Source organism: Gobius niger (genome assembly GCF_951799975.1).
Source record: "Gobius niger genome assembly, chromosome: 2".
NCBI lineage: Eukaryota > Metazoa > Chordata > Actinopteri > Gobiiformes > Gobiidae > Gobius > Gobius niger.
The window spans coordinates 42,661,360-42,805,538 of NC_136853.1; the positions used below are offsets into that span (position 1 = coordinate 42,661,360).

Below are 144,179 nucleotides of genomic sequence, written 5' to 3' on the forward strand. Positions count from 1 at the left end.
TTTAAATCTGTTTGATTATTCTTATTTTACTTATTGGTATTTTTACTTCCGGAACACATGGTGAGCGAGACCGTCTTGTCACGTGATGTCACAGTCACATCAACTCATGTCCTTTGATCCTACTTTTCTTGATAAAAATGCCATTTCAGGAGTGTAACATTATGAAGACTGGATTATTACTACATCAAGTCATGATAAAAACCTCGTCTTTTGCACACACCTGAGAGGGCTTTAACACAGAGACAGAGGACAAGGTTTTAATAGAGAGTTTACCTGTAAGGGCAAGACTCGCTGAAGAGGAAGGACAGACAAAGGTGCAGCCGCCCGCAGGAGCCCGGACACTCCTTCGCCCTGCAGACGGTCACCGGGCTCTGGACCACCACCCGCGGCTTCCCCGTGAACACACACGAAACGAACTTGTCATTCTTGCACAGAATGTCCGTCAGCAGCGCGTAGTCGCACAAATTATACACCAGCTCCTCGGTGTCCACAGATCCTTGGTTGTTCAGAATAAACTTCAGTATCTCCGACTCCATCATGAACCGCACCAGAGCGAGTGTGAACCATATGCGTCTGCCTGACTGTGGCTTAGGATAAACAAACATGGAGGGAGAGGGATGTTTTATGACGAAAGGAAATCGAAACTTAGGCTCTCAGGAATTTCCTTATGTAATACACATGTTCCCCACGAGAGGGAGCCATCACGCAACAAGGCCGAGTAACATAAGAGCTTGGTTTATTTGCGCTTTTCTGGGCACTCAAAAGACACACACAAATACAATAATACAATCGACTGTGGTCTATCTGTAATAGTCTACAGTCCACAGATGTATTTGATATAACTTGGATTATTATTATTATTATTCAACTATACTTTAAAGCAGGGGTGCCCACACTTTTTGCCTCCGAGGGCCAGAATGAAAAGGTGCCTGTGAGTGGCGGGTCAAACACAGCGATGTCAAGCGTGAAACACATATAACTGCAAATAATAATAGTTACTTTATTTTATTTTTCGGTAGCCCATAAATTTGCACATGATTCTATCAATGCAAATAACATGCTTGATTAAAAGAAATGTTAAAGAGGGGGTATTATTAACTGCTCAAAACCCACCTGTTTCAGCTCACTTACAACCAACAATAGCTCTGCCATCTTTGTTTGTCTGTCTCACTTGTAAAGCGTCTTTGTGTCTCCTGAAAAGCGCTATATAAGACCTATGTATTATTATTATTATTATTATTATTATTATTATTATGCTTTTTTCAATCCCATAGCACCTATATCACACTACAATGATGACCAAACCTTCTGTTGGTCTGTAAATGCAGTAAATTAGAATAACTGCCTTGTATAAAATTGCTCTCTCAAAATGGCTGTAGTGAATGTCTTGAAATAGGCCTCTGTCTCTTTAAGAACCGCTGAGCCTTTCCGACACGCCCCCTCCACACGCTGTCTGTGGCATCAGTGGGGAGGGGGTTCTGCTGAGGAGCAGTGGTTGGTTACTCGGCTGGTGACGAAAGCTCGAAGGCGTCTCCAGGAGGTGGGGGCGTTCCTAGGAGGACTCAGGCAAACCTATCCCTAAAATGGCCGCCATCAGAGTTTTTACAGATTACTCAAAAATACGTGAATGTGCCAAGGCAACACTTCAGGCATGTTTTTAATGAGGGAATGACATAATAACATGATGTGAAGCTTGAAAAAGTCGATTTTGCATAATACCCCCCTTTAACTACGGCAAAAGCCTAGTTTTTGTAGAACAAAATCAACAATGTAAACAACACCTGTATCTATAGTAGGCTACCTATAGTGACTTTACCTCATTCATTTAACTCAAAGAAAATGCCATAGATCATTTTGAAAGTGTCAGTTCAGCATCAATTGTTTTACAAGTCAATTTTAACACGTACCTTTGCTGGAAAGTTGGAAAACTGTGAAAGTTGATGCTACAACGCTCTGTGATTGATAAACACCAAGACACAACAGTGTTTCCTTAACTCTGCGAAAGGAGTGAAACAGCGCCCCCAATTTGACGCTGGTGGCCAAACAGTGTACTGCATCCCTATTTACCAAAGTAAGTCACCCACTTTGGGCATCCCTGCTTTAAAGATTCTTCAACTATGCTTTAAAGATCCATAGCATATGATTAGAGACATGAATTTCAAAAAATAAGGACAACTTACATGAGTTCAGATCCTAAAATAACAACTTGCTCTTTTTTTTCTATCCAAAGTTGTAATATATGCAATACATAAAGGATAGAATCTGAGACACTCTGATTTATAATAGAATCATGTATTTAATTAATTAACTTCAGGGTTTTAGTTCAAGCCACACCGCGTAGCATTTCACCCAAAATGTAGAATAAAGTACAAGCATTTATTTTACATTACATACATATATTTTTAGAGTTTAAAATACTCAAAAATTCAACGTGCTGTGAGGGCATCGGCTCTCCTCAGACCTGACTGTAACTTTACTGGGAGCTGGACGTCTCCAGCTCGTCTCCATGGAGATGTCCACTAAAGTCGGCCAAATATGAGATTTAAAGAGGTGAAGACCAGAACCCAGTCCATTCTTTGATTAACCAATGCACAAAATAAATAGCAATTTTCTGCGTTAAGCTGAACATTAGGAGGATGTTTTGTATCGCCGGCAATGATATCATCCAAAATGTTGCGCAGTGTGCCTTTAAGTTTTATTTATATGTTACCTAACTTGCTTCTTAAACCTATAAACAAAAAATATATAATTATACACTGTTGAACAAAACAGGAATTAAAGAAAGAAAATCTCTTCAAAACAACAAAGCTCCTGATCTCCACTTCTTTGCATATGAGGCCTGATAGAAAGACTGAATGTAACAAAGTAAAAAGTACAAATTATAGGTACTTCTGCTTAGTACTTTTTTCTTTTACTTCACTACATTTTAGAGCCTGTATCTGTACTTTCTATTCCACTACATTTTTAAATTGGGTTAAAAGTAAAAGTATTTTATTTTCAAAGTGACCTCTCGACCATGAACTGGTTTAGTCTCAGTTTAGACTTGGTTTAGTGGTTTACTCCTTAAGACCTTGTTTAGATCTGGTTTAGACCCGGTTTAGTCCAGGTTTAGACCAGGTTTAGTTCCTGATTTATAACCTGAGTTAGTGGTTTACTCATTTAGACCTGGTTGTATTCAAATGATTTTTTTTAAATCCTCCACACTTAAATACTTTTACATTTTATAATCCATACTTTTATACTTTTACTTAAGTAAAAATTGCATTAGGTACTTTTACTTTTGCTTTAGTACATTATTGGTCCTTGGGCATTTGTCCTGGATTATTTCACTTGCTCTGAGATGTTTCTGACTCGTTTCGATACATTTCGTATTATTTCAGGTCATTTTCTTTGCCAATGGGGTTAGAAGATTGGTCTTTTCTCATTGGCAATTTTACTTTCTTATTTCAAGTGAGATTTACCCTAGAACTGGTCTGAAATGTCCTCAAGCAAGCAAAGTAAACTTGGTCCGATCAGGAAAAGTGTCTAAATGGGTGAAAACCGACAAAAACAAGATACATTTCCTCAATTCAAGTCATTTAAAGCAGTACTAAGTAACTCTTCCCCCTAGAGGCCATAAGCGCAACTGCGGGTGTAGTAGAAAGTTACGATTTTTTAACTTATTAATTGTCTTGGAGAGTAAATACTACGCCGACAGTAAAGGCGAAGGGAGGGAGGGTTACGGTGCATCCAATTATACGATGGAAATATTTTTTTTCACTCAAACTTTGCTGTAAATACTGTTTAAAGTGACGTTAGCCCGCAGTTAGCTTTGCCCGTTAGCATGTTAGCTTCTTCTTCGTGATTCCATTAGTGTGTATTGCTTTCTCCGCACCGGTGGCAGTCAAGTTGCAAACATGGCTTTCTGGTCAGAGACACCAGGGGGAGATGAAAGACCCTCCAATCATCCCATAAACACTTGTATTACCCCCACAGGGACTACGGGAAGTATTATTAAGGTAAACACGTTACTTAGTACTGCTTTAAGCCAATGCTCAATATTTACTTTTTGTAGTGTATGCTTATGCAATAACACATGTTTTTTTTTTCTTGTTTGCCGTTTCTGCGGCCGTAGCAGATCCCGTTGTTGATCCCGTTGTTGATCCCGTTGTTGATCCCGTTGTTGATCCCGTAGCAGATCCGGATGCTCCTGGGAATGACACCACTGCATATCCAAATGGTGAGGCTGATTTGAACGTTGCAGTTGGCATGTTTGTGGATGCAGATCTTTCGAGTCTTCTGGTCTCTCGTTGAGATTTTGCCTCCGTTACTGGTGATGTCATTTCTGATTTCGTTTGTGCAATCGTGGTTTGAGAAGACAGGGATGGAAATTGTCCTGGCCTGTTACCAGCAGTTGTTGTAGCGAAGGAACCTCGTGAAATTGCTGCAGATTTAGTCGCTGGTGAAAGTGTGAATTGTGCTGCAGATGTTGGGGTTCTCACTTGTGATTTTGATTCAGCTTCGACTTTGGATCTAGTTGAAGACCTAGTTGATGAATGTGTTCCAGATGCAAACGGTGATGCTGCAGCTTTAGACTCTGCAGTTGATGATGACGAATTTGATTTCGATGTTGATAAGGCAGTCGGTGAATTTGTTTCAGGTACGAACCGTAAACTTGCAGATTTGGTCAATGCAGGTCTAGCTTTTGCGATCGTGGTTGAGGAATGTGACGTTGATGTCGCTGCACTTGATGTTGCGGCCATCGTTGTCAATGCTACTCGAGATTCTGCGGCGGATTTAGTCGCTGCGTGTGTTTTCTGTGGAGTTGGGGAAACAAACTGTGATGTTGTGGCAGTCCGTAACGAATCTGACGGTAAATCCAGGGAAAAAGGACTTGATGGTCGAGTCGTTGCTTCTGCTGATGTGACCTGTGGCGTTGTCGGTGTCGCCGTTTTCTTAGCTTTGGCGGTCGCGATTTCAAATGCAGTTGTCGTTTGTGGAGTTGTGAGAGTAAAATGGGATTCTGCGGCCGACGGTTTTGAATTTGAAGGTGAAAAATCTGTCAAAATGGGGTTGGATGATTTCGTCGCGCCTGTGCAGAGCTGTGGCGTTGTCGGTGTCGCCGTTTTCTTAGCTTTAGCGATTTCAATTGCAGTTGTCGTTTGTGGAGTCGTGAGAGTAAAATGGGATTCTGCGGTCGACGGTTTTGAATTTGAAGGTGAAAAATCTTTCAAAAAGGAGTTGGATGGTCTTGTCTCGCCTGTGCAGAGCTGTGGCGTTGCCGGTGTTGCCGTTTTCTTAGCTTTAGCGATTTCAATTGCAGTTGTCGTTTGTGGAGTCGTGAGAGTAAAATGGGATTCTGCGGTCGACGGTTTTGAATTTGAAGGTGAAAAATCTGTCAACAAGGGGTTGGATGATCTCGTCGCGCCTGTGCAGAGCTGTGGTGTTGTATCCACTTTACTTGCTGTTCTCGTGACATCAAATACAGCCTTGGTTTGCGGAGTTGCCCGTGTCATTTGTGTTGTTAAAAATGCTGAATCGGGATAACATTTGGGCAAAGTAGATTGCGAATTGCACGGAAAAGTTATGGGAGATGCCAGTTGTGCTTTACTCGATGGTGTTGGAAGTGTATCTAGTGCTTCTGGGGAACAAGTGGTTTGTAAAGTTGGGGATGTAACTTGCGACTTTGTTTCAGACATATTGGCCAGTGTTGTGTTGCATTGTGGAGTTGTTGTAGATGTAGTTGCTCGTACTGCCAGTTGGTTGGATGATTTTGTTGCTGATGTGGGCGTGGATTTAAATGCAGAAGTGGTTTCAGGGGCAGGGAGTGTAAATGCCAATTGGGATCCCGGTGATGAAAACGCATGAGTTGAGTTGGCAGGAACAGGCGATGTGAGACGTAGTGTTTTCAGTGTTGTTGCTAGCGTCGTCTGTCGTGAGGAAGTTGAAAATGCATTTGTCTTGGTTGGAAATACTGATGAGTAATGCATGTGTCCTGTTTGCGGGATCTGTGTTTGATCCCAGTGTCCCAGTACAGCAAAAGTGGAGCGCGTTGACCGGGTCCTATAATAGGAAACAGAGGTTATAAAAACATACAATGGGTTCAGAGAATTTCAGACCTGTTTTATTTGTTATTTCATTGGAAACAATCTGGTCATATGATTTCATTTTTCCATTGGTATTTGCACAAATTGTACAAGGATTACAATGATACAGTGAAAAGTGGAAAGAAAAAGTAGCAATGTACAGTACATATCAAAAAAGATATTTCTTAACCTCTTAACTCCCTGAACCGAGAGGATCTTTTTCCTCACGTCATCAGATTTTTTTTTTTCCATCATTTTTTTGTTGGGTATTCAACTCATTTTTGTAATTTTTTTTGTCACATTTTTGTCATTTTTTCGTCACATATTTTGGTAAATTTTTCATCAATTTTTTGTAATTTTTTTGTCACATTTTTGTAATTTTTTGTAATTTTTTTGTGAAATTTTATCAATTTTTTTGTTATTTTTTGTCACATTTTTTCGTCACATTTTTTCGTCAATTTTTTAATCAATTTTTTTGTCACATTTTGGTCACTTTTTTGTCACATTTTTGAATTTTATTTTTTTTTCATCATTTTTTTGTTGGGTATTCAACTCATTTTTGTAACTTTTTTGTCATTTTTTTGTCGTTTTTTTCGGCCATTTTTGTACATTTTTTGTCACATTTTTGTCTTTTTTTCGGCCATTTTTTCGTCAATTTTTTATCATTTTTTAGTAATTTTTTTGTCACATTTTTGTCACTTTTTTGTCACATTTTTGTAATTTTTTTGTAAAATTTTGTCAATTTTTTGTTATTTTTGGTCACATTTTTGTCATTTTTTCGTCCATTTTTCCGTCAATTTTTTTATCAATTTTTTTTCATTTTTTTTGTCACATTTTTGTAATTTTTTTTGTCAAATTTTGTCAATTTTTTGTCATTTTTTCATACATTTTTTGTCAATTTCTTGTGACATTTTTGCCACTTTTTCATAAATTTTTCGTCACTTTTTTGCCAATGTTTTCTCACTTTTTTGTCACATTTCCATCATTGTTTTCGTCTCAGTTTTGTTGCTATTTTCACAGCTTTTTTCCAGAAGCTTTTGGACTGGGGTAAAGCCAAGCTGGAGAAAACGTGCTCGGTTCAGGTGGGAGTTAAGGGGTTAATAACAATAATACTATTCATGTAGTTTTAAAAGGTGGTGCCCAGACCCGGGTATAGTTGGCCTGGGGGATAAACTGTCCTAATTATAACTACAGGCCTTTCTAACAAGACAGCCAATCTCACACTGTCACTCTTCTAATTATGTTATTTAGTACATATCGAGGATATTGACCAGCTTCGCTAAACCTGTAGATTCCTATGGTCGGGGGGACAGGGCTTTTTGTTGTTTTATTTAATTTTATCTGCAACACAAAGCGACATAGCATGTTAGGAATATGACAGGGCAACAGTAAACCAACCAAAAGATTTCCGTTGTACTATACATGCATTTCCGATGACATGACGATTAGCTCTAGCCGCCATTTTGAATACTGAAGTAGCATTATGCAGTACTACAACATGTAACAATAGCTCTGCTTCACTCCACAGACTAAATTAAGACATCTTTCTCTGATTTTTGCAGTTTGTCATGTCAACAGTCTCAGTCAGTGTTCAAGACGCTTAAGACGTTAGCATGCTACCGGTTAGCAACTGTCACAATACACAATAGCACAATATACACATGTGTGGTTCACATCTATGAAAACTGAGGAAATACTGCAGTAACAGCTCAGCTCTGACCTCGGTCACATGTTGTAGCCAAGGTTTGGAGTGTGGTTCAGGGCTTTCTCTTGGAGAGGTCGGAGCTGAGCAGTGTAAGCTAACCGGTAGCATGCTAACATCTTAAACACTGACTCACTGGTTTCTTCACATAAACGGGCATCTCTGGGGCCGCGTTTTTGCTGCTATCTTCTTGAGCAATGACTAGGAGTACATAAAAATGCCACTGTCAATCAGTTGTCTTTCTTAGAGTTATTGTCGCATGTTGTAGTTCTGCATAATTCTTCTTCGGTATTCAAAATGGCCGCCATAACAACAAAAGTCATATAGTATGACTGACTGTACTATATCATTAAAAACTACCGATATCTTGAAGGTATAATCAGGCCTGGGGGAGGGGGCCTAGGTCAAAATATGACCTCTGACCCCAGTTATAGCCCAAAGAACAGTTATATACTTTGTCTTTTTACTCTAGGGCTCTCCACTGTCACCCAAATGTTTGTACAAGTTTGCTCAGCTAACTTACATGAAGGGAGATTATCTTTACTCATTTATTATTTCAACTCTCACTTTTTGCGCGTTTTACGAAAGTAAAAACAATATATATATAATTAGTTGTACTCGAGCACTACTGCATGCACAACTTCTGCTACAACTGCAAGCATTTTAGACAAAACACGAGTTGTACCTCTTGGTTTCGACCTCGGCTGCAGAGACAAATCGAGGCCGTCTCCTCACCAGCCACTTAGCGCCAGACTTACGGTCGGTTTGTTTCATGCCTGAAAACACGAGGGATGTTAGATACAATTCACAGTTCAAAATATGCAAAAAATTAATTTGTGGTTTAGTGCAACCTTTACTTTTGAAACTGAGTTCAAAGGACAAAAACTTCACCACATCCTCACGGTCTGTTTGATACATCTGCTCCAGTTTTTCACTCGTGATGATGATTGGTCGTTGCTCAAACAAATCCATCTGAAAAAGAGAACATGAGATACTGTGTAGCAGGGGTCTCAAACGCATTTGGAGTGGGGGCCAAAATGCAAACCCAGTGTTGGTCGAGGGCCGCAACAGACAAAGACCTTTTTATTAAGCCAATTATGATTTAGCAACTTTTTTATTGTTTGCTATAATATATCTTAAAATAAACCGTACATTAACTATCTGCACATTTTTAAGCTAAGACTAAGACAGTTAGTGTTTTTGCAAATTAATCTCATTTTGGTTCAGGGCATCAGTGAATGATCTTTCAGCCAGGTCTCTGTCTGTGCCTATTTAGAAAGAAATGCAAAATGTACTACAGATGTAATTTTAATGTAGTGTAGAAAGGCCCAACCAAGGACTGGAGTTGAGAATCAGCAATAAACTTGTTTTTTACTGTGTTTATTTACAATTACCCTTTCAAATAATCGCCCCCACCTATCTGTCTGACCTGATTCAGCCTTACGCTCCCTCTCGTGCTCTCAGGTCAGCGGATCAGCTGCAACTGGTTGTCCCAAAAACCAAGCGCAAACTTCGGGGAGATCGGGCCTTCTCTGTTGCTGGCCCACGGCTGTGGAACCAGCTGCCATTAGAGATTAGACAGGCCCAGTCCCTTCCTGTTTTTAAATCTCTCCTAAAAACGCACCTTTTTTCTCTGGCATTTAATGCAAATTGAGATTGCTGCTGTTGTTGTACTTCTTACCTCATATTTTTTTTACTGTAAATATTTGTATCTGTTTCTGTGTGCGGCACTTTGGCCAACTGTACAGTTTTTAAAGTGCTTTATAAATAAAGTTGGTATGGTATGGTATGGTAAATAAATATAATAAATGTATAAATGCCATTATACAGACTGAGCTGATCTCAGGACACACCAATGTGGACTCATTGACCTCAGACCTTTTTCTTACCTACAGTTAAATAATTGATGGGGCTTATATTTTTTACTGTTAATGTTGCTGTCATTATTTGCAGTATTTTTTATACATTTCCATATTCTCTACTTTTTTATTTAAAGGAATAGGCCACCGTTTTCGAAATCCGCGCAGTAATCTTCACTTTACTGCGCGGATTTCGAACTACTCCTGGTATTATTACGCCTTACAATATAGTCCCCCCTTTTATCCGCTTAGAAAATCCACATTGTGTAATTTTGTGTAATTATACTTTGTAGTGGAACACTTCACGTAACCATATTTAAATAGGGAAAACATGGAAGAGCTTGGTAGCTTCTATCTTGACCTGTTTTGGAGCTATAGAGGAGAGAGGGAGAGGCTAAATGCTAACGCCGTCTGCGCTGTGTTTACGTGACTGAAGGCACGGAGGAAGACCAGACAGGTCCTAAAGAACTCGTCAAAGCTAAGGTAAGAACATATCTCAGTATGTAAAAACGGTGGCCTATTCCTCTATGTCCCCTATGTCTCACGTCCGCACGGTCCGCTATGCTACTCTATGGAGTGAAGAGCGGCGTAGGCGACACCACGCGGTGCCTCATGGGAAATGTAGTTCTAGTGTGTTCAATTCAATTTACTGGCGGACCGCATATAATGTAGATAAGAAATCATCTTGCAGGCCACAAAAAACACATTTGGCCCCCGGGCCGCATGTCTGAGACGCTTGCTGTACACGAACATTGAAGTGATTTTTTTTCACCATCAAACAAACAAAACATGACAAAATTTTTCTTTTTTTTGGTTAGAAAAGTTTCACATATATCCATGAAATACTTTTAAATACTTACAGTCGCTGAATACTGGTGCCAGTGCCCGTTGTGATCCTCAAAGTACCAGAACCAGAGAGTCGTGTGGGTATACTGTGGTTTCACGACATAGTTGAGCGTAGAGAGGCGTCTCACTTTGTTATTCCCAGACATCAGTGTATCAAAGTGCACAGGAGGGCAGTCGGTGCTGTACAGATGAAAAAGACACTAAGTTACATTTCATGTGTTATGATGTTGTTATACAGTTCATGTGTTACTGTAAATGATATAATGTGACCTGTAAGTGTTCCGCGGGTCACAATATTCTCTCTCAATCCTCTCGTTGTCAGCCATAGTGTCCCACAGGCCGTTCCGTTTGACCTTCCATCTGTACGGCATCTTGTCATGAGCTTTTGGACAATTACCTACAAGGATACACAACCTGTTATATTGCTGGGTTGTAGGTTCAAGAATATGATGATGTCACCGGACCCAGCGGGGCAGGAGCCAGCTTTTCCTATTAACAACATTACACAAGTCGTAGCTAAAAAGAAAATATATGAATTAAAAATATTATCATTTATATCAGTCACTGGGTCCATGATCTCTCTGGACAAGACCAAAAATGTCCTCAAAAACAAAATAATTTTTCCTCTATATAATAGTATAGGCCTTTAGAACGCTGGGATGTCACCTGCAACCCAGCAATAAGGCAGGTTTAATAATGTCTATTTTGTTATGCAGTACTTATGCAGTACAGTAGAGAAGTTATGTTTATTTTATATCAACAGGGTTCACCCGACTTAATTCATAACATAATTACACAGCATTTCAGTTACATATACAATTTGCTTTCATTTTATATTAAGTTTAAAGTTAATTAATTAAGTTTTAAGTTAATTAAGCTATTATTAGTTTTATTCTTTTTATACAGCATGGTAATCTGATACTGAAATCAAACACGTTTCTTTTCAATTGCTAAATATTGTACATACTCCTGTGTATATATCGTGATGCATCATTGTTGTATTTATGTCACATGTGTATTCTGTAGTTGGTGACTGACCCAAACTCAATCATCTATCGCCTAAATGTTTGGTGCAGCCTGTAGGGCGACTCACAGATTGATCGATTGATAGTTAAAGTATTTCAAAGGACGTAAAAGGGTAATATTAAGGCCAGCCTTAGTATTTATAGTGTCTCTGTATGTTTTTCATAACTTGTGTGTAACACCAACCTGCCAGTGGGTCTGCAGGTGGAAATGAACCAAAGGCTATAATCTGGCATATTTACGTTCATGTAAATGTTAATGAATATGTATTGTCCCTCCATTTCAAATAAATAAGCAAAATAATAAATTCTTGAGTTTCAGATGACATCACAGCATTCTAAAGGCCTATAATATTATATAGAGGTAAACATTAATTTGTTTTTGAGGACATTTTTGGTCTTGTACAGAGGGATCATGGACCCAGTGACTGATATTGATGATCATTACTGTAATTCATACATTTTCTTTTTAGATACGACATGTGAAAGTGTAATGATATTAATGTGGAAAAACTGGCTCCTGCCCCCACTCGGTCTGGTGACATCATCACATTCTAGAACCTGAAAACAACCATTGTATATTAAGTTAAGTTAAGTTGAGTTATACTGCATTAATCTCTGCGTTCACGCGCTAGAATTGGATGATGTCAAAACCTCAGATGGAGACAACAACATGGCTGGCGACAACATAACTCTGTGGGATTGCTAACCGTTTTTGTAAGAAATCTCCAAAAAGAAAAATGACAAATGTTGTTCCACATCAGTACTTGGTAGTAGGGCTGAAACGACTAATCGATTAATCGACGACTAATCGATTATTGAAAGAGTCGACAACTATTTTAGTAATTGATTAATCGTTTTCTGGCTCACACAGACTAAAGTGGAGCAAAAATGACCAAAGAAATGTAGTATTTTTGATGAAAACCTTCTTTGATTTTATATTTAGGGTCTGTAGTGGTTTGTACAATGTAAATTTCATGAATAGAGCCTTCAAAAAACATTTCCCTTTAGTTTACTCCATCAGCACTTCCTTAAACAGCGCGACTTAAGCTATAATTCACAGCCAAGCGATTAATCGATTAATCGTAAAAATGATCGATAGACTAATCAATTACAAAATAATCGTTAGTTGCAGCCCTACTTGGTAGTGACTGGATTCACAAACCCGCAGCCTTTCTACTGACCAACATCACGCTCATGTTTTTGAATACTGTCTCCACTAATGGACGCCTTTCAGAGAAAATACTTGCGATACTTGCAAAAACAAACAAAAAACATTGCATTTTAACAGTTACCATAGTTACCAGTAAGGAATATTCAGTTGCCCACCACTTCAATTTTAAACTATAGGCTCTTTAGAATGTCATGATGTCACGTGAGCACCACCTAGTGATAGATAAACAGTATTACAACCAGGCCGTTCTTTTTTTTTTTATCTGCTTTTGCACTTATCAACATACAGTATTTCACACTTGGAAACTAGTGCTTTCTTTTTCAATTAATTCAGGTTAAATTGAAGTTTATTATTAAAATGCAGATCTTACTGCATAGTAATATGGATTATACCAGCCCCTTTGTACCAGAAAACGCATTGTATCGAGACAAAGGCGTCTTGCCCACTCACCTTCATCTTTACATTTCCCTCTGATGTAGAACATGCAGATCTCAGTTTTACCTAAAAACACAAAACAGAAAATCTTATTTGTCAGTCATTTATTTTATCATGATTTGCGATTTCACAACATTACCTTTTCCCCCACGGTTTTGTGTTCCATCCCTCTTTGCGTCTGACCTGTCGTATTGTCTGTATCTACCGTTGGGCTCCACACTCCCGGCAGCAGAGGGTGTTTTTCGTCGATTGCCCCTTGTCCTATCCCGTCTCCCGCCTTCTCTCCTCCTTGGATCGCCGTGACGACTGCCTTCGCTTTGATTTGTGCTGACGCTGCTGCTTGAATCCGAATCTTCTGAGGACTTTTGGTCGTCCGGGCCGCCGTCGTCTTCTGCCTCGTATTCATTGACTTCTGAACTATAAGCAGCCTCTGAGCCGCTCTCTCTGCTCCGGTTCCCTCGGTCGGCCCACCAGAGCGCCCGTTTGTTGGCATAGACGGACTTCAACACTCCGTGGAGCTGCTCCGGGATGCGCTTGTCCCGCAGGAGCTTGAGCGTCCGTGGGTCTGAGAAGTCGTGTGGCCTGTGACAGTAGCAGTCCTGGTACAGGAAGTGCTCGCAGATGTGCAGCCGCGGACACTCGTCTTGGCACACACTGCGGTTGTTGTAGTCGTGGCAGATCTGAATATGACAGAATTGGAATCAGACCTTCAGCTTTTAGCATCTGCACTTTTTCATGGAGTAAGACTTTTATATAAACTATCAGAGGAATAGTGTCAAAACCAGACTTAGAGAGACTTATCTATGCATTTGTCTCCAGCAGGTTAGATTACTGTAACAGCTGCTCACTGGCCTCTCTAAACGAGCTATCAGAGCTGCAGAACATCCAGAACGCTGCTGCTCGAGTCCTGACAAGAACCAGGAAATACGACCATATTAGTCCAGTGCTCCGGTCTCTGCACTGGCTTCTTGTCGCTCAGAGAATAGACTTTAAAACAGCTCTGCTTGTGTACAAGTCTTTTCATGGTCTAGCTCCAAAGTACATCTCTGACATGTTAGAGCCGTATGAACCATCTCGGGCCCTGAGAACTTCAGGGAGGGGCCTCCTGGTGGTTCCCAGAGTCAGGACTAAACACGGTGAGGCTGCGTTTCAGTTTCATGCAGCTAAAATCTGGAACAGTCTTCATGAGGATGTGAGACAGGCCTCAACTCTGACAATGTTCAAATCCAGGCTGAAAATCAGATCTTTTTGCCCGTGCATATGACTGAAAGTATTTTATCTGCACTCTCGCCTTTTACTGTAATTGATTATTTTTATGTTGATGTTTTTATTGATTCTATTTGTTTTCTTGTATTTATGCAACTGTGAAGCACTTTGAATTGCCTTGTGTATGAATTGTGCTCTACAAATAAACTTGCCTTGCCTTGCCTAAACCAAAAGTAACTCATGCAATGACACGCCAACCTCTTCACCCCCACAGTTTCGCTTTACCCAGATCTGAAAGCTTCTCCACTGGAGCTTTCTGTAGGAATGAGTTCCTACAGAGCTGAGAACAAGCACAAACTCTTACACGTTCTCACGCCTGGCAAAGAAATGGCTCTTGTCAAATCAAACTTGCACCTGTGACCGGATGTATGTGTGTGTGTTTTTGGTCTGATTGTTGTGTATGTGAAGATTTGCTTTATCTATTATGAACTTGGTCAATGTAAATGCTATTATGTTTGTTTGCATTTAACCCATCCTTCGATTTCACTGAGGAGCAGTGGTCGACGGCAGTGCCGCGCCCGGGGACCCGTCTCCATGATGTGGAGCCAGGCTGATGGTCAGAATCACCTGGCTGAAGGGATTCACCTGTTCTACATGTTTTTAGTGGTAGGGGAAACTGGAGTACCCGGAGGAAACCTACGCAGACACGGGGAGAACATGCAAACTCCACACAGAAAGGCCCCGTCCTTATCCATGTATCCTTGATGTTTTTATGTATTTTACTGTGACATCAGCCTTCACAGGGACGACGGGTGGAAAAAGCACTTGAGCTATAACCTGGTATAATGCATCTCTCCCCTTGAGGTTACTGTTTATTGTACACTGTCCCTGTTTTTCTACATAAATAAACTAAACTAAACTAAACTACAGCCTGTGGGCTCTATGCACAGTGACCCCACGTGATTTCCGCCTGGACAGTAAACCAGACGCTGTCCTTCCTGTCCGTTATCTCTTCCCATTAAAAATTAGGAGGTCCCACAGAAATGAAGCGATAGCTGAAGATTTGGTAAAGGACAGCAAGCAAAAATTCAGATGTGGCTGGAGCAGGTTAGAAAATATTACATGAGACGTAGCGACTTCACTGGAGGAAACCTCTGTGTTCATAACGGTGGATGTTTTTGTCTTGAGGCTAACGCGGCTAACACAATAAAAATTTAAACTAACTAATTTTTGAACAAGCCTGCGCAAAAAAGAATCGTCCTGTTAGTAGTTTAAATAATATTTACTTGTTTACATGTTATATTATCATTTTTCAACACTAGCCTTTAGCTCTAAGATAAAAGCTCCGCCCCTTACGACAGCTGGCGTTTCCTTTGGGTGCAGGATTCATGACGTTTGTAATACGTTTCTGTGACATCAGTAACTCGTCCTCAACCAGATCCTGAGCTATATATATATATATATATATATATATATATATATTTATATTTGTGTGGGACCTTTCTAGTTGTGAAAGTAAACGATCACCGACAGGAAGTCCAGCGCCTGGCTTACTGTCCAGGAAGACGTCACGTGAGGAAACTGCATACAGCCTATAGGCCAGAGTAACGCCTCATTTGAAAGCTAAGACCTCCAAAACTCTTGTTTTATCCTGGATAAATAAAGGTCAAATGAAAAAGAAAGAAAAGGATCGTAACTGTTTTGTCTCTGTCTTTGTCTTTATTTGGGTCATGTTTTCGTCACTTTTTTGTTGCTCTTTTGTGACTTTTATTGTTGCTTTTTTATTGCGTTATTGTTGCTTTTTCTGCACGTTTTGTCACATTTTTTTGCATTTTCAAATACGTTTTTTACGCTTTTTACAAGAAGCCAAACTGGAGAAAATGTGCTCGGTTCAGGTGGGATTTTGCCTTTGATGAAGTTCACCCTGAAGAGTTTGTAGCCAAGATGACATTTCAACTCAAGTTCCTACTTCATTTCCTAAATACAATCTGATCTGATCTGATCTGATCTGACCAAACCCGTCAGACGGATTTCAATGCATTACAAAATCACAAACAAGAAATGAACAGGAACTTGTTCGTGGCCTTTGCGCCGAATGGGGCAAAGAGGAAGTCAAGTAAGTCATTTCCAAAATGTTTGCAAATTATGTTCAAGTCAAGAAAGAAAAGAAAATGCTCCTTGTTTCTAGATACAGAGAAGGGCTGAAGAACTTTATCTCCAAATCAACAGTAGAGATCCCTGACCTTTTATAATGAATACTGAATCTCAAAGAAAAGAACCAGTTATTCACCTGACAGCCTTCAAACTCAGTTATGGTCGTCTGTAGAGGTGTAGAGGAGTAACTGTGGGTAAATGTTATAGGGTTGTTGTAATCCGACAACTAGATCATGAAATACATAAAATATAGTAATGTAAAAATGTCAATAATTCCATATCACCCTTAAAGGGGCTAGATGCAAGTTGGCCATTTTATACTCACTACTGCCACCTCAGGTCATACGTGTAACTGCACCTTCTATATTAAGCTTGTGCGTGACGGCATTCCCGACCCGAAGTAATAACCTTTTGAGTGACAGTGAAGTTTTTTCGAGGCAGTTGTGGTGAACAGGTCTGAGCACATTCTACACCTTAGGACATGGCTGGAGCAAGTAGGTGGATGAAAATACCTAATTTTAACATTTTTAAACTCCGTAGAGTCCCTTTAAGTCCCTTTTTTGGCGTCTACCCCTTATTCCAAAAACCCACCAAGCCAAAATCCCGTCATTCCGATAACTGTCCATTACGACGTCCCCCTAATCTGACACTTTTTGATGGGGTCGGCCCATTGTGTAGTCCCTTTAAAGTAGATCAAATAAATCATTTCGAGATACAATACAATGAATTAAAGTTTGTATTGATTTAACTTTCATTCATTTCCATGAGTCAACATAAAGATTTACTCAAGGTGACAAGACTGACCAAATGAAATTACTACCAGCACTTGTCAACATGTGAAAAGAGGGATAGTTTTCACATTCAAAATCATTTGTGAAAAAGGTTCAGAATATCACCTGAGGCAGCAGTGAGTCGTCGCTCTGCAGCAGCAGGAGACACACCTCAGTCCTTTTCAGTGTCTCCAGGCCAAACTTCGTGAGCACCTCCAGGTTGTTGTCTGACTTCAGGTCATGGGAGAAACTGCATCCTTTCCTACAACACACAAACATGATTAGTGCAGCCTAAAAACGAAGTAAAGTTCATTGACCTGTTTGTGCTGTGACAGGGAGAGCCAGGGGCGGACTGGGACTGAAAAACAGCCCTGGACTCTGACCAGCCTGGCCCAAATTAGCGTAAATGTGACACTTCCATAAATACATATTTCAACCTCTTACCACCCGCCTTAACCAAGTGCATTCTGTCCTCTTTTGGCTGTGTAACACCTCATTTGAAAGCTAAGACCCACAAAACGGACCTTTTTCCTCACGCTGTGTTGTGTCACCTTTTGTATGTTTTTTTTTTTTTTCATGTTTGTGGAATTTTTGTCACTCTTTGGTTGAGTTTTTGTTCATTTTTGTTGAATTTTTGTTAAATTTTTGTCACATTTTTGTCACATTTTTGTCACATTTTTGTTGAGTTTTTGTTACATTTTTGTTGAGTTTTTGTCACTCTTTGGTTGAGTTTTTGTTACATTTTTATTAAGTTTTTGTTACATTGTTGTTGAATTTTTGTCACATTTTTGTCACATTTTTGTCACATTTTTGTTGAGTTTTTGTCACTTTTTGGTTGAGTTTTTGTTACATGTTTGTTGAATTTTTGTCACATTTTTGCCACTCTTTGGTTGAGTTTTTGTCACATTTTTGTTGAATTTTGAATTCTTTTTTCTATCATTTTTTGTTGTGTTTTTATGTCCGTGTTTTTCTCGTGTTTTCATCCTCTTTTTCTCGTTATTTTGATGCTTTTCTTTTTAGCCTTTAGATTTGGGTAAAGCTCGGTTGAGGCGGGACTGGTGGCCCTCGAGCCAGTGGCCCTTCTGTGCTCTTCCAGAATGGACATATGGCCAGTCCGCCCCTGGGGAGAGCCATTCAAGAGTCTGGAGGCTGCAGCCAGATCTCCCTGGGTTTCAAAAAGAGTTTTTGGGATCAGCAACAAGTTTGATGCTAGTCTACAGGGGTGTATGTTGTATTATTCCAAAGATCTGAATATATAATGAGCAGCGACAACGTGACAAAAAGTTACCATCACTTTTCTAGATTTTAGCTTTCAAATGAATGAATGAATGTTTATTCGGTTACAAAAACATAAAACAAAAAGTACAGTATGTACTGCAAATTCATCACAGACAAGGCGGGTAACCGAAAAGGTGTAGGCTGAAGCCGTGGCTTATTTTTCCAAAACAACATCTACCCATCAAAGACGTTACAAAAAACAAATGTATACAATATATTATATATATACCTTTACATTCACGCATAAACAGTACACATAATTTTTCTTCTTTACTAAAATAATAATATGGTAATTTGTAAATACAAATGCTTGTTTGTTTCTCTGTTCCAATTTATGCACAACAGTGATGCATGAGCTTAACTTAACCACATTTTCTTAAGCATTTTTTGTATATTTCTCAAAAATTAAGGTTTTAAACTGTTTTTTGAAATAATTAATGGAATTGCTCCTTTTAAGATCACTGTTGAGATTGTTCCACAAGTCGACCCCTTTGACCGAAATAGTATTCATTTTAAAGTTTGTTTGGACCATTTGTTTTTTAAACATGTTTTCTCCTCTCAGGTTATATTTCTGGTCCCTGTTGGCAAACAGACAAAGTATATTTTCTGGCAGTATTTTCCTATGGACTTTGTACATAAAGACAGCGGTGTTCAGGCTGACTAGATCACAGAATTTAATTGCTTTAAATTTGCAGAATATTGCGTTATATGGTTCATTATACGGTGAATGATTGACTATCCTTATGGCTTTTTTTTTTGTATTTGTATTTGGAAAATATTTGGCTTTATGTAATATAGCTATTGTTTTGGACACTAGCTATATTAACGTGAGACGTTACAGTGTTGCTCTCCAGTCAAGAAGCTTTTAGATTTGGGCAAAGCCGAACTGGAGAAAATGCTCTCGGTTAAGGCGGGTGGTAAGAGGTTAACCCCTTAACTCCCACCTGGACCGAGCACATTTTCTCCAGTTCAGCTTTGCCCAAATCTAAAAGCTTCTGGAAAAAAGCTGTGAAAAATAGCATCAAAACTGAGACGAAAAATTGATGAAAAAGTGGCAAAAATGTCACAAAAATGTCACAAGAAATTGACAAAAAATGGACAAAAAATGACAAAAATTTGATTAAAAAAATCTACGAAAAAAATGACAAAAATGTGATACAAATTTGACAAAAAATTACAAAAATTTGACCAAAAAATGACAAAAAATGTGACAAAAAATGTGACAAAAAATGGACGAAAAAATGACAAAAATGTGACAAAAAATGGATGAAAAAATGACAAAAATGTGAAAAAAATGTGAAAAAAATGACAAAAATTTGATAAAAAAATCGACGAAAAAAAAAGACAAATTTGATAAATAATTGACAAAAAAATTGACGAAAAAATGACAAAAATTTGATTAAAAAATCTACGAAAAAAATGACAAAAATGTGATAAAAATTTGACAAAAAATTACAAAAATTTGACCAAAAAATTACAAAAAATTTGACAAAAAATGTGACAAAAAATGGACGAAAAAATGACAAAAATGTGAGAAAAAATGGACGAAAAAATGACAAAAATGTGACAAAAAATGTGAAAAAAATGACAAAAATTTGATTAAAAAATCGACAAAAAAAAAGACAAATTTGATAAATAATTGACAAAAAAAATTGACGAAAAAATGACAAAAATGTGACAAAAAATGACAAAAAATGACAAAAATGTGACAAAAAATGACAAAATAATGACAAAAAATGACAAAAATGTGACAAATCGACAAAAAATTGAGGAAAAATGACAAAAATTTGATTAAAAAAATCGACAAAAAAAATTACAAAAAATTGACAAAAAATGACTAAAAAATGACAAAAATGTAACAAAAAATGACAAAAAAAAATAACAAAAAAGTTACAAAAATGAGTTGAATACCCAACAAAAAAATGATTGAAAAAAAAAATCTGATGACGTGAGGAAAAAGATCCTCTCGGTTCAGGCGGGTGGTAAGAGGTTAATTTGTGGAAGTGTTTCACATTTACGCTCATTTGGGCCAGGCTGACCAGAGTCCAGGGCTGTTTTTCAGTCCCAGTCCGCCTCTGATGAGCATGATACCTAACAATGAACATATGTCATTTTGAACACATTGCCACAGTCCGCGCGTTCTTACCTTGACTGTTGAAACTGGCAGTCTCCAGAAAAGAGCAGGTTTTTGCAGAGGTGCAGTCCCTCGCAGTCTCCTCTCTGACACTCTCTGACCCGGCACAGCCTCACCCCGCTCCGCACCACCACTTTCCACGTCCCGCTGAACGAACACGCCATAAACTTGTCATTATTGTTTCTTATAATATCAGCGGTGAGCGCGGCGTCTCCAAGATTGCACTCCAGCTCCTCCCTGTCCACAGATCCATGGCTGGTCAGGATGTATCTCAGTATCTCGGTCTCCATGGCCGACTGAGATTGCTGGTGAGTGTCTAAAAAGTGATGACGGCGAATAGGCGCATTTCTGATGAACAGAAAACGAAACTTATCCCAATGCGAAGCGGGATTGTGTAATGCAAGTCATTCCCCACCAGAGGGGGGGCGCGTCACACTTATACCGTCTACCGCCTGGAAGCGCTTTAGACTTTGGCATGAAAATGTGCAGGCAAAGCAACAACAACAAAAAAAAAGAAAAGAAAAAAAGGCGTCAAGAAAAAGCAATTTGAAAAAAGAACGTTTCAAAAATGCAACAAAAAAGTGACAAAAAATGCAATCGAGGTCGGAGTTTCCGTTTCCATTTTTTTTTTATCAATCGTGTAGTGATTTCAAACTACCTTGTCATTTTTTGTCATTTTTTGTTCTTTTTTTGTCACATTTTTGTCACATTTTTGTCACATTTTTTGTCTTTTTTTTTTTTTTTTTTCTTTTTTGTCATTTTTTGTCATTTTTTTGTCACATTTTTGTCATTTTTTGTTCTTTTTTTGTCATTTTTTGTCATTTTTTGTCATTTTTTGTTCATTTTTGTCACATTTTTGTCACATTTTTTGTCATTTTTTGTTCTTTTTTTGTCATTTTTTGTCATTTTTTTATCACATTTTTGTCATTTTTAGTCATTTTTTGTCATTTTTTTCACATTTTTGTCATTTTTTTGTCACATTTTTGTCACATTTTTGTCACATTTTTTGTCATTTTTTTGTCATTCTTTGTCATTTTTTGTTCTTTTTTTGTTCTTTTTTTTGTCATTTTTTGTCATTTTTTGTCATTTTTTGTTCTTTTTTTGTCATTTTTTGTCATTTTTTTGTCACATTTTGGTCATTTTTTGTTCTTTTTTTAAACTTTTTTTTGTCATTTTTTGTTCTTTTTTGTCTTTTTTTGGGACATATTTTGTAATTTTTTTGTCATTTTTTGTCATTTTTTTCGTCACTTTTTTGTCAATGTTTTCTCACTTTTTTGTCACATTTCCATCATTGTTTTCGTCTCAGTTTTGTTGCTATTTTCACACCTTTTTTCCAGAAGCTTTTGGATTGGGGTAAAGCCAAACTGGAGAAAATGTGCTCGGTTCAGGTGGGAGTTAAGGGGTTAATATTGCCTGCAGTTCACAAACTATCCACCAGGGGGTGCTGCAGCGCCCACAGCACCCTGGGTTCCCACGGCCTTGAGTCTATCAGAATTACCTACATTTACGCTCACATCCACTCACACAAGACATGAAGATTTTGAAAATTAAGTGTCGGTGTCCATTGTCGGAATGGGGGTATCAAGAAGGGTGTCATGCCATTGGTCCGAGGTCTCATTAGTCCGAAAATGTACCATTGAGCAGAGGTGCCATTACTCCGACATCTCTAACCCAGATATGTTGCGGATTAGAGAGTCATATACAACCATTGGCCCTAACCTGTACGTCTGTGGACTCTTGCCATCCCCTACTCAATGTGACCTAATGAGACATTGAACTAATGGGCCGACCCCATCAAAAAGTGTCAGATTGGGGGAACGTCGCAATGGAGGGTTATTGGTGTGATGGGATTTTGCTTTGGAGCGTTGTCTGAATTTAGCCTGGCTAACACCAGACTAAAATCACAAGTGATGTTTAGTCTGGGGATCACCTATTCATTTTCTCGTAGGAGAGGTGTGGTTTACGATCGTCCATTGTCGTTTATTGGGCGCTACGAATGTCTATCATGCATCTGCACGAAGCAGAAACGTAACTTTCGAGCTAAACTATTTAGAACAAGGTCTAAACCTTGATCGAAAAATAGCATCGCGTCTGCTGCTGTCATGTTTGATCCGTAAATGACCTTTCTTTTTTAAATCCGTAAATAAACTACAAGCTTATATCGAATAGCTCGTCGTCGTCTTGCCGTCCCTCCTCGTTCTGTGATTGGTTCCCAAATCCATGCGAAAATTTGGGCCATGGTCTCCAGGCTGCAGTGCAGTTCCAAATGATTCAAGCACACACAGCAGCCTGGTGTTAGCCAGGTTAGTCTGAATAATAGTATAAGCATTGTCTTCATCGTGCTCCTTTTCAATCATCAAATCATGTATAGTTGTTGAAATGTGAAAACATGTAACTAACATGACTGAAATAAATAAATAAATAATGGGTAGACGCCAAAAAAGCGACTTAAAGGGACTATACTCCGTAGGCTTACGAAGTGTAAAAATGTAAAAAGTAAGTATTTTCCTCCCCCTACATGTTCCAGCAATGTCTTAATGTGTAGCCTGAGCTCAGACCTGTTCACCACAACTGCCTCTAAAATCCTGCACTGTCACTTAAAAAGGTGTTCATTCGGTCTGAAGTGTGACAAGCTTAATATAGAAGGTGCAGTTACGCGTAAGACCTGAGGTGGCAGTAGTGAGTATAAAAATTACCCACTTGCATCTAGTCCCTTTTAAGAGTGAAAAAAAAACGTGCCAGAAAAGCAACAAAAATGTGACAAAAATGCAATGAAAAAGCCACAAAAAAATCATGACGAAATCATAAGAAAAAAGCAACAAAAAGCCTCGAAAACACGACAAAAATGTGACAGAAACGCGTCAACAACGTGACAAAAATCACTTTAGTCGGTCTTAGCTTTCAAATGAGCCGTTTACACTGTTGCTCCTCCACAGTCCAGAAGCTTTTAGTTTTGGGTAAAGCCAAACTGGAGAAAACGTGCTTGGTTCAGGCAGAGGCTAAGAGGTTAAAGTGATAGTCTGTAAGTTTCAATATTTTACAAACTTAATAGATTGTGTATAAATTTGAGGTAACATAAGTATTATCAACTAATAGTATAATAATCTGCTGCTGATTTCAGACACTCATCAGAATCCACGGGATACCACTGTGACCAATGAGACGAGCGTTCCTGTGTCTGGTCCAATCAGGAAAGAAGGGGGAGGAGCTTGATCGTTTACTTCTGAAAACCCTGTTCCTGCTCTCCTCATTTTGCAAACTAAGAAGTGCTTTCTGCTTAAAGAGGGGAGGAATTTGACTCTATCTCTCCTCACTTTGCAAACTTACGGACTATCACTTTAAGGCTTGGCCACATTATCTTAATCACGACCTTTTCAAATCTTGACAAACCTTTCAAAATAATGGCCCTAAGTCCAAACAGAGCGGGGATCAGTTTAGAAAACCATCTGTCATTTATTGCAACAGTGTTTTTGCCGTAGATTCTGAAAAGAAATGGCCATGACACTGCACATTACATGGTTTTATGTAATGTTAGCACTGGCAAGACGTATTAAATTATAGATTTACTCAAGTGGATGCAATATTATGTTGATATACCGTACAAGTAGCATACAACAGGGGGTCGTGGTATTCTGTTTATTTGTTCATTTATTTATTTCAAAGCCAAACTTGAATTAACACGGCAATTTCCCTATATACCCGTCAAGACTTGGGGAGACACTACAGGCAAAACTCAATTTTTTCAGTTTTCAGGTTTTGGGCCAAATTGGTCTCTGAACATATAAGCTTTCACCCGGAAACAGAAAATATGCCTAATCTTCACAAAAACATGTTTAAATATTGCGCTGATTCAATGTTCCCCCATAGACTTATATGGGAGAACACAATTTCAAGGGCCTTTTTCTCAAAACACATTTTTCTGTCATTGTGGCGACACTATGTCCACGTCAGTCGGACCTAAAGACTTCAAATTTTCCAGCCTTGGACTGAACAATATTTGGAAGATTTTTTCAAAGGGATTTTTTACTATTTAATCCCTAGCCTGATTTATTGAGTTTTGAATGTCAAAAAATAAGGCGAAAATTAATTTTGTACAAAATTTTCCACTAAAAAACAGCTTATTTTAAAACTAAACAAGAAATCCTAAATCCCCTCTGAAAAAGTCTTGGCAACTCATTTATCAATAAAATGAAACCATAAATTTGAATGTAGCTCTATCCATTATTCAGATTTTGTCGCCGAAAAGATGGGAAATTTGGGGCATTTTTAGGCATAAAACACCTTGTTCTTGTATGAAAAGACAAAATGACAGAAAACTTGCAATGTATTTTTTTCTCACATTTATGCCAGTGATCGACAGCAAAAGTTTCAAATTGACATCTGTTAATATACATTTTTTCCCTATTCACCTAAAGTGTCTCGCCTTAATTCCTGTTTTCACCACAGTTACGTGCACTTGCTTCACCGCTCATTTCTCCAGCAGACGCCTTGCCCTTGAGCTCGTCCGGGAACATTTTTCGATTCTGCACCTCGTCACAAAATGAAACTTGATAAAGTCAAGTGCGCACTTCAGCGATGGGAACAATATCGCAGATCATTTCTATTTTAATTCTCTAAGGATGCCATAACAAAACAGGTGCACGTATAAATAAAACAACATTGACCTTTACTTGATTACACTGTATGGTCAATGAACAGTTTTTATTGTTCTGAACACAAGCAAATGCATATAATACAACTTTATAAGAAGAGTCGTCTGGAGCTTAAAGGAACACAGTGTCTACAAACATTAGAGACATGAATAAAACAAGAAAGAAAAAAAAACTCTGGGTATCTTTTTGCTGAGATAACAACGCTGTAACATTGGAAAGTTTGAACAAAATAAAGATACACTGCTTTTTTTTTTAGCCTAAACGTTGCCACTGCTTGTTTATTTCTCCGCACGTAGATCCATGGAGCGCCTCACTGCGCAGCTCCACCTGTGTCGAACATCTTCTTACGGCCCTCCATTCCTGACATGGCCTCCACGTTTTTACGCCAGTCTCCAACCTCTGAGGTGAGCACCTGCAATGACACAAAACACTCATTTTTATTTCACTGTTTGTTAGTTCTTCCCGTTCTTGTAGTGAAAATGTAAGAGTGGTTAAAAGCACAAGCTATAGGTCCATCTAAACTTGTACTTTTCAGTTCGCCTGCTCAATGCATTCTTCCAGAGTCACGGAGTTCAGCTTCCCGATGGCCCTGTGTATGAAACTGTTCAGTCGACTGGAACTGGGCCGTAGATTCCGCAGTCTCCTCCCTGAAGGCATTACTTTGAAGAGACTGTGATGGGTCAGACGGGTGGAGTACATGTCCTTAAAGGAATAGGCCACCGTTTTTACATACTGAGATATGTTCTTACCTTAGCTTTGACGAGTTCTTTAGGACCTGTCTGATCTTCACCCGTGCCTTCAGTCACGTAAACACAGCGCAGACGGTGTTAGCATTTAGCCTCTCCCCCTCTCCTCTATAGCTCCAAAACTGGTCAAGATAGAAGCTGCCAAGCTCTTCCACGTTTTCCCTATTTAAATATGGTTACGTGAAGTGTTACACTACAAAGTATAATTACACAAAATTAAACAATGTGGATTTTCTAAGCGGATAAAAGGGGGAACTATATTGTTAGGCGTAATAATACCAGGAGTAGTTTGGCATCCGCACGGTAAAGTGAAGATTACTGCGCAGTAAAGTGAAGATTACTGCGCGGATTTCGAATTACTCCTGGTATTATTACGCCTTACAATATAGTTCCCCCTTTATCCGCTTAGAAAATCCACATTGTTTAATTTTGTGTATTATACTTTGTAGTGGAACACTTCACGTAACCATATTTAAATAGGGAAAACATGGAAGAGCTTGGTAGCTTCTATCTTGACCTGTTTTGGAGCTATAGAGGAGAGAGGGAGAGGCTAAATGCTAACGCCGTCTGCGCTGTGTTTACGTGACTGAAGGCACGGGTGAAGATCAGACAGGTCCTAAAGAACTCGTCAAAGCTAAGGTAAGAACATATCTCAGTATGTAAAAACGGTGGCCTATTCCTTTAATAGAGGGGGGGGGGGGGGGCTCCGCAGATCTTCTCCGCTGCTCTCACGATGCGCTGGAGGCTCCTTCGGCAGGAGGTAGTGCTGGTGCCACACAGTGATGGGGCTGGTCAGGATGCTCTCTATAGTCCAGGGGTAGGCAAGTTTTCTTAATGGAGGGCCAATTTTTTTCATTGCAAAAAGACCGCGGGCCGAATCCGCCAATTTTAGGCCGAAGTAAAGCACTACACTGGAAAAATTACCATCTTAAAATATGATAAATGACTTAAAATTGCTTGAATAAAGGTTCTTTATGTTGAATTTGAGTCTGTTTGGACTAATCTAGGATAAAGAAACGAATGCTAATGCCAATGGAACAAACATAAAACCCACTTTGAAATCAGACGAATTAACTTTTACTTTTAAACAGATTGGTTTTAAAATCACTTAAAATTATTCATTTTAATCTGAAGGCGAGACACTGCAGGTGAATAGGGAAAAAAATGTATATTTACAGATATCAATTTGAAACTGTTGCTGTCGATCACTGGCATAAATGTAAGAAAAAGATACATTGCATGTTTTCTGTCATTTTATCTTTTCATAAAAGAACAAGGTGTTTTATGCCTAAAAATGCCCCAAATTTCCCATCTTTTCGGCGACGAAATCTGAATAATGGATAGAGCTACATTCAAATTTATGCTTTCATTTTATTGATGAATGAGTTACCAAGACTTTTTCAGAGGGGATTTTGGATTTCTTGTTTAGTTTTAAAATAAGCTGTTTTTTTTGTGTTTTTTTGACATTCAAAACTCAATAAATGGGGCTTAAGGGATTAAATAATAAAGAATCCCTTTAAAAAATCTTCCAAATATTGTTCAGTCCAAGGCTGGAAAATTTGAAGTCTTTAGGTCCGACTGACGTGGACATAGTGTCGCCACAATGACAGAAAAATGTGTTTTGAGAAAAAGGCCCTTGAAATTGCATTGTCCCATATAAGTCTATGGGCAAACATTGAATCAGCGCAATATTTAAACATGTTATTGTGAAGATTAGGCATATTTTGTGTTTCCGGGTGAAAGCTTGTATGTTCAGAGACCAATTTGGCCCAAAACCTGAAAACTGAAAAAAATGAGTTTTGCCTGTAGTGTCTCCCCTTAAGAGAATAATGACTTGTTCCATTGGCGCTAAGATGTTTTATCTGATCGAAGACCAGACCAAATCTACTTAAACTTTAGATTGAATCTCTTAATTCAAGTAGGTTTCTGTCATTTCTTCCTTGAAATTATAATTATTTTTCCAATGCACTTTCTACAAATGCCAGAGTTGTATAATATGACCTAATTGGGTGCATTAACAGTATTTCTCCCATTTAACCCTAAAAATATTAAAGTACTTTCTGATTTGTGTCATAATGTTTCTCAAAATCATCTTGAGGGCCAGAGGTTCTGTGCTAGAGGGCCGGATTTAGCACCCGGGCCTGACGTTGCCTACCCCTGCTATAGTCCCTCTGTAGAAGTTGGACATAACGGAGGCTGGGACTCTGGCTCTTCTCAACTCGTCTCTGTTGCTGATGAAGCCCACCACTGTTGTGTCGTCTGCAAACTTGATGAAGAGGTTTGAGTCGTACTTTGGAGCGCAGTCATGGATCAGCAGAGTGAACAGGAGGGGACTCAGCACACAGCCTTGGGGAGCCCCCGTTTTCAGTGTCATGGTTCTGGAGGACTTGCCACCGACACGTACAGCCTGTGGTCTCCCCGTCAGAAAGTCCAGTTGCACAGTGACGTGTTGATCCCCAGGTGGAGCAGTTTGTGTTTTAGCTGCTGTGGGATTATAGTGTTGAATGCTGCGCTAAAGTCAGCTAATGGAGTTGTTTTGTTCCACTATTTTTTTTTTTTCTAACATGACAGATTTCCACAACAACCATCTAAAGCTCGATAGAAAATCAAATCTGTGCACGTTTAGCCGTACCTTGTCCGTGTCCTCTTTCTTGACAGACTTGAGGTTGGCGCGGAGGTCCATGGAGCCTTTGTGTTTGGAGCCCAGCAGTGCCCTCATCATCTCGTCCGCAGACACCCTCACCTTCCTCAGCGCGGGCTTCTTAAACTTACCCCCCAGGTCCTGCACTTTCAGCTTTAACTCATGGATCTGCAGAGACACAGGAACAAGCTTTAAAGTGGGGGTATTATGCAAAATGGACTTTTTCAAGCTTTACATCATGTTATAATGTCACTCCCTCATTAAAAACATGCCTGAAGTGTTGCCTTGGCACATTCACGTATTTTTGAGTAATGTGTTAAAACTCTGATGGCGGCCATTTTAGGGATAGGTTTGCCTGAGTCCTCCTAGGAACGCCCCCACCTCCTGGAGACGCCTCCGAGCTTTCGTCACCAGCCGAGTAACCAACCACTGCTCCTCAGCAGAACCCCCTCCCCACTGATGCCACAGACAGCGTGTGGAGGGGGCGTGTCGGAAAGGCTCAGAGGTTCTTAAAGAGACAGAGGCCTATTTCAAGACATTCACTACAGCCATTTTGAGAGAGACATTTTATACAAGGCAGTTATTCTAATTTACTGCATTTACAGACCAGCAGAAGGTTTGGTCATCATTGTAGTGTGATATAGACTGGTGCTATGTGATTGAAAAAAGCATAATACCCCCTCTTTAAAGCATCCATTTTCTCAAAAAAAAAAAAAAAAAAAGGAAATATTCATGCACATTTTGACTAAAGTAGGAGAACATGCGGAATTTTGTAACCACATAGTGTTAATTATTTCATTTTATGTGCATTTTAGTCTGAAATGTTTACTTACTACAGCAGAACTAAGTAACTCATGCCCCTAGAGGCCATAAGAGCCACTGCAGGTGTCGCAGCATGTTGCTTTTTTTACTCATTAATTGTCCGTGAGAGTAAATGTTACGCTGACAGAAAAGACAAAGGGAGAGAGGGATATTGTACATCCAATTCCACAACGGAGATCATTTTTTTTCACTCAAACTTGGCTGTAAATACTGTTTAAGTGGTGTGAGCCCGCAGTTAGCTTTGCCTGTTAGCATGTTAGCTTCTTCTTCGTGATTCCATTAGTGTGTATTGGTGGCTCCGACCCGGTGCAGGGAAAGTTTCAAGTGTGTTTTTTTTGGCCAGAGACACCAGGAGGAGATGAAAGACCCCCCAATCATCCCATTAACACTTGTACTACCCCCAGAGGGACTACGGAAAGGATTTACTATGGTAAACAAGTTATTTAGTACTGCTTTAAACTGCTTTAATTAACTTTGTGACAGCAAGCGTTTTGTAAGCATGTTTTCCCTAGATCCCTTGTCCCTACAGCCAATGTAAAGATTGGATTTTTAAAATATATTTGTGCAAACTAGACAAAATGGCTCAGTATATAAAAGTTGACACAAGACACAACTTCCAATTCCTGTCATATAATCAACATAAAGGCTTTGAAACTTTAACTTCGCAGCAGTGGAGTAACCAGTTCTTTATTTTTACATACAGACAATCAAAATGACTTCACATTCAAACACAAGAAGACGATGTGTGCAGTGATTAAACTTCTCTCACAGCGTTGTTAGACTGATCAAAAACGTGCTGTAATGCAACTCTTGGGACTCACGTCTTTGTTGTGTTTGCTGACTTTGGCCTCGCAGTCGTATCTCTCTTCATCCACCACGTCGACTTTGGCGTGGAGCTGTTTGCAGATGTTCTGGGGGGGAGAAAGCACATTAATCGACGTCGGGAAACATGTCTGTACGCGACCGATCGTAGTGAAGTGGCACTGCGGAAAAGCCTGGCGGTGGATCTCTTTGTTGGTGATGAGAGCAGGGGCGGACTGGCCATATGTCCATTCTGGGAGAACACAGAAGGGCCACTGGCTCTATTATAATTTTTTGGATCGGTATCATCAGCAAAAAGAACGGGAAAGGTGGTCGTAGAAACAGAAGTAAAATCATTCATATAAATAATAAATAATGATGGTCCCAAAATTGAACCTTGTGGCACACCATACTCCACGGAAATCCTTTTAGATTCATGGTAAATGGTAAATGGTCTCAACTTATATAGCGCTTTTCCACCTACATTAGGCACTCAAAGCGCTTTACAGCAAGGATCCACTCACCCATTCATACTCTCATTCATACACCAATGTACGCAGACACTGGGGGCAATGTAGGTGAAGTGTCTTGCCCAAGGACACAACGACAGTGTACACTTTCAGGAGGTGGGAATCGAACCCCTGACCTTCCGATCATGAGACGACCTGCTCTACCATCTGTGCCACCGTCGCCCCGTCATGTTTTTTTTATACTGGGCTTCACCCAAATCTAAAAGCTAAAAAGAAAAGCATCAAAATAGCGAGAAAAAGAGGATGAAAAGTCAACAAAAACGTGAGAAAAACACAACAACAAAAAATAACAACAAAAATATGACAAAAATGTGGCGACGTGACAAAAAGCTTCCGTCACTTTTGTAGGTCTCAGCTTTCAAATGAGGCGTTACATTGTTGCTCTCCAGTCGAGAAGCTTTTAGATTTGGGTAAAGCCCAGTATAAAAAAAACATGAATCTAAAAGGAATTCCGTGGAGTATGGTGGCACAGATGGTAGAGAGGGTCGTCTCATGGGTTCGAATCCCACCTCCTGAAAGTGCACATTGTCGTTGTGTCCTTGGGCAAGACACTTCACCTACATTGCCCCCAGTGTCTGCGTACATTGGTGTATGAATGGGTGAGTGGATCCTTGCTGTAAAGCGCTTTGAGTGCCTAATGTAGGTGGAAAAGTCCTATATAAGTTGAGAGACCATGGTGTACCACAAGGTTCAATTTTGGGACCATTATTATTCATTATTTATATTAATGATTTTGCTTCTGTTTCTACGACCACTTTTCCCGTTCTTTTTGCTGATGAAACCAATCAAAAAAATAATAATAAAAAGCCGAACTGGGGAAAATGCACTCGTTAATGTTAAGGCGGGTGGTAAAAGGTTAACATATGTATTTGTGGAAGTGTCACAATTACGCTACTTTGGGCCAGGCTAGTCAGAGCCCAGGGCTGTTTTTCAGTCCCAGTCCGCCCCTGGATGAGAATGAATTATAAAAAACAAGCTGCATTTTTCAGAAGGAGACTGTTGGGACATAGGGAAGAGACAGAGGAGAGATAGTCTGAGATAGTCTGAGATAGTCTGAGAACTTTGCTTGAATGTAACATGTGCTGCGTTGAAATGGATTAGCCAAACACATCATTCACGGACTCAGATGATGCGAGAGGTGCTTTGCTTATGTCTTCGTCTTGTCCTGTGTGTTTGCATCTCACTTGCAGCTCGTCCATGGACTTGCCCGACAGCTGTAGAGGAGGCAGTTTGTCTCCCAGGTACTTCTTCTTGTCCTCGTCCCTCTGCTGCCTCTCCCGCTGCAGGTCCTCCGTCGCTCTGGTCAGGAGCAGTATCTGAAAACAACGTGTCCACAAACAACTGTCCAGGCATGTTCCTACAACGAGCTGCCTGATGTTGGTTTTACAGAAGGTACTTACTTTGAGGGAGAGCTTGCGAGAAGCCGTAATCTTGCACTTTGGCTGTGGGACAGATTCAGATAAATCAGATTCACATTCATTTATTTTTAATCATATTAAAAAATGATCAATAGCTTCATTAGAGGTGATTCAAAGCAAATGAACTGCAACGCAAATAAGTGTTTCTTAGGTACACATTTATATGAATTCTGGGTTGATAATCAGACACTGGTGGAATTTCTGTGGCCAAAGAGAAAACCTCTGAGACAATTTGTTAGCCATATCGTGTAAAATGTCCACCACAGTGGCAGAGTCAAATAGAGAATAGCAATCAATTCATCTATTTTACCTAATTAGCAATGCAATTCTAGCAATTTGCAGTCTGTTCTTCTATGCTACATCACCTACTCGACATTCTAACTTACAGGAACAGGCCAGCGTTTTTACATAATGAGATATGTGACTCTATTTGCGTGACTGACTACGGTAAGAACATATCTCAGTATGATAAAATGGTGGCCTGTTCCTTTAAAGGGACTGGATGGAAGTTGACATTTTTTACTCACTACTGCCACTTCAGGTCTAACGTGTAACTGCAGTTTCCATAATCAGCTTGTGAATGACTTCGGATCCGAAATTAACAACTTTTTGAGGGACTTTCTGGGGTGAATAGGTCTGGGCTCGTTCTACACATTAGGACATGGCTGGAGATGGGTAGGGGGTGGAAAATACATGATTACATGATTACATGATTACATGAAATACATGATTAAGATGGAGAATACTAGGATTCTTCTGAACTTTTATTATTGTGTAATTGAGAGTGTCCTGACCAGTTGTATTACAGTGTGGTTTGGTAATCTCACTCTGAAAGAGAAAAAGGCTTTGAACAAAGTGGTTCGCTCAGCCTCAGGACCATTGGCTGCACTTTGCCGCTCCTGGAGACCACATATAAAACTCGACTACTGAATCGAGCTTTAAAACTTGCAAATGATGCCTCAGGCCACCCTGCTAAAGCCTTTTTTGAGATGCTTCCTTCAGGGAGAAGGTATCGCTCCATCATATGTTCTACTGATCGTCATATGAACAGTTTCTTTCCTCAAGCTGTGATCACTTTAAACAAGGCACTTTAAACAGGCACTTGTATTATATTTATCGGTGTGGACTTTTATTGTACAATGTTTTGCCCTTAGGCTTTTAATGTGGCATTGTTTGTTTGTTCTGTTTTTTATATTGTGTCTTTTTACTTGTTTTACATATCGCACTTTGAGCTCTTTGCACATTTTTTTCCAATGTGGTTTTTCAAACTGCAAATGGCCAATAAATGAATCTGAAATCTGATTTGAACATTTTTAAACTCTGTCAAGTCCCTTTAAAACACAGAGACACATACAGTATTGGCTGATTGGTAAACCTTTAACTTTGCCTGCAAGCTGAATTCTGGCGCTATATGTGACTTCACAAACACACGAGAATCCATCATGTGCTGCTCCCGCTGATCCGTGTGAAAACCAAACCTGTTTGGGCCAATCGCCCACTCACAGTGTTGCCGTGAGTGGGCGGGTGTAACATTTGCAAACACTTTTATCGATACTAATTTACAACGTGGCAAAAAACACAAGGTGCAACTACAGGCTCACAAACACACACAAAACTCAAAACTACAGTTAATACTGAATGGATGTGCGGTTTGTTGTTTTGAGACTTGGCTGGGATTTGACTTCAAGAGACTAGATGCAAGATGGTAGGTTTTATACTCACTACTGCCACCTCAGCTCTTACGTGTAACTGCAGTGTCTATGTTTAGCTCGTGCATGGCGACACTTTGGACCCGAATTAACAACTTTTTGAGTGACAGTGCAGGATTTTAGAGGCAGTTGTGATGAAAAGGTCTGAGCTCATTCTACACACTAGGACATGGCTGGAACATGTATAGCGGGAGGAAAATACTAAATATAGTCCCTTCAAAGGAATAGGCCACCGTTTTTACATACTGAGATATGTTCTTACCTTAGCTTTGACGAGTTCTTTAGGACCTGTCTGATCTTCCCCCGTGCCTTCAGTCACGTAAACACAGCGCAGACGGCGTTAGCATTTAGCCTCTCCCCCTCTCCTCTATAGCTCCAAAACAGGTCAAGATAGAAGCTACGAAATCCGCGCAGTAATCTTCACTTTACTTTGCGGATGCCAAACTACTCCTGGTATTATTACGCCTTACAATATAGTCCCCCCTTTTATCCGCTTAGAAAATCCACATTGTTTCATTTTGTGTAATTATACTTTGTAGTGTAACACTTCACGTAACCATATTTAAATAGGGAAAACGTGGAAGAGCTTGGTAGCTTCTATCTTGACCAGTTTTGGAGCTATAGTGGAGAGCGGGAGAGGCTAATTGCTAACGCCGTCTGCGCTGTGTTTACGTGACTGAAGGCACGGGGGAAGATCAGACAGGTCCTAAAGAACTCGTCAAAGCTAAGGTAAGAACATATCTCAGTGTGTTAAAACGGTGGCCTATTCCTTTAAGCCTATTTCCATCCACCGTTATCCTTTGGTCGCTCGCAGCCCCATATACAGTGAAAGACACATTGTACGTCAACCATGTGTCAAACCCCACACCACTCGGCCTCTGTCAGAAGATAATGCTTTATAATTAGTCCAAGGTCGAGGAGGGAGTGTTTGACGGATGATAACAGTCCTGACAGGCCCTCCTCGGTGCCAGGACTGTCCCGAGCGAGCCAGAGAGAGAGAGAGGAGAGGAGAGTAGCGGAGGACAAAGTGTTCCCATAGCCCAAACTCAATCGGGATTAAACAGTGTGCGTGGCCTCACCTTTTCCCCCTTCACATTCATGGCTGCGTTCCTGGGGGAGCTCCTGGAATGACAAATTCAACCGGTCTGATCAATAAGCATTGCAGCATCACCGTCACACGCAGCTCTGATGGAACTTGGAAAACCTTCAAGAGCGCGGTTTGCCCCAAAACGCCAATGCTTAAGCCCCATTGCAGGTTATAGAGCGTCACAAGAGGGACTGATAAAACACAAACAAGCCAGTGATCCAAACATGCACCGCCACACCAACGATTCTATTTCTGTCGTGGGCCGTCAGAACAAAGCATCTGGCCTAAACACATGGCCGGGTTTATATCTTAAGTCCTTTGGTAGAGGCCTGCATGTGCTAATATAAGCGTCAGTAGCTAAAGCGTGTCTTCTTTTATTTTGGTCACGTTGGCTCGCACCACAATTTGGTTGCTCCCCAAAAAAAACAGCTGTTCAGAGGAGCGCGTTGTTAGACTGGCTGTTTTCTTGCTCTTCACGCTTCAATGTAAATGTTTCGATTCAAGAAAGTCACACCCGCACACACCATTAAGACAATGTTCAGAAGTTGCTAAGTCATTTAACCTCTTAACTCCCACCTGAATGGATCCCTTTTTCTCCAGTTTGGAGATAATAATCAAAAAGCTTCTTGGGGAAAAAAGCACCAAAACAGCCACAAAAAAGTGAGAAAAACTCAAATTCAACAAAGATGTGGCAAAAATGTGACAAAAACTCAACCAAAAAGTGACAAAAATTCAACAAAGATGTGGCAAAAATTCAACAAAAATGTGACAAAAAAATTCAACAAAAATGTGACAAAAACTCAACCAAAAAGTGACGAAAATTCAACAAAAATGTGACAAAAAATTCAACAAAAATGTGACAAAAACTCAACCAAAAAGTGACGAAAATTCAACAAAAATGTGATAAAAATTCAACAAAAATGTGACAATAATTCAACAAAAATGTGACAAAAATTCAACAAAAATGTGACAAAAACTCAACCAAAAATGTGACAAAAACTCAACGAAAGAGTGACAAAAATTCAACAAAAATTCAACAAAAATGTGACAAAAACTCAACCAAAAAGTGACACAAATTCAACAAAAAGTGACAAAAATTCAACAAAGATGTGGCAAAAATGTGACAAAAACTCAACAAAAAAATTACAAAAATTCAACAAAAAAATTACAAAAACTCAACGAAAGAGTGACAAAAATTCAATAAAAATGTGACAAAAATTCAACAAAAATTCAACAAAAATGTGACACAAATTCAACAAAAATGTGACAAAAACTCAACCAAAAAGTGACACAAATTCAACAAAAAAGTGAGAAAAATGCAACAAAATTGTGACAAAAATTCAACAAAGATGTGGCAAAAATGTGACAAAAACTCAACCAAAAAGTTACACAAATTCAACAAAAATGTGACACAAATTCAACAAAAATGTGACAAAAACTCAACCAAAAAGTGACACAAATTCAACAAAAAAGTGACAAAAATTCAACAAAGATGTGGCAAAAATGTGACAAAAACTCAACCAAAAAGTGACAAAAATTCAACAAAGATGTGACAAAAATTCAACAAAAAAGTGACAAAAAAATTACAAAAATTCAACAAAAAATTACAAAAATTCAACAAAAATATGACAAAAACTCAACCAAAAAGTGACACAAATTCAACAAAAATGTGACAAAAACTCAACCAAAAAGTGACACAAATTCAACAAAAAAGTGAGAAAAATGCAACAAAATTGTGACAAAAATTCAACAAAGATGTGGCAAAAATGTGACAAAAACTCTACCAAAAAGTGACAAAAATTCAACAAAAATTCAACAAAAATTCAACAAAAAAGTGACAAAAAATTACAAAAATTCAACAAAAAATTACAAAAACTCAACCAAAAAGTGACAAAAATTCAACAAAAATGTGACAAAAATTCAACAAAAAAGTGACAAAAAATTACAAAAATTCAACAAAAAATTACAAAAATTCAACAAAAAAGTGACACAAATTAAAAAAAAATGTGACAAAAATTCAACAAAAAAATTACAAAAATTCTACAAAAATATGACAAAAACTCAACCAAAAAGTGACACAAATTTAAAAAAAAAGTGACACAAATTCAACAAAAATGTGACAAAAACTCAACAAAAATAAATAAAAAAGGTGACACAACACAGCAACAACCCGAGGAAAAAGATCAGTTTTGTGGGTCTTAGCTTTCAAATGAGGTGTTACACAGACCTATATAATGGCCAAAGAGGACAGAATGCATTTGGTTCAGGTGGGTGGTAAGAGGTTAAAGGGCTTGTTTTTTTCTTTGTTTTCATCCCTCTCCCGTCTGTGTCCCTGTTTTCCTCTGCTCTGAAGCGATCCCCGATGTTCTTGGCCAAAGTATTCCTGCTTTTGTTTGAAACTTCCAAGCTCAACGTGCTCTTTATAGTCCCAGGCTTTAGTGAAACAGAGTAACATTAGCAGAAGATTCTCGCCACAGAAAGCTTATGTGAAGACCTGAACATCAATTTGAAAAAAAGAAAGGACCTTAAAACACGAGTAAAGAAGGTGAAACCATTGGCCAATTATTAGAGAATGACTCAAATGTTCCTCACCTGCTTAGGGGGGTGTCTGTGGAGAGGAAAGATTCAAACTGAGGCGACGGGAGACAATGGGCCGAGCTTTTATCTGAGCCGATGGAAATGTGTGGCTCAGTCCCAGGCAATGTCACCTCCCCTGACTCCCACGATAGGGCACTACAGAGAGGGCCACACAGCACCGGGTACAAGAATAAACATGGCCTAAAGCAACTAACAATGGACTGACTGTAGTGTTATCTTTCATTGTGAGGCATATTATCAAAGGTGGGTAGAGGAATAAAATATATTAAGTCAAGAAAGAGTCAAATTACTTTAAGATTAGCTCGATACGACCTACAACAGCACTCTCATCTTTGTTTGTTTGTCTCATTTGTAAAGTGTCTTTGAGTTCCTTGAAAAGCGCTATATAAGACTTATCAATCTGACCAAGGGAGGCGCGGCAGAGACACCACACCTCCACCTGGGCACCCACAGGACAGCACCCACACAGCCACACCTCCACCTGGGCACCCACAGGACAGAGACACCACACCTCCACCTGGGCACCCACAGGACAGAGACACCACACCTCCACCTGGGCACCCACAGGACAGAGACACCACACCTCCACCTGGGCACCCACAGGACAGAGACACCACACCTTCACCTGGGCACCCACAGGACAGAGACACCACACCTCCACCTGGACACCCACAGGACGGAGACATCACACCTCCACCTGGGCACCCACAGGACAGAGACACCACACCTCCACCTGGGCACCCACAGGACAGAGACACCACACCTCCACCTGGGCACCCACAGGACGGCACCCACACAGCCACACCTCCAGCTGGGCACCCACAGGACAGAGACACCACACCTCCACCTGGGCACCCACAGGACAGAGACACCACACCTCCACCTGGGCACCCACAGGACAGAGACACCACACCTCCACCTGGGCACCCACAGGACAGAGACACCACACCTTCACCTGGGCACCCACAGGACAGAGACACCACACCTCCACCTGGGCACCCACAGGACAGAGACACCTTACCTCCACCTGGGCACCCACAGGACAGCACCCACAGGACAGCACCCACACAGCCACACCTCCACCTGGGCACCCACAGGACAGAGACACCACACCTCCACCTGGGCACCCACAGGACAGCACCCACACAGCCACAGCCGGTCACCGCTCCTGAGGAAGAGGGCTCCTTCAGAGGAAACACTGGAGCTTCTAAAAATATAAGAAGCAGTATAAAAACATTGATAAAAATTTAAACACAAAGTGAAAATCAGTAAGAAACTAAAAATAAATATCGATATATCAATAAATATCAAGTTATCAAAATCAATAAATAGATAAATAAATAAATGGGACTAAAATAGATAAATGAATATCAGCTCAAAGCTAAGCTAAAAAGGTGGGTCTTGAGCCTGCTCTTAAAAACATGAATGTTCTCTGCAGCCCTGAGCTCCTCCTCAGCCCTGAGCTCCTCCTCAGCCCTGAGCTCCTCCTCAGCCCTGAGCTCCTCCTCAGCCCTGAGCTCCTCCTCAGGTGGTTCCAGAGGCGAGGGCCGTAATACTGGAACGACGCCTCACCATGAGTCTTTTTGTTGACTTTAGGAATAACTTATGTATAATTATTATGATAAAAAAGTACTTGGTGAAAATACTACAGAACAAATCTGATGTTTTAGTGTAGATGAAGCAGATGATGAAATGTAACATAATAGAAAAGTGTGTATGTTTTTCAAAGAAATCGCCATAGACACAATAATATAATAAAGTCGAATATAAATTTATTTCAAGTTTTAAATTGATGACACATCCACTGTCATTTAACGTGAAGCTTTTGTCACAGATTCAGTGCAGCGAAAAAATAACAAACTGTTTTACTTAAGAGTTACTTCAAAATAATATCACTCAAGTAGCTACAGTGATAAACAGATTAAAATACTCCAAGTAGAGTAAATGGAGAAAGTTACTTTACTTGAGTAAAGATATTTAGTACTCAGAGGTGTAGCCTGAAATTTTAGGCGCTGGGATTTACGGTTCATGTGAGCCAGGTCTTCAGGATCTGTTCATTACAAAGAGTCATTCAAAAGAATTATAATATCAACTCATATTGAGACATGATCTCTAACGGGCACAACTGATTTAAATCATCCAAAATGACAATGCAGGACTGATATTTACGCTTGGAAAAAGTGTCTGTGAATAAAATGTTGTGCCATAATAAACGAAAAGAGGCAACTCAGGGCAGTTCTGCGTAAAATTGAATAAAAAAAAAAAGATCTGGCTCTTTTCACAACTGAGATCCGTTTCAAACCTTCACCTTAAAGAGCCGTTTTAAAGAGCCGATTCAGTCATGAACGTCAATATTACAGAAAATGTCAAATGTTCCTGGTTCTAAATGCCATTAGTGCAAGTTTACGCCACCAAAGGCCCATAGTTATTAAGGTGCTGGTGAATAACAAGCCAGTATTGTGTATCTGGACATGTTGAATATTTGTAATCTGTGTTGTAGAGTCTTGGGCGACTGAGACATTTGCAGTTTGTTGGCGCTCGATGTCAGTCACTCATCTCCAGGTTGCTTTCCGCTCTTTAACCTTCCACCGGAGCAGCAATGATGCAACTGCAGAGACGTTTACTGGCAATGACTTGACAGATCAGGTCAGATGATAACGGAGGCCTGTTTGGTCTTTGAGAAGGTTTTGACCAAGTGATGATAATACTGTTCTCTGAAGAGACAGTAGATTTTGGAAATGTATATTGCATTCATAACAATAAACTAGCAGAGATATTCCAATGTAAACTGGTATTTGGATGAATTTATTGTATTTGGACAAGTGTGTTTGATCTTTTTAAAGGGAGGGTATTATACAAAATCGACTTTTTCATGTTTTTCTGTCATTCCCTCATTAAAAACATGCCTGAAGTGTTGCCTTGGCACATTCACGTATTTTTGAGTAATCTGTAAAAACTCTGATGGCGGCCATTTTAGGGATAGGTTTGCCTGAGTCCTCCTAGGAACGCCCCCACCTCCTGGAGACGCCTCAGAGCTTTCGTCACCAGCCGAGTAACCAACCACTGCTCCTCAGCAGAACCCCCTCCCCACTGATGCCACAGACAGCGTGTGGAGGGGGCGTGTCGGAAAGGCTCAGAGGTTCTTAAAGAGACAGAGGCCTATTTCAAGACATTCACTACAGCCATTTTGAGAGAGAAATTTTATACAAGGCAGTTATTCTAATTTACTGCAGTTACAGACCAACAGAAGGTTTGGTCATCATTGTAGTGTGTAATAGACTGGTGCTATAGGATTGAAAAAAGAATAATACCCCCTCTTTAAGTGATCCGGGAGCTGACGGAGTTGTTCCGCAGCTCTTTTTCTTACTTTTATACATTGTTTTACTGTGTTAGATAATGAAAGCTGTACACGGTTTGTGATTTCACAATCGAACGATAATAGCATAGCCTTGACTGACTGACAACGAGCGCTTTGTTCAATTTTAACAACAAATGCTGGTGAAATATGCGGCTGCTGCTGCGCTGCCAATAATTACCATTCTCATCACTTGATATTTGATTTGCAATTGTAGTGCTTTGTTGTTGAGCTATATTTTTAGGTTTTCCTGTGATTAAAACGAGGGGTGCTTATCTAATCTACAACAGATACCACGCTGAAAGTCTCTCCTCTTCCAGGATGTTTTCAGTTGGAACCGTTTCAGATTAATATCACTGTGCTAATTGTAATATGAGCCTGGCTTTTGTCAAGTCAGATGTTTCCTAAAGTCCTTCCTAAAATAACTTATCAAGGCATGATGCAATAAATTGATTGAGTAAATGCGTGCATGTGTTTTTAATATCTACGTCAGGGGTGTCCAAACATTTTTCATGGGGGGGGGGGCGCATACTGAAGCATACACGCGGTGACGGGCCATAGATCGGTGGTTAGTGCTGTGAAACCTTCGACTAGCAGAGTTTTAAATTGTGCCCCAAACCTTTTTTATGCTTAAAACCTTCATGCCAGCTCTGTCTCACAGTACAATGTTAGTTGTTAGGCTAGAATTGTGGAGAATTATTACATTTCAAATAAAAAGGACCATCTCTGATAATGTGTCCGCAGAGGGCCCCCAAAAGTTGGTCTGAGAGCCGCATTTGGCCACGGGCCGCACTTTGGACACCCCTGATCTAAGTCATATCCCATACATTAACAGTGGCCCATGTCCTTCCAGTTTGTAAGTTCTATTTTACAAATTAGGCCCTAGCAAAAGGCGCTGCAACCCACTTTTACACTTTTACTAACCCCTGTAATATCACCCCCTGATGACTCTTTGTAAACAGTGTTCCTTTGTAGCTTTGGGCACTGCTTACATACAAGCCTGGCCCCAAAGAGTTTATATTTTTCTAAAAATTGCTATGACCTATGTGACGATGCTGGGGTAGGTGTCAAATTTTTAACCATGCTGATTTTTGTACTACAACAACAAAAAGTTGAATCTCAAATCTATGATTGACAGGCTCTGGAGCTCTGTGGAGGCTCGTAGCTGCTCCGCCCGCCCCCTCAAGGGCGGGGCTTCCCACCTTTATGCCCTTTTAAAGGAATAGGCCACTGTTTTTACATACTGAGATATGTTCTTACCTTAGCTTTGACGAGTTCTTTAGGACCTGTCTGATCTTCACCCGTGCTTAAACACAGCGCAGACGGCGTTAGCATTTAGCCTCTACCCCTCTCCTCTATAGCTCCAAAACAGGTCAAGATAGAAGCTACCAAGCTCTTCCACGTTTTCCCTAAATATGGTCAGGGGCGGACTGGCCATATGTCCGTTCTGGAAGAGCACAGAGGGGCCACTGGCTCAAGGGCCACCGGTCCCGCCTCAACTGAGCTTTACCCAAATCTAAAAGCTAAAAAGACTTTGATGCTTTATCAAAATAGTGAGAAAAAGAGGATGAAAAGTGAACAAAAACATGAGAAAAAACACGGACAAAAAATGATAGAAAAAATGATTAAAAAAACAACAAAAATGTGACAAAAATGTGGCGACGTGACGAAAAGTTTCCATCACTTTTGTAGGTCTTAGCTTTCAAATGAGGCGTTACATTGTTGATCTCCAGTCGAGAAGCTTTTAGATTTGGGTAAAGCCCAGTATATAAAAAAACATGAATCTAAAAGGATTTCCGTGGAGTATGGTGTGCCACAAGGTTCAATTTTGGGACCAGTATTTATATTAATGATTTTGCTTCTGTTTCTACGACCACCTTTCCCGTTCTTTTTGCTGATGATACCAATCAAAAAAAATAATAATAAAAAGTCGACCTGGGGAAAATGCACTAGTTAGTGTAAGAGGTTAACATATGTATTTGTGGAAGTGTCACAATTGCGCTAATTTGGGCTAGGCTGGTCAGAGTCCAGGGCTGTTTTTCAGTCCCAGTCCGCCCCTGAATATGGTTACGTGAAGTGTTCCACTACAAAGTATAATTACACAAAATTAAACAATGTGGATTTTCTAAGTGGATAAAAGGGGGGACAATATTGTAAGGCGTAATAATACCAGGAGTAATTTGGCATCCGCACAGTAAAGTGAAGATTACTGCGCAGATTTCGATCTACTCCTATCTTGACCTGTTTTGGAGCTATAGAGGAGAGAGGGAGAGGCTAAATGCTAACGCCGTCTGCGCTGTGTTTACGTGACTGAAGGCACGGGTGAAGATCAGACAGGTCCTAAAGAACTCGTCAAAGCTAAGGTAAGAACATATCTCAGTATGTAAAAACGGTGGCCTATTCCTTTAAGAAACAGGCTTCGTGGGAGGAGACATTTTAATTTCACAGGCCACGCGGGATCATTACTATGAATGGGGCTTAATGGATAACCAGATATCTCTTGTATATTATATCTGTGGTCCCGTCCCTCCAAGTGAGAATCAGTTTAGTGAATAGGTGTAAACTAGGTATGAAGTAAAACATAGACAGTACTTTTGAGAGCAAAGAGAAAACAACAAAAGTAAGAAAATGCAAAGACAACACATGTTCTTTGTCATCCTTTGTATCTCTGATCCTGAGCAGGTGGGACGGCTATTTCTGAAGCCGCCCCACTCCCCCCCCCGTCTCCACAAACATGGATGCCGTACAAAACACAGAGCGTCCTCGGTATCTTCAAGCCGCTCGCTATGCACTTTCGCCTGTTTGCGCACACATAGATCGGAAGGTGCCACATTTGTGCGGGCCTGTGGGGGCTCTCCTGATGTCTCCCCTTTGTAGTGTTTTGCAATACAATCTCTAAACGGCAAAAAATCCAGGGAGGGGATAGTGCCCCTTCTGCTGCGACAGTCCAGTCTGCGGTCGGGACGTTTATTGTTTTGTCAGTTGGTGCCCTGTAATCCTCTCAGAACAATGTTGACCCAGGACTTACAGCTATAGATTGGATTGGATGCTGCTATAATGTTCCTCGCGTCACATTGTTGCAACGGGAGCTCTAATGATAGCCTTGGAGTATAGTTTGTTCCATATACACTTTGTTTCCTTCAGCATTTTGATTTGCTAAATGTCTCTTCCCACTCTTACGGGCGGAAGGCGGGATTGATCGGGCTCACCTGGTGAAAGAGCAGTTCAGGGAGTGCGAGACAACATTTTAGCACATGGTTTGGCCACCACAATGTCCACATCTTCACCCCATTGAGAGAATCTTCGGGATGTGCTGGCGAAGGCTGGTGGTCACACTCTCCCATTATCAATTCAAGACCTTGGTGAAAAAAAGAAAAACAATGCAGCGAATGTGAACTGTAATCAAGGCTAAAGGCGACAAGTTTAGTGTTAGAGCCTGTGACCTTTTTGTTTTGGGTTGGGCAGTGCTCCCCCTTTCATTGTTTGTAAAGAAAAACAACGGAACATGGTCTTTAAAGTCTTTCTTGAGATTTAAATACGCTTGCACGTTGTTCTCTCGTCAAAAAACAGACCTGGAATAATATTTCACTATTCACGCAGTTTGGAGTAGTCCTCGAACAAAGCTGTTAAATGTAGCTGTTTCTTCTTCTACGGTGTCAGCGCCTCGTTCTGTACTACCTCCTGATTACAATTTGTTCAAACCCAAAAACCGTCCTCCACACTTTGAAAGCCCACGCAATGCTGGCGCTGCTAACCACGCCCTACGTTCAACCTTGAAGTTATTTTTTCTTTAATATAATTGTTCCTATAGCTGCCAACCCGCTCTTTCGTCTGCATTTCATTGTTAGTATTTAAAGCAGTACTAAGTAACTTGTTTACCTTTCCGTAGTCCCTCTGGGGGTAGTACAAGTGTTTATGGGATGATTGGAGGGTCTTTCATCTCCCCCTGGTGTATCTGGCCAGAAAACCACAATTGCAACTTTCCTGCACCGGGTCGGAACCACCAATACACACTAATGGAATCACAAAGAAGAAGCTAACAGGCTAACGGGCAAAGCTAACTGCAGGCTAGCGCCACTTAAACAGTATTTACAGCCAAGTTTGAGTGAAATATCTCCATTGTGTAATTGTATGTACAATATCCCTCTCTCCCTTTGTCTTTTTTGTCAGTGTAGTATTTACTCTCACGGACAGTGCCGCTTATGGCCTCTAGGGGTGTGAGTTACTTAGTTCTGCTTTAAAGCTTTAAATAAACGCTGACAAAAAAGACAAAGGGAGAGAGGGATATTGTGCATCCAATTACACAATGGAGATCTTTTTTTTTCACTCAAACTTGGCTGTAAATACTGTGTAAGTGGTGCTAGCCCGCAGTAAGCTTTGCTCGTTAGCCTGTTAGCTTCTTCTTTGTGATTCTATTAGTGTGTATTGGGGCTTCCGGGTTGGAATAGGGGAAGCCGCAAGTGTGGTTTTCTGGCAAGAGACACCGGGGACAGAGAAGACCCCCCAATCATCCCATTAATACTTGTATTACCCCCAGAAGGACTACAAAAAGGATTTATTCAGGTAAACATGTTACTTAGTACTGCTTTCATTCTTATAGAGACATATTTTCAAATTATTAAACGTAAAATATCAAAGCTGAGGCACCCAAAATAAGGTTTTTAAGTATATTTTTTTGCTCCACATGCATAACACGTCCACTTTAAGTAAAATTTCCATGCACACGGTTGGAGAAAAAACAAGGTAAAGAAAGAAGCTTTACTCAGAGGGTTGCCGGTTCGAGCCGAGCCTGAGCACGTGCCGGGAGTAAATGTGGGTAAAAAGAAAGCCAACCGTACAACGAACAAACGGGGCCGGTCTGATGGAGGGGCAGCACGATGAATCATTGTTCTGTGTTATTGTGCCAGTTCATAAATAGACCTGCAGTCCAGAGTGGTCACAGAGAGCAGCTGACTCCTGACCAGAGCCGATGACCTTGACTCTGAGCCACTCTGCTGCTGCCGCTGCCAGAGATAAGGCGACTTCAGCAGAGACTCCAACAGAGAAAGATACTACGCTGTTGGTCAGACAAAATGTTAAATTACACTCGTAGCGTGATTTTCTAAAGCATTTTGTTTATTTATTTGATCAGTGGTGAAGTAGCAGGCTGGTTGTTGGTTCATGAAAGTTGTGAAATGTGCTTATGAAGTCGTGCCTGTGGAGAAATGGCATGTTGCAAAAGACTAAAACAATTCACAATGTACGTAGTTTTATGTTTATAAAGCTGCAACAAAAAAAAATCAAGGTCTTAAATGTCATTAAAAAGTCTTAAAGGGATATTTCAGGATTTTTGACACAGGGCTGTTATTGATTTCAGGAGATTTTTTTGTTTAGTGGTGCTAGGCTAGTGCTAGGTCTATGGTAACTAGTAGCCTGCATTAAAAACCTCTTCAAAATCATCGGGTTGTCCTCCATATCTGATTTGTAGAAAGCTCCTTTGTTAATTCCACGTGTAGTAAACAAACTACTGTAGATCCGGTAACCGAGCAGATCACTCCGCTGCTGCATAGCTCACAACCAGGAAGCTGATATAAGTTCTTTTAAGTGCAAAATGGTTATATTTCACAAATTAATCAGTCAACACAGACATTTATATGGGTAGTCTGGTGTTGTAAGTGATTTGCCTCAGGTGCTCTGTGCTTGGGTCAGACTGTTTTTAATGCAGGCTACTAGTTACCATAGACATGCACTAGCCTAGCGCCACTAAACTCTACAAATAAAAGGACTGCATGAATTAAAAAAACAAAAATGAGGCCCTATGTCAAAAATCATGAAATATCCCTTTAAATTGGATCCAAACTGGTATTATTAAATCCACATTTTTTGGGGGGAAATTATGACATTGTAAACTTCAGATCGAGTGCAGCCATAGTAACTTGAGGGGCAGTGAGGGAAGACAGCATTTGAGCATGGCAGTCTTTTCTTATGAAGTGCCAGAAGCAATAGTTGTGTTCTAGAAGGGGCGTGGCTTCGCTTTTAGACATTTTCTGGTGGAATATGAACTTATTTATCACACATAAATAAAGGCAAGTGTAAATCGGGCCCATATGGATGTTTTCTCACAGCAGATTGTTCTGTAGAAGTGAAAAAAAAAAACGCAGTTGTACCGTAACCGTTAGCATTAGCCCTATGCTAACATGAAGCATCATTTTAGCATTCTCCGTTATTCATGTATTTATGGGCTGTTGAACCACTTTGCTCCTCCCCATGTCTTTGTATCTTTATTTAGTAGAAAACTATATTCTTAATTCAGTATTTGTTAAAGTAGTTTTTGAATAATTAAAGAAAGTTTAGATTTTTTTCCAAATTGTTTTCCCCCTTAACTGTTTTCAAAAGTGACCATATAGGGCGATTCCAGAGATGCCGTCTGTATCTATATATCCCAACATTCTAAAGAGCCTACAGTTTATTTGAGATGGAAGGCTACTGAAAGCTCTATGGCGGTTCCCATGGTAAATGCAGAGTGTTTTTGCCTTTGTTTTTGGCAAATATCTCAGTCATTACTGGAAGAATCCACATGAAACAAAAACTGTATCAAATCTTTTCTGTCACACTGTCAGCACATACAAACCAATGCCCAATTACTTTCTCTGAAAAGCGTATGAAAGTGACAATATTCAAAAACATGAGTGTGGCGTTGTCCGATAGAAAGGACTTTCAGACATAAATATAATATCACAGGTTTCTGAACAAATCACGATCAAATACTGATGAGGAAAAACATTTGTCAATTTTCATTTTGGAGATTTCTTACAAAAACTGTATTTCTCCCATAGAGTTGTATAGACACAGACGGCATCACGTCATAGAAGGGGGCGTGGCTTTGCCGAGGGGGAAAATAGAATCTTTTGGGAAACACAATTTTCCACTCTTTTTAGCCATTTTCTGGTGGAATATGAACTCATTTGTGTCACATAAATAAAGTCAAGTGTAAATCGGAAAACAGAAAACTATATTATGTTTTTTTAGGACGAAGGACCTAAGGTGTAGAATGAGCCCAGACCGATTCACCACAACTGCCTCTAAAATCCTGCACAGTCACTAAAAAGTTGGTACGAAGTGCCGTCATGCAATTACACGTATGACCTGAGGTGGCAGTAGTGAGTATGAAATGACCAACCTGCACCTAGCCCCTTTAAAGTAGTTTTTCGATAAAAGTAGCTGTTTTCAAACATGACCATATATGGCCGATTCCAGAGATGCCGTCTGTATCTATTGGCCCCTGCCCTCCACCTGACATTATGACATCATCGCCTTCTAAATAGTGAACGCAAACTATTCCAGTCTCCCTCATTCTACTCCTATAAACAATAAGCCCCAAAAAGCGGCTCGTGGAGACACAGACTTGTGAGCATTATGAAATGTGTAAAGGAAAAGCTGAGCTCCAAGTTCAGGATGAAAGACTTGGGTAAACTGGCACATTTTCTAGGTATTGACTTTGACCAAAGTGCTGAATGTGTTAAGATGTCACAATGCAAGTATGTACAAACTATACTGGAGAGATTTGACATGTTAAACTGTAAGCCTAGAGCTACGCCGTGTGAACAAAAACTTGACTACAGTGATGACGCTGAGTTAATGGATGATGTGAGGAAATACAGAGAGGCAGTTGGTAGCTTAATGTACCTGGCAACCTGTACAAGGCCAGACTTAAGCTTCGTAGTGAGCAAACTGTCCCAGTATTTTACCAAACCAATTACTGAACAATGGACAACTGTAAAGCATGTTTTAAGGTATTTGAAAGGTACCCAAAACAAAGAACTCTGTTTCCGAAAATACAAAGATGAGAACCTAATCCATGCTTACAGTGATGCTAATTGGGCAGCTGATATTGGTGATCGAAAAAGTACTACAGGTTACTGTATCAGTCTAAACAAGAATGGTCCAATAGTCTCATGGAAAACTAAACAACAGCCTACAGTCGCACTCTCTACCTGTAAGGCTGAGTACATGGCTTTAGCTGCGACCATACAAGAGTATTTGTATTTGAAACAGTTTTGAACTGTCTTGATGGTCAAACAAACAAATGTATTGTTTATGAGGACAATCAGGGCACTATAGCTTTAACAAAGAACCCTGTACATAGGCAACGGTGCAAACATGTGGATATTAAATACCACTTTATAAGGTCTACGTTGGATGACGACCACATAAGCCTATTGTATTGTCCAACTAATGAGATGGTTGCGGATGTACTGACCAAGCCCGCAAATAAACAAAAACTAATGAGATTTGAAATGTTTATGTTTGGTATGTAAACCAAGATGTGTTACGTTAAAATGGATTCTTCAAATGTGAGCAAGTGGGGGTGTTGAGCTATATAATATGTGCAATTTCCCCCCAGTTTGTGACATTAAACTACAGATAAACGTCATTAAATACCATTACATTTGACTCGCTTCTGCCTGTATAAACCCTAAACAAAGCTCAGTCCGTGATGACCCTCACACAAGTGGGTGCAGTGTCAGGCTCAAAGACACAGCGGCTGCATGAACTGGGTGGAGCCGGAGCTTCACGGTCAAAGTTCAGATGAAGCAAGACACTCTCTGCTTTTCTACGAAAAAAAAACCTATATCCAGCATTTCTAAAGCAGAGCAATCTTGGGACAAAGTTCAAGAAGCTATAAACATCTCCAACCTGACACGTTTATCCAGTGCCAGGCCCTGCACTTTCGCTTGTACTTAACGACATCACCACTAGAGGTCAGCATAAGCACTCATATTTAACTCCTGTGATCTGATTCCGCATCACCTCTGCAGAAGATGACGCGTTTTCGTTTCCCAGACATATAATGATGTTGCCAGTGCGCAGTGAGACGGACAGAGTGTCTGAGTGCGGCCGGTCGCCTGTACCTACTGAGCCGCTCATGTGAGAGCATTAGTGTGATTAAATGAAGGTAAAAATAGTCGCTGACCGGTGAGTGACCAACGTCGAGGAGCTGGCGCGCTCGTGCAAGTCTGGGGGCTGTGAGAGGACACCGGGGGGCGCTAATGGGCCGGGTTTGTGTGCGCGCAGCGGGAGTCCACCGAGGGGGGAGGGGGGTGGGGGGAACCCGGAGTGAACCACTGTCAAGAGGCACAAGAGAGGAAGGGACATGGAGGAAACGCACTGTCAAAATAAAACATGTTATATGGAAATCACGTTTTTTGGCTGTCTCTGATAAAACCAAAATCAGAATAATTCATCTGCAATTTGTTTTAATGAGAGATCATTTCATTTTGCTTTAAAGGAACAGGGCACCTTTTTTCCTTACTGAGATATGTTCTTACCTGAGCTTACACGAGCTGTACCTGTCTGGTCTTTGTGCCCGTGGAAGAGCATGGTATAGCTTCCAACTTCACCCCCGTTTGGAGCTACATTGGGAGAGGCCAAATGCTAACAACATCTTTGGTCGTTTTGCGTGACTGAGGGCAAGCACAAAGACCAGACTGGTACGAATTAACTCGTCTAAGCTCAGGTAAGAACATATCTCAGTATGTAAAATGGGTGGCCTGTTCCTTTAAAGGGGGGGTATTATGCAAAATCGATGTTTTCATGTTATTATGTCATTCCCTCATTAAAAACATGCCTGAAGTGTTGCCTTGGCACATTCACGTATTTTTGAGTAATCTGTAAAAACTCTGATGGCGGCCATTTTAGGGATAGGTTTGCCTGAGTCCTCCTAGGAACGCCCCCACCTCCTGGAGACGCCTCCGAGCTTTCGTCACCAGCCGAGTAACCAACCACTGCTCCTCAGCAGAACCCCCTCCCCACTGATGCCACAGACAGCGTGTGGAGGGGGCGTGTCGGAAAGGCTCAGAGGTTCTTAAAGAGACAGAGGCCTATTTCAAGACATTCACTACAGCCATTTTGAGAGAGCCATTTTATACAAGGCAGTTATTCTAATTTACTGCATTTACAGACCAACAGAAGGTTTGCTCATCATTGTAGTGTGCTATAGACTGGTGCTATGTGATTGAAAAAAGCATTAAAATGCCTGTTTTTTCTGTTTTAGATGTAGGACCCAGTGTTAATTTCGTCAACTAAAATATTTAGTCTTAATTTTAGTCAAAGTGTTATTTTTGACGACTAAAATTTGACTAAAACTAAATTAAAAGTTTCTCATGAGACTAAAACTATGACTAAAATGTCCAGATATTTTAGTCGACTAAAATAAGACTAAATAAAAATGAAAGGGAGCGACTAAAATCATCCAAACTTCTATTGACCGTCTGAAAGAGCCTAAGTTCCAACACTGGCCATGCACAAACATAAAATAGGACAATAGAAATAGGACAGCCTATACTTTTCCCTTACTTTGTCCTTTTTTTGTTGTTCTTTTTTTTTTTTTTACTAAAAGTTAAAAAAAGTTGTGCAAATGCAAAAAAGTTTTGTTCAAACACTTGAGGCGCTTCGACGAACTGGAAATTCTCGCCTGCTTCCGTCTTCATCAGAGGCGTCTCACGCTTCCGACGTGCACGTTGCGTCTCTTATAGAATGTTCTTCCTTTCAAACCAATTTGTAAACAGGAAGACACGATGGATGTAATAAAAAAGTACAGCGAAGGCCGATTTGCTTCATTATTACGCCTTTACTTCGTCGCCGCGTGCGCCTTTTCCGGCTCACTCCAGCAAACTTGACGCTCCATTTCGGGGCACAAGAAGCACTTTGTCTCGGCGGAGGGCGGGGGGGTGTCGACAGGAGTGCGAGGTGGAGGTTGGAGGGGGCTTGTGTTTTCTGGCCCGGTTCAGACACTACAGCCTACGCTTCGGGCTTGCAGCGGCGCACTGAACGCAACAAGAACCACCGGCGAGTGAGGAGAGGCCCTGGAGGCGTTTCGGAGGGGAGACTCGGAGGAGAGAGCGGGGGTGGGGGGACCCATCTGAGGGACCTCCATGTGGTACTCCTATATCCTGCAGGACAGAGCGCTTCTGACGCGAGGAGGATGCGCAGAGTGGACGCGTCGCTTTGTGGAACCATGGTGGCGGTGAGCGCGGGCCAATTGCGCAAGGGATAGACGCCGACTGCCCCCGTGTCTTCCTTCTGCGGCGCGTCTGGCGGATTTCCAGCCCCAATGCGTGGGCCAAGCGAGAGGGTGTCATACCTCCTCCGTTCATATGCCCCCCCCTCCTCGCCCCCGCACCTCCTCTCGCTGTGATGAGACGCGGGATCCGTTGAATTGACCGCAGCGTTTTGCATTTCTCGGCCGCCTTATGTCCACTCGTGCGCAACGCTCGCTTTAGCGGTGGCGGGGGGACAACAACACGCTCGGAAGATGTTGCGATGCTACCGGGGGAAGCTATCGGTATGGGCCGCCCTGTGCCTGCTGGTGCTCTGCTGGTTCTACGTGTACCCCGTGTACAGGCTCCCGCGCGAGAAAGACATCGTGGACGAGGTGCTGAGGCAGGGCGACGCTTGGACCAGGAACCAGACGGGCATCGATCTGTACAGGTTTGTGTGGGTTTGTGTGTGGGGGGAAAAAACAATCTCTGCTTCATCCCCCCCCCCCCCTTTAAACAGTTCTATGCGCTGGTGGATGGGGAGGCCCCCGCTATGCGCTGCCCTATACGCCTCACAATGCGCTTGGGAAGATTAGGGGAACCCATTGTGATGCCTTTCCAAAGAGTAGGTTTGCAACGGAAATGTCTCAGTGCAAAAACGAGGGCAGACGATTTGGCCACTACTGTCCCATCGTTGGCTTTTTTTTTTTGGTGTTGATTAGATTTGTTGCAGTAAACAGTAATTGTGTTGATCAGGATCCGCCTCGCAACACTTCAGACTGTGTCTAATCATTGACGTGATAATTTGCGTGAGTGGATCTTTTAATCTTATCGCCCTATGGGCTTAACAGAGCACGTTTTCGCCAGTTCGACTTTAATCTGAAAACGTCTTTTTAAAAAAAAAAAAAAAAAAAAAAAGCAGCAAAATAGCGACAAATACGCAACAAAACAGGTGACAAAAAAAGAGTCAAAAATATTATTAAAAAGTGACAAAAAATGACAAAAATGTGATGAAAAAGTGATGGAAAAGTGACAAAAATAAGCTGAAAATGTGACAAAAATAAGATGAAAAAGCGACAAAAATGTGAAGAAAAAGTGATGAAAAAGCGACAAAAATATGATTAAAAAAGCAACAAAATATGCTGAAAAAGTGACGAGAAAGCAACTAAAATGCAACAAATCAGGTGACAAAAAAGAGTTAAAAATACGGTGGAAAAAGTGACAAAAATGTGACAAAAATACGATGAAAATGTGACAAAAATACGATGAAAAAGCGACAAAAATGTGATGAAAAAGCGATGAAAAAGCGACAAAAATATGATTAAAAAAGCAACAAAATATGCTGAAAAAGTGACGAGAAAGCAACTAAAATGCAACAAATCAGGTGACAAAAAAAAGAGTCAAAAATACGGTGAAAAAGTGATGGAAAAGCAACAAAAATACAATGAAAAAGCAACAAAAATATGATGGGAAAAGTGACAAAAACGTGATAAAAATACGCTGAAAAAGCGACAAAAATGTGAAGAAAAAGTGATGAAAAAGTGACAAAAATATGATGAAAAAGTGACGAGAAAGCAACTAAAATGCAACAAATCAGGTGACAAAAAAAGAGTCAAAAATACGGTGAAAAAGTGACAAAAAATGACAAAATGTGATGAAAAGTGATGGAAAAGCAACAAAAATATGGGGGGAAAAGTGACAAAAACCTGACAAAATTACGATGAAAATGTGACCAAAAAAAAAAGATGAAAAAGCGACAAAAATATGAAGAAAAATGATGAAAAAGCGACAAAAATATGATGAAAATAGAAAAAATACACTGAAAAAGTGACGAGAAAGCAACTAAAATGCAACAAATCAGGTGACAAAAAAGAGTCAAAAATATGATGAAAAAGTGTCAAAAAATGACTAAAATGTGATGGAAAAGTGATGGAAAAGCGACAAAAATACAATGAAAAAGCAACAAAAATATGATGGGAAAAGTGACAAAAACATTACAAAAATACGATGGAAAAGCGACAAAAATTTGAAGAAAAAGTGACAAAAATATGATGAAAAAAGCGACCAAAATCTGATGAAAAGGTGATGAAAAAGCAACAAAATGCGCTGAAAAAGCGACGACAAAGCAACAAAAATGCAACAAATCAGGTGACAAAAAAGTGACAAAAAAGTGACAAAAAGTGACAAAAAGTGATGACAGTGCGGCGACAATGCAAGGAACAATCTTTGATCCGTTTTGTAGGTCTTAGCTTTCAAAAATCCAGTCGAGAAGCTTTCAGATTTGGGTAGAGCAGAACGGGAGAACATGGTTATTGATACTGAACAGGGAGACAGGTCAGGATTCTATGGAAGATTTTTCAAATCTTTTTATTGTGCAGATGTTTTGACCTGGTTAGAACATCAAGTCAAAACTGGATAGAGGGGGCATAGTTGGAGCCATCTACCTCGACTTAAAGGGTCTAGATGCAAGTTTGCCATTTTATACTCACTACTGCCACCTCAGGCCATATGTGTAACTGCACCTTCTATATTAAACTCGTGCATGACGGCACTTCAGACCCGAATTAACACCTTTGTGAGTGACAGTGCAGGATTTTAAAGGCAGTTGTGGTGAACAGGTCTGAGCTCATTCTACACATTAGGACATGGCTGGAACATGTAGGGGGAGGAAAATACGTGATTTTAACATTTTTAAACTCCTTATAGTCCCTTTAAGAAAAGCCTTTGATACTGTCAATTCAGACATATTTTCACCAAAGGTTCTACAATGGGTGGAATCATAATTAAAAGACAAAAAAACAGTGTGTCATCTGAGGTCATGTATAATTATGTAGGTGTGCCCCAGGGCTCAACCCTTGGCCCTTTACAATTCTTTTTATCAATGATTTACCTGATGGGTGTCCTGAAGCATCATGTCAGATATTCATTCATTCAATCTTTATTAAGGACACAAGAGAGAACACATGATCCAAATTTATGTAAAAAAAAAAAAAAATACTAAAAGATATATGCTGACGACACCATCATGTGTAAGTCGGCGATCTAATAGTTCTGGTGGATAGGCAAGCACTACAAGTATTTATGTGTCACCGTGGATTCTCAATCATCATTTAAAAACATGTTAAGAAATTGAGGAGCAAAATTCAATTCAATTTAGTGAATTTTAAACACATTAGAAATAATTTAACGACTGATGCTTCAAAACTGTATCTAAACGCCACAATTCATGCATAATTATTACTGTTTGACGAGCTGGTCTGAGGCAAACAAGACCTCAATGTTGCCCACAGAAAGACTTTATAAGCAGATAGTAAAAACATTAGACAAAAAGAACAATTCATATCACTATTGTAAATAATAAAAGTGTGAAATAACGTATTCAGACAGGGGCGGACTGGAACGGAAAAACAGCCCTGGACTCTGACCAGGCTGGCCCAAATCAGCGTAATTGTGACACTTCCACAAATACATATTTTAACCTCTTACCCCCCGCCTTAACATTAACGAGTGCATTTTCCCCAGTTCGGCTTTTTATTATTATTTTTTTGATCGGCATCATCAGCAAAAAGAACGGACAAGGTGGTCGTAGAAACAGAAGCAAAATCATTAATATAAATAATAAATAATAACGGTCCCAAAATCGAACCTTGTGGTACACCATACTCCACGGAATTCCTTTTAGATTCAGTTTTTTTTTATACTGGGCTTTATCCAAATCTAAAAGCTTCTCGACTGGAGAGCAACAGTGTAACGCCTCATTTGAAAGCTAAGCCCTACAAAAGTGACGGAAACCTTTCGTCACGTCGTCGCATTTTTGTCATATTTTTGTTGTTTTTTTAATCATTTTTTGTCCGTGTTTTTCTCATGTTTTTGTAGTTTTTTTTCGTCCGTGTTTTTGTCATGTTTTTGTTGACTTTTCATCCTCTTTTTCTCGCTATTTTGATGCTTTTCTTTTTAGCTTTTAGATTTGGGTGAAGCTCGGTTGAGGCGGGACTGGTGGCCCTAGAGCCAGTGGCCCTTCTGTGCTCTTCCAGAATGGACATATGGCCAGTCCGCCCCTGTATTCAGATGTAATTATAGTCTATAAAACCCTAAATCAGGGGTTCTGAATCAGTAAATATCAGGGATGGTCCTTTTTATTTGAAATGTAATAATTCAACACAATTCTAACCTAACAACTAGGTTAGTTGTTAGGTTAGAAACAATTAACCTAGTTGTTTCTAACCTAACTAACCAATAAAATGTGCTCTGTCTCACATTTTATTGTGAGAGCAAAACTGAAGCAGGTAAACTAAACCTTCTGTCTTACTAAAAGAACAAAACTATAATAGGCTAAGAAGACAGTATGAACTTTTTACAAAGAGCTGGGACGAAGGTTTTAAGCATAAATTACGGTGTGGGGCACATTTTAAACCTCTGCTTGTCAAAGGTTTCATGGCACTAACCACCGACCTATGGCCCTTCACCCCATGTACGCTTCAATACACTGCGTTCCAAATTATTATGCAAATGACATTTTTCTAAGATTTTCTAAATTGTCAACTCAAATGAGAGTCAGCATAATTTTTAAGTCTTTACCTGGTAGAGGATCATTTAAATGTGGTGGAAAAAATTTCCTAGTGATAACAGTATTTTTTTCAAAAATAAATATAGTAAAAACCTCAAAATCCACTGTTCCAAGTTATTATGCAACTCATTGTTTCAATACATTTTAAAGCTTGTAATTAACTGAAAATGGTCATTTGTTGTATTTGTAGCATTAGGAGGTCATATTTACTGAAATCAAAAGCTATTTCAATCAAAAAAATATTAACAGGTCAAGTTATATTTTAACATAGGAGCCCTTGTGTGATAGCAGCTTTAAAATGCTTAAATCCATTAAAATTGTACGTTTTTGGACAGTTTCTGCTTGGATTTGTTTGCATGATGTCAGAATAACCTCCCAGAGCTGCCGTTTGGATGAAAACTGCCTCCCACCCTCATAGAAGTTTTTTTTGTTGAGGCTCCAAAGGTTCTCAATAGGGTTGAAGTCAGGGGAGGAGGGGGTCCACATCATGAGTTTCTCTCCTTTTATGCCCATAGCAGCCAGTGATGCAGAGGTGTTCTTTGCAGTAGGACATGGTGTGTTGTCATGCATGAAGAGGATTTTGTTCGGGAAAGCACGGCTCTTCTTTTTGTAGCATAGAAGACAGTGGTCAGTCAGAAACTCCACATATTTTTCAAAGGTCATTTTCACACCTTCAGGGATCCTTAAAGGGCCTAAAGGGGCCGACCAGCTCTCTCACCATGATTCTGGCCCAAAACATGACTCCGCTACCTCTTTACTGACGTCACAGCCTTGTTGGGACATTGTGGTTATTCACCAACCATCCACCACTCCATTGAGTTAACCATCCAGGGCTACACGGTGCTCATCAGTGAACAAGACTGTTTGAAAATGAGTCCTCATGTATTTCTGAGCCACTGCAGCCGTTTCTGTTCATCAGCATTCAATTAACCGTTTAGGGGAGGCCTGGATAGAAGGTTTATGCACAACTGTAGCCTCTGGAGGGTCCTACACCTTGATGTTTGGGGGACTCCAGAGGCACCAGCAGCTTCAAATACCTGTATGCTGCTTTGTAGCATCTGTTCTAATAATCTGATGTGTTTGTCTGGCAGAAACCGTCCATATTGTGCCTTTATCGGCACAAAACGGAGTGTGCTCTGAATCATCCACAAATCTCTTATCTGTATGATGATTAAGCTTAATCTTTCATGAAATATCGAAGGTTTTCATACCTAGACCAAGACATTCAACTATTTCTCACTTTTCATCAGCAGAAAGACCCTTTTTCTTTACCATATTGCTTGAAAATGATGATCTGCATAATAATGTGGAACACCCTTTTTCAGTAGTTTTTCCCTTAACTGGGCTTAACCTGACAACTAATAATCCCAGGTCTCTGAGATTTATGTCAGTGATTCATAGAGCCCCAAGACACGATACCATCCATGAGTTTCATTATTATTGCTTTTTTTTTTACCTTTTTGACACAAAAATCCAATTTGCATAATAATTTGGAACGCAGTGTATGTGGCCCCCCATGAAAAAGGTTTGGACACCCCTGCCCTAAATGGACTTGCCCCGCCCGCATTACAGGAGTTTACACAGCTGAATGTAAATTCAAACACGCGCTCATCAACCAGAGGAGACCGTAAACTCCCATTTAGAAAGACTTCCTTTGGACAATCCGCCGCCTCAGTACATGCACAGTTCACTGGAACTTGTTTCCAACAGAATTGAGGAACCTGACCTCATGCCACACTTTTCGAAATCCTGTGAAGAAGTGGCTTTCGTACAATCAGACATGTGAACGCAACGTGGTCCAAAGGTCACCAACCACTGATACAGGTCCAGCTGCGTGGAAGACCGGGGTGTTTTGTGTATATATGTTGTTATTCATCATCTTTTTATGCCTCTGTGATGGTGTTTTGCTGTATGTTACGGATGAAAATGAGCCTTTATAGCTTAGTTCGGCACATTTACATGAAAAACACATGTTGATTAATGCGCGCTCTCCCGTTTCAAACAAAGAAGCATTGACATGAAACCAAGGCAAACTTCACTTTCTATAATACACAAAGGTAATACAGCAAGTCCATGGACCCAATCCCTAACAAAAAGAAGTAGATTTGACAAGCAGTGAATTAGTGAGAGGATTATAATGCCCCCTATCTGTAATCAGACACATCCTATCTCATCCCAATAAACAAATTAACTAAGGGATCACATCTTTCTTTTTCCCTGAATTGTATTATTTTATTTATTTATTTATTCCCGCCCCCTATATAATTTTTACCCCAATCTGCCCCAAATTTTCACATTATTTCCTCAATTTTTCCAATGTTTCCCAAACTTTATACTTATAATCTATTTATTTATTTATTTATTTATTTTTTTTTTTTTTATTTGAACAGGGACAGTGTACAATATACATTAACCTCAAAGGGAGAGATGCATTGTACCAGGTTGTAGCACTTGTGCTAATTTCCACCTGCAGTCCCTGGGCAGACTGATGTCAACAAAGTCATAAAAATACTAATACAGAATAATACATTTCCCCAAAAACAGCATTAAAATCAACACACACTTCATTCATTCAAAGCATTAGATTTCACGCTCTTGCACACACACCAATTACAGGACATTATGGGAACAAGTTTGTTTTAAAATAAGCCATTTTTTAGCCTGGTGTGAAAAAGTGTTAAAATTTACACATGTGGTCAGCTCTGTTGGCAACATATTCCACTGTTTGATGGCCACACTGGAGAAAGCGGAGCTGCGGATTTACACTGGGGCATCCTACACTCGCCCCGAACAGTCGACCGAGTGGCTCGAGATGACATTTCTGAGCTCAGTGAAATAAACTTTTTTAATGGAGGAGCTGCTGTACCATTAATTATCTTGAACAACAGACAGAGATTTGAATATATGATTATGTTTTCAAAACTTAATATACTATGTTTTTTAAGAATATGACAGTGATGATATAAGCGAGATTTTTTGTCATGAACTTTAAGAGAACTTTTGTACAATGACTCCAGGGGCCTTAATGCTGTTTTACAGGCCTGCGACCAACTCGTCATGCAGTAGCGAAAGTGCGGGATTATCATCGCATTTAGATAAAGATTAGAAGCATCTATAGTCAAAGAGTTTCTAATATATCTAAAATTCGCTATGTTAAATTTCAACGTATTGGTTAATTTTTTTATATGTTTTTTGAAATTTAAATTTGGGTCCAGAATGACTCCTAAATATTTAATTTGGTCTACATTTGAGATTTCCTGACCTTCAATGGTGATTTTTGGTCCAGTCTCACATAGTGAGGATTTAGAGCGATTTGTGAAAAACATAGAAACCGTTTTGTCAATATTCAAGGTTAAATGAGAGTTTTTCAACCAAATAGAAATGTTTTTCATTTCCTCGGTTAACTTTTGTGTAACCTCTTTAACAGTTTTCCCATGAATATACACCACAGTGTCATCAGCATACATTATCATTTTGGCATTTATACAAACAGATGGAAAGTCATTAATATAAAGAGAAAACAGCAAGGGCCCTAATATAGAACCCTGCGGCACTCCCATAGTGCATGCTCGTAAGGGAGATGATACATTATTTACTGATACACACTGTTGCCTTGCACTGAGGTAAGATTGAATCCATTTTATTGTACTTGTGCTTATGGAGAAATGTGTTAACTTATCTATCAGTAGTTCATGATTTACTGTATCAAAGGCCTTACGCAAGTCAAGAAAGACCGCCCCTACAACTCCTCCACTATCCAGACTGGACTTTATTTCCTCTATTAAGTAGCAGCATGCAGTCTCCGTTGAGTATCGTTTTCTGAAACCAAACTGGAGAGGATGTAGTGCAGCATTGTAATCAAGATGTTCCACAAGCTGCGCTGCAACAACTTTTTCGAAGATTTTGGAGATAGTAGGAAGGATGCTTATAGGTCGATAGTTAGAGACCTGGAGCTTGTCTCCTGACTTGTGTATAGGCTTTACCATAGCTGTTTTCAGCACTGTAGGAAAAATACTCTCATTTATAGACTGATTTATGACTTTAGTTAGCACTGGGGTTAAAATGTCCTTGTATTCTTTTAAAAACACAGTGTCAATGGCAAAAATATCTTTAGATTTACTATTATTTAAGTGCAATATTACTTTTAAAACTGCACCTTCATCTACATTTGATAATTTAAGGAACGACTCATCACAATTGAAATTATATACACGATTTGGTTTCGGGAACGTATCTGCCAGATCCCGCACGGAATTTAAAAAATAATCATTAAAATGTATTGCCACCTCTGTATTGTCATTTTGAGTAGTTCCATTTATTTTAAGTTGTACATGGTCACAATTTGTTTTTTCTTTCCCAAGTAATTTATCCATGCTTTTCCAAAGAAGTTTACTATTACCTTTTGCATCTTTAATCAAATTTAGATAAAAGTTTGCCTTGGCTTTTCTAAGCTGCATGGTAACCTTGTTCCTTAGGCTTTTATATACATAATGATCAGTGGTCAGTTTTGATTTAAGAAAGGTTTTAAGAGCCAGGTCTCTCTGCTTCATTAGATCCCAAAGGGGGCTACTAAACCATGGCAGTTTCTTTTTGTTAGTTTTGTTTCTCTTTAATTCTGTATATTTGGCAACAGTCTCCTGTAAAGTTACAGTAATATTACTGCATGTATGCTCACAGCCTTTACTGTCAACTTTGCACTCCCAATCTATTTCCTTTAGATCATTCATCAGTGCTGTCTGATTTCTCTTAGGAACATGGAGAATTTTGTTTTGACTATTTGTTTGCTGTTTGTCCCTGTACCGGGATTTATTCATTTTTCTAGCAACTAGAGTGAGGTTGTGATCTGACAAACCTGTTATTAAGTTGTATGTTTTGGTAACCCTATCTGGTTTATTTGTAAATATTAAATCAATCAAGGTTTGGGAGTTTTTTGTTAGTCTAGTTGGCCTGTTTATCATTTGAGTCATTTGTACTGAGTTTGTGATATCCTTAAGTTTTTTCTTTTTTGTTTTGTCAAGCCATACATACACATGTTTGAAAACTAGGCCTTTCAGATGTTATTGTCACTGTTATTGTTGATGATTTTTTAAATTCTTTTTATTTTTTTATTAATATTATTTCTCAATCTGTCTATATAGTGTTATAGTTGTTTTAATTTCAGTTTTCTGTGTTTTGTCTGGGTTTTGAGACGTGTGGCATGGGGGCGGGGGGTGGGGGGCGAACAGGGTGGAGGGAACGGGTGAAAAGGGAAAGAAAAAAAAAAAGAAAAAACATGTTGTGTGTAGACCATGTGACTTGTAACATAAATATTTCTTCCTGACATGAGCACAAAAAACAATAAAAATAAAAACTAAGGGATCACAAGGGATGAGTAGAAGACATAATAAAATAATAATGTTGTGCAATGGTTATCTCGAATAACGGTGAAACATGGTACGGGAAATGTACTCCGTGTATCTGATACCATATCAGATAAACGCGATAAAATAATGATCGACTGCGCTCTCATGCCGTAAAATTGGGTTGTTGCAGCTAAGAATCTTGTCGTAGTAACTATGGTAACCGTCAAAATGCTGAAGAGATATTTCAGGATTTTTGATATAGATGCAGACGGCATCTGAAAACAGTTAAGGGGGAAAACAATTTTGAAAAAATTGACATTTTCTCTAATTATTCAAAAACTACTGTAACAAACGCTCAATTATGAATATAGTTTTCTACTAAATAAAAATACAAAGACATGGAGAGGAGCAAAGTGGTTCAACAGCCCATAAATACATAAATAATGGAGAATACTAACTTCATGCTACATTTTAGCTTCGGGCTAATGCTAACCGTTAGCTAGCGCTTGCTACAACTGCCGTTTTTTCACTTCTACTGAACAATCTGCTGTGAGAAAATATCCACATGGGCCCGATTTACATTTGACTTTATTTATGTGATAAATAAGTTCATATTCCACCAGAAAATGGCTAAAAAGAGGGAAAATTGTGTTTCTCTAAAGATTCTATTTCCCCCCTCGGCGAAGCCACGCCCCCTTCTATGACGAGATGCCGTCTGTATCTATAGGGCCTCATTTCCTAGTTATCCGGAGTGTTGCTGATTTATGGAGATATTTTTTGTGTGTAATTCATACAGTATTTGAATAGTTTCGTGGCGCTAGGCTAGTGCAAAGCTAGCGCGTTTCTATGGTATCAGCTAGCCTGCATTAAAAACAGTCTGACCCGCTCCACAGTGAGGCAAATCACTTATAACGCCAGACTAGCGATATAAATGTCTGTGTCGATAGAAATGTTTTTGTAATATAACTGAGGGACTCAGTTTTCTAGCAGATCACTCCGCCGCTGCGTAGCTTATACAACCACGAAGCTATATTCTATGGACACAGACATTTATATCGTTAGTCTGTTGATTTGCCTCAGGTGCTCTGTGGAGCAGGTCAGACTGTCTTTAATGCAGGCTAGCTGATACCATAGATATGCACTAGCCTTGCACTAGCCTAGCGCCACTCGACTCTTCAAACATAAGAACTGCATGAAGTTTAAAAAAAAAATATCTCCAGAAATCAACAACACTCTGGACAACTAGGAAATGAGGCCCTATGTCAAAACTCCTGAAACATCCCTTTATTGTTTCGTGCAGCCCGAGTCCAAAACCAAATGCAATTGACTCATTTCAAATGAAAGAACAATATCCTCCGTGGCCGCCCCACCCTCTGGAACTCGCTGCCCAAACATGCCACAAACCTTTCCTCTCTTACTTCCTCCAAAACATCCCTCAAAACCCACCCCTTCACAGCAATCTTTAAATAACTGCATCTACTTCCTCCTTCTCCTGATTGTATGTACAGTAAACGTTTGGGGCCTCCCAGGCAGTTCTATAGCTTCTCTAATCAGCAGTGCTAGCATAATTGCATGAGGGTTTGCTAATCATCAATTACCCTTTAACACGATTAGCTCAATGTACCATAAGAACACTGGGGTGATGGTTGCTAGAACTGCGCCTCTATGACTTAAAATTGCTTGAATAAAGGTTCTTTATGTTCAATTTGAGTCTGTTTGGACTAATCTAGACTTCGTAACATTCATTGTGTCTACTTGTGTTCTAGTATCACTTTTTAGGTTCGTTTTGTCAGACACTAAGGTTAGAGATGTTAAAGATCTTTTACCGTTACATGTTTCAGCGCCATCTGCAGGCCGTCATCAGAAGTATCACCGGCGTGCGGGGACGTGTCACTTATCAGCTGTTCTTACTTCCGAGGCGTGACCAGTCTGACGTCTATTTCGGACCAACTGCAAAAGAAACAACAGCATCATGGACTGGGACGAGGCTCGGGTCATTGGATCGGAAACCAATAAATTCAAACGGTGGATAAAAGAAAGCCATAGAAATGAGGAAACGGAGCACCGACACCATCAACCGTGACGAAGGAGCGTTTCCCTGTCGCCCTGAATCCACCGGGCGGCAGGGGGCGTGGCCAGTCTGTCGGACCTGTTGGGACCGTCAGACTGGTCACGCCTCGGAAGTAAGAACAGCCGATAAGTGACACGTCGCCGCACGCCGGTGATACTTCTGATGACGGCCTGCAGATGGCGCTGAAACATGTAAAGGTAAAAGATCTTTAAAGCAGTACTAAGTAACTCTTCCCCCTAGAGGCCATAAGCGCAACTGCAGGTGTAGTAGCAAGTTACGATTTTTTAACTTATTAATTGTCTTGGAGAGTAAATACTACGCTGAAAGGCAAAGGGAAAGAGGGTTACTGTGCATCCAATTATACAATGGAAATATTTTTTTTCACTCAAACTTGGCTGTAAATACTGTGACGTTAGCCCGCCGTTAGCTTTGCCCGTTAGCATGTTAGCTTCTTCTTCGTGATTCCATTAGTGTGTATTGGTGGCTCCGCACGGGTGGCAGTCAAGTTGCAAACATGGTTTTCTGGCCAGAGACACCAGGGGGAGATGAAAGACCGTCCAATCATCCCATAAACACTTGTATTACCCCCACAGGGACTATGAAAAGGATTTATTAAGGTAAACGCGTAACTTAGTACTGCTTTAACATCTCTAACCTTAGTGTCTGACAAAACAAACCTAAAAAGTGATGCTGGACTAATCTAGGATAAAGATACAAATGCTAATGACAATGGAACAAACATAAAACCCACTTTGAAATCAAATGAACTTTTACTTTTAAAAAGATTTGTTATTTACTTAAAGGGGCTAGATGCAAGTTAGCCATTTTATACTCACTACTGCCACCTCAGGTCATACGTGTAACTGCACCTTCTATATTAATCTCCTGCATGACGGCACTTCGGACCCGAATTAACACCTTTTTGAGTGACAGTGCAGGATTTTAGAGGCAGTTGTGGTGAACTGGTCTGGTAATTTTTAAACTCTGTATCGTCCCTTTAAAATTATACAATGGAGTCTGAATTAAGAGAATAATGACTTGTTCCGTTGGCGAAAAGATGTTTTATCTGATCTAAGACCGGACCAAATCTACTCAAAATTTAGAGTGAATCTCTTAAAGGGAGGGGGTATTTTGCAAAATCGACTTTTTCAAGCTTTACATCATGTTATTATGTCATTCCCTCATTAAAAACATGCCTGAAGTGTTGCCTTGGCACATTCACGTATTTTTGAGTAATCTGTAAAAACTCTGACGGCGGCCATTTTAGGGACAGGTTTGCCTGAGTCCTCCTAGGAACGCCCCCACCTCCTGGAGACGCCTCCGAGCTGAGTAACCAACCACTGCTCCTCAGCAGAACCCCCTCCCCACTGATGCCACAGACAGCGTGTGGAGGGGGCGTGTCGGAAAGAGTCAGAGGTTCTTAAAGAGACAAAGGCCTATTTCAAGACATTCACTACAGCCATTTTGAGAGAGACATTTTATACATGGCAGTTATTCTAATTTACTGCAGTTACAGACCAACAGAAGGTTTGGTCATCATTGTAGTGTGATATAGACTGGTGCTTTGTGATTGAAAAAAGCATAACACCCCCTCTTTAATTCAAGTAGGTTTCTGTCATTTCATCCTTAAAATTATGATTATTTTCCCAGTGCACTTTCTACAAATCCCAGAGTTGTATAATATGACCTCATTGGGTGTATTAACAGTATTTCTCCCATTTAACCCTAAAAATGTTGAAGTACTTTCTGATTTGTCTCATAATGTTTCTCAAAATCATCTTGAGGGCCAGAGGTTCTGTGCTGGAGGGCCGGATTTAGCCCCCGGGCCTGACGTTGCCTACCCCTGGACTGTATTTCTGGTTAATTGAACGTTATAAGGACATTTTAAGTGTATGTGTTATTTCCCTGAGTTCTTCACCGGACACATGGTCTTGCTTCGTCTTCCGTCGCTCGTCTCACACTGTCCAGATGTCCCCGACTCAGACTTCCTGCCTCCTCTGTCCTGACAGGAAGCTGCTGGCCGAATGCTGCGATCCCGGGAGGATGTTTGCCGTGACCAAGGAGAACTCCCCGAGGGGCAAAGTGCTGTGGTACGACGGGGAGTTCTACTACTATCACACCGTCAACAACGACACATACCGGCTTTTCGTGCAGGTAAGAAAGAGAGGAAACAACGAGCTGATCAAACTATATTTATTCCTTTGTGTTTACGCTGAAGTCTGACACTGGAAAGGTTCAAACTATTTACTCTACTCTGTCAAATAATTTCTTCTTAAAGTGCTCATGTTTTGTTTCTTGCTTAGTTTGAATGGATAATGTCGATGAGGTCTGGTTGTGAAGGACTGTGATTACAAATTCAATGGAATGTAGAGGGAGGTCTAGAGCATTTTTTACTTCGTCATTTATTTTGTGTAATCAGAGACTATGCCTTGGAAATTGGCCATTTAGCTCTTATCTGGTCTTTGTCTATGAGCTTAAAGGGATATTTCAGGATTTTTGACACAGGGCCTCATTTCCTAGTTGTCCAGAGTGTTGCTGATTTCTGGAGATATTTTTTGTGTGTAATTCATGCACTTCTTATATTTGAATCAGCTAGCCTGCATTAACAACAGTCTGACCCACTCCACAGAGCACCTGAGGCAAATCACTTATAACGCCAGACTAACCATATACAGTGGGGAAAAAAAGTATTTGGTCAGTTTCACATAGACATTCTTTTGGATTTTGGCCAAATACTTTTTTTCCCCACTGTAAATGTTTGTGTCGATAGAATAATTTTTGGAATATAACTGACCTTGCATCACATGAATTACCGCATTTTGAGGGACTATTTTCTAGCAGATCACTCCGCCGCTTGCGTAGCTTATACAACCACGAAGCTGATGCTGCTCAAATGTAAATGCAAAACAGTTAGAATGATTCTATCGAGACAGATATTTATATGGTTAGTCTGGCGTTATAAGCTGTACTTAATTTGATCCCCCAGGGGAAAAGGATCCGGGAAATATTTTTGGAGGATCCGGCAAAAGATGTATCTGATGTAATGGTGTCTAATGAGATTGTTCCGGCAAATGTTTTGGCCTGTTCCCCCAATCCATCACATCAGACCAAAAGTGTTCCTGAATATACTCATTTACAAATTAAGCACTGGTTATAAGTGATTTGCCTCAGGTGCTCTGTGGAGCGGGTCAGACTGTTTTTAATGCAGGCTAGCTGATACCATAGACATGCACTAGCCTTGCATTAGCCTAGCGCCACGAAACTCTTCAAACATAAGAACTGCATGAATTTAAAAAAAAATATCTCCAGGTACCAGCAACACTCTGGATAACTCGGAAATGAGGCCCTATGTCAAAAATCCTGAAACATCCCTTTAATGTGTCTGTATTGTCCCATCAATCATACATATCCATCCATCCATCCATCCATCCAGTTTTAACAACGAAAATATATACATTATCTTGAGGAAAAGTTAAAGGTTAAAGGTTTTTGTGTAGGTCTTTGAGCTGTATTTTTGATAACAACAGTCCACAGACAGGCCTTGTTGTAGTCGGAGAGCCCCACATTGATTTGCAGACAGCTGTGCATGCATTAACTAACCACGGCCAGATGAAGGATTTAGCCCACTCAGCATAATATGACACTCCTGGGACGTGGAGGTCTTTTAGCATTGCCTTACAGAGCACATGGGGCGAGAGGGGAGAGGGATCTGGACAGGCAATGCAGACTCTTTCCAGGAGCCCAGTAATGGATAGACGTCTAGGTCATGGGGAGACGTGCTATTTCTGTCCCACAGAAGTGCACATAAACAATTAGCACATATAGCACACACAGATGAAGCCTATGGAGCCACTGGAGGATCTCCGGGTGTGAGTGAAGCTTTGGCGAGGGATGAGTTCTTCGGTTTGATGGATTTATGGATGCGTAGGAGAATTTTTTATTGAATTAGAAGGCAAATGAGAGCCATTGGAGGGAGTAGGATTCTTGTGGCAATGTTCTGGATGTACTGTAGTTTTTAAATATTTTTGGAGGTGATCTCAGTGAAATGTCCATGACAGTGGGAGATGAAGGCATGGACAGGTTTTTCTGCGTCGGAGAGGGAGAGGAGTGGGTGGATTTTGGAGATATTCCGAAGATGGTGGAACGAATTCTTTGACAGTTTTTTTTATGTTGTCGTCATAAAAAAGGTTTGTTACAGAGGAGGAGAGAGCAATTACCTGGCCATCGAAGGAGGAGAGGGATATGGAGGAGTTGGTGACTTGATGAGAGGCGCCAATGAGTAATACCACGGTTTTGCTTACTGTTGAGTTGAAGGGAGTTGTTGCTCACCCATTCATTTCTCCCCTTAAGACAAGCGCGACACAAGAGAGGGCCATGGGGGGGTTGAGTGCAGTTCTGATGTACAGTTACAGTATTTTATCATCAGCAGAACAATGAAGTGAGAAATTGTGTCTGCTGAAGACACGACCAAGTGGATATGAGACAAAGAGGACATATCCCTGAGGAGGCCTTTTTTAACCAATCCTAGGGAGAAGAAGCTGTTGTATAAAATCAGTTTATACAGCCCGTGTGTGGTCTACATCAGGGGTGTCAAACATATGGCCCGTGGGCCTGATCCGGCCCCTGCCCAGATTAAATTCCAAATTCATAGGATGTAGGAAAAGATGTATCTAGCCCATTCCTGTGCGGAGTTATGATTTTTTAATATAGCCTCTAGGGGGCATTAAATTTAAAATAAAAGTAAGAGTTCCACACGTGTCCAGCAGAGGGCACTGATATAATAAGAGCTCAGGATATGAACAACGCATTATATTAGTCTCGCCAACCAGACTCCGCTTCTTTACAGAAGAGGGTCTGGCAACACTCCATTGCGCGCTTTCAAAGGAAGTGACGCAGCGATATGGAGCCTACCGACCAATCAGAGCAGCTCCCTGAACGGGCGTCACGTTGTTGCGCCTTTGTTTTGTAGTTTTTCAACACAACACTCCGGTATGCTTGTATTCTTAAGTTTTTCTGACATGAACGACAGAAGTCATTTACTGAACTCCGTGTGGCAGGAGCGCCATTGTTAACGTCCCAATGATACAACTTTCTTGTCGCTGTTTCTGTCGTCACATCCGCTCTGTTCTCATTGGCTGCTCTGCTTCGGTTGTCCCACATTAGTCCCGCCTCAAGCAGTAGCTTTTCTACGACAGGGTCGCCAGACTAGTCTCCTGTTTATTAATTAATAAACATCGGAGATTAGTCTGGATGCCAGGCTAGCATTATATAGCCACGTGGCAAATGGACAGTCTTTGAGGAACTTGTGACACAGGCTTGTAAAGTGCAATACAAGTGTAAGCCGTTGTTTTTAATGAAGCTTCAGTCAAGTTGGGACTTTGACCAAATCACAGCTTATTATTATTCATTTATTGGAAACATTTTCTCTATTATATGCGTCCCGCGACGCGCTGTGGGAGCTTAAACTCAGCCCGTGACCCAAAATGAGTTTAACACCCCTGGTCTACATGGATGATTTTGATGTCTGATGAAGCAGAGGCCTTTAGGTTGGTCAAATGAATGTGAGCCACTGGGAAAGTGTAACTGACAGAGAAACACAAGAATTTCATGTCCAACTTACAAAAATACAAGATGAAATAAGAAATGGGCCCCTTCATTCTGGCCTCACCTTTGCGATTTCTAAGGCCTTTTTGTCTGGACAATCTGAGGGTTTCTTGCTTCGAGGAAGGACCAATTTGCATGTGCGGTCTCTGTGGGACGTTACTATGGTGTTTGTATCTACAGATAGGAAATCTCCCGTATAATGAAGGCCTTTTATAAGGATAATGGCCCCGCTCATATCCGGGTAGCACAGTTGCGATGAGTATCTGACCCTAATTTGCAGGGCTGAGTGGGGCAAGCTTATTCATGAAGGGGGGGGGGTGTCGTAAATAATAGAATGTATGGAGAGGGAGAGTTGGCACTAAGCTGAACTGTACTGTATGTGAACTATACCCTACAGCTGTGTACATATGGTGCACATTTATGAAAAACATGCCTGGAGTGGTGGTTTTGTTTCATCCGTATGCTTGAGGAATCCTGCGCGGATATTCGAGAGCTCAAAACTAAAGCATGTGGTTGCATTTGGGCGCATTGAAGCAGGGCATTGATAGTAGTGGTTCCTAAACGGGATCCCAGAAAAAAGAAAAGAAAAAGGGTTTTACCCATAATAACACATTTTGTTATCATCTTCCAGTTGTAAAATGACTCACCCTTTATGTGAAATTTAACGGCGTAGTTCATCGAGGCTGATGTTAAACTGTTGCCGAGTCAACCATGTTACACCAGTAGATACAGGCGGCCTCTCTGCGAACACCCACAAATGGTCACGTTCGGAAATGCCAGAGGGGGAAACCACGAGGGAAAAGAACTAGCCTGTTCGCTCCACCACTACTTCAGCAAATGGTGAATTATGGATGTATTTCCACCAAATATAAATACATGGAGAGACATGGAGAGGAGCCACAGCCCATAGGGGAGGTGTACCTATATTGGACCCCCTAAGGACATATTCGTATATCCCCTTTCTAATTAAGTGCATCAAAAGCATTTGTGCCTCAGTGAATGAGTTACAATAAGTGCTATGAGCTTGTCAAATATTATATTATTATTTTGCAAGAGAAAAAGTGTCTTCGAAGTGTATGAGAAGAAGAGAAAGGCTTCAGAAGAGAGAAACAAGACCAGAGTGTTTTTGGGAGATTCTTCCTCCTCGGGGGCAGGTAGAGCGTTGCGCATGCGCATTTTTTTTAAGTGGCGAGGGCGGTTCTTTCCTAAAATTCGGGAAAATCCTCCTGTATACCTTTAATTCATGCCAGTATAGCCCTGAAATGTGTGCAGATGTTTTAATCATGTTAATGCGTGGAGAGAGTCCATTGCATTACATTGGACTGAACTGGTCCAATATGAGGACACATGGGGTGGTCCAATATGAGGACACATGGGGTGGTCCAATATGAGGACACATGGGGTGGTCCAATATCGGGCCGGCACCCACTTGAGGTTTCGGATGTATATGTTTGCAACCGTGTACATATGAGTCATCATTCCTCGTTATATTCGTTACTCATATGTCAAACAACCCGCACAGGCCATCCTAGTCAGTTCTCCTAAAGTTTGCGGTCACACCACCCTCCCAAAGATGATCCCTCCCGTCAATCATCTCAGGCAGACGTAATATCACGTCGCACGTCATTTTGATGTGCTAACTGTTTATGGAAAGGAGAACGAGTGGTGGTCCAATTTCGGGACCGGTCCAATATAGGTCCATCTCCCATACATACCAAAATAGCAGAGAATGCTAACCATGATGCTAACGTTAGCTTCATCCAAACCACTAGCTTCGAGTGCCTTCTTCATTTTCTAATGTAAGAATGAGATAAAACTAGAACAGGTCTTTAACTCAGCTTTATTTGTGTGTGCTAAATTGGCTTACAGTCTGCCAGAAAACGTCTAAAAAGAGTGAAATACTGTGATTCCAGTTTCCCAAAACAAGCTTTTTTTTTCGTTTTAACCATTTTGCATTTAAAATACCTTATATTTGAGCAGCATCTGCTTCGTGGTTGTATAAGCTACTCAGCGGCGGAGTGATCTGCTAGAAAATAGTCCCTCAAAATGCAATCATTCATGTGATCGACACAGACATTTATATGGTTAGTCTGGTGTTATAAGTGATTTGCCTCAGGTGCTCTGTGGAGCGGGTCAGACTGTTTTTAATGCAGGCTAGCTGATACCATAGAAATGCGCTAGCCTCGCACTAGCCTAGCGCCACAAAACCTTTCAAATATAAGAACTGCTTGAATTACAAAAAAACATATCTCCAGAAATCAGCAACTCTCTGGATAACTCGGAAACGAGGCCCCATGTCAAAAATCCTGAAACATCCCTTTGACTGAACATTATTTGTGTGCAGTGTTAATTTGGTCAAATTTTAGTCAAAGTGATATTTTTGACGACTAAAATTGGACTAAAACTAAATTAAAAGTTTCTCATGTGACTAAAACTATGACTAAAATGTCCAGATATTTTAGTCGACTAAAATAAGACTAAACAAAAATGAAAAGGAGAGACTAAAATCATCCAAACTTCTATTGACCGTCTGAAAGAGCCTCAGATCATTTAAATTCACTGCCAAATGATCAGCTCTGAGCTTTGTTCATGTGGAGCAGCTCCATGAAGCAGAGGAACAAGATTATATATGATTATAATGAAAATTATAAATGCAAAGTCGACTAAATTTGTCTTAAATTTAGTCGACAAAAGACTAAGACTAAAACTAAATTAAAATATGTTTGTGTGTGCTAAATTTGCTCATCGTCCGCCAGAAAACGTCTAAAAAGAGTGAAATAGTGTGATTCCGGTTTCCCATAACAAGCCTTTTCCCTCCTCGGCTCGGCCACGCCCCCTAGAATGAGTTACAGAGTTACAGTTACAGTTCAGTGGCTCTATATGCCCCATCTACTGTGTAAGTCTGTGTCAGCTTTTCTAGCAAAAGTGAATTTCCCAGCAGCCTCGGCACACTGCGTTCAGTCTGGGCAGAGCGAGGCAGGTGGTTATGAAGCAAAGACAAAGTGCTGGTTTGCTTTAGCACACACACAATACAGTCCATGTGTCTTATGGGGACGTTATTGCACTGTGTGGTTTGTAGCACATCTGTACATTTGCAAATCCATTCACGCAGTTGTTCTGTGTTTAATTGTCTTATTCTATTTTTATACATGCCCTTTTAGTTTTAAAGTTCTTATAGTTTACAATTATAGTTTATGATTCATTTTATGGTTCATATCACATGTTTGCAGCGAGGTCAATTCCTAGTTTGTGAGCCTTATTCTTATTCTTTATTAGGATCCCCATTAGCGCCCACAAGTGGTTGCTAGTCTTCCTGGGGTCCTGACACAATATAAAATTACAAAACAGTTCAAATAGAATACATGAATGTTACACATTTCATATCATCATGCAACCTTATAGGACACATATAACACACGGTGACTATGCTCACATGTACTGAGCTAATTGACCTTTTACCTTCAGCTTAAAGTGTGGTTTACTCTTAGTATTTCTGATGTTAAAAGGAAACGCGTTCCAGGCGTTTGCCCCTCTGTACAGAACAGTTCTTTTCATTGAGTTACGTTTGGGTCAGGGAGCAACCAAAGAGTTTGTCGTCACTTGGCGAGTCACATATCTGTGACCAAACCCGCTGAATAAGAGTTTGTTGAACAAAAAAACTGGGCTGTTTGTCCATCACAACTTTGTGCATGAACATGAGGAGACTGGCCTGGAGTTTGGCCTCAACCGTTAACCAAGACAGTCTCCTGTGCATCTCACGGACATTAGTGCGGAAAGGACAGTGAAGCACAACTCCAGCTGCTCTGTTCTGAGCAATTTGAAGTCTCTGAAGATGCTTTTGTGTAGCATTGGACCATACTAGGCTTTGGACAACAGTTTTCAGAACAGGAGTTGGGCAATAAGCAGAACATTTGCCATAGCAATACCTTTGCCCATCATACCAACAATATGATTAATTTGATCTGACCAATGACACAATGACAATGACAAAGCCTGTTGACTGTAACAGCAATGATTCCGGTAACACGGAGCCTTTTAGCACCTTTTACTGTCACACTCATAAAGTATTTTATGGGGTAAAAAATCTGACCTCTTAATGCCGTTTTTAATCATAACTGATAAAAACTGTCGTTGTCAGTCCATGACACAGAGAGATATCTTTTCGAGAATCAAGATTCAAGATTTTTTTATTTGTCAAACCATGGGAATGATTTGAAATGATCTTTCTCTCATCCTTGATTGTGGAGCGGCAGGTGGGGGAAGAGGGCAGGGGGTTCAGCTTCCCGATGGCCTTGTGTATGAAACTGTTATTCAGTCGACTGGAAGTGACCCGTAGGTTCCGCAGTCTCCTCCCTGAAGGCTTTAAGAGACTATGTGATGGGTGCGAAGGGTCCCTGGTGATTCTGACGGCTTTGCGGGTGAGATGGGTGGAGCACATGTCCTTAATAGAGGGGAGAGGGGCTCCGCAGATCTTCTCCGCTGCTCTCAGGATGCCACACAGTGATGGACCTGGTCAGGATGCTCTCGATCGTCCCTCTGTAGAAGTGGGACATAACTGAGGCTGGGACTCTGGCTCTTCTCAGTTTGTGGAGAAAGTAGAGACGGTCATTACTTTTCTTGACCAGTGATGTGATGTGCATGGTCCAGGAACTTAGTGCTGGTCACCCTCTCCACTGCAGCACCGTTGATTGTTAGAGGAGCTGGACTCGTGCTCTTCGAAAGTCCACAACAATCTCTTCTGTCTTCTCCACATTTAGAGAGAGATTGTTCTGTGTGCACCACATGGCCCGGCTGCTCACCTCACTCCTGTAGTTTGACTCGTCTCTGTTGCTGATGAAGCCCACCACTGATGTGTCGTCTGCAAACTTGATGAAGAGGTTTGAGTCGTACTTTGGAGCAGCCATGGGTCAGCAGAGTGAACAGGAGGGGGCTCAGCACACAACCTTGGGGAGTGTTCAGTGTGATGGTTCTGGAGGACTTTCCACCAACACGTACAGCCTGTGGTCTCCCTGTCAGAAAGTCCAGCAGCCAGATGCTATTATTATCACCAATATACTTATACTTACTGGTATAAGGTACGCACTTGCTAGTTCTTAACTTATTAAAAGCAGTGCTAATCACATTATTTTCATGAAGTAGAGTAAACTTCATTTTGTGCCATAGATCCACATGGGGAACGTGGCATATGGGCCCTGTTCGAAATTATTTTGTTATTGTCTCTGTTGACGAAAACATGGGCAACAACTGAGGGATTTTACTAAACTCCCTACAACTCACAGTTTGACAACAGAGTAATTCAGGTTGTGCACAGCTTAAATGTGGACTTTTGCAATAAGGAATATGCATACATGTTTATAATAAGAACCCATCCCACCCCCTGCATGAACCCTGCTCTCCAGCAAGAGCCCCTTCTATAGATTTGATTTATATATTTATATGATATCTTTTTAATCTGTACTGTCTTGGACGACGACTCTATATTACCCTGGTAAACGTTAATCTTTATCTCAGGGACAAGAGACAATAAATCTACCATGCCAAATGATAGTTCAATATTTAATTTGCCACAGCACACACAGATATCCCATGCCCGGGGTCCAAGGTCTAAATCTAAATCTAAACAGTAAATTATGAATGTTTTTAAAGTCCAAACTATTTAAAGATGAACACACTGAAGGGGTGAGAGTCCCCACACTACTCGGTAAGCAGGCACACACACACACTCGCCTTCTCAATGACACGGCTGTGATTGCAGGTTTGGGCACAGGCGGCGCCCGGCTGGCAGCAGCAGGCACTGGGCATCTGCCAGAGAATGTGCCAATTAAGGCTTTGACTCTTAATTGGTGGTTCGCCCACATTCAAACAGAGCGGCTACACATAGACCTCACCAGGCTCGGGCTCCCCGTCTGTTCTTGTCTCTGCTGAACAGACGAGTCTTAAGTACTTATTTTCAAGTGGCAGTGGGTGAAGGAGAAGCATTAGGAGTGTTTTATTCTTCCATTATTAGTTTTTTTATGTTTTTATGAAATCACTTTCCCTTCACTGATTCATGAGCGCACAGTAAACCATGAAGCATCAGATTCTGATCCTGAAGCCATTTTAGCGTAAGCTACTATTGTTTCAGCTTGAACTATTTCTCATCTTATATAAGTGCATGTCAAGATAATACTCAAGTAAGAGCAACGTTACTTTGAAATAATTTCACTCAAGTACAAGTAAAAGGCAGTGGCCCAAGTATTTTCTCAAGTAAGAGTAAATAAAGTACTTGGAGAGAATGTTACTTGAGTACTGTGAGTACTAAGTAACTGAGCGTAAAAGTTTGATTCATGTTTCAATAGCGACAGAAATGATGAGAAACAAAATATGAAATAATGTGAACATTTGACACTACGCTTGATACATTGTACCTGCCACAAGTACAAAGTAATGAGCTCTGTAACAATGTGTATTAACTTGTACCGACAGGTTACAAACACGATGGAATAATGTATTTTGGTGGTACATAATGTAATAAGACATAAGTCCCAAACTATAACCCAGTGTTTTTCAACCTTTATTGAGCCAAGGCACATTTTTTTCATTGAAAAAATCCCGAGGCACCAACCAGCATGAGATGTTAAAAATGTAACTATAGCCTATGATGTTCACAATATAAAGTGGTTCTCATCAAAGTGTCTTGAATAGGACACTGTATAGTCTCGCCGGCCACAAAGCCTCTGTCACCACCACCTGTGGCATCCAAGCAGCACAAACGCTCTCGTCTCAAAGAAATAAGCCTGTTTTACATGGTCACTCTGCCGATCACTAGACACTAGACACTTGACAATGGCACATTATTGCATAGATAATAATGAATTTGTTTTCAAAAACATTTTTTTAGACCCACTAGGTGAAATAGGATAATGTTCCCACCAGACAATAGCTCACGGCACAGTGGTTGAAAAACACTCACCCTAAGGGTCTTATTACATTATGTACCACCAAAGTACTACACATCATTCCATTCTATATGTACTGCATAGGTACGAGTTATAACACATTTTTACAAAACACATTACATTGTTCTAGTTGGGTACAATATGGTAGTGTAAAATTAAGTGTTACTGAAAATGTTAATATTTTCAAAGAAAATCCCATAGAACAAATCGATTTTTCATGAAGAATGAAGTAAACAAAACACAAAATCCATCTGTGCTACACGTGGAAATGAAGTTTTGCCACTTAAAGATGTACTCACAGTGGCACGCGTTACTACAAAAAGCTACATAAGTACATGTACTTGAGTAAATGTAACTGAGTACGACGCATGAAAAATAAATTATCAATTAAAAGCAATATGAATGTGATTTGAATCAGTTTTACGGTTAAAAACAATCAAATGTTGTATAAGTTCTGGATATTGTGTAAAGGGACTTATACAATGAATACATTTGTTAATTTATTGTTAATCATTCTGTCATATCAAGGATCTGGCACCTGCACGACACGTTAAACTGTGAATCTGACTTTAAACCGCGGGTGAGAAGAGAGAAGTCTATACAACAGGAAATAGCAAAAGTTCATGTGATCAAAATACACTGGAACCGACGCCACACAGAAAAGGTCACACGCGCTCATATTTGGTTGGGCCGCCTTCTGCTGTGCCGTTATTTCCATAAACATCTGCCACGTCAAAAGAGCCATTGTTGCTTTCACTTTTTCACCAAGATCTTGTTTTGAGGATGGGAAAGAGTAACCGTGCAAAGCCTCAAAGCTTTTCAATGTGGTTGAGATCTGGTACAAACAAAGCAGAAGTAAAAATGATCTTAATATAATTTGGTAATAATAATAATAATGAATTGTTTTTGGGCGATACCACATTTTTTGGAATCGATCTGATACAAATACTTTTGGGGTCATTTTTGTCAATATCGATATAGAGGCTGTAATTTCATATGGGTGAATGCATTTCAATCAGTATCTAAAACTGGCTATTTTATATTACTAACATGGAAATGAATATATGACTTTAACTGGTTAATTAACCTCTTAACCCCCACCTGAACTGAGCACATTTTCTCTACTTTGGCGTTACCCAAATCTGAAAACTTCTTGAAAAAAAGCAGAGAAAAGGGATGAAAAAGTGACCAAAAAAAAAGCGACTGAGAAGCAGCAAAAGAGTGAACCACACAACAACAAAGGACGATGAAAAAGCAACAAAAACAGGCAAAGCGCGGCAGCAGAAAAGATCTGTTTTGTAGGTCGAGAAGCTTTTAGATTTGGATAAAGACGAACTGGAGAAAATGCACTCGGTTACGGCGGGGGGTAAGAGGTTTTAAACAACGCAAGTTCAGTTCAATACTCTGCTTCTGTGGAGTGTTTTAGCAAGAACAAAGAACAAAGACACAAATCATCCTTTTGTGTTTCAGAATCAGAATCAAAATCGTTTTTGTCGCCGTGGTTATGAACAGGTTCACAAAAAGGAATTATGCAACATGAAGCATAAAACACATAACTTAGTGAAATAATAAAACTATGAAAACTTTAAACTAGGGCTGGACGATTTTGGAAAAAAAAAAAGTCAAGATTATTTTCCCCACATTGATCGATCTCGATTTTTGATTCGATTTTTTTTGTTTAAAAGAGAAATAAAACAATAAATGTGGTCTTTTCCTGGACGAGCACGTGAACAGATGCTGCGACCGAACTGAAAACTGCAGCTAACTCTTCAGCAAAAACAAACTCCACACTTCTAGCGTCAAAGTAAAACGACCCCTCACAAAAACACATCATCATCAAACTTACAATATACTGTTAGAAGTCCAGCTAATCCACGGCTGCAGCCTCATGATAGTTTCCTTTTCGGAGATAAACTCTTCATCCCCGTGAGCGTCCTGTTCCTCTGAGGCTCCCGTTTGTTTCCTTTAGACGAGTTAGCGCAACTTTGTAGCTGATTTTACACATAAAATCAGCAGGTCCTCTCCTCAGACGTCCGCATGTGCCATCCTGTGCTTCCTGTTTGTTTGGGCCGAGTGTTTCCCTGGGATTGACCTGACAGGCGCTGCAGCATTACGCCGTCCGTATATTTTTCCAGAATGCGACAGAACTGGCCGATTCTCCTCGATTAAAACGCACCACACAATTATCGTGATCGACCTTTACTAAAATCACGATTAGATTAAAATTTGATTTATTGCCCGTCCCTAGTTTAAACTTTAAGACTCTGAGGGCGTGCGTAAGAGGATTACATTAAAACTACGATAAAGACAACAACAATTTGACATAGAACAACAGCGTGAGTGTCACAGATGTGCAGGTGCATTGAGTGTTAGCAGCAGATATGAGTGTGGAGAAAAAAGATTCAGGAGAGATTCACGAGTCTGTAACCGAGTTATTGGGTCTTGTTTCCCCCTCGCCATCAAGAGTCTGAGGCGAAGGGGAAAAAAACTGTTCGTGTGGCGGGAGGTTTGGGTCTGGATGGACCGTAGCCTCCTGCCTGAGGGGAGAGGGGTGAACAGTCCGTGTCCAGGGTGAGAAGGGTCAGCCTCCGGGTCCTGGAGGTGCACAGGTCCTGGAGAGATGGGAGCTCACGGCCAATAATTATAATCAGGGCTGCTCGATTATTGAAATAATAATAATCACGATTATTTTTGTCATAATTGAAATCACGATTATTCAAACGATTATTTGTTGCCTTTAAAAAAAAGTCTATCTTTATTTTATTTATTTATTAATCAAAACACTACGCTACACTTTATGTTTTCTGGACAGTTGTAAAAGTACAAATGATTTCAAGTAGATTAAAGAGAGGTCCCTGTTTCACACCCGCCCCCTGCTGGCCAGCCCTCACACCTGCGCAAGTAAACTGAGCAGTGCGGCCTGATGACATCATCACACAGCGCTGTTTGTTTTTATGTCAGACAAAAGCATGAGCCGTGGCACGGGAAAAGCGAAGGGAAAATAATCCCAGAGGCCTGAAAAAACGCAAGTCTGTTTTGCAAAAAAAAAAAAATAATAATAATAATAATAAGAATTTGAAAAAAAAAAAAAAAATTGAAAAAAAGAAAAAAAATTGAAGAAAAAAATGTGAAAAAAAATAAAAATGTGAAAAAAATAAAAATTATAAGCGATTTTTTGCGATTATGCTAATTTTGTAATCGCTTACTGTTGTACTATTGCACAGCCCTAAATATAATTACTAGGGCCACAGTGGTCGTCTCATGATCGGAAGGTCGGGGGTTCGATTCCCACCTCCTGGAAGTGTACACTGTCGTTGTGTCCTTGGGCAAGACACTTCACCCACATTGCCCCCAGTGTCTGTGTACATTGGTGTATGAATGGGAGTATGAATGGGTGAGTGGATCCTTGCTGTAAAGCGCTTTGAGTGCCTAATGTAGGTGGAAAAGCGCTATATAAGTTCAGACCATTTGCTGCCACGCCTTCTTTTTACATATGCAAATTAGCATTAGGGCTGCAACTAACGATTATTTTGTAATCGATTAGTCTATCAATCATTTTTACGATTAATTGATTAATCGCTTGGCTGTGAATGGTGGAGTAAAATTTTATTTTTTCAATTTTTTTGATCACATTATAGCTTAAGTCGCGCTGTTTAAGGAAGAGCTGATGGAGTTAACTAAAGGGAAATGTTTTTGGAAGGCTCTATTCATGAAATTTACATTGTCATACCGCCTATGCCCAATCCCGTCAGACCTTGGAAGCTAAGCAGGAAAGGGCCTGGTCGGTACTTGGATGGGAGACCGTTTAGTAACACCAGGAAGCCTAGCGAATGTAGCGAGTGAGTGGTTGGTGGTGGTCGGAGGGGCCGATGGCGCAGACTGGTTGCCTCGCTTCCGTCAGTCTACCCCAGGGCAGCTGTGGCTACAATAGTAGCTTACCACCACCGGGTATGGAGTGAATGAATAATGCAATGTAAAGCGTCTTTGAGTGTCCAGAAAAGCGCTGTATAAAACCAATGCATTACAAACCACTACAGACCCTAAATATAAAATCAAAGTAGGTTTTCATCAAAAATACTACGTTTTTTGGGTCATTTTTGCTCCACTTTAGTCTGTGTGAGCCAGAAAACGATTAATCGATTACTAAAATAGTTGTCGACTCTTTCAATAATCGATTAGTCGTTTCAGCCCTATTTAGCATCAACATGAAGTCTGTTTTCAAAGTCAATCAGTGCACAAATAAAACTTTCAAATGTGAATCCCAAACCTCAAAGGGAAAGACTGTGATGATTCTTACATCATTTGTCTCTGATGAAGAAGACATTGTTAAAACGTGTTTCAAAGCTCATGACGCTGATTCTGCAGAAGTTCCGTCTCAATCGGTACGCTTCGCTTGCACCTGTCCCGACGAGGCCCACAGACCGTGCAGGTTAGAGTGTGTGTTTCCAGGGCATTGAGGCAGCTTCGTGTCACGGTCCAAAAGAGAGGAGAGTGAGGGAGCGAGAGAAAGAGATGCCCTGAGGCGGTGGAGGTGAGCACGCGCCTCCTCAGGCAAATAATCAGAGCGGTTGTTTCCAGTGCGTGGCCCTAATCCGTGACTGCGCATTTGAGACTATAGGCTGAAGCAAACACAAAGGGACTTGGCCAGATACGACAGGTGTTTGAATAAAGTACAGGCGCACGTGAACTGATTTGAATGTGCTGGAAAGTTAGGTCCATTTATGCGGTGTTTGGAGTTTGCAGGTGTCCAAAAAGAAATGAAATAAATAGGTGATGGGAAGTTGTATAAGAGGGAGAGAGTTATTATGTGGTTATTACAGTTTGAGGAGTCCAATGTTAATTTCGTCGACTAAAATATTTAGTCTTAATTTTAGTCAAAGTCATATTTTTTGTCGACTAAAATAGGACTAAAACTAAATTAAAAGTTTCTCATGAGACTAAAACTATGACTAAAATGTCCAGATATTTTAGTCGACTAAAATAAGATTAAATAAAAATTGAAAGGAGAGACTAAAATCATCCAAACTTGTATTGACCGTCTGAAAAAGCCTCATATCATTTAAATTCACTGCCAAGTGAACAGCTCTGTGCTTTATTCATGTGGGATCAGCTCCATGAAGCAGAGGAACAAGATTAAATATGATTATAATGAATATTATAAATATAAGTCGACTAAATTGACATGCAATTTTAGTCGAGACTAAAGACTAAAATTGAAACTTTTTTTTCACTAAATCTTGACTAAAATTAAATCACATTTTAGTCAAAAGACTAAGACTAAAACAAAATATGTCAAAATTAACACTGGAGGAGTCATTTCAAGGCTGACTTCCTGTTTCCATTTTGCACCTGGCGAAAACAATAACAAGAAGAGAAAATAGACATGGAACAATTCAGTTTACTGCCAGGTCACTACTTCTAAACTCAATAGTATTTCAATTTGTTAAAGCAGTACTAAGTAATTCGTGCCCCTAGAGGCCATAAGCGCCACTGCAGGTGTCGTAGCATGTTATAGGCAAGACAAAGGAAGAGAGGGATATTGAACATCCAATGACGTCTATAGGGAGGCGACAGTGGCGCAGCTGGTACAGCGGGTTGTCTCATGATCAGAAGGTCGGGGGTTCGAATCCCGGCTCCTGGAAGTGCACACTGTCGTTGTGTCCTTGGGCAAGACACTTCCCCCACATTGCCCCCAGTGTCTGCGTACATTGATGAATGGGTGAGTGGATCCTTGCTGTAAAGCGCTTTGAGTGCCTAATGTAGGTGGAAAAGCGCCATATAAGTTCAGACCATTTACCATTCATAGATGTTAATTGAAATCCGAACGTTGACTGCCAATGACGTCTAAAGATGTCAATTAGGTTTTTCAATGGGAACAGCCTTGATTGGATTAGATTGAGCATGTTAACATCTTACTTGTGCTGCCTAATGCTGCTTCCTCGTGGGGCAGCATTGGTCTTTTGTTTTCTCAGCTTTTTGGTCAGAAAACAGCATTTTGGATGATTTAACCTATTTTCTACGGACGATTACTAAAGAATGGAAAGAGGTACAAACAAACTTTTTTTAGATGAAAGAAGAGAGTCAAATCTTTCTTTCTGGGTCTGGAAGGACCGTAGCCTCCTGCCTGAGGGGAAAGGGGTGAACAGTCCGTGTCCAGGGTGAGAAGGGTCAGCTGTTATCCGACCCACACGCCTCTGGGTCCTGGAGGTGAACAGGTCCTGGAGAGATGGGAGCTCACGGCCAAAAATTATAATTTCTGCCACGCCTTCTTCTGCATTTTGGATGATTTAACCTATTTTCTACGGATGATTACTAAAGAATGGAAAGCGGTACAAACAAACTAATTTTAGATGAAAGAAGAGAGTCTAATCTTTCTTTTGGTGGGTTTCGTGTTGACATAGATCTAGACCTAAAATTTATGTGGGTCTTGAAAAAACTGTCAAAACCCTGAAAAACCTCTGGCAGTGGGAGCTCTCTGATTTGAAAATGGCTGGCAGTCAATGAGTTAAGTGCAGTTAGCTTTATACGTTAGCCTCTTCTTCTTCGTGATTCCATCAGTGTGTATTGGTGACTCCGACCCGGTGCAGGCAAAGTTGCAATTGTAGTTTTCTGGCCAGAGACACCAGGGGGAGATGAAAGACCCCCCAATCATCCCATTAACACTTGATTTACCCCCCGGAGGGACTACGAAAAGGATTTTTTAAGGTAAACAAGTTACTTAGTACTGCTTTAATGCTGCAGGAGGAATCCCATGGCTTTTCTACAGATTGCGCTGTCATATCTGTGCCTTAATCTAATTGAAATGAACTGGTTTGGGTGCTCTTTGTCTGTGCAGGACAACCCGCTGCAGCTGCCCCTGAAGAAGTGTGCGGTGGTGGGGAATGGAGGAATCCTCAGGCACAGTAAATGTGGTCGGGACATCGATCAGGCCGACTTCATCATGCGGTGAGTTCAATCTCTCGAGGTATGACGTGAGAGCAGACATGGGCTTTCAAGTCGGTTCACTTTAAAAGGCTTTTGCTTTCAAAATGGAGTGAAGAGCAGGTTTATGGCACCCTTCTGTTTGAAGGCCCTGGATAATGCAGTACAACCATACCATAATTCAGCTGAGGTCACTGTAAATACTTTTGCTGCGAAATGGGCTTTTAATCATGATTCTAATAAAGTATTTTCGGTTAAAACCAATTCAACTGCACTTACAGCACATCTCTATCTCGAGAGCATCTTCTCCTCATGGACTTTTTTTTGTCTCTATCACTAGCAGCTGCCCACAGGCCGAGTGTGTTGCTGGTAAAATGGTAAATGGTCTCAATTTACTAGTCAAAAAATATCATTTTAAAATTGAGAATTGCCTTGGTATCGGGGAAGCATCATTTAAAGCAGTGGTTCTCAAAAAACATACATATTTTCATTAACATATAATGTAATGTTTTATTGTAGCATGTGTTTGCTATTTTACGAGAGTGCCATTATTTGTTCATAGCTTGATTAATTTTATTTCAGCTGTTTTTTCTTTGTTTTTTAAGAATTATGTAGGCTAATGTTCCTATTTCTCACGGTGTGACCCGGACGGGGGTCACGAACCCCTTTACCTGTTATAATGGGGGTCACGGCTCCAAAAGGTTGAGAACCACTGATTTAAAGAAACATAATGCACATGTAAATATAAAGCATTTTTATATGCATAACTTCAAATCATAACAAGAAGTGACTTCCTGTTTCGATCCAGCATGCCAAAATAAAATCTTATTTATGGGTTCAGAACTTCATTAGTTCAACCTAACTATTAACAGACAAAACAGACGAGCTGTGTGCTTTTATTTTGGCGTGATGGATCGAAACAGGAAGTCGAAACTAGAAGGCTAATTTTTTTTTTTTTTTGCATTGTTCCAGGAAATGGTTTATCAGTGCTTAATTGAGAGCGCGCTGACATTGAACATAGTATCTTGGTTTGGCCATCTGACTGTCAAAAACAAAGATTAACTTGGCAGAGTTGTAAAACAGGGCCGTAAAATCACAGCATTACAGTGAAGAAGTGCGTCGTCAGATAAAGATTTCCTTTTGCCAAGAAAAATGTGTTCAGGAACTCCTTTGTGCCCTTTGCCATCCGGGAGCTGAACAAGCTGTAACCCCGAATGTCGCTCAATCTGTCTCATTTATTTTCTTTTGATGAGGTGAATCTGCTGCTGCTGTGTCTGCAACAAACTGATTTTATAATGTACTTTTACTCGCTGTTCAGGAAGGACAGAGTCTGGTTTACTGTCCAGGCGGAAATCACGTGGGGTCACTGTGCATATAGCCCATTCTATTCTATTCTATTCTATTCTATTCTATTCTATTCTATTCTATTCTATTCTATTCTATTCTATTCTAACATGTATAAAAATAAACTTTCCACTCTGAAGAACTGGGATGTTAGTAATGTTTGGACAACTACCAGTTTAGAGTCGTTTAAATCGTGTTTAGAGCCTTTAAGACAGGGGTGTCCAAACTTTTTTCATGGGGGGCCGCATATTGAAGTGTAAATGGGGTGAAGGGCCGTAGATCAGTAGTTAGTGCCGCAAAACCTTCGACTAGCAGAGGTTTAAATTGTGCCCCATACCTCTATTTAAAGGAATAGGCCACCGTTTTTACATACCAAGATATGTTCTTACCTAACTTTAGTGGAGTTAATATATCCCCGTCTGGTCTTTGTCCGTGCGCTCTGTCACGCAAACGGAGCACATACGCAGCCTCTCCCACATGTCCTATAGCTCCAAAAAAGCTCACGATAGAAGCTACCAAGCTCTTCCACGTGTTCCCTATTTAAATAAAGTTACGTGAAGTGTTTTCATGTTTATTTACACAGAAATGTAACATGTCGATTTTATAAGCAGATAAAAAGGGGGACTATATTGTGAGGCGTAATGATACGAGGAGCACAGCGTAGTAACTCCTAAAGACTTCCCCCCCATCACTTCCGTCAATAGAAGCTGCGTGACTTGTAGAGAGCTCGCAGAGAACAGTTGAAGAAGCGTGGATAACTTGTGAACGATGCCTTTTACGTGCATGGTGCCGGGCTGTGATAACAAGCAGAAAGTATATAGTGTAGTAATGTTTCACAGATTTCCAACTCACCCCGGACGACGACACAGGACTCAGGACCTCCACCATGAGGTAGGAATGTGCAGCACTTTCCCAAAATATATTTTCTGCTTGTTGTAAAAGGCTCTGTACAAGTCACGCAGCTTCTTTTGACGGAAGTGAGCGGGGGAAGTCTTTAGGAGTTACTGCGCGGACGTTGTGCTCCTCGTATCATTACGCCTCACAATATAGTACCCCTTTTTATCTGCTTATAAAATCGACACGTTACATTTCTGTGTAAATATACTTCGCATGAAAACACTTCACGTAACTTTATTTAAATAGGGAACACGTGGAAGAGCTTGGTAGCTTCTATCGTGAGCTTTTTTGGAGCTATGTGACATGTGGGAGAGGCTGCGTATGTGCTCCGTTTGCGTGACAGAGCGCACGGACAAAGACCAGACGCGTATATATTAACTCGACTAAGGTTAGGTAAGAACATATCTTGGTATATAAAAACGGTGGCCTATTCCTTTAAGCTTAAAACCTTCATGCCAGCTCTGTCTCACAACGAAATGTTAGTTGTTAGGTTAGAATTGTATCGAATTATTACATTTGAAATAAAAAGGTCCATCTCTGGTGATGTGTACCGATACAGCAAGAGGCCGAGGGCCACCATAAATTGGTCTGAGGGCCGCATATGGCCCCCGGGCCGCACTTTGGACACCCCTGCTTTAAGTGTTTTCTTGTTCAATGAAAAAGGAAGTGGCCGAGGGTGAGCACAGGATGTGGCTGTTGACCATAACATGTCAAAAATAGACTGCTATTTGTCACTTCCCATTTACATTATTGACTGCTTGTCGAGAGAGATGATCCAAACTGGTCGAGCAGGCTTTTAGGTTTTTAATATTTGACTGCACAAACAAAAACAGATTCACCAGCTGATTTGGTTGCGTGGAAAAACAGACAGTCCGCCCTCTCAGTGCTGTGAATAGATTTCCACAGATGTTAGATTCACTACCGTGCTGTAAAGGGGAATGTGTGGACTGAAAGAGAAATGTGTCGGATAAGTAAAAGTCGGTTAAAGAAAGAAGAAGCAAAACAAATCTCAAACACCACAGATGAATAAAGGAGCGATAAAGACGGGACAACATTCTTTAAAATGTCCCTTTGGTGTTTGTCTCAACTGATGTGTAAACTACAGTATTGCACTTGTATTTAGAAAGCATGATAAAGGTTTGCAAAATGAATCACAATCAAAGTCACATTGACAAACAGTTGCAATTGAATAAATGTTGCAATTAGGTCATATTTATTCAGAAGACAAACCAGTCTAGAGGTTCTTAGTTTAGCAGGTCATATTTCAGTCGTCTTTCAAATGTTTCTGACATTTTGTGCAACAAGCCAAAGACATGATTGTGAATCTTGTACAGCAGTGTTTCCCAAGCCAGTGCAGGGTACAGGGAACGATTTCAGGTTTTTAAAGAAATTGAAAAGTGCCGGTGATAGGATTTGTACATTATTATGAAAGGAAAAGTGATTTAAACACATTTTATCCAGTGAAATGTATGAATTTCAGAGCATTTTAGAGCGTTTTAGCTTTTTTACAGGAGTTGTCCATCTTACTCAGTGGTTGGAGTCTCGAACGTTTTGCGTTCGTAATAATACCAGGAGTAGTTTGGCATCCGCACAGTAAAGTGAAGATTACTGCGCGGATTTCGAACTACTCCTGGTATTATTACGCCTTACAATATAGTTCCCCCTTTTATCCGCTTAGAAAATCCACATTGTTTAATTTTGTGTAATTATACTTAGTGGAACACTTTACGTAACCATATTTAAATAGGGAAAACGTGGAAGAGCTTGGCAGCTTCTATCTTGAGGCTAAATGCTAACGCCGTCTGCGCTGTGTTTACGTGATTGAAGGCACGGGTGAAGACCAGGCAGGTCCTAAAGAGGCCATTGACCCATGTAATAAATAACAAAGAAGCTGAGTTCCAAAACAAATGGTCTCTCTTCAACCAAGACAGATTTATATAGTAACATAAAATAAATGAATAAATAATAATAATAAAAAAAATAATAATGATAATAAAAAATGTGTATATAGGTGTATATATAGTATATATTAGAATATACACATTTTAAGAATCAGAATCCCATGATGGGGAGTCCCTTTCCATTTTTCCCAAATACATGGCAGCTTTGATGTAGTATAAAACAAGGAATTATTATTACTTTTTATTTATTTTATTTGTTTTTTTTTTTTTTTTTTTTTTTTTTTTATATATATATATTTTTTTGTATTTTTTTATTTATTTATTTATTTTTTTATTATTATTTTTTCTTCTCTAGCTATAATGTATGAACTCGAACCACTGTCACAGCGCATCAGGTATGTAATAGCTCCTTTTGTTTGTTGATTTTATTTGCTATACAAGGGGAGAAAAAAAAAAAAAAAAAAATAAAAGACTAAATATTGTGTGTAATAACAGAAATGTAAAAATGTACACATCTGAAATGTAAAACCACACAATAAAGTAATAAAAAAAAAGGCAGGTCCTAAAGAACTCATCAAAGCTAAGGTAAGAACATATCTCAGTATGTAAAAACGGTGGCCTATTCCTTTAAGTAAACTGTTCAAAAAACTAGATGTCGTATCATGAGCTCTCAAAACATAGCCCTCGACACACACTGTCCCACAGAAAAGGTCCTGCCTGCAGGTCATGTACATGTTAAAAGGTTATGTTCAGTCACATTTCACTTCAGTTTCTATGTTAGAGAGACTGATGAGAGCGAGCCTGAGTCACTGTTTGTGGCAGCAGAGTGAGAGCGAGGCAACAAAAGTAAAGACTGAGTGTGCATGAGCTTAACCTTTACTGCGCTTTAGTAAATGTAACTCGTTATACCTATTCCGAGGCACTGCATTCAAGTAAGCAAAATTAAGAGCCAAACTTGTTTATACATGTTAGAGAATTAACAGTGGTGTTCGAGAGGATAGATGAAAAACAGGCAGCAGTCTGGACGTCTTATACAGGAGAAGTTTATTTACTATTTACTCGAGACATTGTGCTCGTCCTACCATTCAAGTCTATCTACGCTTCCACAGAAAAGGGATAAATACCGTCTCAGAGCGTCAGACTGATACACAAGAACCTGAGCCCCACAGTCAAGGCTCTGACAGAGATAGTGCGACTGTGCAGCCTGACCCAGTGATAAAGAGCGATCTAATGTTATCCTCTAACAAAACACAACCAATGTTTTACTGTTTGTATGATTCCACCATTAAAAAATATGACATTTAAAACATGCCTCATTAGTTCTTTTTTAAGGGGAGACACTACAGGCAAAACTCATTTTTTTTCAGTTTTCAGGTTTTGGGCCACATTGGTCTCTGAACATATAAGCTTTCACCCGGAAACAGAAAATATGCCTAATCTTCACAAAAACATGTTTAAATATTGCGCTGATTCAATGTTCCCCCATAGACTTATATGGGAGAACACAATTTCAAGGGCCTTTTTCTCAAAACACATTTTTCTGTCATTGTGGCGACACTGTGTCCACGTCAGTAGGACCTAAAGACTTCAAATTTTCCAGCCTTGGACTGAACAATATTTGGAAGATTTTTTCAGAGGGATTTTTTACTATTTAATCCCTAAGCTCCATTTATTGAGTTTTGAATGTCAAAAAATAAGGCGAAAATTAAATTTTTACAAAATTTTCCACTAAAAAACAGATTTTTTTAAAACTAAACAAGAAATCCAAAATCCCCTCTGAAAAAGTCTTGGCAACTCATTTATCAATAAAGTGAAACCATAAATTTGAATGTAGCTCTATCCATTATTCAGATTTCGTCGCCGAAAAGATGGGAAATTTGGGGCATTTTTAGGCATAAAAGAAAAGATAAAATGACAGAAAACTTGCAATGTACTTTTTTCTCACATTTATGCCAGTGATCTACAGCAAAAGTTTCAAATTGATATCTGTAAATATACATTTTTTCCCTATTCACCTGCAGTGTCTCGCCTTTTAAGCACATAAATCAACTTGAAGAAATGAAAAAGTCAACTTGGTAAGTTTTAAAAAAAAAAGTACTGAAAAGTAAACAACTCAAAATCAGATGAAAATCTTGCTTCTTAAAATGTAACAATGTGGAAATAGAACTACATGGCTACATTTGTTTGTCAAGGCTCCACACGCCAGCGCTGACGGACGTTTGGGTTTCGGCGTTTGTGTGTTTTGCAGCTTTAGTGCTTTCACCCATACTTCCTTCTTTGTGGCTCCAACGGCATCTGCCGTTGGAGCCACAAAGCAATCATTAGATGGGTTTGTACAGTTTATGGCACAGTAACTGGTCGCCATTGATATCTAGTTCCCTCGTGACTGACTGTTATCTCGTGTTGTTTTGCCTACCGACCTGAACACTGGATGTGACGGCATCGCGTCGCTCCTATAGGTTACTATAGGTTACTATAGGTTACAGGCAGAAAGGCGCTATATAAGTTGAGTCCATTTACCATGTTTCCATTTACTGATCGTTCCGCCTAAAAGATTACTTTCAGATAGATACTTTCAGATAAGATAAGCCTTTATTGATCTCACAATGGAGACATTTACTTGCCACATACAGCTCAGGGTGTGCAAATAGGCAGAAATGTGAGAAAATGAACAAAAAACAATGAAATGGTAAAATACACTGCAAAAAGTAAATATCAAGCATTGGCTTAAATGACTTAAATTGAGGAAATGTATCTTGTTTTGAGCGGTTTTCACTCATTTAGACACTTTTCCTGATCGGACCAAGTTTGCTTTGCTTGTCTGAGGACATTTCAGACCAGTTCTAGAGTAAATCTCACTTGAAATAAGAAAGTCAAATTGCCAATGAGATAAGACCAATTTTCTTACCCCATTGGCAAAGAAAATGACCTGAAATAAGGACGAAATGTATCGAAACGAGTCAGAAACATCTCAGAACAAGTGAAATAATCTAGGACTGATGCCCAAGAACTCCTTAACTAGTCAAAACAACTAAAATTTGGATTATTGTGCTCAAATTGAGATGTTTATGCTGATCTAGTTAAATACTTTTTGCAGTGTAGTGGTATCTTATGTACAGTGACTACTAAGGACTTTGTGGGGACAGAAGTATAACCAGTAAATATTTCAAAAGCAATCTGATTACTGATTACTCGCTTCGGTTACACTTTAAGCTACACTACCTTGATACATTATACCAAACTAAATTTAATACTGTGTAATCTGCTCCGTAACAATGTGTAATTACATTGTCGGTTCTGTGGGAAACAAGATGTTCTCAACTGTGAAAAACGAAGTGGGGCAGACGTGATTCAGCCTGGCCTGATCATAAACTAAAGCTAAAACTTTATTTTACACTATTGTACCGGCCACATTTAGTACAATGTAATGTTCTATGTAACAGTGTAATAACATGTACTTATGTAGTACATACACAATGGAATAATGTGTATTAGTGCTTTGGAGGTACATAGTGTAATAAGACATAAGCCTTTAGGGTTAGGGCTTAAAGAGGCTAGATGCAAGTCTGTCATTTTATACTCACTACTGCCACCTCAGGTCTTATGTGTAACTGCAGTTTCTATTTAAAGCTCGTGCATGACGGTGCTACGGACACAAATTAACAACTTTTAAGTGACAGTGCAGGATTTTAGAGGCAGTTGTGGTGAACAGGTCTGAGCTCATTCTACACATTAGGACATGGCTGGAACATGTAGGGGGAGGGAGATACATCATTTTAACATGTTTAAACTCCGTATAGTCCCTTTAAGGTTAGGGTTAGAGCAGGGGCGGACTGGGACTGAAAAACAGCCCTGGACTCTGACCAGCCTGGCCCAAATTAGAGTAATTGTGACACTTCCACAAATACATAATTAAACCTCTTACCACCCGTCTAAACCAAATGCATTCTGTCCTCTTTTGGCTGTGTAACACTTCATTTGAAAGCTAAGACCCACAAAACTGACCTTTTTCCTCGCGCTGTTGCTGCGTTGTGTCACCTTTTGTATGTGTTTTTTTCTTTTTTTTTATCTTTTTTGTCACATTTTTGTTGATTTTTTATCACATTTTTGTTGCATTTTTGTTGATTTTTTGTTGATTTTTTGTTGATTTTTTGTTGATTTTTTGTTGATTTTTTGTTGATTTTTTGTCACATTTTTGTTGATTTTTTATCACATTTTTGTTGAATTTTTGTTGAATTTTTGTTGCATTTTGGTTGAGTTTTTGTCACATATTTGTCACATTTTTGTTGAATTTTTGTCACATTTTTGTCACATTTTTGTTGCATTTTTGTTGCATTTTTGTTGCATTTTTGTCACATTTTTGTCACTCTTTGGTTGAGTTTTTGTCACATCTTTGTTGAATTTTTAATGATTTTTTCTATCATTTTTTGTTGTGTTTTTTTGTCCGTGTTTTTCTCATGTTTTCATCCTCTTTTTCTCGCTATTTTGACGCTTTTCTTGTTAGCTTTTAGATTTGGGTAAAGCTCGGTTGAGGCATATGAGACATATGGCCAGTCCGCCCCTGGGTTAGAGTCTTACAATGTTGTAATCTGTAAAGCACTTTGTCATAAATAAATAAAGTGTGATTTGGTTTGATTAGAGTTATGGTCGTATGTCTTATTACATTATGTACCTCCAAACAAATACATATTATTCCATCATGTATGTAACACATAGGTACATGTTGTTACACACGGTTACACAGAACATTACATTGCACTAAATGTGGCCGGTACAATGTATCAAGGGTAGTGTAAAATAAAGTGTTACCCCAGTTTCTTTAGTTTAGGATCAGGCCAGGCTGAATAAGGTCTGACCCACTTTCACAGTTGAAAACATCTTGTTTCCCACAGAACCGACAATGAACTGCACCATTTTTTGCCTTCGATGAGATAAACTCGTAACAACGTCTGCATTTGGTATAGATCTATTGGAGAATTTAAGTGTGTATTGAAACAGTTTGATTGAATACATACTGGTGAATGAAGGTGAAACTATGTGTGAATAAGAGGTGACATTATTCAAGCACAAGAGCTGTCAGTTGAAAGGACTTTATTCAATTTATTAAAATCTCTCATCGAGTTTTATAATCCCGACCTCTGTCAGCAGATTCTAAATAGTGGAATCCCTCTTCTTCTGTAGTATTTAATCTGAATTACACTGTAGCAGGAAGTGATCACACCACGCGGGGATGATGAGGCTGCCTGGAGCTTAAACAAGCAAACAGCGTGATTTCCTTTTGAACTGTGAAACACAATGATGTGAGTGAATTCTCTCCAGCTGTGGTTTATTTTCTCAGTGTGACAGAAGTGTATTACTGTTCCGCCTTTTCTGGCACAGCGGTTCTCACACTGTGGTATTTGATTCTTAGATTAGATTACATTTGCACAGATAAATTACAAGTTTACAGATTGATAAAAAAGAAAAGCTGTGCAGGAGAGTGAGAAGAGCATGAGATCGTAAAAAAAATCACATTATCAAACAGAGGCATGAAAATCAAGTTAGTGATTACAATGACCAAACATCAAACATTTAAATGTAACAATTTAACCGCTTAATCATTTTCATACAACCTTTTTTTAGCTGTCTGTTGAAAGAGTTGATTGTGGGAATAGTCTCGCCAAGGGGGAAAATACAATCATTTGGGAAACTCAATTTTCCACTTTTTTTGCCATTTTCTGGTGGAATATGAACTTATTTATCACATACAAATAAAGTCAAATGTAAATCGGGCCCATATGGATATTTTTTCACAGCAGATTGTTCAGTAGAAGTGAAAAAACGGCAGTTGTAGCCAGCGCTAGCTAACTGTTAGCATTAGCCCGATGCTAACATGTAGCATCATGTTAGCATTCTCCGTTTTTTTATGTATTTATGGGCTGTTGAACCACTTTGCTCCTCTCCATGTCTTTGTATCTTTATCTAGTAGAAAACTATGTTCATAATTCAGCATTTGTTAAAGTAGTTTTTGAATAATTAGAGAAAGTTTCTTCAAAATTGTTTTCCCCCTTAACTGTTTTCAAACATGACCATATATGGGCGATTCCAGAGATGCCGTCTGTATCTATCTGAAGTAGAAGACTGTACATATAATAGCTCTGGGCAAAACATTTGGCATATTCACAAACTTATAAAGATATTGGTGCCATAGAAGACAATTTATTTTTTATTAATAAAATCCTATTTAGATTTGTTTGGCAAGTTGCTCCCCAAATCATATTGCTGTACATTATACTGATAGACTAAAGTATCTATAACAGCGGTGCCCAAACGTTTTGTCTCTGAGGGCCAAAACAAAAAAGTGCCTGTGGGTCGCGGGCCAAACACAGCGATGTGAAGCAGGAAGCTAATGTAACAGCAAATAACTATGGCTATACATTTGCATTTGATTCTATCTATGCAAAAAACATGCAACATTAAAACAAATGTTAACTATGGCAAAAGCCTAGTTTTAGTAGAACAGAACAATTGTAGCAAAAAAGTGCAAAATGTAAACAACACCTGTATGTACAGTATCTACAGTGGCTTTACCTCATTCATTTGTTAACTCAATTAAATCGCCATATTAGATTATTTTTGAAAGCATCAGTTCAACATCAATTCTTTTATAAATCAATTTTTAACTTGTGGCATTGTTGACGTCAACAACCTTTGCAAAAAAAGTTGGAGAACTGTGAAAGTTGATGCTACAACGCTCTGTGATAAACACCCAGACGCCACAACAGTGTTTCTGTGTGAAAGGAGTGAAACAGCGCCCCCAATTTGTGGGTGGTGGCCAAAAGGTGTACTGCATCTATTTTTACCATTGAGAACGAATGGGAGAGTTAGTATAAACCGGATGTGGCGCAAAAATAGGTCACTCTCTGGCGGGCAAACCACTTTTTTTTTTAAAGAGTACAATTTTGTTCCCACGGGCCCCACTTTGGGCACCCCTGATCTATAAAAGAGCAAACATTTCTACATAAGTTCATTTAAGATGTTGTACACACTTTTTTACCCAAGTTACTTGATGTATCCAATATGAATATCACAAAGGAAGCTGTAAGAGACAGAGACAGTCATTTACATGTGCACAAGTTTCCTGGTTATCGGTCACACGCTGGTTATGATAATAATCTGGATTCTAATTCAGGCGTTCTGCTCTCCCAAAATTTCATCCGATGGGCGGGGGAGCGACTGAATTTTGCAGTGCATTATGGGTAACAGTAGTCTTCGCAACTGAACTGGTGCTTTGCGTACGGAGGATTTTCTTTTCTCCATAAGTGAAGTTTGGGTTTTGCTCGTACGGACTCTTAGAGGCAGAGTCTCTCGCACAGTTTCTTAAATGAGACCCCAGTTTTGTTCAGAGTCCCAAACTGACAGATTGGTCTGTTGGCAGTTTGTAACGTTCATTCTGCAGTCCGTCATTACAGTATCACAGACGTGCGGTGGCATTAAATCAGCTGTTCTTCCTTCCGAGGTGGCCAGTCTCACTCGTCAAACTACATGCTTTGTAGACATGTAGTCTGGGAGCGAGCGTGATCTCAGTGATTTCCCGGTGGCCGTGATTGACAGACGGCATCAAACAATTAGAGCAACTCTGGATATGACGTAGGAACAAGCTGCAGGAAGCCTTTTCAGTAAACTTTAATGTCTGCCAATACAACGCAGTTTCTCACTTAAAACAGACGAAAGCGCAGGATAACAGTGTATCAGTAGCTGCACATGCCATCATGTTTTGGAAGAGTGCAGTGACCGCTTCCGTCTCTTGGTGTGATGACCTCCTGCCTCTTGAGCCGTGAGTGTCCGATACTGGTAAAATCGGGACACAACTGTCTCTGAGCAGATGGTCCTGACAGGTCCATGAAGCTGGCCACTCCCCCTGCCACCCGGTGGCCTCAGGGCGACGGGGGGCGTGACCTCTGGAGAAGGGTGACAGTAGAAACGCTCGTCAGGGTCGATGGTGTCGGTTCTCCGTTTCCTGCTTTTCCCTGAAACCGTGATGTTTCTGATCACGGCCTGCAGATGGAGGCTGAAACATGAAACATGTAGATCTTTACCGGCATCAGGCGCTATGACCACATCACTCCTGTGCTACAGTCTCTTCACTGGCTCCCGGTGCCCTTCAGGATGCAATTTAAAATCCCACTGTTGGTTTTTAAATCACTGAATGGCCATCTCTCTGAAATGTTGACTTTGTATTTTCCTGTGAGAGCCCTGCGGTCATGTGACCGACAGCTTTTAACCTGTCCCCGCTCTCAGAAAAAAACCCGAGGTGACAGAGCGTTTGCGGTCTCTGGACCCAAACTTTGGAACGAGCTCCTTTTGAGTGTTCGATCAGCCTCATCCATTGAGAGTTTTAAGTCACTCTTTAAAACGCGCCCCTATGTGTTGGCTTTCAACACGAGCTGAGTTGAGCATTCCATGTTGTTATTTTGTACCGTGTGTATATATATATATATATATATATATATATATATATATATATATATATATATATATATATATATATATATATATATATATATATATATATATTTATATATATATATATATATATATATATATATATATATATATTTATATATATATATATATATATATATATATTATCTGTTCTCGCATCTCTCCCATTTCCGCCTTGTTCCAGTAGCCCAACACCAGCTCCTGGTAGACAGAACAGTCGCTCGAGACTGCAGAACCCGACACACTAACCTGAGCACTGCCTGGATTGATTACAAGAAAGCCTACGACTCAATGCCACATACTTGGATCATTGAATGCCTGGAGATATACAACATCAACAGGACTCTAAGAGCCTTCATTGCAAACTCGATGAGGCTGTGGAAAACCACCCTTGAAGCCAATGGCAAGCCACTTGCACAAGTCTCCATCAAATGTGGCATATTCCAAGGAGACGCCCTGTCCCCACTGCTGTTCTGCATAGGTCTGAACCCCCTCAGCCAAATATGGCTCCAGCAGATCCCAGGAAATACATCAGACATCTCGGTCCAGAAAAGTGCAGTCCTAGGAACTGCAAAGATACTGCGCAGAACCCTCAAGCTCCCAGGCCTCTGGTAGAGGACCCGAGCAGGAGGAAAAAAGAGAGACCGCCCGCGGAGGGTGAGGAAGAGTTTTTTTTTTTTTTATCTCTCACTGAAACATGTACAGCACTTTGGGCAGTGTCAACTGTGTTTTAAATGTGCTTTATAAATAAACTTTGACCTTGACCTTGACCTTACCATCTGTTTCTAATGTTGGCACTTGCTCAGTAGTGGTGAGAAACCAGGACGCTGCGTTTACATGGCACAGTATCCTGGAAACTGTGGGAATATCCCATGAGAGTGTCCTTGTTTCTAATAACCTGAATATTAGCATATCCAGGTAAATGACATCAGGGTGCTGCGTTTACACGATTGATTGTGGAGCGGGGGAGGGGGAAGAGGGGTGGGAGGGAGTTCAGGGAGTTCAGCTTCGCGATGGCCCTGTGTACGAAACTGTTCCTCAGTCGACTGGAACTGACCCGTAGATTCCGCAGTCTCCTCCCTGACGGCAAAACCTTGAAGAGACTGTGTGATGGTGCGAAGGGTCCCTGGCGATTCTGACGGCTTTGCGGGTGAGACGGGTGGAGCACATCTCCTTAATAGAGAGGAGGGGCTCCGCAGATCTTCTCCGCTGCTCTCACGATGCGCTGGAGGCTCCTTCTGCAGGAGGCAGTGCTGGTGCCACACAGTGATGGAGCTGGTCAGGATGCTCTCGATCGTCCCTCTGTAGAAGTTGCACATAACTGAGGCTGGGACTCTGGCTCTTCTTAACTTGCGGAGAAAGTAGAGACACTGATTACTTTTCTTGACCAGTGATGTGGTGTGCATGGTCCAGGAGAGCTTCTCTGTGATGTGCACACCAGGAACCACCGTCTCCACTGCAGCACCGTTGATTGTTAGAGGAGCATCTTAATATGGTTCTGAACAGAGCGCATCGGCTCGTGACATTCGTGATATTTGTTTCTGGTTGCTAAAAAATCTTTCACTAATGTCATGAGTGTAAACTTTCGTTTCATTCATAGTGTAGGAATCATAATATCCCTCAAACTTGCACCCAAAATTGACAGAAGCCCACGCTGCACCGATGCAAACAGCGCTCTCAGCAAAAGGATGCTCTGTTGTGTGGAGCCAAAGCAAAATGCTGATTTTGGTTTGTCAGTCATTTGTCAAGAATTTGGTTTGCATTGAGAAAAATGCAGAAGTTGCGTTTACGAGAAGTGGCAGAAAAGGCGCTGAAGCGATGGAGCAGAACATGCGTAGATCACATCCTGCCAGCAGCACTAGAAGTGTTAAGAAAAGTTCATTTATGTAAAATACAATACACCTGGAGCTGGAGGACAACGCAGCCTCCACAAAAGACCAGGAAGAGTGACTTTGCGAAGGGAACGAAGGGTATCTAATAATAATGATAATAATGATAATAATAATAATAATAATACATCAGACTTATATAGCGCTTTTTTGGACACTCAAAGGCGCTTTACATGGGGAATAAAAAACAAAAAGGGGGGTTTAAGAAAAAGCTAGTTTGAACAGGTGGGTTTTGAGGACTGATTTGAAGGTTGGTAGTGCGTCAGAGTTTCTGATGGGCTGTGGGAGTGAGTTCCAGAGGGTGGGGGCGGCGATGGCGAAGGCTCGGTCCCCCAAGGTCCGGCGGTTAGTCCGGGTGATGGGAGTGAGGCGGTTGGCGTCGGCTGAGCGGAGTCGGCGGGGGGGGTTGGTGTTGTTGCAGGGGCTCGGAGAGGTAAGGCGGGGCCAGGTTATGGAAGGATTTGTAGGTGAGGAGGAGGAGCTTGTACTGAATGGGATATTGAACGGGGAGCCAGTGGAGCTGTTGGAGGACGGGGGTGGGGAGGTCTGGATGTATTGCAGTTTTTGGAGATGAGCGGTGGGAAGTCCGTAGAGGAGGCTATTGCAGTAGTCGAGTCTGGAAGTGATGAATGCGTGGATGAGGATTTCAGCTGTTGACTGGGTAAGGGAGAGGGTGGAGTCCATTATGATGCCGAGGTTGCCTACAGAGGGGGAGGGGGTGACAGGGTAAAGTTCTGGACAGAGGGGAGGAGAGATTTGTGGCCGGTGATGAGGAGTTCTGTTTTATTGCTGTTGAGTTTGAGAAAGTTATTGTCCATCCAGGTTTCGATATCGGAGATGGAGTCAGTGATGGTGGAGAGGAAAACCGGGTTGATGGATATGGTGGAGATGTAGAGCTGGGTATCGTCGGCGTAGCAGTGAAAGTGGAGTCCATGGTGCCGGGTGATCTGACCGAGGGGAAGCATGTAGATGGTGAAGAGGAGGGGGCCGAGCACGGAGCCTTGGGGGACACCGTGGGTGACGGGGGAAGTGTGGGAGCAACTTCCCCCGTCGTATCTATATTTACCGGTTCACCGGATTCTTGACATTCTTAACAGATTTCCGAGAGAACGCGATGCAGTTCCAGCCCGCATTAATGGTAGCGTGTGGTGACAGGTGGCTGCAGTTTGTGGCGGCACATGAAGCCTCTGCTGCGAATCATCACATTTCATTTGATGGATTTGTGGCCTTTGTGATTTGTCGTCCTTTTGTGCAAACCTACCACAAACAAATATCTTAACCCCACTCTCACATCAGTGCACACAGACACTGGACCCACGGCAGCACGATGACTTGCATTAAAAAAAAAAAAAACAATTATCCCCATTGTCAAAGTGTTTTATAGGAATCTGAACTCGTTTATCCAGGTGCTTGTCGTTTGTCTGAATTCGTATGTTTTTTTTGTCTTTCTTCTGTAGGTGCAATCTTCCTCCACTTTCTGAAGAGTACAATGAGGACGTGGGCACCAGAACGCACCTGGTGACAGCAAACCCCAGCATCATCGAGAAGAGGTGAGCGCAAACTCTCGCTGCTGACGGGACATTTACCACACAGGGCCAACACGCACACATGCTTCAATGGGAGTGAATGTCCATGTCGAAGTGGTGGTACTGGTAGTGACAGCAGTATTTTAGTGGTAGTAGTGCTAGTTGCGTCCTATATTTGGGAAAACCTTGGACTTTATTATTATCTTTTCTATACATTTCCAAACATACAAGATGTAGATATTTGGAATTATTCCTTTTACTGACATTTAAGAAACATGTTAAACGGCTCACTAAAACTGTTAATTTTAATGTAGCAAATTTTAGACAGGTAAGACCCTCTATGTCTCTGTATGCGGCCCGAATGTTTTTACACTCCATGATTCTGTCTCATGTAGAGGATTGTATAACCACATGGTCACTGCTGCTGGTACAACACTCAAACCAATAGAGTCTCTTTTTAAAAAAGCCATAAAAATCTTGGACAAGAAACCGTTCTCCTTTCACCACTGCACTGTTTTAGAGAAGCATCATCTACTCAATTTTGATAACTTCATTCATTTTAAATATGGTTGCCTTGTATATAAAGTATTGCATGGACTTGCTCCGCCTCCATTGCAGGATTTCATCAAGCCAAAGTCTGTTAGTGGGATCACGGGCACCAGGGCATCAGCTCGACGAGACTGTGAGGTTCCACACAGACTGTGCTCTCTGTGAGGTTCCACACAGGAGAACATCCTCTGGACAGACTGTGCTCTCTGTGAGGTTCCACACAGGAGAACCTCCTCTGGACAGACTGTGCTCTCTGTGAGGTTCCACACAGGAGAACCTCCTCTGGACAGACTGTGCTCTCTGTGAGGTTCCACACAGGAGAACCTCCTCTGGACAGACTGTGCTCTCTCTGTGAGGTTCCACACAGGAGAACCTCCTCTGGACAGACTGTGCTCTCTGTGAGGCTCTACACAGGAGAACCTCCTCTGGACAGACTGTGCTCTCTGTAAAAGGCACCGAGTACTGGAATAGTCTCCCTTCATCAGACAGAGAGACTCCAACTCTGGCCACTTTTAAAGCACGTTTTAAACAGTGGCAAAGGGAAAACCAGGCCTGTGAACACTTTTAGTTGTTACTGCATTTATTGTTGTCACATTATGTTAATTGTAAATTGTGTATGTGCTGCCTGCCTCGGGACTACAGATGGAAACTAGCATCCCCGCTATAATCTGGCATATTTACAGTGCTCATGTGCAACTGTTCATTAATATGCATTGTCCCTATCAAATAAATAAATAAATAAAAATGACATGCTACTTCAGTAAAGTCGTCAACAATCGAAGATAAGGTAAACTTCATTGTCCCACAAATGGAAATTTGTCGCAATTGTCACCCAACAATAGTTATTATATAAACCAGCCTCAACCCCCCTGTGCAAAAAATATATCAGCATCACTTAAAATGATGCTCCTCCAGTTTGTTGCACAGATTAGGCTTGGGCATTATCTCTGCTATAGTTTCGACAGACAGGTGAATAAATCAGAGCAAATAAACAGCTAAAAAACAACTGCTAAATAGTTTTAGTTACAGGTGAGTGAAGGTTCTCTTAATCTGATGTATTTGTCTGGCAGAAACTGTCCTCATTGTGCCTTTATCTGCACAAACCCGTGTGTGCTCTGAATCAGCCACAAATTAACAGTACGATGATCAAGCTTTCATGAAATATCGAAGGTTTTCATACCTAGACCAAGGCATTCAACTATTTCACGCTTTTCATCAGCAGAGAGATCCTTTTTCTTTCCTTTGTTGCTTGAAAATGCTGTTTACTCATTTTCCCCAGGCGTCTGAGATTGATGTCAGTGATTCAAGAGCCCAGAGGTACAACACCATCCATGAGTTTAATTTTTTTTACCTTTTTGACACTGAAATACAATTTGCATAATAATTTGGAACGCGGTGTAGACTAGATACATTTTTCAAAATCTATTTATCAGTAAAGCACAATCCTGCGGCCAATTTTAAAGCCATTTAGACTCAAACTTCATCTCATGTCATTCATTTTCATTTTATTTATTTATTTCATTCAAAAGTGATGTTATGCAATCACAATAAAACCGCCAAGCCAACACAGTATGAATGAAACGGAGCAGAGGAGAAGAACAAGTCTTCTGCCCCTTTTGTTACTTCACACTTTACACTTCACACTGTTGTCCTTTGGAAAATGGTATGTCTACATACATATATTTACAGTCTTATGTTTATACATGTGTATATTTACAGTATTAACAGATGTTTTTGTATTCTATATTCAGTTTTTCAATGTATAAAATACAGAACCTTCGTATTCTTGAATGTTTACAAATAGTCAAAAAGAAACAAACCGTCAAATTCATGTTTGTTCAGATCAAATATCCCACATTACTCATGTCCAAGTACTTCATACTTTTTTAACATTGTGGCTTTTATGTGTTTTTTAAACTCTAGGAGAGTTTCTGACTTTTTCACTTCTTTCTGGAGTTTATTCCATAAACTGATTCCTGTCACTGTAACAGTTCGTTCCATTGCTTTAGAATTGAACCTGGGCTTGTTAAAGATGTCTGTTCCTTTCAGATTATAGTGACTTTCTCTTTTCTCAAACATTTCTTGGACGTTCACTGGCAATATTTTTCTATTTGCTTTATACAAAACCTGGAGGATATTATAGTCTACTATATCTTCAGATTTTAATAAATTACATTTAATAAAGAGTGGATTTGATGGATCTCTATATCTAACATTATGTATCATGTACGGCGCTCCTTTACATCAGTCATAAACAGAAACAGTAAATCTCACTTTTCTTCAGCATGAGCAGTAGCAGGGGGAATGGGGAGCTGAATAGGGCGCCGGTGTGTATTTTCTTTAATATGTGACTGTGTCCCCTTCTGTCCTTCAGATTTCAGAACCTGCTGTGGTCGCGGAAGGCCTTTGTGGACAGCATGAAGGCTTACGGCTCCAGCTACATCTACATGCCGGCCTTCTCCATGAGACCGGGCACGGACCCCTCTTTGCGGGCCCACCACTCCCTCTCCGACGCCTCCTCCAACCTCACCATGCTGTTCGCCAACCCCGAATTCCTCCGCGCGGTCGGCAAGTTTTGGAAATCCCACGGCGTGCACGCCAGGAGGCTGTCCACCGGGTTGTTCCTGGTCAGCCTCGCTATAGGGCTGTGCGAAGAGGTCACCATCTACGGATTCTGGCCCTTCTCAATGGGCTTGAACGAGCAGCCGATCAGCCATCACTACTACGACAACATCCTGCCCGATAAGTGGTTCCACGCCATGCCAGAGGAATTCCTGCAGCTTTGGCAGCTTCACAAAACCGGCACGCTGCGGATGCGCGTCGGCAGCTGCCCCTAAAGGGAAGGCGGGTCATAGACTGTTACTGACATAGGACCAGGAAGCGGATAAGGCGCGTGTGTCCCCCGATTCAGCAAAGATTTGAGTGGGTTTTCTAACTCAAGAAAAACTCAAGCGCTGCATTAGTGTGGACATACAAGCCCTCCCCCCATCATTAGCATAACAATGTGCTCGGCCAGCACACATTGTAAGATAGACCTTCCCAAAGACAAAAATACCCCAGATAAGTGACTTGCATTGATTAACAGATGTGTCACTGTTCCAGGAAATAGCGGGTGCAAAATATTTGAGGGGGGGGGGGTGTCTTTGTTTGCTGATTACTGGATCTCAATGACATATGAGTCAGCATGACCAAAGCTCCCTGTGGGCTTTAGATGAATACAGAGGGAGAAGGAGACGAGAACCCGGGGGGATAATAAAATGCACTGAAAAGACGGAGGGAGAAGACGGAGAGAGCCCAAGGAGCAAGACTTGGCAGATGATTTGACATTATGTTTCCTGCCTGGGTCTTGTTGTTTCTTTCTTCCCCCAAGCATTTGTGACATAAGAACCAAACATGTTGTAAAGGTTGACCGTGACCTTTGATTTCAAAAGCCTGTTTTTGACCATGATACATTTCTTTGACTGCGGAAACAGTCGGACTCAGAGAGCATTGGTGCAAACGTCAACGATTTTTGGCCTAATCACGGTCCTCTGTTATTCGAACATGGGAGAAATGTAGGTGAAGGAATCAGTTCCTATGTCGTGCTTGTTTGGCATTTTGTGCGGTGCCAAATAGAATTCAAAATAAGACAACGCTGGGTAGTCTTAAGTATTACTGTATGTCCCATTGAATGTCACGCTGCCTGCTGCAGCGGGGTGTGAGTGTAAAAACCTCTTTTTTTTGCCAAAATGGAAGGGAATGTGCAGTACTGTGCAAAACGGATATTACATGTTAGGAGCGTACAATGAGAAAGTATGTATCTGTATATGCCTCGGCTCAAGACGAGTCCAAATGTGTGTCGTGTTTTAGGAGTTTACTTTTTGCTCGCCATGTTCGGGCAGAGGAGGAAACCCATATGCATCTGGAAATCTGGATCAAAATGTGATAGCGATAGATTCAGCTTCAGCGCTCTCCCATTGCTCCGAACTGTCTGATAGGTGACATTTAACGTCTTAAAGGGGGGGGTATTATGTAAAATCTGTCATATATGTCATTCCCTCATTGAAAACATGCCTGGAGTGTTGCCTTGGCAAATTCACGTATGTTTGAGTAATCTTTAAAAAAGACGGCAGCCATTTTAGGTGTAGCTTTGCCCGAGTCCTCCTAGGAACGCCCCCACCTCCTGGAGACGCCACCGAACTGTCACCAGCCGAGTTACCAACCACAGAACCCCCTCCCCGCATGTCGAGCCTGCAGATGTAAACAGTCAGAGTCATCATGGAGGATTAGCTTCATGTGTTGTGAACCGGAGCTACAGCAGCTCTGAGACTTTTACAAAGACACACATCAGCGTTTCTGTTACCGAAACACCCAGGATTAAAACCAGTGACAAGAAAAGTTATTTCTGTGGCGGGATCTGCGCTGGGAATGCGTTTGGGCCTTGATGATGCCCTGATAGCATTCCCTCCGGAGAAAGCTAGTGCTACAAGCTAAAGCCCTGGTCATCAAGTGAAAACGACAAATACAGTATGCACGAATAAAGTCAATATAACCACCGTCTACATAAAGAACCGTTGAACAATGAGATCACACTTGATTTAGAAGTTTATTGCTCAAATGGGTCAAAGCCGAGTGGTTTTCTTCCGGAGCTACTAGCCGCGAGGAGCTAACAGCTAGCTCGGAACGATTCATAGAAAACAAGCAGTATATTGTGCAGTCAATAAAGCAAACAACTACTTGAAGCAGCTTTTAGGATGAACACACAATGAGCCAGGCTTTACACATTTGTGTTTTTTGCAGACTTTTCATCAACAATGAGCTGTAGCTGATAGTAACATGCTAATGGGGTAAACCTCGAATAACCATTGTCCACCTGCACAGATAATCTCTCTCTGATCCTGGTGTAGTCCATGGGGGTATAGTTAAAGATCCTTAGGGTATGGCAGTAGCAAAGAGGGACTATATAGCCTCCAAACAGCAGTTATTTTTCAGGCAAGAGCTCCCTCGGTGTGGACACAGAGCCTGTGGAGCTCCTTTCCAACAGTAAAATTAAAATGCACCGAAAATCGATGGTAGTTTCAATGCGTGTGAGACTGCATGCAGTGGTGTTGTGATGATGGCAAGGGGGCGTGTCCGAAAGGGTCAGGGCGTCTTAAAGAGACAGAGGCCTATTTCAAGACGTTTGCTACAGCCATTTCGTGAGGGCAAATTGATTCAATTTAGTTTACTGCATTTACAGACCAACATAAGGTTGCATCATCATTGCAGTGTGCTATAGACTGGTGCTATGTGATTATGTGATTGAAAAAAGCATAATCCCCCCTCTTTAAAGTGGACGTCATGCATAATGGGGGCGTGAAAACATTTCAGGTACATCCGCATTGATTGTTTTATCATTTGAAATCGTGAATTTTGCCCGGTGCTACCTCTGCAGTCTCTGTGGCGAACCCACTTTGAGCGCAGAACTGCTCAGAACCAGTCCAGTGGATTATTTATGAGCATCATAAATGTGGTACGCTAGGCATGTGTGTACTCCAGGAAATGCCAAGCGCTTCAGCAGTAGAAGAAGGATTTTGTACAGTACTCTACATTCCCGACATTTGCTGGATAACACGGTACCTCACATTTGCCCGGTTACTAAACACACACACACACATGGACTCACACTACTGTTCCTGCATTGTTGAAACTCCTCCTGATACCTGTCCTGTTCTATACTTTGCCAAGATTAGTGCCAAGCCAAGAGGAAACAGAAGTCTCTTTGAGCCTCCCTTTCTGCTGTAAACTCGCAAAATAAGGAGCAACAAAAAGACAGAGAACTTAAGATGTCCCAAAGCGGCATTTCAATGACTGTGAATACTTTTTTTTAAAATGCTAGTTTGAAGTAAAAATTGTAATTATGATTATTTATGTCATTGCCGGGGTCTTTTTTGTTTGTTTGTTTTTTTTGTATATGGGAATACTGGTAGAACTGAGCCTATGTTGTGGTTCTTGATATGTGACGTATTTTGTTTGACAATTGTATTTTATTTTTGTACAAGGGAAACCTGACAATGTTGAAGCCAAGATGGACGCATGTGTTTTCAGGCCTTGGAAATATTGTACATTTTGTGGTTTATCTTTCAATATCATTTTTTGACAGCACTGTAAACAATATGACTTTGCATGGGAAGTGCATGGAGTATAGTAAAATATTTCTATAATTTGTTTGTGCAGAACTAATCACAACAGAGAGTTTTCTCCTGACATTCTTGGAGGTTAAAGCACTAACATAGGGTGACCAGATAAAAAAAAAAGAAAACTGGGACACACTTTGGGTTCCAAATGTTGACTGCCTTTTCCCACGGTGTCGAACTGCTCTGATAGAACCAACAGACTATTAAAATCTAAGAGGAATGATCCCAGTGGACTCCCTAATGTTGAGACCCTTAAACCTTTACCTCACAAGGCTGAAAGACTTCCTTCACTTGAACAGTGCAAGAAAGAGGGATTATTCACCAACAAAGAAGGTCTTCAGGCAGATGTTCTGAGATAACTTTAAATGTAAGAGGTAGTCCCTACAATGAGCACTGGGCAACAGAAACTGTGTTTCAGGGAAATGTATTCATGTTTAGCTGTTTCCACGGAGAGTATACAACCAGCCTTATTGGTTACAGGCCTAATCTAGAAGAGGCAATAAATGTTGGCTTGGACAAACAGTAGTCTCAATAGATCCAACGTATGCTCTCAATACCTACCTACACTAAGAGGCATAAATGTTGGTTTGGACAAACAGTTGTCTCAATAGATCCAACGTCCATCCATCCATTTTCTTCCACTTGTCTGTTTCCGGGTCGTGGGAGCAGCTGTTGGAGCTGCCTAAATCACCGCACCAGCCCTTATGGCTCCTCCTGCAGGTGGTGGGTCCACAGAAGGACGGCCTCATGGTTCTAACCGGGCCTGTTGGTCTCTCATAAGGGGCTTCTGAACCGCTCTTTATCTGACCGGTCACCTAGGACCTGTTTGCCCTGAGAGACCCTTCCAGGGGCACGAAGCCCCCGACGACAGAGCTCCACGATCATTCGGGTGCTCAAACCCCTCCACCACGTTAAGGTGGCAGTTCCAGGAGGGTTAGATCCAAAGTATGATAAGATAAGATGGTACTTTGCAATGTATGCTCTCAATGTGTATCCTCAATAAGGACTGGTTGTACTCACCACAACTAGCCACCACAAAGTCAAAATCAATGTACAAAAGAGGGTAGAAAATTACAGAGTGCTTATTAGCGTGCTCAAGTAGAAATTCTACCAAAAATGCAATGAGCACACACAAGTTTATATACCTTCAAAAGAGGAACCTCCTATTCCTAGGAATTATTTGCATATTCATAAGTTTTCTAAGAAGTGCTTACATATTTATTAATTGTGCAGCCGGTTCTAACCGATTTAGACAGCATGTCTGGCACCTGCAATTGAAAGTTAGAGCTGAGGTCGTATCTTTCCCCATCAGCGTCGGGCCACAAAACCAAATCCTCTTTTGAAAGGCTTACAATACAACACATCACTTTCATAAGGTCGTATAAGTTCAACAGTAAGCTTAAGGTCATGAACTTTATTCATATTACAAGTATCTTTATAAAATCATATTGTTGACTTTGCATAATATAGGTTTCAAACACATTGTTATTCATCACATACAACAATTAACTTTGTCAAAGTACTTATAAATGACTTCTATGATTTCTCATAGGTCTATAATGTACTTTGCATCCAAATATTGTTTCTTATAGCATCTAAAACATAAGCATATAAAAATAAACACAACACACGGTGAATGGTAAAACGCCTCATGACATGCACCAATCCGGAATAATACTGGTCAAAAACCGGGACAACTGGAACAGAGACTGACTAAACCTGGGACAAATCAATGGTTTTGGGGAAAACTATTGGGACGTGGGACGAAAGACTCAAAACTGGGACATCTGGTCACCCTATACATGCGTTTCCAATGACATCACAAATAGTTCCGGCTGCCATTTTAAATACCGAAGTAGCATTATGCAGTACTACAACATGTAACAATATCTCTACTCAGGATGAAAACGAAAGACAACTGACTGACAGTGGCATTTTGATGTACTCGTAATCATTGCTCAAGAAGAGAACAGTACAAACACGACCCCAGAGACGCACGTTTATGTGATATAACCAACAGTTATGTGAACAGATGTCAAAGATGTAGCTGCTCTGTCTGTCGAGCTACAGCAGGATTTACTAAGATCTGTTTCACTCCTCAGACTAAAAAAGAACAAAACTTTTCTTTGTGATCTTTACAGTTTGTCACGTCAAACAGAGTCTCAGTAAGAGTCACTGTTTAAGCTGCTCAAGGCGTAAGCATGCTACCGGTTAGCATGCTACCGGTTAGCATGCTAAGCTCTGACCTCTGTCACATGTTGCAGCCAAAGTTTGAAGTGTGGTTCAGGGCTTTCTCTTGGAGAGGTCGGAGCTGAGCTGTTGAAGCTAAATGCAAACAGGTAGCATGCTAACTTCTTAAACACTGACTCACTGGTTTCTTCACATAAACGTGCATCTCTGGGGACGTATTTTTTACTGTTATCTGCTTGTACATAAGTCCCACAAGTACATAAAAATGCCACTGTCAGTCAGTTGTCTTTCATTTATATCCCGAGCAGAGATATTGTAACATGTTGTAGTACTGCATAATTCTACTTCGGTTTTCAAAATGGCCACCATAACAACAAAAGTCACATGACTGAAATGCATGTATACTAGCATCGCCATAGTAACACTCGCTAAAAAAAAATCCCCCAAAAAATCGATTTAGTGAAAATATAAATCGATTTGACCAACCAACTCGATTTTTAATTCAAATCGATTTTTTTGCCCTGTTCGTCAACTGTAATTAGCCTTTGTTATTAATGCTGCGTTTCACTTGTTCAAAATTCTAAGCTGAGGTGGACTTTTTCTCCAGCTTACTGTGTTCCAATTGCTAAATCGGAAAGTTCAGCACCAGTGACACAAAAACAAAATTGAAGCAATAATGCTGATTTACATGTATGATCTAAAATAATCAATAGGAGAGTGCAGTTAGCACACAAGGAATGTCGGGTGTCTTTATTTACATATTTAATACACGGCGCTGCCATGTTGTTTCTTATATTCCAGCATTAGAAATCCAATCGACCATTTCGAGAAAGAGCTACATGTCAGGATCGTGTACCGTTAGACGTTCACTGGTCGGAGCATGGAGAATCAAAGTTCTGAGGACACCCAGAATGCAGCATTAGTCACACTGATATTTAAAGTTGAAAAAAAAAACAAGGTAACACAGAGGATCACAGAGCCTTGCATGGTAGCTGATAGGTTGGTAGGTTACTCCATGTGTTTTTTTTTTCCTGGGAATATCGATGTCAACCGTCTACAAATGTGTCTGCCTGCAGTTGTAGCTATCACGCGTCACCATGGTTACTGGCCTCCAAGTGCAGTCGACTGAACCTTGTCTTATAAGGTGTATCTCATATATGTTCTGGTATGCCGAAAAAGGTCCAGTGCCTTTTCGAAAAGAATCACTAGGCCAAAACTAACATCTTTGTATCTGCTTATTTGATAAATAAACTAGTGCCGTCCAATAGTGAGATAACATAGACTCCAAGTATACACTGTCTCCGTGATATTCTTCATTTCTGTATTAAGAATTACAAGGGGCATGTTAAAAATAAGTTATTGTCATTTTTTTTTGTTTAGATGTCAATTTGAGTAAAAAAGTCTGATTTTATGGAATACTTGTTTGTGTTTCTCTATTCTATATAATCATTCATTTATTTAGGATATTTTCATAATACTTAAAATATTTCACCCATTGAATGGAATAAAACACATCCATTTTATTACGAGTATCATGTTCACCAGCTATTGAGACGATGCTTTATAGCCAAATATCCAGCTTCCTAACGCTCCGAATAGCATGAGCATTAAGGACATGGTTGGCATCGTTTGGCTGGTGAGCTGATATTGCCCTGGGGCAGGATGACAGAGACGTGGCTGCCATTGTGCTCCTCAAGCCAAGGAACCACAACCTCAGTCTCTCTCATTCAATAAACTGACATTGGTTTTGCCCCAAGTCTCTACTTTACAGCTGTGATGCCAAACACCAAGCTCTAAGAAAGTGCTCGACCAACTGAGCCTCTCTTAACAATAAACAACTAAAATGTTATTCTCTTCCCACATTTGCTTACAAATGTATAAAACGATCCACGGTAATTTAAGATCTTCTCATGTACCTATATATTTCTAAAGTTAGGATATGATGATTATTATTATTTATTTTTTTAATTTGCACATTTTGCTGCAAATGAGTGAGTGGTTAATGGGAGTGTTGAGTTTGCAGGGTGACCTTTAGTAAAAGTGCTTTTTATAGATGATTTTGAACATGGAACGTTTGATGCTATAAATTTGTTACAATTGTTTTTAACGCCAATGCTGTTTCCAGTGGAGATGTACTTTAAGTTAAATGGGTCCAAATAAAACTAAATTGATGGAAATAGACATTCCCTGTGTTTTGTGTGGCCAGGCCATTCATTCACTTATTCCTCATTCACACATGTGCTTGCTTGAACCATAGTACCCCAGAAATGGATCCCCTATCAAATGAAAATCATCTACCTTTTTTAGTATCAGTCTTCTAGATAGCACTGAAATACATTTGATAACAGTTTTCTGCTTGTTAATAAGATAAGAAGTGACTGGAAGTGCTCCAAAAAGTGCAAGCACAGGGTCAGGGTGTAACTGTTCCACAAACATCAGACATCAATAGAAACATTTAGTCCAGTAAGTTGTTTTGTTAGGACAGTTCCAAAAAGTCAAGCTAGGGAAGCCTGTTCCTGTCTGCACCGATCGCAAGCTGTGTTCACCCCATGGAACAGTTTGGAAATCTGTACTTTGGAAAAGGTGTAGCCTGTGCAGGACTTTGAATTGGAGCCGTCCATGATGAGCACGGACTGAAGATGAGAGGACGTTGTCTTGAGCCTTAAGCCCCGTCCATATAAAGTCAAGCTGAGGACCAAACACAAAGATATCAATTTTCCACTAGCTCCCAGAGTGGAAAGATCTCAAAACGCCGTTCATGTGATGTCGTTGATACACTGTGTCTTTACTAAAACGATGACATCACAGCTCCAGAGTGGTGTCTGTTATCCATAATCTGACCTTATGATGAGTTTTACTCATGGATCTATGATGGTTTTACTCTGCTCCTCTTTGCTCCACTGCAGTCCGCAAGCCACAGGTGACAAATGAAGCTTATGCGCAAATTCAACCTGGAAGACCTACCAGCTGCATTCATTCATCACCTCATCACCGGCAGCTCTCTCCAATCATCCAATCACAGACTCCGATCAAGCCGCACCTTCACAACAGCCAATCACCGCAGCTGCTCATCCCCTCAGCAGCCTGTCATCGCAGGATCACCTTTTTAAGCTTCCTGGTCAATCACTCAGCCGCTTGCCAGCCGTGCTACGACCCTCCTCCACCCCTTTCTCCGCCTGGCTCCTCCTCGGCTCCGCCATAGACTGTAGAAAATAATGGACGTCTTATGCTCACTCCTCCCCGTTTACCAGAATGACCACGGCCGTGGGGCAATTCATGGCGGATTTACAGGCTCCCCCTCCCCAGCTCTGACGAAGCATGTTCCTAAAAAGGACATACGGGCGGGATTTTCACCGTAGACTCGGCCCTTGCGTGACGTGTAGCTCGCGCTGCTCCAATGCTAACAGTCCGAGCCTCATTAAGTACGACATTTCAAAAAATCATATTACGAAAACCAGCCTGGTTTCATATATTGTTATTAACCCAGCGTTATCTCAGGAGGAATATCTAGCCTAGTCTAGTGTTGAAACAATTGAAACCAGGCTTTAAAGTAGTTTTTAACGTGTCTAAACTCCAATGCTTTTCAATGGGGGCCTAGCGGCGATATGGAGGTACTGCAGCAACGGCGGAGCAATGGCGGCCCCCACGTTTGTGGTCAAAAAGCAGGGCAGCCAGCGGCCATTGGGCTCCGCTCATCAAGTGGCCAACCCAGGTCTCTTCCACCACCACCAGGGTCCAGGCTCCGGGGAAGATCATGGCTATCATTCGTCAAAGCCATGCATTCCATATCATTCGTTCAGTCTTCCGCCAGGGTCTGAGCCCCAATAATGATTCATGTTCGTTAATAAAACACTCATACCGTCATTCCGTTTCTGTGAGTCTTTTCAGGTTGAAGTAGAAAAACACGAGTCCATCTGTGTTTTTGGACTGACAGTAAAAGTCACTGACAGGTTTTTAGTCCCCTTTACGTCTAAAGAATAAACTCTCCTCCTCGTCTCTTCTGTTGATCGTTAATCCTTGATTCAGTTTCATTTTCACTGTTTACATTCCACTAAAGTTTACTGCGCATGCGCCCTCTACATCTTGTTCTATTATCTGTGTTAGCGTCACAGCGCCTCACACAGGCCTGGAAGATGAATTGCGCCGTTTTCACAGAGCTGAGTCAAATGTGGACACATTTATTGAGCTGCTTCGTGCTTACAAAGAAAGTTTCTGAAAACATAAGCGTTTTGTCTTTGTGTGGATATTGCCTTAGTCCACAAGGTAACTACATTTCAATCAAGAAAAAGTTTGATCTGGCAAACATAATCAATTATGTGGACATTAAACATTACTATTGTACTAATGAAATACATGTTTTTCACTTCCATCCATTTTTTTTCCACTTAAGGTTGCAGGGGCGCCAGTCTAAGCATGGACTCCCTGACTTCTCCCAGCTCCTCTCGAGAGATTCCAAGGCGTTTCGAGGCCAAACCGAGAGAAAATCCCTCCATCATGTCCTACTTTACACAGCAAACCTCCCCAGTGCACGCTGATAGTCCTGATTTGATTAACAGTGCCTTAATGTTTAGTGCAGCCCCAAGAGGATATTGGGCTGTACAAAACCATTGATTGATTGTATTTGTACTTGCATTTTTTCTTTCTAAGGTTGCTGCTCATGTACAACACAAATAGCAGCTGGAGCAGTGACATCTGGGCTAATTTAGCGTAGCATTAGTACAATGGCGTAGTTGTTTTCACACGTCGCTGTGTTAGCTTCGGTCACATGTTTGATCCTGAGGCCAAAAGCAAACAAAAAACACGCACTCCCTAACTGTTCTTTTGGCCCAAATCACAGAAAGCTGAAACAGATCTGATGATTTGTTTGTGCTATGTTTTCAGTGTTTTAGTTGTCGTCTGAAGGGAATATTTCATACATGTTTTATAGTGATTGAGAAAGTACACTGTAAATAATTTTCCTGTAAAATAACAGTAAAGAGCTGGCAGCAGGGTTGCCAGCTCTTTGCTGTTATTTTTACGGTGTTGGAACGTACATTGACTTTACGGTAGTTGTCTGTAAACAACAAAAACGGTATATTTCTGTATTACTGCAATTTACAGTAAAGAGCTGGCAGCCAGGACGCCAGCAGTATACCGTTATTTTGCGGTATTCATAGGTAAAATTACTTTACAGTAGTATTCTGTAAATCACAAATAGATCACAGTCTAATCAAGCAAAATAAGCAATACAAACATCAAAAAGGAGAAACCTTTATTTCAAAGAACAATGTTGAGTTTTTAACAATACTGCTACTTTAAAGAACTCTTAAATAGTCAACTTAAAAGATTTACATTTAAGATTTATATAATGTAATCTGCAAGGTAATCTCTGCTGTACATGAAGATATGCATTTATAATTACATTTTGAACATTATGCAAAATATTGTCAAAATTTGAAAAACAAACCTAAGGCAAGACGCTATATGTGAATAGGAAAAAAAAAAAAGCTGAACATTACTGACATAAAGATGAGGAAAAAATGCTTTGGAAGTTTTCTGTTATTTTATATTTTATTCATAAAATGGCCACAACTGTCTTTATTTTCAGCGACAAAATCTTGTTTTGGGGGTTCAAAACTCAATAAATAAGACTGGAATTTAGATATTAAAAAATCTCTCTGAAAAAATTTAAATATTGAAAGTCTTTCCCCCGATCTTTTGTAGCAAGAAACTTTGAAACTATGGTAGTAGAGTAGAACATTTTGACTCTATGCATCAATAATATGCAACAATAAAAACATGCATAGATGAAACTGTAAGGTGTGCCACTGCAAGCTAGACTTGCCTCTTAAAATGTTCTGTGAGGTACTGGCATGTGTTTTACTTCTGAAAAATAGTCCAGTGAGGTAGACTTGTACTTTCATGTCTTCTTGTTCACTCACTTTGGTCGCCGCTGTTCCTCTCTGCAGCGTTATTAGTGTTTCCACTGTCAAACAACAACAATCATAATCATTACAATAAATAAACTATTCAATCAGCAATGGTCAGTTTACACTCCAAACTAATTTAATTGTATATCCAAAGAAGGTGTTTTACCTCTGAATGAATTCCAGTGTGCACGCTGCCTCTTCCTGATGCTGCAGGTTGAATATGTAGTAGATTGCGAACACAGCAGCAAGTCCAGTTGCAAATGTTGGTGTGATGCCCTCACAGATTACGTGGGCCTCCATGGTGATCATCCAACCTCTAAATGTAACTTGTCCTGTTGCACCTGAAACTTCAAGTCATAGCAACAAGGGAATGTATGTTACCTGACAATGAATGGCCAATATGACTATCAATTAATCTAAATGAAATATATACTTTACCTGGCAGTAATAGACGAGGACTTGGAGGAAGACTGAGAGTTGTCTCAAAGTCAAATGCAGTGGCGAACACCTGCAGAGTACAAATACATTACAATGTTAGTATTTTTAACAAGAAAAAAAATATGAAAAGGTCAAAATTAGTCAACAGATAGAGCATGCAAAATTGATAGTGCAACCAGTCTATTTTTAAGGCAAAGTAGGGCTAACTGCACGTTTGTTATATCTGTGAATGTGAACTTTTGAAAAGTCCAACTGCAATCTGGTAAAACACACTTACAAGTCAGGCATACTTTTATGCATTCTCATGTGCCTAACTATGGTTGCACAGTTATAACAACAGATCTGACAGGGAAACATTTTGTTCCATTTCATGCAGAGATATCAAATTTTGACATGACTTCAGTATTTAAGGACTGATACTAGGGTACACAAAGTACCCTGGTAAAAGTGCTGAGTCGAAAGTACCTCGTTAACAAGTGCTGTTCCTCTGATGCACAGGCTAATGTTAGCATTAAACAAAAAATATGAAAATCCAATCCTAATTTAAATCAAAGCCTCACTGATATGGCATATTTAAATCACTAGAAAGCTAACTCTTTACCACCAGTTTGATATCAAACATTAATATGAATAAGAGTTTAATTACCATTTAATTTGTAGATGCAAGACCCACTGGATGTTGTTTAAGAACACACGATGATGTGTAGCACATGGTATACAAAGTCCTCCTGGAAATTCTGATCCAAATGATGGTTCATGAATGATGATCCCTCCAGATGTTGATGGCAAATTATTTCTGTGTTGTACCTATATTTTTGACCAAAAGCAGTAGGCTAGCCTCAGTTTGAACGACGTCTGGCTTCTGTTCTGACGATGCTCCAAATACCCACGTCAGCACGCATTTTTTCAAAAAATACTGTAGTGTCCCGTAATTTTAACATCACCATACTGTTAATGGCATCTGTCCTGTTGCTTCAAGTTAAGCAACCCACAATGCATTGCAAACTACAGTACTACCCTGTTAAACATGAAAACGGTATTTTAGTGTTGAAAATTGGCTGTAAATTTACAGCAATTTCTTACAGTGTAGGGTTGTACTATATCACAATATTCCTTCTGACTGAGATTTACATTTTTTCCCCTCAACACAGCCTAAAATAAGAACACAAGGAACCTTTAAAATGCACAGAAGTTCAGCTTTAGGCCCGATTTTCCAAACTTACCTCAATTTACTCTCGCTTTGGCCCATTAATGTTTGTTTTTAATCATACTGTGTGGTTAAGGGATACATCGCAGTAATATTGTCGTAACTATACAAGATGGTTAGCGACTATCACATCTTCATATCCATATCCAGAAGTCTACATGCTGGACCAAAGTAAAAGTAAAAAAGTAACTCCAGGTTCCAGCCGACCGCTCATCTGAATCTGAGCATGGAGCATTTCAAAACTGTAAGGGATCCACTTGAATCTAAAGAAACGACCAAACTGTGCATGAATCTTCTACTCGTAGCCGTCTCTCGAAGTCATTTGTTTCACATGAGCCTTTGCAAATGGGTCGTGTGCTGTTTGAGGTCACCCTGGTTTCCTGAGTGAAAGTACAGTATGTGCTAGATGAGAAATCCTATAGTGTGAATCTGTTCACCAGCAATGGCAATAAAAAAACTGTATTTCTGATTCTGACTCATCCTCATCTCTCTCTCTCTTTCAGGGAAGTCTTGGCACCGGCGAGGACCCTATTCTACATGTTGTTTGCATAGATACAGACGGCATCTCGTCATAGAAGGGGGCGTGGCTTCGCCGAGGGGGAAAATAGAATCTTTAGAGAAACACAATTTTTCTCTCTTTTTAGCCATTTTCTGGTGGAATATCAACTTATTTATCACACAAAAATAAAGTCAAATGTAAATCGGGCACATATGGATATTTTCTCACAGCAGATTGTTCAGTAGAAGTGAAAAAACGGCAGTTGTAGCAAGCGCTAGCTAACCGTTAGCATTAGCCCGATGCTAACATGTAGCATCAAGTTAGCATTCTCTGTTATTTATGTATTTATGGGCTGTTGAACCACTTTGCTCCTCTCCATGTCTCTATATCTTTATTTAGTGGAAAACTGTATTCATAATCTGCATTTGTTAAAGTAGTTTTTGAATAATTAGAGAAAGTTTCAATTTTTCTCCAAATTGTTTTCCCCCTGAACTGTTTAAAAAAAATGACCATATATGGGCGAGTCCAGAGATGCCGTCTGTAGCTTAGCTGGAGGCAGAAAGCTAGGTTCCGATCTTTTTGCAAAAAACGGCAGTCGTAGCTAGCGCTAGCTAACGTTAGCATTAGCACGATCGAAGATGATGCATGTAGCATCATCTTCGCATTCTCTGTTATTTTTGGGCTGTTGAACCACTTTGCTCCTCTCCATGTCTTTGTATCTTCATTTAGTAGAAAACTAAATTCATATTTCAGCATTTGTTACAGTAGTTTTTAAAAAATTAGAGAAAATTTACATTTTTCAAAATTGTTTTCAAAAATGACCATATATGGGCGATTCCAGAGATGCCGTCTGTCTATAGGGAAACACCTGGAGTAGTCCAAGTTCTAACCTCTGTTCCACCCAGTAACCACGTCTGCAAAGGGCGCTATGCAAATGAAGTCCTTCCTTTCTAATCCTTTGTTCAGATCTTTCTTTTACTCCTCTTACATTTGAAACCGCCACCTTAACGTGGTGGAGGGGTTCGCGCGCCCAAATGATCCAGGGCGCTCCATTTTTGGGGGGGCCCTGGGTCTCCCATGGCAAACCGGTCCTGGGTGATGGGTCAGACACAGAGCGGTTCAGAAACCCCTTATGAGAGACCAACAGGCCTGGTTAGAATCGTGAGGGCGTCCTTCTGTGGACCCACCACCCGCAGGTGTCAGGATCCAGTCCTGGATTCGGAGATCTCCGTTTGTGTGTTTGGCTGCTCCCTTCTGTGCTGGCTGGCTCTTCCTTTCCTGGGCGGGATGTGGGCTTGGCCAGACTTTGGATGGCAGATGGCACACCTCTATCCATTCCACCTTCGTCAGCTGTGTATATAAGCCTGGCTCTTCAATCCCTCGTCGCCAGTCCGTTGTTACCACATCATTGTGCCTCGCTATTGCCTGCCTGCCTGCCTGCCTGCCTGCCTGCCTGCCTGCCTGCCTGCCTGCCTGCATACTGTTATGGTAAATATTGAGACCATATTAAATGAAAACCGGAGAGAAGTTGTCCTGAATCCTGAATCATTCACAGCTCACAGTATTTATGCACACAGCCAGCACAATGATCATACGATTATGGAATGCCCCAATGGTGTAACATGTCAGATTGACCTAAGACATTCAGAGACACTGACGAAATGTATAAGACAAGTGTCGCCAAAGCGAGGACACAAACACCCTGTCTCCATTTCTAGATAAGATGTCCTGACCTTGACCAAGCAGGTGCCAATGATGTAATGGTCAAAGGAGTCCTATGTTGTTGAGATATATAGACAAACATGCCCATGAACTCTAGTAAATGAGGTAATGCTCACTGAATATAGGTCACTGTATGTAATGTTCAAATGTCCATAAAGCATATGTGACATGATGGAAGGAATAAACAACTAATGGATCAGATTTCCATAACAACACTTATCTGACTGCCTCCTTAACCACTCCAATTGAAGATTTTTCACTTCCTTTGTGTGTAAAATAAATCACATTCACATTCATACTGTGTTCTGTTTTGGGTCCCGTGAAAGCCGTGACAGTAGGAGGAGCCATAGGGGCTGGTGCAACGTGATTGTGGCAGCTCCAACAACAGCCCCCACGACCCGGCAACGGAAAAGTTGAAGAAAATGGATGGATGGATGATGGATGGATGATGGATGGATGGATGGATGGATGGATGATGGATGGATGGATGGATGGATGGATGGATGGATGGATGGATGGATGGATGGATGGATGGATGGATGATGGATGGATGATGGATGGATGATGGATGGATCGATGATGGATGGATGGATGGATGGATCGATGATGGATGATGGATGGATGGATGGATGGATGGATGGATGGAGGATGGATGATGGATGGATGATTGAAGGATGGATGGATGATGGATGGATGGATGGATGATGGATGGATGGATGATTGAAGGATGGATGGATGATGGATGGATGGTTGGATGGATGGATGGATGGATGGATGATGGATGGATGGATGGATGGATGATGGATGGATGGATGGATGGATGGATGGATGGATGGATGATGGATGGATGGATGGATGGATGATGGATGGATGCATGATGGATGGATGGATGGATGGATGGATGGATGGATGGTTGGATGATGGATGGATGGATGGATGGATGGATGGATGGATGGTTGGATGGATGGATGGATGGATGGATGGATGGTTGGATGGATGGATGGATGGTTGGATGGATGGATGGATGATGGATGATGGATGATGGATGGATGGATGGATGGATGGATGGATGATGGATGGATGGATGGATGGATGGATGGATGGATGGATGGATGATGGATGGATGGATGGATGATGGATGGATAGATACAGACGGCATCTCCGGAGTCGCCCATATATGGTCATGTTTGAAAACAGTTACGGGGGAAAACAATTAAGAAAAATCTCTAATTATTCAAAAACTACTTCAACAATCGCTGAATTATGAATATAGTTTTCTACTAAATAAAGATACAAAGACATGGAGAGGAGCAAAGTGGTTCAATAGCCCATAAATACATAAAAAAAAACGGAGAATTCTAACATGATGCTACATGTTAGCATCGGGCTAATGCTAACGGTTAGCTAGCACTAGCTACAACTGCCGTTTTTTCACTTCTACAGAACAATCTTCTGTGAGAAAATATCCATATGGGTCCGATTTAGGCTTGACTTTATTTATGTGTGATAAATAAGTTCACATTCCACCAGAAAATGGCTAAAAGAGTGGAAAATGGTGTTTCTCTAAAGATTCTATTTTCCCCCTCGGCGAAGCCACGCCCCCTTCTATGACGAGATGCCGTCTGTATCTATGGATGGATGATGGATGGATGATGGATGGATGGTTGGATGGATGGATGATGGATGGATGGATGATGGATGGATGGATGGATGGATGATGGGTGATGGATGGATGATGGATGGATGATGGATGGATGGATGATGGATGAATGATGGATGATGGATGGATGATGGATTGATGGATGGAAGATGGATGATGGATGGATGATGGATGATGGATGGATGATGGATGGATGGATGGATGGATCGATGATGGATGGAAGATGGATGATGGATGGATGGATGGAAGGATGATGGATGGATGATGGATGATGGATGATGGATGGATGGATGGATGGATGGATGATGGATGGATGATGGATGGATGGATGGATGATGGGTGGATGGTGATTTTTGAAGCTGCAAATGAAGTTAATATTCATACCATTTATTTCACCTGATTTGTACTTGCAGTATTTTACACAGCAAATACTTCACTTGACTGAGCAACTTTTTTTTTTTTTTTATTAGAGTAATAAACAACGTAATAAAACCAAATAAATACTATTTAAAGAGCATTCCCTTTTCTAAGATCCAAATCAGAGCACCCCTTCTGCACAAGGCTCCAGCTATAACATCTGTCTTGTAGGCGTTGTTGCTCCGTCGAGGGAGCAGAGACGAGCCAGTCCAGCCCTGTCCGTGTGGCCGGTTTTCCGGTGCATGAATTTTTAAAGCTGCATCGGGATCATTGAGCTTTATGTCGTCTAAAAGATCACATTCATGACCATGGTCCACATTTGTCCATCTGCAAATCCCAGATAGCGGTCAGGAATGACAATGCACATGTTTTATAATGGGAACAGTAAAATGTCATAGTTATTACTGGCCTATATAGTCAGAGGAGTCAAAGGTCAATCAGTCACATTCTGTTTATTATAGTGGCAAAAAGTGGTTTGTCACATAGACACAATTGTAAGTTGACACACTTTTTTAGTGTGATGTGCAAAAGTACAGGCCCCCCTTTCCTTTTAGTGCAACCAATTGCCTTCAGAAGTTGCCTGATGATTTCTGAATGATCACATGTTGACCCAATGACTAAATAGAGTCTCCCTGTGTGTAATCTAATGTCAGTTCAAATACAGCTGCTCTGTGATGGTCTCAGAGGTCTGTGAAGAGACTATTGTGGAGCAGAAGCATCATTAAGTCCAAGAACACACCAGACTGGTCCTGGATAAAGTTATAAAGGCAGAGTAGCTAGAACAAGACATTTTTTAAAGAAAACCTTAAGAAGTCCTGTTTTCTGTTTGCCAGAAGACACATGGAGGCTTCTGGCAAACAGAAACGGGGACTTCTCATGCTTTTCTTTCAAAAATGCTTTCCCCCACCTGAGCTGTGTCTCTCTGCAGTTCATCCAGGGTCATCGTTGGCTTCTTGGTAACAGCTGTGGTCTGTGCTGTCCTTGTTCGGTCAGTAAGTTTAGGAGGAGCCGGGTCTTGGTAAGATTGCAGTGATGCCAGACTCTTTCCATTCCTGGATGGTGTATTTAACTGTACTTTGAGAGATGTATTTGAACTGACATTAGATTACACACAGAGAGACTCTATTTATTCATTGGGTCAACATGAGATCATTCAGAAATCATCACACTGTAATAAGTGTTTCCTTGAATAGAATAAATAAAATTGAGTTAAGTGGTTGCCTTTTTGCTTTCACACAACTTATTTTTCAACCTCTTCAGGGTGCTAGTTTTGGTTCGGGCATTTGGAGGCAATTGGACACAAGGGGGCGCCTTTCCAGCCATCTCAGTGTAAATGTGAACTGACATTCTTCAGAGTTAGATTTTAGGTCAGACACCATGAGTGACAGTAACATGACGCTAAATACAGTGAGCTCTTTGTTTCCAGTAAAAAGTCTGAGGCCTAATTGCTCTTCAGTCACAGACTGAGAAGTGAAGAAGGAAGTCATGCAGCTTCTGCTTTAGATGGAACTGCAGAGAAAAATAAGTTGTGTGAAAGCAAAAAGGCAAATGCAACCACTTAACTCAATTTTATGGCTTTTATTCAAGGAAACACTTCTTAAGGCAAGTGGTTGCACCAAAAGGAAAGGGGGGCCTGTGCTTTTGCACCCAACACACATCACACTTTTGAGTTTTTTATTTATTATTTAAAAAAAAACCTAAATCATGTATAAATTTCATTTCACTTCACCATTGTGTGTCACTTAGTGTGTGTCTTTCACATAAAATGTCAGTTAAATATATTTATGTTTATGGTCCATAGTATGGCAAAATGTCGAAAAGTTAAAGGGGTGCCCAAACCTTTGCATACCACTGTACGTGCTAAATGTATTTCTGACGGGTCCTCTTTACTCATAAAGGTCTTCTTCAGAATTGAACGTCAATCCAAAAGTAATGTGTGCACAGTACTCTATAGAGTCTATGCCAACATTAAGGGTCTGAGCTTTTTGGCAGAAGCATATTTTATGTATGACTCATTTCTCTGACCATTCAGGACGGCAGCTGGATTTCCCCCCAAATTCCAGTGGTTTTCATGTTTTTTTTTTATCCTTGTCTCCCTTTCACAAAATCAGGCCAAGCCCTTTTGTATTACGGCTATATAAAATCGTTCATGTGTCAGGAAATAGGGGAAAATAGTTCAAGCGTGGTGGTTCCAAAAGTGGGGTCTAGGGCCCACAGGGAGGCCTCAGAAGCACTATGGACTCCCCTAAGTGTGTCTACAAAACAAGTACAAATTTACCAGCATTTATCAAATCTCACTACTTTAAATTAAAATAAGGCCTTTTGTTTTTCGGTCTCAACTTACCTTTCCTGCACCCCCATGCACTGAACCTCCCAAACAGACCGCGCTCACTCAGCCCCTTTTCCCCCAGCGGCCCCATGTCAGCTCTCATTACACGGAGCAGCACCCCCGTGGGCCAATTAGAGCGCAGCCTGAAGCCACTGAGCGACGCCATTGGCTGAAGCACAAAGCCCCAGTGTTGACATTATGGACTCATAATAATCGGGACTGGTGGGAGTAGTTGAGCCCCCAAAGGAATGTTTTCAATTAGAACGTAGTAAAGAAAAGTAACAGTGTTTCAGGGCCTGTGCGGAAACGATAACGCAAACAGCCGCCCGTAGGGAAGAAAGGCCAGCTCAAATTCTTAATAAGAACTTGTACCAAATCAGCTTTCGATTTAGCAATGTTGCTCTCATGCAAAAACATCAGCTGCATTTTCATTTGCTCGTGCATGTTTGAGAAATCCTGCATATGCTGACACACAATGTTGAGGACTGGAGTCAAATAACAATGTCCTTTTGTATAGAAAGTTGTTTGCTTCCTACATATTGAATGATACAACCTTACAACAAAAATACATTACATAAATAAGTTCATATTCCACCAGAAAATGGCTAAAAAGAGGGAAAAATTGTGTTTCTCTAAAGATTTTATTTTCCCCCTTGGCGAAGCCACGCCCCCTTCTATGACGAGATGCCGTCTGTATCTATAGTGTGGCAAAACGTCGAAAAGTTAAAGGGGTGCCCAAACGTTTGCATACCACTGTACGTGCTACATTTATTTCTTACGGGTCCTCTTTACTTATAACGGTCTTCTTCAGAATCGAACGTCAATCCAAAAGTAATTTGTGCACAGTACTCTATAGCAGTGGTTCTCAACCTTTCGGAGCCGTGACCCCAGTTACAGTTACTTAAGATCGTGACCCCCACCCGGGTCAGACCATGGGAAAAACAGGGACATTAACCCCTTAACTCCCACCTGAACCGAGCACATTTTCTCCAGTTTGGCTTTACCCCAATCCAAAAGCTTCTGGAAAAAAGCAGACAAACTGAGCAACAAAACTGAGACGAAAAATAAAAATTTGATAAAAAAAAATACAAAAAATGTGACAAAAATGTGATGAAAAAGTTACAAAAATGAGTTGAATACCCAACAAAAAAATGATGGAAAAAAAATCTGATGACGTGAGGAAAAAGATCCTCTCGGTTCAGGCGAACTGAGTTTCTTTGTTTATAACTCTTAAAAAACAAAGAAAAAACAATGGCTAAAACAAAATGAATTAAATTTAGAACAAATAATGACACCCTGGTAAAATAGCATGTACGCTACGACACCATAATAATAATATTAAAATATATATTTTATCTATATGCTCTGGAGGCCTCAGAAGCACTATGGACTCCACCTAAGTTTGTCTACAAAACAAGTACAAATTTACCAGCATTCATCAATTTTTCCCGCTTCCTGGGTTTGTCCCTGTTTCAGAGCGTGGTGTCCTGCACTGGTCCGCTCCTCCACCTCCTCCACCTCCTCCTTCCTCCTAAGAAGCTCCCTCCGCTCCCGCCACCTCCTCTCGCTCCTTCTCATCTTCATCTTTTAGAGCAGTATAGAAGTCTGTGTAGGCTCTCAGTCGTACAGGCGTTGTCCATCTTCAATAAAGGTTCTTGAGTCGTCTTCTGTGCTCTAGTTGAAGTGTCGAACGTTTCGCCTCTCATCCAAAAGGCTTTGTGTGCCACCAAGGTTGAGCTCAGCCCGGATAAAGCCCACATGCAGGGAGGAGTTCGGCTTAGTCCCTCCCCTCTATAAGGAGCTACTCTCTCCCTGTATGTATCTTTGTAATTTAAGTCTTTGTAATTCCACGTCCTAATGACCTAACACACCCCGAAGTTTCAGTCTGAACGACCCTAATCTCAGCTGATCACCTGCCTATTGATCTGTCCTGGGCTGAGTTTCAGCCTCATTAACATGACAGAGCCCTAGAGGTGTGGGCCGTAAGAGAGGCAACGCTTTTGACACTTCAACTACAGAGTACAGACGGGCTCTCGGTGCCTCTTCAGTGTTTCAGAAGAAGAAATATGTGGATTTGTGGGTCTGAAATGCCCCTCAAAGACCTTTAGATCATCAGCTTTATATTCCATGATATTTTTCACAGTATAACCTGAAATAATGTACATGTCTAAAACTGCCTTTTTGGCCTTGCAAACTGCAACTTTCAACAACCGCATGAGCCAGAGATCTATCTGTCCCAGGTTCTCCACAGTTTTAAAAGGTGGGACCAGTTGTTTTTGCTTCATCTTTCTGAATTTGAATAAACCTGGATGACTGGATGACAATTTAGATTATTTTACCTCTGCATTTATTTTGCATTTTAGGGGCAACAGATTATTATTAATGACTAAAAACACAGTTATAAGACCATACACTAGATGAAATTGGTGAAACAATATTTGATTTGATGCTGATTCAGTATAATGATTTTTGGGTTTCGTTTATTATTAGGATCCCCATTTGCTTTACAGCCAGCTAGTCTTCCTGGGTTAAAAGCATCCATATACAATAATATTGTCAACATGACAGACAACAGACATAAAATACATTATAAAAGAAAATACAACTCGTACAGTGTCAACATGACATCATTCTGCATCCTCAAAGATATTCAACACCAATATAGTGCTTCAATTGTTCTTTAAACACAGATTTGTGAGTCTATTTGAACCAGGTTTAGTGGCAAGACATTCCATCCCTTCATAGCTCCATAGACAAAAGTGCTTTTGAGAACATTTGTATTTGATTTGTGAATTAAAAACCGTCCTTGTGATGCATGTCTAGTGTTATAACCATGTGACTCTCTGTTGTTTTTAAATTGACTAAATATATTTGAGTTTTAATTTTTTCACATTTCCTGTTGTGACCTAATTAGAACAGGAAAATGTTTTTTTTTTTTTCTTTTCTCCTTGATCGCAGTAATCTTGTGCCACTTTCCCAGCACTTGCAGTATCCATAATGCATCTCCAGGCCCAGGGGAGGAGCGGAGCCCGTGGGACATTTTCCACTGAACGCAGCTCGTTTGGAGATGGCCCATACATTTCAATGAGAGGAGATTTAGAGGCCGGGCTATAGGGGGGAAACTGCAGCCAGATAAAGACTAGCTGATTGTGCAGCTCGTAACTCTAAGCCATGGGTCAATATTACAAGGATTAATTCAACCATTTCAATTACTTTAACCATTTCAAATGAGAGCCAATAATTAAAAAAATCGAAAAATGTGTAGTATAGTCTCGTGGAAGACCCAGGACACGGTGGTGGGACTATGTCTCCGAGTTGGCCTGGTGTCGCCTCGGGGTCCCCCCAGAACAGCTGGAGGAGGTGTGTGTGGATCGGGAAGTCTGGGCATCTCTGCTGAGACTGCTGCCCCCGCAACCCGGCCCCGGATACAGCGGAAGAAAATGGATGGATGGATGGATGGTGTAGTATAGTACCTGATCCCGAAATGTGTTTTGTCCTTCATTGTCCTACATATTGTAAACTCAAGCTTAATTCCATGTACTTCCAGGTTAGTTTTGTTCGCTTTTATGAGACAGTGACCCTGAAAAGTGACCCTGAAACTTGTGAAACCTGCTCATGAACTCCTCCCTCTGAATTGGGGTTGCAGAAATGTGTTACGAAAGCTATAGGGATGAGTTTGGACACAAATAACCATTGAGGTCGTTGGAGCGCTTTGTGGGCTGACTGCTCCAGTTTCACATGCTCTTGCGCCGCCCGCCACGTAACAACGACCTGCTGTTCGCCAAACTTACTCCTAGGACAAGGGGCATCAAGTCATCAGAGCCCTGGCTGTGACGCTGATGCGCGAGGCGGAGGAAAAATGCAGTTTGATGCACACGGCACATGGAGAGGAAAGCTTCACCGCGCTGTAGGCAGAAGAGAGGGACACCTTGATGATAAAGTTGATCCGTTTTGCCTCATCAGAGAAGTTATCCAAACGTCCTGTCATGCTCTCCTGGCCTGCCAGACACTCCTCCTTTCTGTTCAAAAGAAGAACCGTCTGGACAGCTCCTCGCAGCCGATCATTTCACGATTTTACCCACATCGGTCCAATCACGCACCGAGAGGCGGGACTTCATTCCCCCAAGAGGCGGAAGCCGTCACCACACTCTACCAAAACAATAGAGATGGCGTGCTGATTGTCGCTGCTCTTTCACGTCGAAAGGAGCAGCTGAGGTGGCTCGGGCATCTGTTCCGGATACCTCCTGGTCGCTTCCCGCGGGAGGTATTCCAGGCATGTCCTAATGGGACAAGGCCTCGTGGAAGGCCCAGGACACGGTGGTGGGACTATGTCTCCGAGCTGGCCTGGTGTCGCCTCGGGGTCCCCCCAGAACAGCTGGAGGAGGTGTGTGTGTGGATCGGGAAGTCTGGGCATCTCTGCTGAGACTGCTGCCCCCGCGACCCGGCCCGGATAAAGCGAAAGGAAATGGATGGATGGATGGAGCCTGACCATGGAGGACTGGAAAAGATAACACCAACAATTTAAACTGAACATGTTTAGGCCGATCTAACCAGTGCCAGTGTGAAAATGATGGTATTTTACTGTCTCCCTCTTTCACTGTTTGCAAACTAAAGAAATCCGGCACAAGGCCTTTCAAATTCTGTCTGGTTTCATTATTACTGTTGTCTTATTATCACTTAAAAGCAAGAACTGAATTGTAACTGAGGCAAAATTTGCATCGAAAGGATACAGAACTCTCTGGACTTCAAAAGGAACCACAAAACAAATCTAATTGAAATAAATTGATAAACTAACATGGCCAAATGTAATCAAATCTTCTCAAAATCACAAGAGATTCTCATCAGATTGATTTAACGGTGCAGATCATTGTCTCTGGCAGTGACACGAATGGTCCGCTGTGAAGAGGACTGTGCTGTTTCTGGGAGGACTGCCTTCCTGAGGGCCAGCTGTGGCACCGCTCCAGAGCCAAAGAGCCTTATTAGATTTAGTCCAACCGGAAAATCAATGACAGGAGCCAGCCTGTGAGACTGCGGAGGACATCCAGATGCCTTTGCCGGCGCTAAGTGCCTCCTATTGCAAGAGAAAGAAAGTACATTGAATACGTAACAACCAGGGCAGGGTGAAAGGAAAGACCTGGACAAAATATGCTGACGTTTCATTGCTTTATGATAATCACTTAGGCACTGGCATTAGCGTGCTTGGGTTTGTGCGCAGTGGAGCAATAACATTATTTTAAAAGGGCAGATGGAGAGTCCGCACAGAGAAAGGTTGCTTGAAGTCGGTTCATCGAGCGCGTACAGGTTAGATCTCCCTTCTGTCTTTAGTTCTGTGTGGTCATGACCTTCATTTTTTTTTCTAGCCTTTCTTGAAATCCAATTGACTTTGGTCCGACATATCGTAAATCCATACACTCTCTGGCTCGGTTTGCCTTTTTACTCCATGTTTAATCCATGCTTATCGATCAAAGCATCAGTACCACTAATAGTCCCTTCCCTTTCTGGAACCTATAGTGTTTTTTTTGTTTTTGTTTTGTAGCAGTTAACCTTTTAACCCACGCTTTAACCAAGTGCATTTTCTCCAGTTCATCTTTAGATTAGATTAGTTTAGATTTTTATTTACATGTATAACATTTAAAGCAGTACTAAGTAACTTGTTCACCTTAATAAATCCTTTCCGTAGTCCCTCTGGGGGTAATACAAGTGTTTATGGGATGATTGGAGGGTCTTTCATCTCCCCTGGTGTCTCTGGCCAGAAAACCACAATTGCAACTTCGCTGACACCGGGTCGGAGGCCTCAATACACATTAATAGAATCCCGAAGAAGAAGCTAACAGGCTAACGGGCAAAGCTAACTGTGGGCTAGCACCACTTAAACAGTAAATGATCTATTTGGATGTACAATATCCCTCTCTCCCTTTGTCTTTTCTGTCAGCGTAGTATTTACTCTCACGGACTATTAATAAGTTAAAAAGACGTAACATGCTACGACACCTGCAGTTGCACTTATGGCCTCTAGGGGCAAGAGTTACTTAGTATTGCATTAAAATACAAGTTTACAAATCCATAAAAATAAAATAAAAATACTGTGGGGCGAGAGTGAGGAAACCATGAGGTCTTATAAAACCCATCCATCCATCCATTTTCTTCCAGCTTCCCAGCCAAACATTCATCCATCCCATAAATACAGTACATAGAAGAAGAATAACACCTGCAAATAAATAAAATAAGTCAGCAATATAACAAAAACTTGGATGCATAATTAATATAAGACGACACCAGTGTTAATTTTGACAACATATTTTATTTTAGTTTTAGTCTTAGTCTTTTGACTAAAATGTAATTTAATTTTAGTCAAGATTTAGTCCAAAAAACTTTTACATTTTAGTCTAGTTTTAGTCGACTAAAATTGCATGTCAATTTAGTCGACTAAAATTAAGACTAATATAGTCGACTTATAATATTCATTATAATCATGTTTAATCATGGTCCTCGACTTCATGGAGCTGCTCCACATGAATAAAGCACAAACCTGTTCATTTGGCAGTGAATTTAAATGATATGAGGCTCTTTCAGACGGTCAATAGAAGTTTGGATGATTTTAGTCTCTCCTTTTCATTTTTATTTAGTCTTATTTTAGTCGACTAAAATATCTGGACATTTTAGTCATAGTTTTAGTCTCATGAGAAACTTTTAATTTAGTTTTAGTCAAATTTTAGTCGTCAAAAATATCACTTTGACTAAAATTAAGACACGACACATAAATGATTAAAATGAGATTCATCCTTGTTTAGCAGCTTTACAACTGAAGGTGCGAAAGACAACAGAAAACATTCTTTGTTTCTAGTTGCACATTATAACAGAATGTTCTCTGGTTGACTCATGATTTGTTTGGCCTTATCAGTAACTCGCTTCCTCCAGAGTGAACTTAAGTCCCTCAGCTGGACTCATATCATTTTAGATCTAGATTTAAATATCTTTTTTACAATATTGTGCAGACCGTTCTTGTATTTCACAGACAATCCCCTGAGCCAACACATGAAAGAAAATATCAAGAGGCTTTCAATAAAAGAATTGTAAAAGTTGCGTAAAATTGTATCACAGACATTAAAAGAACGGAGCTTCGTCAAAAGATAGATTCTCTGTTGACCTTTTTTAATAATTGCTTCTGTATTGACTTTAGCTGAGAGTCAAATATAGTGCCAAAGTACAGACATGAGTCAACAATTATTATGAATACTGCTCATTCCACGAGCATCTCTGCTGCGCCTAAAGTCAATGATCAACTCCTTTGTTTCAGACACATTGAGATCTACAGAGTTTACGTCACACCATTCAACGAAAGCATCTAGAGCCTGACCGTGACCAGAGACAGGACCCGCGAGCAGAGTGAGGAGAGAATTCAACAATCTTCCTACAGCGGTCTGTGTACAAAATAAAAAGAAGAGGAGACAAGACGCAACCCTGTGGCGAACCTTTTGTTGGACATTTCTCCGTTTATCCAAACCTGCTGTACACGATTTGTGAGAAAGTCTAAAAACAGGGCCAAAAACTGATCAGGAAATTCAAAATGAGCTATAAGATTATTTATTAAAGCAGGCACATTGATAGGCACATTGTAAAGGATCTAATGTGCCTTCTATGAATGGGGCAATAATGTTTTGGAGAATTTTTTCAAAGATCTTCATAACAAGGGACGTGAGCGCCGCTGGTCTGAAGTCACCCTAGATTTAGGAATAGGCGGCGTTCACGATTTAGAATGTGATGATGTCATAATGTCAGGTGGAGGGCGGGGCCAATACAACTCTATAGGAGAAATGCAGTGTTTGTAAGAAATCTCCAAATCGAAAATTGACAAATGTTTTTCCTCATCAGTATTTGATCGCGATTGGATTCTTTCTATTGGACAACATCACGGTCATGTTTTCGCATATTGGCACCAGTTTTTGACGTTTTTCTGAGAAAATAATTGGACATTAGTTCATATGTGCTGACAGAGGAGATGATGAACTTTGTGACCGTTTTTGTTTCATGTGGATTCCACCAGTAATAGATACAGACGGCATCTCGTCATAGAAGGGGGCGTGGCCGAGGGGGGAAATAGAATCTTTAGAGAAACACAATTTTTCACTCTTTTTAGCCATTTTCTGGTGGAATATCAACTTATTTATCACTTAAATAAAGTCAAGTGTAAATCGGGCCCATATGGATATTTTCTCACAGCAGATTGTTCAGTAGAAGTGAAAAAACGGCAGTTGTAGCTCTCGCTAGCTAACCGTTAGCATTAGCCCAATGCTAACATGAAGCATCAAGTTAGCATTCTCCGCTATTCATGTATTTATGGGCTGTTGAACCACTTTGCTCCTCCCCATGTCTTTGTATCATTATTTAGTAGAAAACCAAATTCATATTTCAACATTTGTTAAAGTAGTTTTTGAATAATTAGAGGAAGTTTAGATTTTTTTCGAAATTGTTTTCCCCCTAAACTGTTTTCAAACATGACCAAATATGGGCGATTCCAGAGATGCCGTTTGTATCTATGACTGAGATATGAGCCAAAAAACAAAGACATAAAAATATTCATTTTGTCAGTTACCACAGTTACCATGGTTACGTCAGTTGCTCCACCTCAATTTTAAACTATTGCTGGGTTGCAGGTGACATCACAACGCTCTAAAGGCCTATTCACCTTATTCCGGACGTTCGCGTGGGCGCCGGCATGAATTGTGCCCGCCCCTTTTCTCCTATGTGTTAACATGGGGCTGGAGAAGTCCAGATAAAATCAGTCACTACACGAAAACAAAGCCGTTTTCAGGCCGCACAGAGAAACGCTGCAGTGTCGACATGTTGGTGCAAATGAACATCGGACATTTTACACAAATCAATCGACTAAACATCAGATTTGAGCGGAGAATATTTTCCCTCGTTCTCCGTTAAAATGAACGGGCTTCGCGCTCGACCGGAAGTGTCTGGACAACGGAAGTGCCGAGACAACGCAAAAAGTGGCAAAAGTGGGCGGGGCAGAATAAGGTGAATAGATACAAACGGCAATGGCACACATGTGTTCTGTACTCTGTTTTTCTCTGTCCATTTGCATTGTGTTTTGCAGTTATTTGCATCTATTTTTTTTTTGCTGTGTTATAATTGTGTTTTTGTTTGAGACTTCTCTGTAAACCCACATTGCTTTTGCTCGGGGATTGCACCTCTATTAGACCTGCTGTGGTAAACGCTTGCATTCTAACGAAGGCGTTGCACAACTCATGTGTTGCACAGAAATAGCTCATTTTATCTGTAGTAGTAGATCTTGTAGGAGATATAGGAGAGCCACACAGACAAGAACATGCAAACTCCACACATTTACAACACGAAATTTCAAAAGGAAAGACCAGTTTGTCAAATTAGAAGAAATGTGCCACTGTTGAAAACAAAAAATCGACTGTAATAGTAGGGGCTGGTCCATGGAGCGTTGTCCATAATTTATTTGTTTTCTCTTCCCATGGTCGGTTGGAGACTGTGGGGCCCTGAGCAGAGCACTATAGCCCGGTCTACTTGAGGTTATTTATAGACCTCATTAGAAACATCCCACAAGAGCAAGGTCACAGCACAGGTGAACACAGAGCGGCAGAGGAAGGAAAGAGCTAAAGTAGTCCATGGAGGAACACTGAAGAAGGGTTTAGTCAAGCTGGACTAACTGCTCTAAGTCCTAATAGATACAGACGGCATCTCGTCATAGAAGGGGGCGTGGCTTCGCCGAGGGGCAAAATAGAATCTTTAGAGAAACACAATTTTCCACTCTTTTTTGCCATTTTCTTGTGGAATATGAACTTATTTATCACATACAAATAAAGTCAAGTGTAAATCGGGCCCATATGGATGTTTTCTCACAGCAGATTGTTCGGTAGAGGTGAAAAAACGGCAGTTGTAGCAAGCGCTAGCTAACCGTTAGCATTAGCCCGATGCTAACATGTAGCATCAATTTAACATTCTCCGTTATTCATGTATTTATGGGCTGTTGAACCACTTTGCTCCTCCCCATGTCTTTGTGTCTTTATTTAGTAGAAACTATGTTCATAATTCAGCATTTGTTAAAGTAGTTTTTGAATAATTAGAGAAAATTTACATTTTTTAAAAATTGTTTTCCCCCTTAACTGTTTTCAAACATGACCATATACGGGCGATTCCAGAGCTGCCGTCTGTATCTATAGGTTGCGTTCACGTGACATCACAACGTTCTTAAGAGTTTAACATTGAGGTGGAGCAACTGACGGTAACCATGGTAACTGTGGTAACTGACGTAATGCATATATTTATGTCTTTGTTTTTTGGCTCATATCTCAGTCATTACTGGAAGAATCCACATGAAACAAAAACTGTCACAAAGTTCATCGTCTCCTCTGTCGGCACATATGAACTAATGTCCAATTATTTTCTCCGAAAAACGTCAAAAAGTGGTGACAATATCCGAAAAAATGACCGTGATGTTGTCCAATAAAAAGGACTTTCAGACATAAAAATTATATCTTAGGTTTGTGAATCCAATCACGATCAAATACTGATGAGGAAAAACATTTGTCAATTTTTGTCATGGAGATTTCTTCCAAAAACTGCATTTCTCCCATAGAGTTGTATTGGCCCCGCCCTCCACCTGACATTATGACATCATCACATTCTAAATCGTGAACGCCACCTATTTGCAGGAAGATGGTAGAACGACACCAAACTTTTTAAGTTGAGAAAAGAGCCGTGGGACAACTCCTGGGAGACTTACAGCACATCAATATCAGAACCATATTCATTCACATAGTTTTACATCTTATTGAATTAAAGATTGGGACCATGTGTGGCGACACAGTACAGATATCTGTCTTTGTCTTTACGCAAAAATTTGAAAAATGTTTATATATTTGTGCAAGTGGCACTCGCATCTCATCACAGGAAGGTCCTGTTCCGGGATCATGTTGACCATTCTGATGGAGTTTACACGTTCCCCTGTGAATGGGTTTCCTCTGGTTGCTCCCCTCTCTTGTCAACCTCAAATATAGATACAGACGCATCATAGAAGGGGACGTGGCCTCGCCGAGGGGGAAAATAGAATCTTTTGGGAAACACAATTTTTCACTCTTTTTAGCCATTTTCTGCCGAAATATACACGCACATACAAATAAAGTCAAGTCTAAATCAGGTACATGTGGATGTTTATTGACAGCAGATTGTTCATTAGAAGTGAAAAAAGGGCAGTCGTAACTAGCGCTAGCATTAGCACAATGCTAACATGAATTGTTATACCATGGTAGCATTCTCTGTTTTTTATGTATTCATGGACTTTTCTCCTCTCCATGTCTTTGTATCTTTATTTAGCAGAAAACTATATTCATAATTCAGCATTTGTTAAAGTAGTTTTTGAATAATTAGAGAAAGTTTACATTTTTCTCCAAATTGTTTTCCCCTTAACTGTTTTCAAACATGACCATATACGGGCGATTCCAGAGATGCCATCTGTATCTATACACAATAGACAATCCATTCTGACCACGAATTAAGGCCGAGGTCTGAACGTGGGTCCATGGGCAAGGCACTGGTGCGTCCCACTGCTCCTGACAGGTTGGCCCATTGACACTGAAGGGAATGTCTCTGCAGGGACGATAAAGAATAATGTTTGCACCAGTTTAAGTTCATTTACATTGAATTGATATTGCAGATATCAAAAGAATAAACCAATTTGTGTGTGTGTCAAAACGGAGAACACACTTTTGCAATACAAATAATACTGTTAACATGGTCTTTGTATAGTTACTAAATAATAGTACCTAATACTGCACTCTAGATTCTCCAGTCTGGAGCTGAAAACACTTTGTACAGCGTTGTCTTCAGGATCCCATCTGCTTTGGCACGGGCAGTCACAATGTAGAAGTGATGATTGTCTGCTCAATCTGTGTGAGTGAGATGTCCCAGCATGCCTCAGTGCAGTAGCAGGTGGTGGTGGGCGGGCGTGTGAGGAGTGTGGAGTGTAGGGCTGCGATGGAGACCGTGGCCTTGACTGGAAGGGAAAAAATAAACTATGGTGCCCACTCATTTAAAAAGGCTGAGACTCTAATGTGTAAAAAATATATATATATATATTTACGAGATCCGTTTTTACACCAGCTTTGTGTTGGCATGACAACGAGTATGAATTGTCCATAATATAGATACAGACGGCATCTCGTCATAGAAGGGGACGTGGCTTCACCGGGGGGGAAAATAGGATCTTTTGGGAAACACATTTTTTTTCCACTCTTTTTAGCCATTTTCTGGTGGAATATGAACTTATTTATCACATATGTGACGCACACAAAATGTGCAGTCACATTTTTTTATGTTATTTTATAATCAGAGTATTTTTAGTTTGTAGAACTTCAGTTAACGGGGATTTATAATTCAATGTATTAATGTCAGTCTTTGATTCTGAGGTTATTGCAATATTGGGGTGCGCCACAAGGGGGCAATGTAGTGAGGAAGCAGCGGAACCGCCAGGCGGGGTCCTTCTTTGCAACACGTTTGCGGCCTTCCCTCATACATGAAGCGAGGCTGCATCGAACAACACTGACTGCCTCTTGTCTCATCATTTCTTCCATCTCTTCAGGTAGTAATGTATAAAGCACATACAATATCACATACAACAAGATTGTTTACTATTGTGGTTGTTAATAGCCATTTTTCAAGTAGTTTGGTAAAGCTAGATTACGTTAGTATGCTGTTTGGTATCGCGGCCGTTGTAGTAAGGCTGCCGCGAGGTCGTGTAATGGCGGCGCCCCACCGTAACTTGAACTCTCCCCGTAACAAGCCCATAAGCTCCGAGACATTGTTGAAAAGTGTAATTAATGTTTAAATGCTAGACTGGTTTCATTTAGGATAATATAGTAATGTTTATCTGTTTGGATATATTTTTGGTTCCGTAATTTTGTAAAGAAAGTGAACATTGATTAGCAGACCAAGCGATTGTACTTAAAAACATTATTTTAGTTGTACGCAAGTAACGAAATACACTTGTTTTGAAAAGTAGAAAACTACATATGTAATTAGATATAAGTGAAAGCACTATTTTCTGGTGAAAATTGCTAAAGCTAAAAGTAACATAGTGATCAACCAGATAAGATAGTAACAAGGTACTTGTACAGTATAAAGGTTACACGTGATTATTGAAATAAAAGGTGAAACATGATTAGACAAAGTAAAAGTATACATGATTTTTGGTAATACAGAAATGTAATGTATTTGAATAATTTCTGTAATTAAATATACATGAAGCGAGGCTGCATCGAACAACACTGACTGCCTCTTGTCTCATCATTTCTTCCATCTCTTCAGATGGTTTTTCTGGTGCGGGTCTGCCCCCTAGACCGGACCCGTAACACATACATAAAGTCAGGTGTAAATCGGGCCCATATGGATATTTTCTCACAGCAGATCGTTCAGTAGAAGTGAAATAACGGCAGTTGTAGCTAGCGCTAGCTAACCGTTAGCATTAGCCCGATGCTAACATGTAGCATCATGTTAGCATTCTCCGTTTTTTAATGTATTTATGGACTGGTGAAACACTTTGCTCCTCTCCATGTCTTTGTATCTTCATTCAGTAGAAACTATATTCATAATTCAGCATTTGTTACAGTAGTTTTTTAATAATTAGAAAAAGTTTAGATTTTTTCAAAATTGTTTTCCCCCATAAGTGTTTTCAAAGATGACCATATAGATACAGACGGCATCTCTGGAATCGCCCATATATGGTCATTTTTGAAAACAGTTAAGGGGGAAAACAATTTTGAAAAAAATGTAAATTTTCTCTAATTATTCAAAAACTACTGTAACAAACGCTGAAATATGAATATAGTTTTCTACTAAATAAAAATACAAAGATATGGGGAGGAGCAAAGTGGTTCAACAGCCCATAAATACATGAATAAAAAAGAATGCTAACTTGATGCTACATGTTAGCATCGGGCTAATGCTAACGGTTAGCTAGCGCTTGCTACAACTGCCGTTTTTTCACTTCTACTGAACAATCTGTTGCGACAAAATATCCATATGGGCCCAATTTACACTTGACTTTATTTGTATGTGATAAATAAGTTCATATTCCACCAGAAAATGGCTAAAAAGAGTGAAAAATTGTGTTTCTCTAAAGATTCTATTTTCCCCCTTCTATGACGAGATGCTGTCTGTGTCTATTGGTTTAAAAGGAGACACAAGCTGTTATGCCACATTAGCTTAGACTTGTAAATGTTTTTTGTTTTTTTTCTTGTTCACTGATATTTGCGTGTGCCCTTTAATTCATTATTTTATTTCCTTCTCACCACTGGCTGCAGCTACATATTATACGGCCCAGCAGGAAGTGAGCTGTGCTTTTTATAGTTTAACTAACTCATCCTAGCGTTGTATTGTATTACTACTTTGTTTATGGGAAATTTTCTCACGCACACAGACAAGGAACAAGGAAACAAACAAGGAACAAGGAACAAGGAAACAAACCCGCGCCTCATCAAAGTTTAATCCCACTAGCGACAGCAGAAGGGCTCGAGCTATAACCACAAATTAGTCGCTGTCAAAAACACTTTGTAGAGTATAAGTTATTCATCTCGATAACCAAGTAACCTCTCTGTGGAGACCATTTAGCAGTTCTATTGGCCCACAGGGAGAGATCTATTAGACAAAGTGGTGTTGAGGAGGAGTGATAAGCGAAAAGCGCTTACTGATGCAAACACATGGAACAGCGCCTCTTTTTTATTTAATGATTGATATTTTATGATTCCTTCTGTAAAGCATCACATCATGCAATTACCAACACTCGAATCCAACTCTTCACCTCTTAACCCCCACATGAACCGGCCACGTTTGCTCCAGTATTGCATTACCCAAAGGAGCGACAAAAACATGCTGGAAAAGCAACAACAAAAGAACAAAAACGACAGAAATACACGACTAAAGAGCGATGAAAAAGCAACATAAAAATCAACAGGACAGCCACGAAACAGCGGCAAGAGACGTGACAAAAATGCGATGAAAAAATGACCAAAACACAGCGACGACGCAACAAAAACGCTACGATCAGTTTTGTCGGTCTTAGCTTTCAAATGAGGCATCACACTGGCCTATAGGCTGTAAACTCTCCAGTCGAGAAGCGTTTACATTTGGGTAAAGCTGGACAGGAGAAAATGCACTTGGTTAAAGCGGGAGGTAAGAGGTTAATGTATTTGTCCCGTTCAATTAAGATCGTTCCATCTCCCAGGACAAATAATCTAGGACTATATGGGATCAATGTGTTTGTAATGTAACTTAAAGGAACAGGCCACTGTTTTTACATACTGAGATATGTTCTTACCTTAGCTTTGATGAGTTCTTTAGGACCTGTCTGATCTTCCCCCGTGCCTTCAGTCACGTAAACACAGCGCAGACGGCGTTAGCATTTAGCCTCTCCCTCTCTCCACCAGGGGCGGACTGGCCATACGTCCTGTATTCTGGAAGAGCACAGAAGGGCCACTGGCTCTAGGGCCACCGGTCTGGCCCCTCACTTTACCTTACCCCTACCCCCGGGCGCAACCGAGCTTTACCCAAATCTAAAAGCTCAAAGGAAAAGCATCCAAAAACAAAAATGTGCTGGAAAAGTAACAAAAAAGTGACAAAAACAAAACAAAATGTGACAAAAACGTGACGACAAAGCAATGAAAAAAGCGATGAAAAAACAATAAAAACATGACAAAAAAAATAAAAAATAAAACAAGAGACGAAAACACAACAAAAAGCCACTAAAAAGTAATGAAAAAGCAGCAAAAAAGCAACAAAAACAAACATCAACAGACAAAAATGCCAGGTGTGACAAAAAGTTACCATCACTTTTCTGGATTTTAGCTTTCAAATGAAGCGTTACAGTGTTGCTCTCCAGTCAAGAAGCTTTTGGATTTGGGTAAAGCCGAACTGGACAATATGCTCTTGGTTAAAGGGGCTATAAGGAGTTTAAAAATGTTAAAACTACTTAAAAGTATTTTCCTCCCCCTACATGTTACAGCCATGTCCTCATGTGTAGAATGAGGTCAGACCTGTTCACAACAACTGCCTCTAAAATCCTGCACTGTTACTCAAAAAGGTGTTTCTTCGGGTCCGAAGTGCCGTCATGCACGAGCTTAATATAGAAGCTGCAGTTACACGTGTGACCTGAGGTGGCAGTAGTGAGTATAAAATGACCAACTTGCATCTAGCCCCTTTGAGGCCGGTGGTAATATGTGTTTGTACGAAGTGTACGCTCATTTGGGCCAGGGCTGGGCTGTCCAGGGCTGTTTTTCAGTCCCTGTCCGCCCCTGCTTTCCTCTATAGCTCCAAAACAGGTCAAGATAGAAGCTACCACGCTCTTCCACGTTTTCCCTATTTAAATATGGATACGTGAAGTGTTCCACTACAAAGTATAATTACACAAAATTAAACAATGTGGATTTTCTAAGCGGACAAAAGGGGGAACTATATTGTAAGGCGTAATAATACCAGGAGTGCTTCGAAATCCACACAGTAATATCATCACTTTACTATGCGGATGCAAAACTACTCCTGGTATTATTACGCCTTACAATATAGTTCCCCCCTTAAATCCACATTGTTTAATTTTGTGTAATTATACTTTGTAGTGTAACACTTCACGTAACCATGTTTAAATAGGGAAAACGTGGAAGAGCTTGGTAGCTTCTATCTTGACCTGTGTTTTTACGTGATTGAAGGCACGGGTGAAGACCAGACAGGTACAAAAGAACTCGTCTAAGCAAAGGTAAGAACATATCTCAGTATGTAAAAACGGCGGCCTGTTCCTTTAAGAGCCGCACCTCCGTAGCAGCCAATCGTCGCCCTCGGTCGCGCATTTAAGCCCCAGCAATCATGGTTCATTCGCTTCCCGGCTGCGCTGTGACCCACCTCCGCCCCGTCCCCACCTCTTCTGCCCACGGCTTCTCCCTGCTGCATCTTCATGGGTCTCCTATACCACCAGTGTCCAGGCTCCGTGGTAAGACATCCCTTACTCCAAGCTGTTCATCCACACTGACTTTCATACATACATTGATGTCGACTGCCGGGGTCTTATCGCCAAAACTAATATACATGTCAATAAATCTTCCTAATCGCTGCTTTTGTCTGTTTGAGTCTATCTAGGTTGAATGACTTTCCACCCTAAGTAGGTTGTATTTCATGTTTGCAGTGGGATATAAGATGAAGCACTTTTCAGACAAAGCTTTACAGTCATTTTTGTCAATATTTTTCCACTTCTGTTACAGGCCGAGGGCTATAAGAGTAGCTAACGCGTCGTTAAATCTCAATTCAAGTCTGTTTGCTTAAAGTACGGCACATTTCCCCCTCGCTCATGCACATCGAGCTACTCAAATGTGTTTACGATAAAGAACGGCCATGCAGCAGGTGGCTTGGCTAAGTGTGGTGATGGAGGGTGCACAAGAGGGAACTCTGCTTATATGCCCTTATATGCCCCTACTCTTCCCCCTCTTAGGCCTCCACCCGCACTCTTTTTCTTCGCCCATGCCAGTCCCAGATTCTTTCTTTTTGTCCTCTCACGCTGTACCCTCTACCTCCCCTCCCTCTCTCCACTGAGACTGCAGTGCGGAGGAAACTTGAACCGTTCCCTGCCGCTTTAAATCTCTCTCTCTCTGTCTGTCTCTCGCCGCCGTGCACTGGCCAGTCATGCAGACAGGACAGCAGAGCATAGCACAGGGGTGACTTCAGAATGACAGTGCAAATACCAAAGCCAAGAACCTGTAGTTAATCTGCCATCTGACCATTAATTATAATTTACATAATGATAAAAGCGAGAAACTCAAAAAGCCAGTGCTGAAAATGTATTTGTTTAATATGGACAAAAAATAAAGTGTTTTCGAAAAACAGCAAAAAAAAGCTATTACATTTTGTCACATTTTTGCCACATTTTAGTCATTTTTTCGTCATGTTTTTAACACATTTTTGCCACATTTTTGTAACTTTTTTGTCACATTTTTGTCACTTTTTTGTCACATTTTTGTCATATTTTTGTCACATTTTTGTCACATTTTTGTCATATTTTTGTCACTTTTTTGTCACATTTTTGCCACATTTTTGTCATTTTTTCGTCATGTTTTTAACACATTTTTGTCATATTTTTGTCACATTTTTGTCACATTTTTGTCATATTTTTGTCATTTTTTCGTCACTTTTTTGTCACATTTTTGTCATATTTTTGTCTTATTTTTAACAATTTTTTGCCATATTTTTGTCACATGTTTGTCCATTTTTTGTCACTTTTTCGTCACATTTTTGTCACATTTTTGTCATATTTTTAACACATTTTTGTTACTTTTTTGTATATTTTTGTCTCTGTTTCGTCACTTTTTTGCCACATTTTTGTCACTTTTTTGTCACATTTTTGTCACATTTTTGTCACTTTTTTGACATATTTTTGTCTTATTTTTAACAAATTTTTGCCACATTTTTGTCACTTTTTTATATATTTTTGTCTTTTTTTCGTCACTTTTTTGCCACATTTTTGTCACTTTTTCGTCACATTTTTGTCATGTTTTTAACACATTTTTGTCACATTTTTTTTTATATTTTTATCTCTGTTTCGTCACTTTTTTGCCACATATTGGTCACTTTATCGTCACATTTTTGCCCCCCAAAATGTTTTGTCCAATGTTCATTTGCACCAAAATGTCGACACTGCATCGTTTCTCTGCGCGGCCTAAAAACAGCTTCTTTTCCGAGTAGTGACTGATACTATGTGGACTTCTTCAGTCCCATGTTAACTGATAGGAGAAAAGGGGCGGGCACAATTCATGGCGGCGCCCACGCAAACTTCCGGAATAAGGTGAATTTTCCCCCTCGGCGAGGCCAACCTAGTCTGGCATATCTACAGAAATGTTCATTAAAGGGACAATACGGAGTTTAAAAATGTCAAAATCATGTATCATGTATGTATGTATTATGTTGGAGGCTATAAGACGTTTTTAGATTTTGGTAAAGTCAAACTGGAGAAAATGCTTTAAAGTGGGGTTTAAGAGGGTACCATATTCTTGCCCTAGCTTAACCCTGGTTTAGTTCTGAGTTGTCCTAGTTCCTTATTTATTACTCTTGAAGCCTTAAAGGGGGGGTATTATGCAAAATCAACTTTTTCAAGCTTTACATCATGTTATTGTGTCATTCCCTCATTAAAAACATGCCTGAAGTGTTGCCTTGGCACATTCACGTATTTTGGAGTAATCTGTAAAAACTCTGATGGCGGCCATTTTAGGGATAGGTTTGCCTGAGTCCTCCTAGGAACGCCCCCACCTCCTGGAGACGCCTCCGAGCTTTCGTCACCAGCCGAGTGACCAACCACTGCTCCTCACACTGCAAAAAGTAATTAACTAGATCAGTATAAACATCTCACTTTGAGCATAATAATCCAAATTTTAGTTGTTTTGACTAGTTAAGAAGTTCTTTGGCATTTGTCCTAGATTATTTCACTTGTTCTGAGATGTTTCTGACTCCTTTCGATACATTTCGTCCTTATTTCAGGTCATTTTCTTTGCCAATGGGGTAAGAAAATTGGTCTTATCTCATTGGCAATTTTACTTTCTTATTTCAAGCGACATTAACCCTAGAACTGGTCTGAAATGTCCTCAAACAAGCAAAGCAAACTTGGTCCGATCAGGAAAAGTGTCTAAATGAGTGAAAACCACTCATCACAAGATGCATTTCCTCAATTCAAGTCATTTAAGCCAATGCTTGATATTTAGTAGTAGTAGTGCAGCAGAAAATGCGTGTCGGAAAGGGTCAGAGGTTCTTAAAGAGACAGAGGCCTATTTCAAGACGTTTGCTACAGCCATTTTGAGAGAGCAATTTTATACAAGGCAGTTATTCTAATTTACTGCATTTACAGACCAACAGAAGGTTTGGTCATCATTGTAGTGTGATATAGACTGGTGCTATGTGATTGAAATATAGCATAATACCCTCTCTTTAAAATGCCGGAGTTAGTGCTGTCCAAAAATATCACTAGTCAGTTTTAACGGCGTTTGTTGCCTCGTGGTTTTTATAAGCTGTGGTTTTGTGAGCACTGCAGCAACTGTTCATAAACGCACGCCTCCAATGCCTCCTTATCAGCGACCTATTATCAGCGCCGTTGGCTCTTGGAGAACACGTGGCCGCTGTGGGAACATCTGCCCTTTGCTTCGTTCAGCTGATAGTCTGAGCAGCCGCCCCTGCAGCGCGAGCCGACTGCATAACTGTGAACACGTGCTCAGAGGGAGCATGAAGATCAGGGCAGAGACAGGTATCAATATTCACCGCCCTGTATGTTTTTGTCCTTCACAAAACCTGTGGACGAAAGGGGAGAAAGAGAGAGTCAGCTCCTCCCCTCAGCGTTACCATGGAGATTATTCACCATTAAAGGGATATTTCAGGATTTTTGACATAGGGCCTCATTTCCTAGTTATCCAGAGTGTTGCTGATTTCTGGAGATATTTTTTTTTTGTAATTCATGCAGTTCTTATATTTGAAGAGTTTCGTGGCGCTAGGCTAGTGCGAGGCTAGTGCATTTCTATGGTATCAGCTAGCCTGCATTAAAAACAGTCTGACCCGCTCCACAGAGCACCTGAGGCAAATCACTTATAACATCAGACTAACCATATAAATGTCTGTGTCGATAGAGTAATTTTAAAGCAGGATGATTGGAGGGTCTTTTCCCCCTGGTGTCTCTGGACAGAAAACCATGTTTGCAACTTGACTTCCACTACTGGAATCACGAAGAAGAAGCTAACAGGCTAACGGGCAAAGCTAACTGCGGGCTAACGTCACTTTAAACAGTATTTACAGCAAGTTTGTGTGAAAAAAAAAGAGAGTTACTTAGTACTGCTTTAACCATTTTGCATTTAAAACACCTTATATTTGAGCAGCATCAGCTTCGTGGTTGTATGAGCTACGCGGCAGCGGAGTGATCTGCTAGAAAATAGTCCCTCAAAATGCGATCATTCATGTGATGCAAGGTCAGTTATATTCCAAAAATGATTCTATGGACACAGACATTTATATGGTTAGTTTTATATGGTTAGTTTTAATGCAGGCTAGCTGATACCATAGAAATGCACTAGCCTTGCACAAGCCTAGCGCCACGAAACTCTTCAAATATAAGAACTGCTTGAATTACAAAAAAGAAAATCTCCAGAAATCTGCAACACTCTGGATAACTAGGAAATGAGGCCCTATGTCAAAAATCCTGAAATATCCCTTTAACTAAACAATGTTAAAAAGGCGTAAAGGCCTGCAATCATTAGATGATAAAAGGCCAATTCTTTTTTAGGTTAATGACATTTTCTGTTCCTAATGCAACAATATTGATGGTTTGTACATTTTAATAGAACGTTTAATAGAACGTAATAACATTATACATATAGCTCATTTAGGCCGATCCTTTGTCCTTTTGAGCTGAATTATCCTACTGTCAAGTGTCATGGAACTGGACACCCGAGATAAGGGTATTAAGAGGATTAAAATGATGATTCAAGGGACCTTTACAATCGATAAAAATGTGTGATTAAATATTTGAATCGATGGACAGCACGAGCTGGAA

General features: G+C 40.6%; 4 protein-coding genes across 4 annotated transcripts in view; 1 reads left to right on the forward strand and 3 right to left on the reverse strand.

Moving 5' to 3' along the window:
* The window catches only part of LOC306959940 (protein mono-ADP-ribosyltransferase PARP12-like), a 13,399-nt gene extending 12,789 nt beyond the window's left edge, over positions 1 to 610 (reverse strand). The window contains exon 1 of the mRNA XM_079552195.1: positions 274 to 610. Within this exon, the coding sequence (XP_079408321.1) occupies positions 274 to 605 (332 nt within the window). The 5' untranslated portion in view covers positions 606 to 610. The remainder of the gene's footprint in view (positions 1 to 273) is intronic.
* A 6,605-nt stretch (positions 611 to 7,215) lies between these two features.
* On the reverse strand, positions 7,216 to 20,947 carry LOC306959941 (protein mono-ADP-ribosyltransferase PARP12-like). The gene is made up of 9 exons (XM_079552196.1): positions 20,658 to 20,947; positions 17,360 to 17,495; positions 13,243 to 13,783; positions 13,119 to 13,169; positions 10,743 to 10,869; positions 10,487 to 10,652; positions 8,625 to 8,739; positions 8,453 to 8,543; positions 7,216 to 7,406 (listed from the first exon to the last, which is right to left on the reverse strand). Exons 1-9 carry the CDS (start codon positions 20,933 to 20,935, stop codon positions 7,403 to 7,405), a joined length of 1,509 nt encoding a protein of 502 aa, XP_079408322.1. The 5' UTR covers positions 20,936 to 20,947; the 3' UTR covers positions 7,216 to 7,402.
* Positions 20,948 to 25,093: 4,146 nt separating this feature from the next.
* Positions 25,094 to 35,083, reverse strand: LOC306960180 (troponin I, slow skeletal muscle-like). The gene is made up of 6 exons (XM_079552542.1): positions 35,044 to 35,083; positions 32,238 to 32,279; positions 32,022 to 32,153; positions 30,328 to 30,417; positions 28,676 to 28,852; positions 25,094 to 25,709 (listed from the first exon to the last, which is right to left on the reverse strand). Exons 1-6 carry the CDS (start codon positions 35,062 to 35,064, stop codon positions 25,608 to 25,610), a joined length of 564 nt encoding a protein of 187 aa, XP_079408668.1. The 5' UTR covers positions 35,065 to 35,083; the 3' UTR covers positions 25,094 to 25,607.
* Positions 35,084 to 52,234: 17,151 nt separating this feature from the next.
* Positions 52,235 to 103,104, forward strand: st8sia1 (ST8 alpha-N-acetyl-neuraminide alpha-2,8-sialyltransferase 1). Its single transcript, XM_079552518.1, has 5 exons — positions 52,235 to 52,473; positions 66,012 to 66,156; positions 83,380 to 83,489; positions 99,438 to 99,530; positions 102,430 to 103,104. The coding sequence occupies exons 1-5, from the start codon at positions 52,298 to 52,300 to the stop codon at positions 102,890 to 102,892; spliced, it is 987 nt and encodes a 328-aa protein (XP_079408644.1). The 5' UTR covers positions 52,235 to 52,297; the 3' UTR covers positions 102,893 to 103,104.
* The last annotated feature ends 41,075 nt before the right edge of the window (positions 103,105 to 144,179 follow it).

What these genes read in the sequence shown, in the direction of transcription:
- LOC306959941 (XM_079552196.1), bottom strand. Translation starts at nt 20,935, where the DNA reads ATGGAGACCGAGATACTGAGATACATCCTGACCAGCCATGGATCTGTG. An exon ending in AGGGAAATGTAAAGATGAAG is followed by an intron (nt 10,870 to 13,118) that starts GTGAGTGGGCAA and finishes GTATCCTTGTAG; the next exon opens with GTAATTGTCCAAAAGCTCAT. An exon ending in GGCACCAGTATTCAGCGACT is followed by an intron (nt 8,740 to 10,486) that starts GTAAGTATTTAA and finishes TCTCTTTTTCAG; the next exon opens with ATGGATTTGTTTGAGCAACG.
- LOC306960180 (XM_079552542.1), bottom strand. Translation starts at nt 35,064, where the DNA reads ATGAATGTGAAGGGGGAAAAG. An exon ending in CTCGCAAGCTCTCCCTCAAA is followed by an intron (nt 32,154 to 32,237) that starts GTAAGTACCTTC and finishes CGTTGTTTTCAG; the next exon opens with ATACTGCTCCTGACCAGAGC. An exon ending in AGTCCATGGACGAGCTGCAA is followed by an intron (nt 30,418 to 32,021) that starts GTGAGATGCAAA and finishes TCTCCCCCCCAG; the next exon opens with AACATCTGCAAACAGCTCCA.
- st8sia1 (XM_079552518.1), top strand. Translation starts at nt 52,298, where the DNA reads ATGTTGCGATGCTACCGGGGGAAGCTATCGGTATGGGCCGCCCTGTGC. An exon ending in ACGGGCATCGATCTGTACAG is followed by an intron (nt 52,474 to 66,011) that starts GTTTGTGTGGGT and finishes CTGTCCTGACAG; the next exon opens with GAAGCTGCTGGCCGAATGCT. An exon ending in CAGGCCGACTTCATCATGCG is followed by an intron (nt 83,490 to 99,437) that starts GTGAGTTCAATC and finishes TTTCTTCTGTAG; the next exon opens with GTGCAATCTTCCTCCACTTT.